General features: G+C 33.4%; 1 protein-coding gene across 2 annotated transcripts; it reads right to left on the bottom strand.

Annotated features, from left to right (window-relative positions):
- Positions 1-73,062: 73,062 nt before the first annotated feature.
- On the bottom strand, positions 73,063-138,326 carry Gabrg1 (gamma-aminobutyric acid type A receptor subunit gamma1). Of its 2 annotated transcripts, XM_074042329.1 has the most exons (10): positions 138,049-138,165; positions 136,653-136,867; positions 120,616-120,764; positions 106,691-106,758; positions 93,575-93,795; positions 92,667-92,749; positions 90,176-90,313; positions 89,909-90,061; positions 86,405-86,616; positions 73,063-77,739 (listed from the first exon to the last, which is right to left on the bottom strand). In XM_074042329.1, the coding sequence occupies exons 4-10, from the start codon at positions 106,691-106,693 to the stop codon at positions 77,470-77,472; spliced, it is 1,080 nt and encodes a 359-aa protein (XP_073898430.1). In that variant the 5' UTR covers positions 106,694-106,758; positions 120,616-120,764; positions 136,653-136,867; positions 138,049-138,165; the 3' UTR covers positions 73,063-77,469. The 2 variants fall into 2 exon arrangements, with proteins under 2 accessions (XP_073898430.1, XP_073898429.1); XM_074042328.1 differs by lacking the exon at positions 136,653-136,867 and having other exon boundaries at positions 138,049-138,326.
- Between the last annotated feature and the right edge of the window lie 5,853 nt (positions 138,327-144,179).

Genomic DNA, 144,179 nt, shown 5'->3' with positions numbered 1-144,179 from the left:
TTCAGCAATTAAAAGCTTATCAAACCACCACATAGTAAGAGAAGGTATGATACTTTTGGCACTACAAAGGTAATTTCCAAAATACTATTCTAATGATAATTTTGACTCCATCACCTATAGATCACCTATAGAGAAAACAGAACTAGCATTTACCTTGAGTTTGCAGAGAATTGCCAGCTCTTGTCTTCAGATCTCATAAAACCACCATCACTGCAAGGCTTCTTTTCCCTAGGACAGTAGCTAGTAAGGCAGATGACAGTCTATTAAAATAGTCAGCTTCACTGCCTCCTATGGACATTCTACTGAGTTACCAGTCTGACTAATTAAAAATGGTGGATTGATTAGAAGACAAGTTCTGGATTTACCCCTAAGGATTCCTTGGGCCAGGCACCAGTAGCTCATGCCTGTAATCCTAGTTACTCATGAGGCAGAGATCAGGAGAGTAGAGGTTCGAAGTCAGCCTGGGCAAATAGTTCATGAGACCCTATCTCAAAAAAGCCTTCACAAAAATGGGACTGGTGAAGTGGCTGAAGGTGAAGACCTTGAATTCAAGCCCCAGTAACACACACACACACACACACACACAAGATTTCTGGAGCTGGTACTATTTAAAAATATGTGACAATCAAATGCAGATTAACTCTCTAGCTATGTTAACTAGGACAGAGGTCTTAATTTTTCATCTCATCTGTCTCCTCATCAGTATAAGCAACATAATAGTAGTTGCTTCATAAGCTTTCAGTGAGGATATGAAATAATTCATTTAGGAAATCTAAGAATAGCTAGCATTATAATCTTCCTTGCTAGTGATATATTTATTGTCACTTCATATTGAAGAGTAACACCTCAGTGGCTCTTGATTTCTTTTTTGAACTTAATTTTTATTAGCATAAGTTAAGTATACAAAGTGTTGATGTTTCTTGCATAAAAATACCTGTATGGGAGCGCTTTGGATATGCAGCCAAAACACACATAATTATATGGGATGTTGGAGTTATCTATACAGAAAAGAAATTTAAGAAACTTTTAAAAATTAATTTATTTTTGAATCGTCAAACATTAATCATATGATAATTCCACACATGCATCAGTACACCTTTAACAAGTTTACCTCCTCCATTGTATTTCTATTCCCATTTTCCTCTTCTTCCTTTATCCAAACAGTGTTAGGTGGGTTTCATTATGCTGTCTTCACCTGTATGGGTTTTTAAAACTCAGTTCTATAAGGCCCATCTGTGTCAGGGTTAATTTTGTGTTTACTCATACATGTTTCAAGGAATAGTCAGTAGAAAATTTCAACTTATCTCTACCTATTAAATCATACAATCACAGTTGTCAGTTGTATTACCAAATCATTACTGCAGTTACAATTCAGTGTGGCCTCCAAATGAAACATGCTGATGGCATTCACCCTGCTATATAGGTCCTTTCTAAATTGCATGTGGTCCAGTCCATCTAAAAACAAAATATGGCAAATGTGACTTCTAAGACAAGGTCATAACATATCTTGTGGTTTCTTTCTAGGTCTTTCTGAAAGCTTCCTTGGTGAAGCTGGTATCCTCTGAAGTTAGACTCTCCTGGACTGCCATGTTGTTAGGAAGCCAACCTAACCATATTGATAGTTATTGTGGAAAGAAAGATCCCACCAATCTTCAAGTATTACAGCTGTTTGTGATTAAGTTCCAGGCCTGTTAGTGAAGAAGCATACTGGACACTCAGCCAAATCAAATCTTCAGACAATTCCAGCACCAGCCTGTAGTTTCTGACTAAAACCACTTGTGAATCATGAATGATTAAAAATATGGACTACATAAGACAGCTTCACCAGTTCATTGCTTTAGGATTCAACTAGCAAGTTACAATATTTTCAAAGGTTACTTTTAGAGTAAGACAAATCTGTGTTTGAATTCTGACATCCTTACTAAGAGTTCTGATCTTCAGTAAGTTATTGTTTCTCTCTACAAGATAGGGATAATGTCTTTTATATAGTACTATTCTAAAGATTAAAGAGAAAGAATATGTCAAGCATTAGTCAGGCAATACAAATGAGCTATATTTTCATTTTCCCAAGTCCATACATATCCTTTTCAGAGGTGGAGTCAGGGGAGTGTGGCTAACATTTAAATTGCCAACAAAATGAAACTTAGTTTCTTTGGAATGTAAACACTCTGTTTCTATATAAAGCCATTTATTTGGGATAAATAATTTATTTGATTCAGAATTAACATTCTGGGGCTGGTGAAATGGCTCAGGTGGTAATAGCACCTGCTTAACAAGTATGAAGCCCTGAGTTCAAACCCCAGCACCACCAAAAAAAAAAAAAAAAGCCCAGAGTTAACATTCTAATGACAATATGCCTTTCTCTATCCCTTTACCTAGGATGAATCTTGGATATAAGTAAGCAATTAGGTGGCCTATCAGTTGGGGAAGGTGCTGACTCTTGGGCTAGTAGTGGGTTTGTTCTCCCCATGTCTTGGTTGCCAAGAAATGCACCTTCCCCTACATGGTCATTGTACACATTGACTGCTGCTGACCTTTGCTGATCATTTCCCCTTGTTAGAACTTCAGAGGAGATGTCTCGTATCATTGATCTTAGTCTCAGACAGCACTCATTGGCATTCAAGCATGTCATCTATCCCAATCCTGGTTAGGCTGTGATAATGGTATCATGCTCCTTTTATCACAACTACTCTACTGCAGGGTGACTGACTCCCCAATCTATTTTTCTGGTTTCTCTGTCAAGAGCAGCTGGCGAATCTCTATCCTTTTCATGCTGCAAAGAACCAATAGAAAGTGGTGGAGGCCAAGAAGAGGTTGAGAACTTAACTGAGACCTGTACTGTCTTAGGATACAGTGTGCTGCCCTTTCTCTTTTATAGTGCCTACAGTAAACTGAAGTGACCTACACACCTTGGTTTCGAATGTGGTGTACTCAAAAATTATTAGAATCTCATTTCTGCTTTCACCTCCCTCTCCCCTCTAAATCATCTAAGTTCTTTCTATCATGCCTCATAGTTTAACTCCAAAGATAAAATAAGGGGAGAAACAAGGACCCTGTCATCAAATTCCTTGTCCTCTCCTCTCTCCATCTTGTCTTCTTTTTTATTTAGGTTTACAAATACTCCATTACTGGGCAGGAATTTTCTCTGCTTCATCCTGACTCCCCATCTCATTGAGACCCATATCATTCTTAGTGGCCAGGCTTTTGCTATAAAAAGAATGCTTTTAAAATTTTAAAATCCTTTTTCTCTACACAAAGCACACTAACTTGGTTTACACACACTATTTCTTCTATAAGTTAACATCTGATCATCATTCTTTTCTTTCCCTGTGATTTCTCACTAAGACAATTCGAGTTGCCCTTGAGGCATTGGATCCCTCTGGTGAAATAGAAGCATAATCAGTACAAGGAAGAGCAAAAGAGAAAAATATATATTAATGTATTTTAAATGTCATTCTGTTCAATGAATAGGAAGAATGTTTATAATCAAAGCTATATATTCAACTGATTCTTCCACTAAGTTACTAAACAAATTTCTATTGAGAGCCTAACATATGTAGTCACTAGGTAGATGGTAAAGGAAATTGTAGGGACAAAGTGGAAATGGTCCCTGGCCTCTTGGATAAGATAATCATGGAACCAAAATTCTGTAATGAACACAGATGGAGACATGATGAAATATCTAACAGGAGGTTCTCACCTGGGCTGAACCATCAGGGAGAAAGCAAAGGAAGGAGACAATATGTGTAGCTTCTTTAGGATACTTGTGAGTGATTTTGTGTGTGTTGTCTGTGTGCTTGTCTGTCTGTCTGTCTTTACCTGTGGTATGAGTTACAGCTAATGAAAGTGGTAAGTTTTGTCTTATTTCTCTATATTTACTCCCATTTGAAAAAAAAAATAAAACAATGTTTTTCTTTTTAGATTGGTATGTTAATTATTTTTGAGATTCAGATAGACTTATCTGATATTTAAGTGTATGAGCATACATTAAATTTTAAGTAACTGAATATTTTAGAATGCTATTGAAAAGTTGGGAATTTAATGTACTATTTTATTAGCAAAGCCAATGGTAAAAATGATGACAAGAGCACAATTCCCTAAAACTAGCAAGCTTTTTAATAAATGGGAAAACAAATCATTACGTGATGAAAACTTAAAAATAAAATACAGTTTTTAAATTCAATAGATTAAAAATTAAGAATATATTCTTAATTTTATTTAAAGAATAAATAAATTAAGAATATATTTATTATAAATATATGAATTATAATTATTTATTATAAATAAATGAATTAAGAATATATTCTTAAATTCAATAGATTAAAAATTAAGAATATACTTGAAGAATAACTCCTCAGAATTGAACTAAGCTCACTTTAGAATGGTTTGATCAAGTTCATTGTAGTCAATGTCTATATTTGAATTTTTATTAACATTGTCATAAAGGGTGACAATAATTAGCTTCTTTCCATTAAGGAAAACTTGATTCATAAATTTATAATCCATCAACTCTGTGATTCTAAATTCTTAGACCAAAATATCAGGTTGCATGGCAACAGTGTTCTCTAAGGTAAAAGAAAAAACTGGACAAAGAAAGGGCAAACTAATCTCTTGTTTGGAACAAAAAAGCACTTGTGTTACAAATTGTCCTTTGCCTAACACCATGCAAATGGAACAACATGCAGTGATGAGATAGATTATTATAACATAGTCCAGCATGTTCCTTCACCTCTGCTTGACAGAGAATATGGTAGTGTGAAAAATAATATCAAAGGACAGAAATAATTTTATGCGTCATTGGCTTGATTATAGGATTCTGTGCCTTGAAGGTGCCCTAGCTCTCTGCTGTGGTTTGAATGTGTTTCCCAAAGTTCATACGGTGGAAACTTAATCCCCAATAAATAGTGTTGCAAGGTGGGACCTGTATGAGGTAGTCAGGTGGTGAGGGCTCTACCTTGTGAATGTAATGATATTATTATCATAGGAATGGGTTTATTATCACAGGAGTAGTTTAGTTATAGTGAGAGTGGGTTTGTAATAAAAGAAAATTTGACTCTCTTGCTCTCTCCATGTGTTCTTCCACCTTCTGCTATGTTATGATGCAGTAAGAAGGCCCTCACCAGATGTTGGCCCTTCAATCTTGGAATTTCTACCCATCAGAACACTCACTCAAATAACTTTATGTTAATTATAAGTTATCCAACCTGTGGTAGTCTGTTAAAGAAGTACAAAACAGATTTAGACAAAGATTTGATATTGAGAAGTAGTACTGTAGCTGTAATGAGTACTTAAAAATGTAGAAGCAGCTTTGGAGCAGGGTAATGAGTACAGAGGCTGGAAGAATTTGGAGGAGCAGACTAGATAAAGCCTAGGTTGATATAGATGGTGTTTTTTGAGGACTCAGAATACAAGAATTGTAGAGAAAGTTGGGAACTTCTTAGTGGTTACTTAAGTGGTCATGATCTGTGGTCCATAGGAATATTGACAGTTGAGGTAATTTTAAGGAGGTCTCTGAAGGAAATGAGGAAGTATCAGAAACTGTAGTAAAGGCCTTCCACATTGCAAAGATCTTGTCAGAATTGAGTCTGTGTCCTACTTTGTAGAAAGAAGAACTTCAGAACAGTCCTGGAATAGCTGGCAAAAGAAATATCTAAAGAGAAAGTGTTCAAAGTCACTTCATGTATTCTTTTGACCACTTACATTAAAATGAAAGAAAAAAGAAATGATTTAAAGGTGGAACTTATATCTAAATAGGAAGCAGAATAGAAAGATTTGGAAAAGTTATAGCTTTCTTATGTAAAAAGTAAAAAATTTCTTTAAGAAACAGTCTTTAAGAAAATATACCAAGGGTGTGAACAAGTGACCTTTTGAGCTCAGTACCAATAGAAGGAAGCCAAGTGTTATTCATCGAGGTAATGGTAGAATGACCCCACATGCATTTCAGAGATCCTTATGACAAGTGAGGAACTTAAAGACCAGTTGTCCAGAGATGCTCTTTCAGGACATCAGCATTCACTCCCTGCACCATTGCAAGTCTCCATTCTGTGCATTCAGGTGCAATTTTTGTAGGCTCCCCTAACTATGGCTCAAGCAGTTCCAAATACAGGTCCTGTCACCACACCTTAAGGTGAAAGCAGTAATTTTTGGTGAGTCCCCCATGATGATGACCCTGCAGATACAAAAGGTTCAGGAGCTGCAAAGCCAGGTAGGCCTTCATCTCAACACAGATGTGTTGCACAGCCTGTGGGCCCACGTGGAAGTTTGCCTCAGGAGTGGAACTCTATTTCACACACATATATGCTCTCTCACTCAAGAGATACTTTCTACCATACTATGATACAGCCAGAAGGCTTTCACTAGGTGGTAGCCTCTTGATCTTGTACTTACCAGCTTCTTGAATGGCAAGCAAAATAAATTTCTGTTTATTATAGATTATGCAGTCTGTGGTATTCTGTTATTGCAACATGAAAGAGATTAAGGCATTCTCCAGCACTTGAAGGACTTTGGCTTAACATTTAAGTAATATATAAAATGTAGGATTTTCTTGATATTAAAAATCATTTCTATCCAGTTGGGACATATACTTTCTCTAGAAATATAAAAGTTTTAGCTTCCATTTACTGATGGCTTATTCTAAACTTGGTGCTATACACCATATAGACATTATTTCATAGAAATAACATAAAATTCTGTTATTGCCTCAAGATAATTATGCTTTTGTAACAAATAAAGTGAGTTTTTATTAACATATGCTATACATAATTACACATTGTGACATTTACATGTGTGTTTACGATATATCTTAATTAGATTTACCACTTCTGTTCTCCCTGATGCCCTTCTCCCCCTTCTTAGAACAATTTGAACAGGTTTTATTATTCTGTTTTTAAACATGAATCCAAAATACATTCACCAAATTCGTTCTCCTTCACCATTTCCTCATGCCCTCCCCACTCCTTCTGGTACCTACCCCAGGACTGGACCTGTTTTACCTTCTTGTCAAAAAGTAAGTTTTGAAAGGTTAAGAAAATTACTGAATACCACAAAGTTAGTATTGTAGGCTGCCTTATTTAAAGTTCCAGCATTTAACTACTAAAGTGTCTTTACATCATTGAATTATTGAGACCATAACTGATTTGAAATGAACTTTCATGTTTACCATCTGATATGGTTGAACCTGTCCCTCAAAGTTCATGTGTTGGAAATTTAATCTCCAAATTTATATTTTGATTTAATCTCCAAATTTATATTTTGATAACACTTGGAACTTGAGTTTAAGGTTAGATAAGGCCATGAAGGTGGTGCTCCTATAATGAGATTGGTAGATATATAAGAGGAAGTAATACCTAATCATATACATTCCCTTACTCTGGTAGTGGGATGCCCTCTGCTATGTAGTGAAAAACCAAGAAAGCTCTCACATGTGCCAGAACTGTGAGAAAGAAGTTACTTTTCTTTAAAGATTACCCAGCCTGTGGCATTCATTACAGACATATGCAACAAACTAAAACACCATCTTACTTCCATCAAAATTAAGGGAGCTGTGGAATAGATATTTTATCTCAACTATATATAGATGAGAAACTTAAGGATAAAGAATGGGTATCTGTTATCTGAGTTCATATAGTTTACCAAGCAGTAGAGGCTAGGCACAAACTCTGGTCTTCTAATACAAAATTTAGTGATCCACACTTTGTTGATTTGTTGAACTTTGCCTTAAACACATCCTCTTTGGATTAAGGGAGTATCTGAGTGAAAGCTCTAGATTTTGAGTGAGGAGACTTGAGGTTTCATGCTCTTTGAACAAATTCAAAGGAAAATAATGAGCACAAATACATGTAAGGAAGAGGGGGAAAAAGCAAAACTTTGTAACATTCACATTCCCTATCTGCATATCTCCTACACGACTTCCTCCAAATTTTAATCCAATTTCCTGGTACACGATCCAAATTTTCTAAGATATCTGCAATGCAAACATTACCAAGGGTGTAAATCATTGACATTTTTATTGCTGAAAATGCCACAGCTTTCTCTTTTTCTTCCTTTTACTAGAAAGGCCTCTTGATTATTCCAAACATCTCAACATATTTTAAGCTCTTGAGTACATTAAAAATTAAGGAGTATTTTTAAAGAGTTATAAAAGATAAAGCACTGTTAGAAACATCTCTAAATAACAACTTTTTTTTTTCAGCCTGAGGTTGCATTTTCTGGGATTCTATCGTTATAAGAGACAAGCACAGCGGCAAGAGGGGTTATCTGGTTGTTTAGCCACACAAAAAGCACTTTTAAGTAGGTGGCCATACTATCAGCAGTGCTCTGGAATTACAAGTACTCACACCCAGTCCCTAGCTTAATAAATATGTTGGACAATTGTGCAATAAATATCAAAACTAAAGACAGTGCTACAGCAAGGCTGAAGAATAAATCTGAGTGACTTCAATCCATATAATTGGATCTGTGTCCAGATGGGGGCACAGGAGCCTCCTGTTCATGGTATTCACTCAACAAAGGTTATTTGTGGAGGAGTCACTGAGCTTACGGAGTGTATAACTGTACTAAGACCAGGATTTCTATCTGGGTCACATCCTAGCAAGACCTTTTCTAAGGAAAATGAAAGGGGAGATGCTCCTAACTTGGGGAACACACACTCAATTTTTAACTGGAGATATTTATTGCAGTAAGGATGGCTAATTGGGTGGAATGCCTGTAACAAATAGATATTAGGATCAGCAAATATTCAGGCACCATATATGTTATGTGAGTTAATGAAACTGATGAAGTCTCTAGCAAAGGCTGTAAGTCATTTATTTAGAAAAAAGTTTCAGAGACACAGCAAATACCTATTATTTTTATACAAAATCCAGTAAGCTAAGCATTTTCTTTAGCAAACTGATTTTGATAATAATAAAATAACAATGGAACAATATCAATTAAAATCCTCCTATTATTAACATTTTATTCCTCTATTGCCAGATATGAATATGAGGAAACCTATTGCCTATGAATAATAACTGTATCATATCAGTAGTATAAGCAATCATACTGACATATATAGCTTTTGTTCAGTGGTTGAACTTAAAGTCTGTATCCTTTATTGAATTTTCCTTCTTAAAACTGTTTAGACTTTTGAAAATGTAAATAAATAAAATATAAAAATCTAGTAAATTTGCTTTGACCTTGTTTATGAAATGTCAGCAAGTTTGGTGAATTTTTAAAACTGTATATTTATTACTTAAAGATGAAAAGAAAAGAAAGTAAAAGAGGGGATCTCTAGATTAATGAAAGTTTTAATTTACATTGAAATTGCTCTGCATATATAAGGAAAATTGAAAAAAAATCAGACTGAAAATTTATAGCTTCTCCAATTGGATCTAAAAACTTTTGGCCAAAATATTTTATTCAGTTTTGACCAAATAAAACTTTGTTGGTGTATACTATTGCTTTAAAATAAATTAATTCAGTTGTGTTCCATATTGACATCAACATCATGTGTTCAAAGAGGATTTGATTTTAAGCATTGCAGGAAATTACTGTTCACTAGTCAGTGTACTGGTTTATATTACTCATTACTAGATGCCTTAATTTTATTATAGTTAGTCCAATGTATTTGTATTTGTTTTGCTTTATAAATGACTTTTCAGTACTTAAGTTTTATCATGCTATAAATAAGCTGATCTAATATTTTTTAAAATTTGTGTTAGTATTTGGATTTTGATTATGAAGAAACATACCTTAAAATAAATACTTAGCATTTAAACACTCCTTCAAGTCTTCAAAACAGGTATTTAATATGGGGAAAATCACTTAGTACAATTTTACTTTATAGATTAAAGTTGTAAATATCCTGATAATACTACTTCTTTGATGTTGAAATCCAGTGGCCAAGACATGGACCTCTGTTTGTGAATGGACAATTTAAATAAACATCCCCCTAAAACAGATAAACAGCTAAAACAGCTCTGAGGTAGCATGACTGATGGTAACATATGAGAATTAGACAGATACATGAACAGAGTCATTCACTTTGAGAGAGAAAGTAATGTCCTTACTGGGTGGACTGCAAATCAGTGCTTCAATGAAGAGAATGCATTGTGGAGCCAGATGGCCTGTACATGAACCCTGGCTTTCCTGCACAATAGGTTTTTTGGCTTTAGAGAATATGCTTGAGCTGAAGGCATGGCACATCTGGTAGAGCACCTGCCTAGCAATCACAAAGTCTTGAGTTCAAAACCCAGTGCCAACCTGCCCCTCCAAATAGAGAATGTGTTTGCTCTTTCTATGCCTAATTCACATTATAAAACAGAAATACTTACCAACTATGATTGTTATAAGAATTAAATAAGTTGATCAATATCAAACTCTTAGATTAGTGCAAAGAATATGTTATGTTAGCTTAAATCAAGTGAAATTATCATCTTTATAAGTGAAAATGATTGAATATCAGAAATTTTATACATTCAACCTAATGTTAGTATTATTGCTGTTAGATAACCACTATTCTTTAAGAGTCAAAAGCACATTAATTTCCTCCCAGAGACTTTCCTAACCTTTTTTCAAGCCTTCACATGTATTGTTTCTCAGTCTTTGCACACCTCATTTCTGCAGTTTCAGCATTTATCACTTACTTCATCATATTGCCATATCAAAATCATGTATTAGAAATATTCAATATAAGCATACATTGCCATTTGGTTCACAACCAGAAATTTACTCAGAAACAAGCCCCCAGCTGAGGTTCGACTGCTTACAGCACATACCAAGGGAGCGACTGGTATGCTACTTGGACTGCAGGGACATGGCAGTGAACAGTCCAGGTGCCTGCACTGAATGAGAGAAAGGGACAATAAGAAGGAAATTGATCCCACCCTTATACCTGTCTGCACAACAGTCCTCTAAAATGAATTTGATGTTTTCAAAAAGTAATTTCCCAGCTATGAAATTATGGCTACATGAGTAATAGGAGATTTCATGTAAGTAGAAGGAGCTCATGCTTTCTATACTGATCTTGTGTCATAGAGTAAAAGGCAAACACAGCAATTGTACAGACACCTAATCTTGAATACAGTATATATTCTATTCTTAAAAGAAGAAAAAAATTAAAGAAGAGAACACAATAAATGATAAAGAAGGGAAGGGAAGTAGAAAGGAATGATGGAGGGAGGGAAGAAGGGAGGAAAGGAGAAAAGGGAAAATAGAGAAAATAGAAAAAGATAGACAAGAAATAGAAAATCAACAACAGGAAAAGGACTTTAAAATGATGTTTATTAAACTATGTATGCATTTAATTCATCATGAATGCAAATGTACTCTCATAGTCAATGTTTGAACTTTACAATAATTAAGAACTTGTTTTGAATCCTTCTTTGACTGATTGTTGCCTGTGTATTTTATAGAAAATTACCATACCTCAGTTTCCTCATTTATAAAATGGGGATCATAGTTATAGTATCTACTTTATAGAATTGTGAATAATAGATAATATTTACAAATTACTTCACACAATTCCTAGAATATAGTATAATTATATAAATGCTTATTGGTGTATGAAAGCACAAGTCAAGTTCTGAAATACATGCTATATGTGTTTATTTTTCAAATACAGTAATCTTTGAAGAGGATGTTTTCACTGCTATTATCCAAAGTATATTTAAATATGAAGGCTTAAAAAATCTTAACAAATATTTATATAGTTTTTTAGGTGTCTTACCTATCCTCACCCCTCCCTTGTGTGCTCTCGCTTTTACCATGTGCTCAAAGTCCAATCCCCTTGTTGTGTTTGCCCTTGATCTAATGTCCACATATGAGGGAGAACATACGATTTTTGGTCTTTTGAGCCAGGCTAACCTCACTCAGAATGATGTTCTCCAATTCCATCCATTTACCAGCGAATGATAACATTTCGTTCTTCTTCATGGCTGCATAAAATTCCATTGTGTATAGATACCACATTTTCTTAATCCATTCGTCAGTGCTGGGACATCTTGGCTGTTTCCATAACTTGGCTATTGTGAATAGTGCCGCAATAAACATGAAAAAACTAGCTAGCATTTGTTGCCCTTAATGCAGAGAAACTAAAGCAGATACCTTAAAGCAACTGAGGCCAATAGGAAAAGGGGACCAGGAACTAGAGAAAAGGTTAGATCAAAAAGAATTAACCTAGAAGGTAACACCCACGCACAGGAAATCAATGTGAGTCAATGCCCTGTATAGTTATCCTTATCTCAACCAGCAAAACTCCTTGTTCCTTCCTATTATTGCTTATACTCTCTCTACAACAAAATTAGAGATAAGGGCAAAATAGTTTCTGCTGGGTATTGAGGGGGGGAGCAGGAGGGGGTGGAGTGGGTGGTAAGGGAGGGGGTGGGGGCAGGGGGGAGAAATAAACCAAGCCTTGTATGCACATATGAATAATAAAAGAAAAATGAAAAAAAAAAACAAATATTTATATAAAGTATAATTCTAATTATAGAAAATTTGGACAAAATTTAACTTCAAGCTTGATAAACTACTTTTGGGGCAGTGTGGGAGTTTACATATAAGGTTATTGGTAGGAGTTGAAACAAGCAAACCATTTCTCTTCTACCTAATTACATGAGGCCCACACCAGAAAGGGACATATCTACATTGCTGGAGACCCGTGTTCCTCTGATTTTTGTGTTCTCCTGTCCTAGGATGTTGCCTTTATCCTTTAATTATTTAGGATAAGCTTAATTTTATCTCAACAGATTAACCCTTATATCCCAGAGGCTACATATAAGACTAGTTTATTATGTATTCATTTTCTATCAGCAAAAGGCTTTGCTCCACAAAATCAATTTGGGACATGGAGTGATGGCAATTCTGCCATCTTATCACATCTTTAAATGGATCTGAAATTTCCCTGGTCAACATGGCAGAGGAAGAGAGAAGCTTTGATTGGCAAGCTGACCTTTTCACTCTTAAGCCAGGAAGTGATGCAGGTCAGTTTATTGGATGGCAGTTTTTTAATCTTACCTAACTACATGAACTTTAGAGACATTGTGGATACATGGAATATTTAGGGAGAACTTTTATCTCTTCTACAGCTTACATTTCCTAAAATGGCTCACACCGTAGCCTCATTTCAGACAAAAGAAAGAGGGAAAGAAGAAAGTGGAAGATATTGAGACAAGATTTGGAAGGAGTACATAGACTTCCAATTCCCATCCATTGGCCAAATTTAGTAGCTTGTTATATATACCAGCAAAGACTAGAAATCACCCTGTACATTTTAATTGTCATGTATCTTGGTAATATTTAAGGTTTCTATTAGTAAAGGGAGGAGAAGAGAATGGATATCAAAAGACAAATTGCATTTTCTGCCACAAAATTTATCAAAAAAATTATAATGTCTGTTAAGTTCATTTCACTTTTAGGAAATGTTTGTATATAAATCAATGCTCAGAATAAAAAGCAATTCTGAGTCACTTCCTAAACAATTGTGCCACCAAAATAATTACATTAAAATCAAGAATTAATCTGCTAGATCTATTAAAATATCATTCTTTCTTTTACTCAAATATAATTCTGAATTATCTGAGCAGCCCATAGGCTTCTAATGACAAAAAGTCTTACTGAATTCCAAGCAATACAGATTAAAGAAAGAAGAAACTGATATTTATGGTTCATAGTTACATGAAGAGAAATAAGTTATCCATTAACATCACCCAGCAGAGTTTTGATGGCTTCTTTTCTGAATCTCAGAAAAGGCCCAATTCTTTGAAAGATACAGGTTTGACAGTTCCAAGAACTAATGTTCCTGTGCTGTAATTATATCAAAATCAATTTAAGGCAGACAGTTGTTAAACTTTTTTTCTTCTTTTTGGCATTACTTTAAAAGACAAGATAACCATTGTCAAAAGCCCTTTGCTCATTTAAAATTTATCCTCAGATACGAATTTTTTTAAATCCATGTTATTGGCCACCTAAGGACTACATAAAACCTAATTGGTACAATTACATCATTATACTGACCCTTAAAACCTGAAACAGGGTTTCCAGCAGTATTGCCTGCAGTGAATTCACCTGCCTATCAAAGGGAGTTATTCTTTCCTGTTACAGAAAAAAATCCTTGCAGACTGACTTGCAGTGTACTGGCTTCCCTCAAAGAATACCACCTTACTTCAGAGAATGCATAGATTAGAATGTGTGCTAATCAGCATAAATGTTATAGTTCTAAGGCAAAGAACAAAAATGGAGAAATATTACCCCTGTGTTGGCATTTTGATCTTCTAGAAATGAAGGCCCCTTGACCTCTGATCTATGTCCTAATTAACACACCTCCTTCACTGGCCAGCCCCTTAGCTTGGGGCTGATTTGAGTAGGCAGCAGTTCATCTCACATCTTTAGCTACAAAGTTGCTTTCTGCCATGGGTTTTCCCATTGCCTCTGAGATACAAGACATAATGGGACCCTCAAGAGACTGCCTCTGTTTCTTTAAGATCAGCTTTAGCTCCATAAGACTGGATGGCAAAACCTAGAACTCAGGGATAAGGAGAGCTTGAAAGTAAACTTGGACATTAGGAAAGAGAAAGCAAAAATACTCTGATACACAGTGGTTCTCACAGAAATTGGCCTTCAATTCACAATAGCCCCCCAGAAAATCAAATACCTAAGAGTAAATTAAACAAAGGATGTGAATGACCTAACAAGGAGAATTACAAACTCCTGAAGAAAGAGATCAAGGAAGACTACAGAAGGTGGAAAGATCTCCCATGCTCATGGATTGGTAGAATCAACATAGTAAAAATGGCTATATTACCAAAAGCAATCTACATGTTTAATGCAATTCCCATCAAAATCCCAAAGACATTCATCACAGAGATTGAAAAATCTACCCTAAAGTTCATTTGGAAACACAAGAGACCACGAATAGCCAAGGCAATACTCAGCAAAAAGAAAAATACTGGAGGTATCATAATATCCAACTTCAAACTATATTACAAAGCAATAGCAATAAAAACAGCATGGTACTGGCACAAAAACAGACATGAAGACCAGTGAAACAGAATAGAGGACCTGGATATGAATCCACACAGCTATGCCCACCTTATTTTTGACACAGATGCCAAAAACATATGATGGAGGAAAGACAGCCTCTTCAACAAATGTTGCTGGGAAAAGAGTGGTTAGCCATCTGCAAGAAACTGAAACTAGAGCCATGTCTATCACCCTGTACTAGTATCAACTCAAAATAGATCAAGGGCCTAAATATCAGACCTGAAACTCTGAAGTTACTATAGGAAGGAGCAGGAAACACTCTGGAACTGATAGGTATAGGCAAGGACTTTCTCAATAGAACCACAGCAGCCCAGCAACTAGGAGAAAGGATGGACAAATGGGACTTCATAAAATTAAGAAGCTTCTGCACAACAAAAGAAATGGTCTCTAAACTGAAGAGACCACCCACAGAGTGAGAGAAAATATTTGCCAGCTATATATCAGACAAGGGACTGATAACCAGAATACACAGGGAACTTAAGAAACTAAACTCTCCTAAAATCAATGAACCAACTAAAAAATGGGCAACTGAAGTAAACAGAACTCTCTCAAAAGAAGAAATTCAACTGGCAAAAAAGCACATGAAAAAGTGCTCACCATCTCTAGCCATAAATGAAATGCAAATCAAAACCACACTAAGATTACACCTCATCCCTGTTAGAATAGCAATCATCAAAAACACCACCAACAACATGTGTTGGCAAGGATGTGGGGAAAAAGGAACCCTCGTATACTGCTGGTGGGAATGCAAGCTGGTGCAACCACTCTGGAAAAAATTTGGAGACTTCTTAAAAATCTGAAGATAGATCTGCCAAATGACCCAGCAACCCCACTCCTGGGGATATACCCAAAGGAATACGACACAGTTTACTCCAGAGGCACCTGCACACCAATGTTTATTGCAGCACTATTCACAATAGCCAAGTTATGGAAACAACCATGATGCCCCACTATTGACGAATACATCAAGAAAATGTGGTACTTGTACACAATGCAATTTTATTCATCCATAAAAAAGAATGAAATCTTACCATTTGCAGGTAAATGGATGGAACTGGAGAACATCATTCTGAGCGAGGTCAGCCAGGGTCAGAAAACCAAAAATCATGTTCTCCCTCATATGCAGACTTTAGATCTAGAGCAAATGTAGCAATGTGGTTGGACTTGGATCACATGACAAGAGGAGAGCACACACAGGAGATATAGTAATGGGTAGAAAACCCAAAACATGAAAGTGTTTGATGTCCCCACTCCAGAGGAGCTAATACAGAAACCTTAAAGTGACAGAGGTTATCATGAGAAGAGAATCAGTAACCAGTGTAAAGATCAGTTAGAGATGAATCAACATGGGTCATAACACATGTGTACACAAAAGCAGTGCTAGGAATATTTCTGTATAGCTATCCTCAACTCAACTAGCAAAAACACTTTGTCTTCCTTATTATGCTTTTGTCTTCTCTTCAACAAAATTAGAGATAAGGGCAGAACAGGACCTGCCTGGAATGGAGGGGGAGGGGAGAGAGGGTAGGGTAGAGGGACAGGGAGAAGAAATGACCCAAATAATTGTATGTACATGTGAATAAATGAATAATTTTTAAAAAAAGAAATTGGCCTTCACACTAAACAAGTGGCTTTACTTGTTATAACACAGTAGCCAATGCAGAACTATACACCCTCAAACTGGCTTTCCCCTCCTCAGTTCATTTTCCCCTACTCCTATTTTTCTGAGGATTCACTGACATGCAAAATGTTATCATTGCAGGTGCTAGTGGCTCAAGCCTGTCATTCTCACTATTTGGGAGGCTGAGATCAGGAGGATTGTGGTGTGAGGCCAATCTGGGCAAAGAGTTTGTGAGACTCATCTGCTAAATAAACAAAGCTAAATGGACTGGCGGTGTGGCTCAAGTGGCAGAACACCTGCTTTGCAAGCATGAAGCCCTAAGTTCAAACTCCAGTTCCACCAAAAAAAAATGTTATCATTATCACTAACTTGTTTTGTATTTTTATATTTATGTATATATATTTTATATTTAATACTTTATAGTTTGTCATTGTATTATATAAAAGATATCTATAACCTAAATATTTTAATGAAGTCAAGAACAACACTATTTTCTTTTTATTCCATTATTCCAACACCCTTTCTTCTTTCCCTTAGTGTAAGTCAGGTTTACATTACTGTGAAAAAATACCTGAGGCAATAAACTTAAAAGGAGAAAAGGTTTGTTTTGGCTCATGGTTTCAGTTCATGATTGCTTAGCCCTGCTACTGTGGATCTCTGGTGATACTGCATGTCATAGTGAGAGCACATGGTAGAGTAGGCCTGCTCACCTCCTTCCAGCTAGGAAGCAGAAAGAGAGAGAGGAAAGGGACAGAGACCTAATCAATACTTCCTCCCTGTCCCCTCACACCAAGGGAACACCTCCAGTGACCTAGCTTTTCCCCACAAGGTTTCAACTCTCAAAGCTTCCACCAACTCCCACTAGCACCACAAGCTGGGAGCCATGCCCAAAACACATGGGACATTTTCTGAAATTTAAAGTCCAGACTATAGTACCCCTAATTCTTCCTGTTTTCATTTCATTTTAGACATTTTAATACATATTTTGTCAATTCTGTGGAATTGCAATAGGCAAAAATGTTTTCATATTTTTAAGTTATTATACTAGGGATAAAAATATGAGATTTGCAAGAATTCTTGCAATATATCATAGTTGAGTTCATCCCCTCCATCATTCTCCTTTACTTCTTCTCTTTCCCCATTCCTGGAATAGTTTCAAGAGATCTTATTTTTTCTATTTGCCCATATGTGTACAGAATATTTCCACAATATTCATCCTCTTATACCCTTTCCTTATATGTCCCCCCCACACACACACACTGTTATCAACCCTCCAGATGGAACTTGTTTTCCCTTCCTGTTCTCCGTTTTTGTAAAAAAAGAAAAAGAAGACATTTTTATTTGTTTAAGGTAGCCCTAGAGGGAATTTCCTTGTGACACTTCCATGTATATATGTATTTTAACCCTAATTGGTTCATGCTATCTATTTTTCTATTTTTACCTAAGTCCCCTTCTTATGGTGATTTCAACAGGCTTAAAAATTCTTTATTTATTCTTGTATAGGAAGTACATCAACTATATTCACCTTGGACTAAATGCAAAACATGCTGTTTTCCTCTTTACATGGAACTAATTTATTTATTTATTTTTATTTTTATTATTTTCTTGGCAGTATTGGAATTTGAACTCAAGGCATCACATTTGTTAACCAAGTGTTCCACTACTTGATCCATACCCCCAAAACGTTTTGATTTATTTTTTAGATAAGTTCTCATGCTTTTCCTGGGGCAGCCTCTGACCTCAACCTCTTACCTATCTCCTAAGCAGCTGGGACTATAGATACATAGCATCACTCCTGGCTTGTTTTTTGAGAAAGGGTCTCTCAAACTTATGCTTAGGCTTGCTAAGAACGATAATTCTCCTGTTTCTGCCTCCTGAATTGCTGAGATTATTATCACACTCATCATTACTCTTTTGTGTGTGTGTATGTGTGTGGTACTGGAGATTGAACCCATGGTCTCACCAAAGCCAGGCCAGCACTCTACCACTTGAGACCTAAATGCAACCAATTTCTTAATCAGTCACAAAATCGATATTTATTGTCAATCCCAATAAAGACAAGTATCTGAATATCACTTAGAACAGTTGCTAACACACCGTAAGATATTCCTTCTAAGAGAACATTGGGAGCAGAGATATTTTTAAATAACAACATAATTATCACATTTATTTGTATGTAGATTCTTATGATTATATAAATTTAGATGTAAATGATAAAATACAATTTTAGAGACTGATAATAGCTCAGCCTTCTTCTGGTCCTAGCTGTTACATAGGGGAAACAGTATTTCAGAAAGGTGGAGTGATATCTGAAGACACGTAGATTCTCAGTTTTGGAGAATTAAAATCCAGGTCTTCTAAACCAGAGATCAAATCCTTTGAGTGATTTATGAAAGTTTGCTATAAACCTCAGCTTTGAAACTCTGTCTCTACTTTGACTTTGTGAAACAAAAAGTAGAAGAAAAATTTTCACATACAATAAAAAACAGAAGGAACTGAATGCTAGACTTTGATTTTTAACAAGAATTTTTGGGAAGTGCCCATGAAGTCTCTTTCTAAACTATGTTCTGCAAAACAAGGGCTATAGAGTCTCAATTATTTAAGATCCTGTCTTTTTAGTAATCATGGTTTTAAATCATAGAGAATAAAGCTGTTGGCAAGATTTCCTGACCTCTGTTCCTATGAAATACTTAGGAATTCCTTTTCACACATCCTTATCCTTGGAGTGATCAATATTATTCAGAAATTCTGCCATATGTTCATAATGAATCACAGCAATTAGAAGAACATAACAAATCTCTGTTTGTCTATCATGTTCTCTACTTTTGATGAGAATGTGCTTTATTAGCTATATGACTGATTTATTTTTCTTTTTAAAGATAAATTTCATTTGTTTCTTAATTTGAAATACAAATCATAGCAATGATCTGAAAATCAGAAAAAAAAATCTGAAAACAAAAAGAAGGAAATAATACTAGTACGTCATTTTCAAGAATAGACTGACAATGAAATTTTTGGAATTTATCTTTCTAGACATATATCTATTTACATATATTATTCATTTTTATAAGAATGGTTCTTACTATATCCTGTTTTTATCTTGATTCTTTCCTTTGAAATACACAGCTCATCTTTCCAATTCTGACTATTGTTCCACTCATGTTAAGGATTATGGTGTCTTTTTGATGAAGGGACCCTTTATCATTATGAAATATCCCTCTATCACTGGTAATAATACTTGTTTTGAATTATACTTTTTTATATAACATAGCCTCTCTAGCTTTAATTATTTTACACAATATACCTTTTTCAAATCATTTTGCTTTTAAAGTCTGTCTTTATCTTCTAAAGTAAAAAATCATCCATCCTTAATTATAAAAGTAACATAAGTTTTGTTTTGTTTTTAATAAAATGCCAAAAATTCTAAAGCAATAACAGATATATATAAACACTGAAAATTCATAAAAACATATATTGCAATGAAAGATAATAAAATATCTTTATTTCATGGTATGCTTATACACATAAGAACAAAAGAATTTAGGAACTCTCTATTTTGGGGCTAATAATGAGATCACAGAGATTATGGCTAGTATAACTCAAAGATAACCAAGTAAGAACATAGTAGAATAGCAAACTAAAGTAGTCTAAATATGTTCATATAGTTACCCAAAAATACTACCTGGAAAACTATAGAAAAATAATCACAGGCATGCCTTCCACTAATCAACAGAGGAGTGATATTCTCTAGTAAAACTTCATTCATGAAAGGTGAAGGTGATAATAAAAAAGATAAATCATGACTTAGTATTATCTGTTTTATTACCTAAGAACACATGGGCCTAGTGAAATAGTGTTGGTGTTTCCCAGGTATATATGGACCATATTTTCTAACCACTGCCTTAGTGTTTCAGGTTTTACTTTTTATAACTTAATGATTTTTAAAACAAATTTCTACTTACCATATTTTATTAAATTTTCTTACCTAAAATCACTGACAGGATTCTACCTGACTGAGAAGAGTCTAAGGACTGCCTCAAGAGTGTACTCCAAAGGACTAGGTCCTTATTACCGTCTTTCTCAGAATAAAAGCATTGCCTGTGTTGTATGACCGACCAGGTTTGGTTGGGCTTAGACTATGTAAAGCTTTCTTGTATATTCTCATCAAAAATTAATCCCCAAATTGTCCTTCATTTAGTTTTTATGATAGAGCACATTGGCAATTAAAAATGGCAGAATTTGTGGAGAAAAATGAGATTTGGAACCAAGTGGCAAGCTCAGTACCTCAAATCTACACCTTCATCTATTTTATTTCTTGAAGCCACAGATTATTACTTTGTGATTTGGAAATAGTAATACTATTTCCCAGGTATATGGACATTTTTTATTAAATGCTAATATGCTTAAAACTATTTTATAATTTTCAAAACTTTATAGTGCTAAAGTTGTGATAGTCTTCTATTTTATTGTTAGCTATAATTATACACATGGACCAATAAAGGAAAATAAATGGAAATAAGCATTTGAAATTAAAGTTTTCATTCAGTTATGTCATACAAATAAATCAAGTATTTGTTAGGGTAAAATTAAATCTGTATGCTTTTTGATATCATATAAAGATAACTTCCATTAATTCACTTTTTATGCAATGACTAAAAGCATATTACACATTTTTAAAAATTTTACTATGTATATTACATTAAGAACCTCTCCAATTTTATGAGATGAGTGAAATATTTTACTTTCATCTTTATAAGCTTTTTACAAGCTAAATTTAAGAGATATTTTTTGTGAAAAGTAAATTGTATTAAAATTAGCATATGCAACAAATGTGGGTGCATTTTTTCACATTAAATTCAGGCTAAATTCTTACCATGTGGCTGGCTTTTGTGCTAAAAATGTACATGCATCATCATATGTATCTTCAGATAATTTAATGTTATGAAGGCTATCTTCATTCTCCCTGTACAGGTAAGGCGATTTAGTCTCAGAAGAGTTATTTATTTCAAACAGCACACAGCTAGAATTCATTAGAACTTGCCTACAATTCCAGGACACATATCACTTCAGAACCCATAATCTAGGAAGGCAGTGTTTCTAAATAATATACCATTATTTCTTTTTAGTGAGTATATAATATCCTGAGATTATTAATGCCATCTCTTCCTCTCTCAACACTTATAAATAGTAATAATATAATATTTAAAGCAGTATATAAAGTATTGAGTTATTTTAGTGAAAAAAACTAAAATCATTTTTACTGAACTTATTACATTAATGTTACAATATGTTCTTTATCCACAATTGCAACATTTTGTTTATGTTTTATTTATATTTACTATAAATGATGTATACACTTTTTATTGGACATTTAGTAGCCCAGAGTTGTAGAACAATTATTTGCCTATTAAATAGTATTAGTGGTATCAGTAGTGTATGTTATTTTTGTGTGTGTGTGTTATGTGGGGTACATTGTGGCATTTACAAAAGTTCTTACAATATAACAAATATATCATAATTGAATTCACCCCCTCCACCATTTTCCTTCACACCTCTCTCCCCCCATTCCTGGAATAGTTTCAACAGGTATCATTTTTCCATTTACATACATGTGTACACAGTATTTTCATCATATTCACCCAACTTCAACATTTCCCACCTCCTCCCCCACCCCAGCACTGGTACCAACTTCTCTTAGGCAGGACCTGCTTTGCCCTCCTATTCACTGATTTTATATATGAAAAGAAGAAATAAAAATGACATTTTTGTTTATTTAAGATAGCTACACAGTGAGTTCCCTTGTGACACTTTCATATTTATATGTTTTGTAGCCTTATTTTGTTCATCTCCTCTATTTTAATTTTTTCTACCTTAGTCCCTTTCTTGTGGTCATTTCAACCAGCTTAAAAATTCTTTATTCATTCTTTTGTAGAAAGTACATCAACCATATTCACCTTCTTAACTTCCTTCTTTTACCCTCCCCCTCTTGTATGTGACCTCTTTTAGCATGACCTGTTTTTCATAACATTGTTGTGTTTGTATTAGGTCTACATTCCACATATGAGAGAGAACGTGCAACTAATCTGATTTTAGTGCCCAAATTGGAATTTTCATCAGCACAAGAATAATATTTCAGAGTCTTTCATATTTTGCTGGAAAACAGTTATACAAATACCTTAAATAAGCAGTTAATTATTCTCTAGCTTTAAATACATATTCCTACAACTTGAGTATATTTAATAGTTTTAAGATGTTCTTTATTGCTGAGGGAAAGAAGGCTCAATGCTGCTTTATCTCCAATGAAAAATGAATGACAGTTTCCTCAATTAATCAGCAGTCATTTTTTATTCTTTGGAGAATTTGAGCCAACCTGGCATAAGCAAAAAGAGAAGTGTATTTGGCTCATGTAGCTGAGAAGTTCAGAGGTAGGGCTGTCTTCAGGCACAGCTTGATGCACATGCCTCGATGATATCCCAGGCATCTGTTTTCTCCCCACCACTTGGCTCAACTTGATGTTTCCTCAAGCTTTCTCTGTTCTCCAGCAGGCAGAAAAAGCTAGCTGTAGGTAATTAAGATTTTATAGTCTCTTATCTTCAGTTTCCCTTATAAAGGGCAATATTCTCTCTCATAGAATTCTCAGGAATCCTGTGACATCTCATTTTATGTCATTGGTTTACATTAGATACCAGAATAAAAATCAGGACAATCATGGTTTGAGACCAGTCTAGGCAAAAAGTTAGTGAGACAGCATCTCAACCAATAAGTGGGCTTACCTGTGATCCCAGCTAGGCAGGAGGAATATGTAGGTGGATCATGATAAGAAAAAATGTGAGACCCATCCAAAAAACAACTTTGAACCAAATTGGGCTATAATACGTATATACATGTAAGTGTCACAAGAAAACTCACTGTTTAGCTATCTTAAACAAGCAAAAATGTCCTCTTTTTTCTTTTACAAAATCAAAGAATAAGAGCACAGAACAGGTCCTGCCTGGAGGTGGGGAGAGTTGGGAACAGTGGAAGTGGGGGAGAAAGTGGGGAAGGGTGTAAGAGGATGAATATGGTACAAATACCTTGTACACATGTATGTAAGTGGAAAACTGATAACTGTTGAAACTATTCCAGGAATGAGAGGAAGGAAGTATAAAGGAGAATGGTAGAGGGGGTGAATTCAATTGTGATGTATTGTAAGAACTTTTGTAAGTGCCATAATGTACCCAGTATAACAATTCAAAATATATGTATATATATAAACTGCAAACTAACAAAAAAAAAAGTACAAGCATAAAGGCATAATACAAGCAGGTTGCCTATCTAGCAAGCAGGAATTCAAACCCCAATACCACCACCACCAAAAAAAAACCAAAAAAGATAACAATCTTTCAGCACATTCAGGAGAATGTGATTCATTAGTTGGTTCAGGACCAGGACACATGATCTGTGACCTGAGGTGAGGTTCTAAGAAGCAACCCTGGAAAAGAATCCATGTCCAAGCAAGATGGCACAACTCAGTAGAAACCAGGCAGAAGAACAGGGAAGAGAAGGAAAGAAGGAAGGTGGAGTGGAGTTCAACAGAACACAAGAAAAGATCTTGTCCAAACTTTTCCTACAGAGAAATTTTTATTACTATTCTTTTCAATTATTGTCCATAGGAAAACATAAACTCTGGAACTCAATTCAGGCAAAGAGAAGACTGCTTCTTGAAGAGCAGTCTTTTATGGAAGGCCACTGGAAACAAGTGCACATTGAAGCTGAAAAGATGGGAGCATTTGTACAACTCACTCGGATTGTTAGTTACATACTCTGAGGCCAGGAGATAGCTTGAGATCTCGCCCTAAAGAAAACCAGCGTGAGTTTCATTAGAATCTGGCTGAAATTAGCACTGTATAGTACACACCAACAAATGCCCACTGCATTCTTCAAATTAAATTTTGGAAATGAATCAAAACATTTTTTAGTAAAATATTGCCTAACATACTCAGCCTTCTGTATCTGTGCATTCCACATTCACCAATTCAACAAACGTCTGTTACAAAATAGTCTGAAAAAATTGTGTCTGCATTTTTTGCTACTATTTACTAAATTAATCAGTATAACATGTTTTCACATAGCATTTCCATGGTAATAAGTATGATAAATAATCTGGAGATGATATAAAGTATGTGAGAGGATATGCCTAGGTTAGATCCAAATGCTTTACCATTTTAAATTAGGGATTTGAATATGCACACTTTCATATTTGAAAGCTGCAGGACTGTGGTTACTGGAACCAATCTCTCTCCAATCCTGAGGTACAATTAAAATTGAAATATTGGTTTTATATTTTAAATATAAATATTAGTAAATCAAGCAGCTATTGTGGAGTCGAATAAATAAGATTTAGAATGAAGTTCTAATTTTCCACTCATTTAGAGCATAAATTTGGACAAATTAATTAGCCTTCCTGAGCCTCGATTTCCTTATCTACAAAATGAGAATTAAAGTAAGACCTCTTTCACTAGTGGCAATGAAGATCACACGAGGTAATGAATGTAAAAGAGGTTTTCTAACTGTAACAATGTTTGGAATGTTAATAGACCCACCTTTCTTATTAGATTGCAAATTTCTAAAGGTTAGGACTTTATCACCCTCAACTTTTCTCAGTGCTTAACCTAATACCTACACTTAATTTGCACTTCATGGAGATTTAATATAAAGAAAAACATACTTGGCATGCAAAATTTTTTTAGCTTTGATAGCTATATGCTTATAGCTATGATTATTTACAGCAAAACTTTTATTTTGAATAGAACTATAAAATATTTCACATTTTGTAAGGCAGTTCTACATTGTTTATAAGTGAGAACAAGGATTGTGAAGCAAACTAAATTTGTGTCCTATTTCAGCTTTTGTAAATTTTTTTCAAATTGAGCAAGAATTAACTAAGCATAAATTCTAAACATTTAAATGAGTCTTTGACTGTCAGAGTGTCTGACTCTTTCAAAAAGTTAAGTTTTTATTGTCTGGATGGAAACAGTAATAGTGCTTTTCAAAATGAGTGGTGCCAATGAAAAAAATTTTAGTATAGGTGGAAGATACTGGGGAGTATGAAGATGTGAGAGAGAGAGAGAAACTATAAATTCCAGAATACTATAGAGGCTAATTTTCTAGACTTTAGGACCAGGCTACCTTGTGTTACTATTTCAGTTCTGTGCCTCAATTTCCCTATCCATCTAAAAAGAAATAATAATATTCCTCTTTTAGGTTATGGTAAGAACTAATTGTTTCAAACCACAGAAGACATCATCAATACCTATGCCTTGTTTTACCCTAATATGTTTATGACAAGACTAAAATTACAAATGGATATAAGACACTGAGAACATTGCAAAGAATCCATGATCATTATCTGTAGAGTAGATGAGTACCTGTAAGGGCAAAGACAAAAATGTACTGATCAAACTACTCAAAGTGATGTACAGATTTGAGGCATTCCCTGTCAAACATGTCAGTGTCCCACTTCACAGATTTAAAAAAACGAATCCTTAAATTTGTGTGGAAGCACAAAAAACCCAATTAACCAACATAAACTTGAACAAAATGAACAAACCTGAAGTCACCACACTGTCTGATTTCAAAATAAGTCACAGCTATAGTAATCAAATCATGGTCATGCCATGCAAAAAAATTGACACATCAGCCAAAGGAATATAGGGTCCAGAAATAAATTTCAAAAAAAGTACCAAAGACACACATGGAAAAGAAGTATCTTCACTAAATGGTGTTAGGAAAACAGAAAATCCACATTCACATGCTGAAGAATGAATGAAATTGGATCCTATCACATTCCTGATAGAAGTATCAACCCAAGATGGATTAAATACTGAAATTTAAGACCTGAAACTGTAAATTAATAGAAAAAAAACAAGGGTACAAGCTCCATGACATTAGTCTGGGGAGTGAAATCTTGTATAGGATCCCAAAAGCTCAGGCAACAAAAGCAAAAATACACACATGGGATTGCATCCAACAAAAAAAACAAACCAAAACAAAACAAAACAAAAAAAACCCTTATTTATAGTACAGGAAACAACCAGCAGACAACCCATAAACTGTGAGAATGTCTGACAGATAAGGGGTTCATATAAAAACACATAAGAAATTCAAACTGCTCAATAACAAGAAAATAAAATAAATAGTACTATTAAAAACTGTGCAAAAGATGTGAATAGATATTACTTTAAAAGAAGGTATACAAATGACCAAAAGATATATGAAATATGCTCTATATCACTTAATCATTAGGAGACTACAAATCAAAATCACAATGAGGTATTTCCTCATCCCAGTAAGGTTGACTATTATTAAAAGACCAAAAAAATAAATGCTGATAAGAACATGGAGAAAGGGAAACTCTTACAAGGTGTTCTTGGGAAGGTAAATTTGTACACCCACTATAGAAAACATCATGGAATTTCCTCAAAAAGTTAAAAATAGAACTACCAAACAATCTAGCCATCTCACTCCTTGGATATTCATCCTAAAGAAATGAAGTTAGTGTATGGAAGACATCTGTCACTCATGCTCATTGTACACTATTTACATTAAGCCAGAAATAGAAGCAACCTAAGCATCATAAACCAATGTGTGGGTACAATCCACAATGAGATAATATTCTTTCAAAAGTAAAAATGACATCTTGTCATTTGTGGCAAGATGGATGGAATAGGAAATCATTATGTTACCAGGCATAGAAAGACAAAAACCTCATGATCTATTTTTATGTGGAATTTTTTTATTATTGTGCTGGGTGAAGGTACATTGTGGGATTTATAAAAGTTCTCACAATATGTCAAATATATCATACTTAAATTCATCCCCTCCATCATTCTCCTTTATCCTCCCTTCCTCCCATTCCTGGAAGTTTCAACATGTATCATTTTTACAAAATTCAAACTCGTAGAGGTAAGGAATAAAATGGTTACCAGACAGAGGGAAGTTGTGGCTCAGGAAAGAATAGCTATTGTTCAAAGTGCTTGAAGTTTGTGTTAAACAAGAGGAATACGATCTGATGACCTACTGTGCAGCAGGCTGGCTAGGGGTACTGTTGCTAGCACAGCGGTTCTTACATGTACTCACTATGAAAAATTGCATGTACGTGTTAATGAGCTAATTTGATCATTCCAAAACTACATATACAATGAAATATCCCATGATGTATCATAGATACCTACTATTATCATTTGTCAATTATAAATAAAATAAAACTTTTATATTCAATTCAAATTCATCAAAAAATGACTTTGTGCTGTTGGCACTATTATTTTCTCCATCTAAAGATGAGGAAACTGAGGCATTGAGAAGCAACAGATATGATTTACCAAAGGTTACATACTAGCAGGAGGTCCGTCTCAAAATATATGACTCCAGTGTCTGGAGGCTTTACCAATATTTTTCTGTTTCTATATGTATTGAATTGTACTGTAGATGTATTTATGTATCCTGTTTCTTACTTGACAACATCTTTTTAAGATCTGTCCATATTAGTGCACAAATGTTGCTCATTGCTTGGAGCTGTTACTCCTGCACACCATTCCATAGAATGTTTTGACGATTAAATGAGTTAATGTATGAAGCAAACTTTGAAAAGTGCTGGTACATATTAACAGCCAAGTAATTCTTATAAGTTTTAATTATTTATTTAATATGCATTGAAAACCTGCATGTGTCCAAGGATGGAGGATAATGTATATTTTTTAAAAGATTCAAGGACTTCCATGATGATATATGAAACTAGGAATCTATTGAGTATGGAGTGGGTGAAGACAGTGATCAAGTTTCTTCTATGGCATTTTAAGTATGCCCTCCTTTTTCCTCACCATGTGGAACCCTATAACAATCCTTTACACTCATGTCCTTTGGTATTTAGTGGATGTGAATCAGACCAAATCTCTTTTCTTCCACAGCTGGGACTGTAGTGCTCTGGGTCCTTGTATTGCTGAATTGGGCATATCAATTCCCAGTCCACTCCCTTTCTTCCTGTTTCCTGTTGCCCATATTGATTTTTCACTTAGTGTCCATGTGCTAACATGATAAATATTTTAAACATGTTTACTAAAGTTATTTTTGTTATCTAATATTAGCATCCTCAACTCCACTCTGCTAATTATTGAAACAGTATATTTCAATGAGTAATTTTTTTCTTGATTTGTAACCATATGTCACATTTTTTTCAAATAAAAGTGGTTACTGTCCTCAGTATTTGTAGGACATAAAATTCAGAGGTTCTTCCCACTAAAAGTTAGATTACTAATATCATAAAAATGAAAGATTATTTTTTACTGTACAAAACATGCCAACATTAGTAACTACTTTTTCACTTACTCTTCCTATGAGTTTATTGAAAATTTAAAAAATTTTTTCAACTTCATCACAGCATAAATCTGATTTTGTAACTTAATTTACCTCATGGACCATGGCAAGTCTAATATGCATCGATATTTCAGATAATAATTATGTAATAAGAGTAATCATGAAAATAAGTGCAAATGCTCCTGGATTCACAGTGGCATTAAGACGAATAAATCTATCATAAATTTAATATATTTGTATGGATATGAAAAGTCTCTTAGAGTCTTGTGTGTTGAATGCTTGGACCTAAGCTGTTGGTGCTGCTGGGAGGTTATTAGATCATGATAGCACTATCTTTCTTGGCTTCATTCACTTATGAGTTTATAGGGGAATACGCTATTAGGGCATGAAGCCTAGTTGGAAGAAGTAAGACCCTGGGGACATGATTTTCAAGGGTATATCTTGTCCCAGGGCCCTTATCTCTCTCTTATCTCTCTCTCTCTCTCTCTCAACTTTTGCTTTGCTTTGCTCCATATCATGATGTTCTGCCTTATTGCAGACCCAGAGTAGTGGAACTGAGTAACTGTGAATTGAAACCATAAACCAAAATAAATCTTTCCATCTTTTAAGATGATTTTCTCGGGTATTTTACACAGCAACAAATGTGACTAACATAATATTGTTAGTCAAGGATTCATTTAATACACCCAAACAAATGAACATTGTAGCTTAAAAACACATTATTGTGTGGCTGACTCTAAGGATATTCAAGAGAATATCCTACCTCCTGGGAAAAGATCAAAATTTAGGTTCAAAGTCAGGTTTGTACTGAATGCATACCATCTTTATACCATTGTAAAGTCAAAAGTTGTAAGTCAAAACATTTTAAGTCCTGTTCCATCTGTAAAGTAATATTAATACATTTTTATTCTGAAATATTTAATGTTAAGATCAATAGAAAAGGTTCCAGGCATTTTAAATTTTCTTTCATAATGAACAGTAGCTTACCACTAAGCATTGCAATGACATTTAAATTGGGTACATGCAAACCAGGTTTATTGTGCCCTGGTTACCACTCCTCTGAATCTGGTGAGAAAGAATACCAGTGTAAATAAATTGCATGAAGCACATTTATTACTAGCAATCAGGCTGAGAGGAAATGTAGGATTCACCTAGTCAGAAAAGCAGTCTAGGTGGACAGAATCTCATGTGTGTGTGTCCCACTTGCTGGATGGTGGTGGTGGTGGTGGTATGCTCTGAGACAGTGTACATTGTTGTTATATAGTGTTGAAGGATGCCATGTTTCTGAAGGGAGCAGTAACAGAGGCAGTAACAGAGCCAAGGCTATTTTGCTAGTTTCCCCTTATTAAGATGTTGCATCCCTTGGGCTTTGTACGAGTATTGAGAACTTTAAATGAGAATGGTGAAAAAAGTGGATGAAACTTCATTTTTAAGTTATGTAAACCATAAATAATATTTTCAATGTTTAATAAAGGACTTGACGTTATTCATAGTAAAATTATGAGCATGAACAACCTTTTTACATTTATATACAAATACAACTCAACCATGAGCAAATGACATGCTTAGATAAGAAAATACAGGGCTGAGGGTGTAGCTCAGTGATAGAACCCATGGTCAGTAAGCATAATGCCCTGGGTTTAATTGTCAAAAAAGAAAAAGAAATGAAATAAAGATGTGTACTTCTTGAGCATCAGATTAGGACAGAAATGTAAACTATGACATACTGTTTTCACCTATCAGATCTACATGGACAAAAAAAGCATGGTAATACTCTCAGACATTAATTAAGGAAAGTAATTAAGGAAAGGAATCTTTCCAAGAAAAGTAATTTAACAGATATTACTTAAATGCATGTACTCTTGGGCTGAAAGTGTGGCTCAAGCCACAGAGTACCCACCTTGAAAGGATAAAGCCGCAAGTTCAAACCCAATTATCACCCAAAACAAGTACTTACATACAGATACACTTGATATGGAAAGAGCTCCATTATATATTGTTAATTGAAAATAGTATGGCATTCAACAGGAAAAGAGGAAGTAGAGGGAAAATCGACATAAATGTTCATGAGTGTCCAAACTATCCCTGGAACTAAACACAGTAAACTAGAAATAGAAGTTTCCTTCAGAGGAGGAAAATCAGGTATGTGAGAGAAGTAGAGAGCTACCATTCACTGTACTTTTCTGCCTTTTCAGTTGTATACATGTGTATGTATTACCTAAAATATTAATTAAATGTACATTCATTTATTGCTCAAAAAAGAAAAAGAAAAAACTGGATGAAATGAAGGCCTGAAAAACTTTGCTGTTAAATGCTCACCATGTGTGATGTGAGATTATTAATACATACTAAGACACCATTTAATTTATAAGAAAATATTAATAAAACAGATTCATGTTAAAATATGACAACAAAAAGATTTTAATGTGATAAAAAAGGATTACATTGTGGATAAAAACGGCAGAGAATGTTTGCAGTTTCCTGTGGGTTTTCCTTGAAGTTGGACTGTGGAAGCACTAATCAGGGCTTTGGAGCTGACATTTCAGTCCAAGATCTCTTCCTGACATTTTCTGGAATAAACATTACCACTATTCAAACCATAATGACCATCATATCATCCTACAGAAGAAAATAAATGAAATGACAAATAGCATTTCCTGTAGGTTTGTTTAATGCAGCTTGTCCTTTTATTCAACGCTAAGGTCAGCATTTTCACTAATTGGGATAGATTTTGCTCCTTTTTCCATTTTTAATTGGTAAGCTGTAAATAGCATAATGACATTAACTTAGTTAGAAAGCCTTGTCTAGTATATAAAAATTCAGACTGGAAGACATATTTTATGTACTTACTTGTCTATTTATTGTGCATAGTAAATTATTCTACTATTAAATTACCTAATAAATCATATTGTTTGATGTTCACATAGAATATGCTATCAAAAGTTTACAAATCATTCCTCAGACATCTCATGGGAAATCAGAATCTCTGTGAAACAATACGCCAAATTTTAATGAATAATGACATTTCAAAAAATACATAGCTGACATTTTTGAATTCCATTTTTGGGAGAATAAAAGTCAAATGCAATTTCAACAGGTCAACAACTCCTTTCGTATCACTGAAGCCAAATCTGTATATCAAATTGGGATGCATAGTGAACTAAGAAGAGATTGCTTGTATCCTAGTTTTTGATGCAAGATTCTTGCTTTTCTATTCTCATCTGAGGCATAGTAGACATCTGAATTCCTATCCATTGTCTACAGCATCTGGGACAAATAGCGACAGTTCTTATCTAAGAACCGGAACTTAAATATGTATTTTCCTTATATGGTACCATAAAACAATTCAAATTGGTGAGACCTCATATCTTACTACTCAAAAAGAGTGAATTATTTTTTGAATAATTTTGAGAATGATAGATAAAACATTATTAAGACAAGGAAATAGTTTTTTAAATAATTACATTCTGTGTTAAATTTAGATATCAAGACACAGCATGACATCTTGCTAAATGAAATAGGGCTGAATTCCAGGTAGATGTGATGGGATTTTGACATGACCACTGTGGATTATTATTTAATCTCCCTATATGTTAGTTTATGTAGATTTAGGGAGGAATCATGACTGAACCCAATTGGATGAGAGGTTGTGAGGATTAAAATCTGTGGAAGAATGATAACATGTGATAAGCACCCAAAATAATACTAAAACCAAAAGGCAATATGAAGAAAAAGCATGGTAAATATCTACAATAAATATCAACATATTTGGTTGTTATTACTTTTCATAAATCTATTCGAAATACTTAAAATAGATTAATAGAGAAAAGATATGAATAGTAAATTCAAGAAGGAACAAATGTATTATTTACGGAAAATGTAAACCTCACTGATAGGGAAGAAATGCACACCAAGCAAAATGAAAATTAAGCATTATTTTCCCAGTTACCATTTGTTTTCATATTTCTCATTCATATAGTTTGTGATGAGCATGACATTCATTAGGATACTGGAAAGAGAATTTGTAATAACCATAGTGGAAATGGAAATGAGCATGGAAATATTAATCATTTTTTTAAAAATTTTATTATTTGATACAAAAATACAATTTAATAACCTAACTTTTAGATTAAAAACATCTTATGCAAAATTATACCATTGTATCATGTATAATATTAACATTTCAGCAACTATAAAAATATAAAAGCAACTGTTTCTTAATTAGTTTAATTTCAATTATTAAAACATATTTTGTGAAATATAACATGAACTATGCTTACAGAGAATTGTTAATTTAAAAAATACAAACTATTTTAATTTATAAAACAATACATATTACTACATACTATGATCACAGTAATGTAAAACAAGCAAGTGACATACCGACATAAGCAAAAGGTTGAGAGAAATACACCAAAATATACCTAAAAGTTCTTTGCAGATAAAGAAATAAAAAATAATTTTTATCTATACCTAAGTGTTTTATATTGTATATATTAAGCATTCATTATTTATAAAATTAAAAAGCAAATTAATTTAAAAAATAATAAACTTTTAAAAAGCATTTGATATAAAATTAATTCAATGATATAGAGAAAATCCAGATCTTATTTTTATTCTGTATATTTTTGTAATATGTTCTGTTTAAAAACTATTCATTTTCTTAATAACTACCATATTCCATGGATCTTTATTTTCTTAAACATTTTAATTTTAAGCTATACTTATTTTTCAACCCTTTTTTTTTTGATCCAGACATTGATATGCTGCTATGAATTGGAAGTATTTCCCCAAATCTCAGGTGCTAAAGGATTGGTCCCTAATTGATAGCACTATTGGGAGGTCATGGAAACTTTAGGAGATGGTGACTAGTGGAAGTTCACTGGAGATGTGCCCCCAAAGAAGGAAATGGTACCTTGGGCCCTTCTCTTTTTTTCTTCTCATTAGCCAGGAGATGAGCAACTTTGCTCCATCAGAGGCTGCCTTGGGACAAGCCCAGAAGCAACAGAGCCAATTAACCATGCACTGAAACCTATGAAACTATGAACCAAAAAGAGTTTTCTCCCTTTAAATTGATTCTCTTGGCAAAGGTCACAGGGACAGAAAGCTGACTGACATAGAAATCTAAATTCATGAAGTTTAAGTCATGAGGTGATACCTATAGATAGATAGATAGATAGATAGATAGATAGATAGATAGATGATAGATAGATAGATATAGATACAGATATAGATATAGATATAGATATAGATACAGATACAGATACAGATATAGATATAGATATAGATATATAGATACAGATACAGATACAGATATAGATATAGATATAGATATAGATACAGATACAGATATAGATATAGATACAGATACAGATACAGATATAGATATAGATATAGATATAGATACAGATACAGATATAGATATAGATACAGATATAGATATAGATATAGATAGATACAGATACAGATATAGATATAGATACAGATACAGATACAGATATAGATATAGATATAGATATAGATATAGATACAGATACAGATACAGATACAGATATAGATATAGATACAGATACAGATAAAGATACAGATACAGATACAGATACAGATACAGATACAGATACAGATACAGATATAGATACAGATACAGATACAGATACAGATATAGATACAGATATAGATACAGATACAGATACAGATACAGATATAGATACAGATACAGATACAGATACAGATATAGATATAGATACAGATATAGATACAGATACAGATACAGATATAGATATAGATATAGATACAGATACAGATACAGATACAGATATAGATACAGATACAGATACAGATACAGATATAGATACAGATATAGATATAGATATAGATATAGATATAGATACAGATATAGATATAGATACAGAGATAGATACAGATACAGATATAGATATAGATACAGATACAGATACAGATATAGATATAGATATAGATATAGATATAGATACAGATACAGATATAGATATAGATATAGATACAGAGATAGATACAGATACAGATATAGATATAGATACAGATACAGATACAGATATAGATATAGATATAGATATAGATATAGATACAGATACAGATATAGATATAGATATAGATACAGATACAGATATAGATATAGATACAGAGATAGATACAGATATAGATATAGATATAGATATAGATACAGATACAGATACAGATACAGATATAGATATAGATACAGATACAGATACAGATACAGATATAGATACAGATACAGATACAGATACAGATACAGATATAGATACAGATACAGATACAGATACAGATACAGATACAGATAAAGATACAGATACAGATACAGATACAGATACAGATACAGATACAGATATAGATACAGATACAGATACAGATACAGATACAGATACAGATATAGATATAGATATAGATATAGATACAGATACAGATATAGATATAGATACAGATATAGATACAGATATACAAAAATAGAAGATGTCATCTTGAAAATATGAGCCAAATACATGTAGGAAAAGTCATCCTAGAAGTGGTTGCCAAGCATAATTGAAGTACAGCGTAAGAAACTTAGTTTGGGGAGGCTTCATGGAGGGGATAACTTATGAATGACATCTGAACAAACTGAGAGACAGTAGAGGAAAGAAGTCACAGATCAAGTGGCACTTTAGAGGACCAATAATATCCCATAAACTGGAACCATACTATGCTGAACATGAATACAGTCAAGCTGTCTTTGAGGAATTATAGGTGATTCAAATGAGATTAAAATATATAGTGTAGAAGAAATAACATTAAGCTGAAAAGAGAAAAATCAGTTTCCTGTTTTGATTTTGTTTTATGAGCAGATATTCTTAGTTTAAAACCATTAACAAGAAAAGATAAAAATTCAGTTTAGTGCATACACATAAATTTGAGAAGATATTCACAATACATAATTATAATTGCTAAGTGGTATTTTGGAGGGGAGGAGTGTAATAACTAAGGTACTCTGTAAAAGCTATAAGTGAAATTTAAGTTATGACTTGTAATATGTAGGAGTTTGACTTAAGACAAGGGTGGGATATTACACGTAAAGAAAGAGATTTGCATTTACAAGGTACAGTGCCATGCCAAAACATGGGGAGGTTAATATACCTACAAGAAGCAATTGAGAAGCAGAGGTAAGAGGAATTCAATCAGAAGTGGCCAGACGAGTGAGTCACAGCCTTAGTAAAGTGTTATGTAAGAAGGAAAAGCCACTGAGGAATTTTATAGCATGAAGCATGCACTTTTCAGAGAGAACTCATTGATCAACATGGAGAATGGATTCAAAGAAGGCAAATCCAAAGGCAATGATACCATCAGGTAGGTGTTGTATTAACAAAGAGAACAGATTGTGGCAGCTTCAACTCACATGGGTCAGTTAGAGTAGAAAAGTCAATTTCATTTAACCTTCTGAACCTCCATCTGGTCTTTGAGCAAATAAAGGTACTGATTAGATGAACTCAAACTGCCTTTTTGATGAAAAAATTTACCCCAGAGTGTTTAGCTGATCTACTACAATGAAAAGAGCATCCAACCTTATCAAGGGAATTCAGAGAGTAATGTGGTAAAATTTTGACTTAACACATAGCTAAGAGAAACCAGGCTGCGTGAATTTGAAAAGGAAAGATAAAAAGCCACCACAAGAGGTAGAGAGGAAAGCTAATAAGCTGAAATGTCAGCTGGGAACTGCTTCACACAGGCTCATTTGTGAAGATTCCTAGGGGAAAGAAACAAACTAAATGCATGTGAAATTTTCATCAGAAAGCTTCAAACTACATGAAAACTGCCTCCTTCTAAGTTTATGCACAAAATACATACCAAAGGGATTTCATATATGTTTGTGGAACATTTTACCTTTGCCTAGGCACCTTTTGTCAGAGCAAAAAGACCTGGTACCCTAGCTGGAGGAGTGATAACCTTAAGGTCAGTGTTTCACCTCTGCTCTGTGTGTGTATAGTTTAACAAGCACTGAAGGTATGTATTTAGATGTCCTGTGTTATTGCAGAGAAAATCAGTTTCTGTGAGTTTTATTTTGTGTAAGGCAATAGTTAATATGACCATTAGCAACAGTTATGTTATATATTCTAGCTTCAGTTTTTACATCTTTATCTACTTTGTTTACTTTTATTTTTGAGACAGGATCTAGCTGTATAGTAGAAACTGGCCTTGATTTCTCTGTACTCTTGTTCAGCCTTCCAAGTAGCTAGGATAACTTCAAGTACTTCTTATTCATTCTAACCTGAAGTATATTTTCAGTAGCAGAGCTAAATGTGTAGTGGATGCAGTTCTAGGTATACAGCAAGTTTTGTTGAACTGTAAATCCAAGTCTTCATGCACTGAAATCATTACTGTTACACAAAGAAAGACAAATGGTTCAGGGCTGAGAAGGCAACAATTTGTTTCCTGGATTTGTTTTTAAAATGAGTGGCTTTCTATAAATGATTATTAAGTCAATGACTCGGACTGCCTAGCATATACTGGACCACAATCTATAAGCTGTAAACTGAGGCAGTGAAAAGTGCCATCAGTACACCCTGACTTTATCTTCCTTTGAAACTTTCCAGAAAATGTCATCCTTGGTGTCTCTTGTTTCCAAGGCAGCAAAACAAATCCTGTGTGCAATTTTCACATGTCAATGATAATGTTCCATTCAGCTTTGCAGAACATATCCTTGTAAAAACAATCAAGAAAGGCATTTCTCAGACACATTACTTTGCAATAAAAGTTGGACTGGATTATCTTTTTGCAAAATTTAAAAAGGAATCTGTGATCAAATACTTTTGGGAATCTGATTCAAAAAGATCCTTTGTTGTTGACATTTTACCAGTTTTAGAAAGCTACCTTGCATTCTTTCTCTTTAGAGGGGAGATAGAGAATGCAGTACTTTCAAAATTTAATGACTTCAAAATATTTGTTTCAACACTAGAACATTATTTGGGACTAGTGTTCTGTTAAGAGCACATAGAAAACCTAATTCATGTCATTGGAGTGGAAACTAAAAGAATAACAACATTTGTTGAAAAACTTAGATGAGTTCAAAAGTGAAAGATTTCTTTACAAAGAAATTAATTCATGTAATAAAATTACTATTTTATCTAGCTATATTGAATGCCTTCTATGAACCATAAGATTTAGACTTTCCCCTTTCTATATTAAGCTATCTTTTCTGCCCTGGGAAAAAACACCACTCCCATAATATCTCTGTGCTTACTCATATGTTCAGCCCTATAATGCACATAACATAATTCCTACTTATACATCCTGAAAGGATGTAGAAACAAGGAATGCAATCAAAATGAGCATACTTCACATCTGTATCTCAGTTTCTAAACATTGTTCCCATTAAAAGTAAAATGAGAGTGCTTGGAGAAATGTACCTCTTTATATAAGTGGGTCTCATCCAATAAATTGAAGACTTGAATAAATAAATTGAAGACTTGAATAGAAAAAAAAGAGGACCCACCCATAAGTAAGAGGGAATTCCTTCCACCTGACTGCTTGTCACGGACCTTTTCCCCTACTCATACTTTACGTAAACTTGAGTTCTTGAATCAGCTGGCTTTTGGATCAGAATTTATTTCATTGGCTGTCCTGACTTTCAGGTCTCTTAGAAAACACACATATTAGCAGTAAAAAAAATCAAACAAATTCAGGAAGAAGGGAAAGCTCTTCCTTACAATAAAATACCAAGTAATAAATATAAAAAGAGAGAGAGAAAAGGATTTAGAAAAATCACCATTCTGCAGTCATTGTAAGAATAAATTCAGGCAAGAATGATATTACATAGAATGATTTTCTATATTATATAAAGCTTAATTCATTGTATATGAAACTATGCACAATAACTGTACTGTGGATCCTGCTCAAATATAAAAATGTTTTATGGGAAAGTTCTATTAAACATCTGTATGCAATGTTGATGGTTTCATTTTTCCCATATATTCAGGATTTAACAATGTGATGTTGACCAATTTAAATGTAATGGTTTATTGTCCACTGCTGTCTCCATTCCTCAGTCATTAAATCTTTTCTGATTAATTCTGATATATCATATATTTTATTTCACATTTCTTTTTTTGTCACTTCAGCTTACTGCAGCTAGGATCAAAAAATAAAATTGAAGGTTTTGCCTATACATTCCAGAAATTAACCATCTGATGCACGGCATCATTACACCCAAAGTAATTATTTAGAGAGAGTGGTAACATTTGATAAATAGTTAAAAAATGAGGAAACCTATAACAAACAATAGGAATATTATGATAAAATTTCTTAACAGCAGTTTTTAGATTGTAATAAATACCATGTGACACAGTCCTCAGAATTTATCACTGCATTAATAGAAAAACTGTAAATATATATATATATATATATATATATATATACAAAATCAAGTGGATCTGGGTATGAATTTTATCCTTCTTTAAAAAAATACATTTATTATCCATTTATACTTCTTTATTTGAAAAGTGTTTGTTTAATTTATTTACCCATCATTTATTAATTGGACTATTTGTTATTTTGGTGTTTAATTTTTTGAGTTCTTTATATATTCTGTATACTAGTCCCTTATCAGATAACAATCTGAAAAAGATTTTCTCCCCTTCCTTAGGCTATCTCTTCTTTCTGTAGACTGTTTCTTTTGCTGTGCAGAAGTATTCTAATCTGATATAATTCATCAATTCCCTTGTTTCCTGAACTATTAGTCTTCTACTAAGAATGTGAAAGCTCTGTTTAGTTCGGTTGCCCATTTCTTAATTGGTTCATTGATTTGGGAGAGTTTAGTTTCTTAAGTTCCCTGTATATTCTGGTTATCAGTCCTTTGTCTGCTGTATAGCTAGCAAATATTTTCTCCTACTCTGTGGGTGGTCTCTCCAGTTTAGAGACCATTTCTTTTGTTGTTCAGAAGCTTTTTAATTTTATGAAGTCCCATTTATCTATTCTTTCTCTTAGTTGCTGGGCTGCTGGACGTCTATTGAGGAAGTCTTTGCCTATACCTATTAGTTTCAGGGTGTTTCCTGCTCCTTCCTGTACTAACTTCAGAGTTTTGGGTCTGATATTAAGGTCCTTGATCCATTTTGAGTTGATATTAGTACAGGGTGATAGACATGGATCTAGTTTTAGTTTCTTGCAGATGGATAACCACATTTCCTAGTGGCATTTGTTGAAGAGGCTGTCTTTTCTCCATTGTATATTTTTGGCACCTTTGTCAAAAATGAGGTTGGTATAGTTGTGTGGATTCATATCTGGGTCCTCTATTCTGTTCCACTGGTCTTCATGTCTGTTTTTGTGCCAGTACCATGCTGTTTTTATTGCTATGACCCTGTAGTACAGTTCAGTTAGTTCAGTCATTGTGATACTGCAAGCATTGCTGTTTTGTTCAGGACTGCTTTTCACTACAGAAATCAACATGGAAGTTCCATCAAAACTTTAATTACAACTCCCAAATGATCTAGCCATACCACTTCTGGGTTTATACAAAAAAAAGAAAATAAGTCAGCTTACTATAGAGATGCCTGTATATCCATGCTTATCACAGCATTATTCACAGTATCAAAATTATGGGATCAGTATAGGTGCCAGTCAATGGATGAATGGTGAGAGAAAATGGGACATACAGACAAAAGTGAGTTTTACTCAGCCTTAAAGAGAATGAAATTATGTCATTTGCTAGAAAATGGATGAAAGTGGAGATCATCATACTAAGTGTAATAAGCCATCCCCACAAGGACAAGTATCACCTTCCTCTCATTTGTGGAATTTAGGGAGGAAAAAACAATGTCCTAGAGGGAATACCACTAGGGAGGTGGAAAGGAAATAAAAGAGAGGATAGAGGCCAGGATAGAAGAGAGTAATAGTGGGGTTAGCATGATCAAAGTACTTTGCATGCATGTATGGAAATGTATGAAATACTTTAATATGTACGATTAATACACAACACTAAAAATTACATATAAATGATGCAAATTATTCTGTTACTCATGATTTAATAATTATTGCAAATATCATTTAAGTTTAAGCTCTTGACATTATAATATATCCATCTTACAAAAGACATAAGAAGAAGAAAATTTTGTCAGTTAACTTGGCATTGCAAGATCAAATGGCCCCAATGCATTTTTTAAAAAGGGAGAAATATAAGTGATATTATCAAGTGTCACTTATGTAGAATTAGAAAATGCTTTCTGAATTGGAGCAACCTTTTTCTCTCACTCCTTTGTTGAAGAAAGCTTTCTCTCCCTCCTGGTTATTACTGAACCTAACTGGGCCTAAATGGGGGTAATAAGAGACACAGAAAAGACAAAGAATAGACAGACAGACAGAAAGTGGGATCAGGTATGTTGGGAGCTTGGGAGGAGACACAAAACCCTCATTGTTTTCTCTATCTTTATTCTTTTTTTTTTTTCATTTTTCTTTTATTATTCATATGTGCATACAAGGCTTGGTTCATTTCTCCCCCCTGCCCCCACCCCCTCCCTTACCACTCACTCCGCCCCCTCCCTCTCCCCCCACCAATACCCAGCAGAAACTATTTTGCCCTTATTTCTAATTTTGTTGTAGAGAGAGTATAAGCAATAATAGGAAGGAACAAGGGGTTTTGCTGGTTGAGATAAGGATAGCTATACAGGGCATTGACTCACATTGATTTCCTGTGCGTGGGTGTTACCTTCTAGGTTAATTCTTTTTGATCTAACCTTTTCTCTGTACCTGTTCCCCTTTTCCTATTGGCCTCAGTTGCTTTAAGGTATCTGCTTTAGTTTCTCTGCGTTAAGGGCAACAAATGCTAGCTAGATTTTTAGGTGTCTTACCTATCCTCACCCCTCCCTTGTGTGCTCTCGCTTTTATCATGTGCTCATAGTCCAATCCCCTTGTTGTGTTTGCCCTTGATCTAATGTCCACATATGAGGAAGAACATACGATTTTTGGTTTTTTGAGCCAGGCTAACCTCACTCAGAATGATGTTCTCCAATTCCATCCATTTACCAGCGAATGATAAAATTTCGTTCTTCTTCATGGCTGCATAAAATTCCATTGTGTATAGTCTATCTTTATTCTTAAAGGACCTACTCTTTGCAGTTCTTTAAAACCTTGCTTCTAAAGTCTCCTTTAAAACCTTGCTTAAAAATCTCTTTCCTTAGACTTGCTCTGTCCCATGTTTCCTCTTAGCTGTAAAGTCTTTCCCCCCAGACTTGCACTGTCTCTCTAGCTTTCTTAAAGCCTTGGTGCTCAGACTTGCAAACAACAATAACCAATTCTGCATATGCATAACTCTTAAAGTCTCAGTCCTTAGACTTGCACTGTTTAGCTTTTCTTTAGCTTAGCTTTCCTAAAGCCTATTCAAAAGTTCTCAGTGCAGACTTTCACTGTCCCATGTTCTCTCATTAGCTTTCTTAAAGTCTTGGGCCTCTCAGACTTGCTAGAAATTCCCCTTTAGCAACTATCCTTCAGCAATTCTTTTTCCCCCCTTCAGCAATCTTTTCCCTTCAGCAATTCTTTTCCCTTCCAAAGGCCTCCCACATCCAAAAAGCCAAAAGCCCAAAAGCCTTCCCCATCAAAAAGCCAAAAAGCAGAAGCCTCAAACCAAAGGCAAAAGCCCCAATGCAAAAACCTCAAAGCAAAAGCCTGGTGTCCTCCTTCAGCGAGTCTTTTATATCCAGTGGTAAACAGGGTGGGAGGGGTATGACACTGTAACAGGTGAAACCTGCATTCCTGATTCTTTGAATGTAAACAACTTAGAAGCAGCTGATCTGATTTCCCTCTTCAGTGACTGGGGCTGTGCCTATCTCAGCCTACAGATAATCTTAGGAAAAACAGTTGAGCTACATCTCACCTTGCTTATGTCCAGTTCTCAGAGGCTTCTCACAATCTGCTCGACACACTGAATTGCTAAAAAAATTGGCTATGGGAATATAATTTAAAGGCAATCAGCCCCTATAGAGAACATAAAATATGGTTTTATTTTGACAAGTACTGCTATATAAGCATCGTTTATCTAGACCTGATTTTTTAATTAAATCAGTATTATGATTAGGTTAGATAAATCAAGGAATTGGCTTTAAATTTTCTTTTCATACAATGTGGTGACCCTAGAGGCTGATGTATGAAAGAAACTAAATGAACAACAAATATGAATGCCTAAGTGAATAAAGTTCTTTAGAGTTTATTTCACTTGAAAAATATTTTTAATAAGTTTTCCCTATAATATATATTTTTTTACACAAAGGTAAACATTCACCCCATATATTGACTCTCTAACAAAATTAGGATTTCATCGGAAGTTGGTATTTGAAGAGAGATCTGAAGAAAGTGAGGAAGTGGTCATAAAGATATCAGAAGCAATCCTTTCCAAAAATAAATAATAGTAGGTACAGAGCTTAGCTTTGAGAGTGCCTGACATGACTGAGCCAATTTCAAAACACTAGAGGTGCTGTTTGGAGAGGGGCTGGAAACGTAAGAAGATGAAGTTTAGCTGAAGGAAATAAGTCATTGTGGGAGTGATTGTGGGGTCATGGTCCCTTCCTTCCCATCTTTCTCTTTCCCTTCCTTTACTTCCTGGCCATTGTGAGAGAAGCAGCTCTGGAACACTTATGCCACCATGAGAACCTGCCTCACTACAGGCCCAGAAACATAATTTTGATACATTTTTAAATGGAGTCAATTTGAAATTTAACTCAACGGCAAGGGTCAGGGACAATTCCAAAGTTGTTTAAAGTGAACACATAACTTGAGGATGAAATTGTGTTCTCAAAGATTAATATGAACAAGACTAAAGAAAGAGCTTATCTGAGGAGAAGGAAATCAGCAGTTTCGTGAAGGTTTAAAATGCTGATCAGACAACCAAGTAAAAATGTTAACTTGTCAATTAGATGTGAAGTTCATGGAAGAGATCTGTACTGTTAGTACTTAGATAACATTCACTAGAAGACATCACCTAGAAATAGAATGAATTAGGAGAGGAAATAATCTAAAGCCAGTTCCAAGTACAGATTCTTATATTCTAAAAATGTAGTACAAGATTTAAGTTCCTTCAATATCTTATCAGGCCTCATATGTGCATTGACTGAAAATAAATATATGCCTTTGGAAAAAAATAAGGGAATAGTTCAATGTTGAAATATAGTGCAAATGCCGTGTATACATATATGTAGATGGAAAAAAATGAGACTTGTTGAAAGTATTCCAGGAATTGGAGTAGGGGAGATAAAGGAAAAAGATGGAGGGGGTGAATTCAACTATAATATATTTGATATATTGTAAGAACTTTTGTAAATGCCACAATGTACCCCCAGCACAACAATAAAAAAGAAATAAAACTAAAAAAAATTGCCAATCATTTTATTTTTTAGAAAAAAAATGGTATTGATTTTAGTTTCCCTGAAAGGGAGTAACTTGTATAAGGAAACTGACTCCTGTTAAAAAGCTACGTGTGTTTTCTTTTTGCTTTGTTTTTTATTAATCCAACAACATGGAGATCAAATGAAATAAATTTCACTAAAGAGTCTTGCAAACAATAAGATCCACAATGCAGGTGGGCATTATAATTCAGATAACTACATCTTCTAGCAGGAAAACAGTGAGGACTTCCTGGAAACCTCCCAAGATTATGAAGAGGTATATGAGTGCTTAACTGAGTCACCACACAAATACGCTCTCCTCTCTGTTGTTGAGTCCAAAGGAATGACATAGAAGACAGGGTGGAGGAGGATATATCTTAAATTAGGGAGAGTCTCCAGTCATGATTTATTGAAAAATTGTTTAGTCTAAAGATAAAAATACACCATTCAACTACATTTCCTCTAATTTCTATTGTAATTATTTTATTTTATTTTTGATGTGTCATATATTATAACACCAGGGGATTTCCTTGTCCAATTTATTATTTGACTATTTAACTTTTTAAAATTTTTTGGTGATGCTGGGGTTTGAACTCAGTGCTGTACTCTTGCTAGGTAGGTACTCTTACCACTTGAGCCATTCTGCCTGCTCTCCCAATTTTTATTTTAAAAGCATGCAAGGTAGAGGTAGTAATATTAGTCGTTAATTATAATATATATTTCTGGCTCTATAGAGTTAAGTTTCCCACCATTGTTACAGTAACAAGCAAAACTTGAATGGTGGCTATTCTGTACACATGGATTGTTGAGTAGCTACAACTAACATGGCTCCCAGGCAGTGGGAGTGAGAAATATGGTTATGCATAAAATTTTAGTGTTATTTCTTTGGTTTGGTATAGGCTGGTGTACTAGTTACTAGCACAATGTTCTTATTTTACAAATGATAACACAGAGTGTATTACTTGTTACTGTGTATGAAGTTTTTATGTAATAGACACCTATTTCAAATATTGCTACCCACTTCTAAAAAGACTCTAGATACCAGGCCCTGATGGCTAGTGCCTTTAATCCTAGCTACTCAAGAGACAGTGACCAGGAGGATCACGGTTTGAAGCCAGTCTGGGTAAATAGTTCACGAGATCCTATCTCAAAAAAACCCTTCACAAAAATGTGCTGATGGAGTGACTCAAGGCATAAGCCCTGAATTCAAACCCCAGTACCACAAAAAAGGGGTCTAGATAAGCTGTGTTGCTGGTTCTCACACTGTGATTGAAGCGTGGAGGACAGCCCCAATCACTATGTGAGGGTTAGTTTAAAACTCCTCATATGAGATCTTACTTATAGAGAAAACTGGCAAGGGTAAGAGTATTGCTCAGAAGAGCCTAGGGCAAAGAAATAGGATAAGGGGAACTGACAGAAGCCAAAGTAACTTATTAAGTTGTTAAATGAAATGAATAAATATAACCAGTTGACTTCACTTTTAAGATCTAAGTTCATTAATTTGTGCAGTAATGGGAACTAACATGTTTCCAGAAACTGTTCTGTGGAAAGTAATGATAACTCATACATGGTTCCTGCCCTTGGGTAACCTAGGCTATTGACAGGATTCAGAATTGGTTCAGTGCATATGGGAATGACTTGGAAATTTTAAAACAGAATCCTTGAGTACTATAGATAATACACTAAAGTAAAAGAATTGTTTGTTGCTATGAAAGTATTCCTAAAAGAAGATAGTAATAGCAATAATATTTGGGGAAAAATATCAATTAGGAATAAAAGAATGAGATAAAATTGATTGACTGAATAACAACAATAAAATCCTTAGAACTTTGTTATAATGAAAGCACTAGTATTTCCTAGTTTTCTGGCTGGAAAACTGATATTTTAGCAAGAAAAAATTGTACAGCAGAACCATTGTTACAAAGCAAAAAAAGCACAGGAAGCTTCTGTCCAAGGTGCTGAAATGTTTTAGTTTGACTCACTTTTAACTGTTCAAATTATTTTACTTTTCTTATTGTGCTAGTTAAATATTTTTATGATACAATATTCAGCAGAGTAAGACTTTATGCACTGTCCATTATAGGCATTTAATTAATGATAAGTCACAATGAATTGTTTCTTGCTGAGGATATATAGGAATATCAAATATTTAAAAAATCATTTATTTTGAACTTATATTCACATCTTAAAATATCAAAGGATATTTAAAATATAAGAATTTTCTGTTTATAGACTATGATGAATCAATAAATTCATTATTAATTGAGTTCTCTATGAATAATTATGACCAATTATTTTCTTAGATGTGTATTTCTTTTTTATTTTTTTCAGTCCTAGCTTTTTCTTTTTTTTCTTATTGTGTTGGGTAGAGGTACGCTGTAGCATTTACAAAGGTTCTTGTAATGTATCAAATATGTCATACTTTAATTCACCCCCTCTACTGACCTCTTTCATCCCCCCTCCCCTGATTCCTGGAACAGTTTCAACAGGTATCATTTTTGCATTTGCATACATGTGTATACATTATTTGCACCCTATTCATCCTCCCACCCCCTTCCCTGCCACCTTCCCCCTCCCACCAATGCCAAACCTTTCCTCCTCCAGGCAGAACCTGTTCCATCTTCCTGTCTTATTTTGTAGAAGAAAAAAACATAAACGATAAAAAGAGAAACATGGTATTTTTGCCAGTTTGAGATAAAGATATCTATACAGGGAGATTCTTTGTGTTATTTCCATGCATAAATATATTACAACCTCAATTGATTCATGCCCACCAGTACTGTTCACTCTTTCCTAGTCCCCTTCCCATGGTGGCCACAGACAGTTTAAGATTTCTATATTCATTCCTGTACAGTGAGCACATCAACCACATGCAAGTTTTGATTTCCTTCTGTTGCCCTATTGCCCCCACAAGCAGCCTCCCCTTAGTGCGAACTATGTCTCAAAATATTACTGCATTTCTTTTAGGTCTATAACTGCATATGGAGGAGAACATGAGGCTTTTAGACTTCTGAGCCTGACTAAATTCCTTTACAATGATGTTCTCCAGTTCCAACCATTTACCTGCAAATGATAAAATTTCATTCTTTGTAGCTGAGTAAAATTCCATTGTGTATAAATACCACATTTTCTCAATCCATTCATCAGTACTGGGACATCTTGGCTGTTTCCATAGCTTAGCTATTGTGAATAGTGCCGCAATAAACATGGGTGTGCAGGTGCCTCTGGAGTAACCTCACATTCCTTCAGTTATATCCCTAGAAGTGGTATTGCTGGGTATATGGCTGATCTAATTTTAGTTTGTTTTTAAAGAAGCCTCCATATTGTTTTCCACAGTGGCTGTACTAGCTTACATTCCCACCAGCAGTGTATGAGGGTTCCTTTTCCCCCACATCCTCACCAACATTTGTTGTTGGTGGTGTTCTTTTTTTTTTTCATTTTTCTTTTATTATTCATATGTGCATACAAAGCTTGGTTCATTTCTCCCCCCTGCCCCCACCCCCTCCCTTACCACCCACTCCGCCCCCTCCCTCTCACCCCGCCTCAATACCCAGCAGAAACTATTTTGCCCTTATTTCTAATTTTGTTGTAGAGAGAGTATAAGCAATAATAGGAAGGAACAAGGGGTTTTGCTGGTTGAGATAAGGATAGCTATACAGGACATTGACTCACATTGATTTCCTGTGCGTGGGTGTTACCTTCTAGGTTAATTCTTTTTGATCTAACCTTTTCTCTAGTACCTGTTCCCCTTTTCCTATTGGCCTCAGTTGCTTTAAGGTATCTGCTTTAGTTTCTCTGCGTTAAGGGCAACAAATGCTAGCTAGTTTTTTAGGTGTCTTACCTATCCTCACCCCTCCCTTGTGTGCTCTCACTTTTATCATGTGCTCATAGTCCAATCCCCTTGTTGTGTTTGCCCTTGATCTAATGTCCACATATGAGGGAGAACATACGATTTTTGTTTTTTTGAGCCAGGCTAACCTCATTCAGAATGATGTTCTCCAATTCCATCCATTTACCAGCGAATGATAACATTTCGTTCTTCTTCATGGCTGCATAAAATTCCATTGTGTATAGATACCACATTTTCTTAATCCATTCGTCAGTGCTGGGGCATCTTGGCTGTTTCCATAACTTGGCTATTGTGAATAGTGCTGCAATAAACATGGATGTGCAGGTGTCTCTGGAGTAACAGTATTTTGAGTATATCCCCAAGAGTGGTATTGCTGGATCAAATGGTAGATCGATGTCCAGCTTTTTAAGTAGCCTCCAAATTTTTTTCCAGAGTGGTTGTACTAGTCTACATTCATTGGTGGTGTTCTTGATGGTAACTATTTTAAAGTAACAAGGTTGAATTTTAGTGTGGTTTTCATTTGCATTTCCTTTATGGCCAGAGATGGTAGAGAATTTTTTTCATGTCTTTTTCAGGCATTTGGACTTCTTCCTTTGAAAAAGTTCAGTTCAGTTGCCCATTTCTCTACTGGGTCATTGATTTGGAGAAAGTTTAGTTTTATGAGCTCCTTGTATATTCTGGTTATCAGTCCCTTGTCTGATGTATAACTGGCAAAGATTTTCTCCCATTCTGTGGGTGGCCTCTTCAATTTAGAGACCATTTATTTTGTTGTGCAGAAGCTTTTTAATTTTATTTAGTCCCATTTGTCAATCCTTTCTCTTAGTCACTGAGCTGCTTGAATTCTACTGAGGAAGTCTTTGCCTACTCCTATTGCTTCCAATGTATTCCCTGCTTTTTCCTGTACTAGCTTCAAGGTTTCAAGTAGGATATTAAGGTCCTTAATCCACTTTGCATTGATACTTGTACAGGGTGACAAACATGGATCTAGTTTCAATTTTCTGCAGTCAGATATTCAGTTTCCCAGCAACATTTGTTGAAAAGGCTGTCTTTTCTCCATCATATGCTTTTAACTCCTTTGTGAAATATTAGGTTGGCAAAGCTGTGTGGATTCATATCCAGGTTCTCTGTTCTGTTACATTGGTCTTCATATCTGTTTTGTGCCAGTACCATGTTGTTTTTATTGCTATGGTTCTGTAGTATAATTTGAAATTAGGTATTATGATACCTCCAGCATTACTCTTTTTGCTGAGTATTGCCTTGGCTATTTGCAGTCTTTTTTCAAAATGAATTTTATGGTAGATTTTTTAATCTCTGTGATGAAAGTCATTGGGATTTTGATGGGAATTGCATTAAACATGTAGATTGCTTTTGGTAGTATAGCCATTTTTACTATGTTGATTCTACCAATCCATGAGCACAGGAGATCTTTCCATCTTCTGTAGACTTCCTCAATTTCTTTCTTCAGAGGTTTGCAGTTCTCCTTGTAGAGGTCTTTCACATCCTTTGAAAGTTTATTCCTAGGTATTTGATGTTTTTTGAGGCTTTTGTAAATAGAATTGTTTTCATATATTCATTTTTAATTTCTTCATTGTTGGTATACAGAAAGGCTAATGATTTTTGGAAGTTGATTTTGTGTCCTGCTACTTTGCTGAGACTAGTTATGGTGTCTAGCAGTTTTTGGGTGGAGTTTTTCATGTCTTTTAGGTATAAGATCATGTCATCTGTAAATAGAGATAGCTTGACTAGTCCTTTACCTATTTGTATTCCTTTTATTTCTTCTTCCTGCCTTATTGCTCTGGCTAGGAATTCCAAGACTATGTTGAATAAGGATGGGGAGAGTGGGCACCCTTGTCTTGTTCCTGACTTTAGGGGAAATAGTTTCAGTTTTTCCCAATTAAGTATGATGGCTATCAGTTTGTCATATACAGCATTTATTATGTTGAAGTACATTCCTTCTATTACTAGTTTCATCAGAGCATTTATTATGAAATGATGTTGAATCTTATGGGAGGATTTTTTTGCATCTATTGAGATGATCAAGTAGATTTTGTCTTTGCTTCTGTTAATGTGTTGTATTAGATATGTATTTCCATGTAGAACCTTATGATTGCTACATTAATAGGCTTCAGCTCTGACTTCCTTCCCACATTTGCACCTGAATTGGTTACTTCTAGACTTACTTTTATCAATGTTTCAAAATCTGTGATGAACTCAACAAAGTTCATCATGATATCCCTGAAATCTTGCATGAATATCCTCTAGACCTAGGTATCTCCACTACAAGTAACTTAATGTGAATGTGTATTGGAAGACATTATTTGGAAATCAAGAAAAGTCAGACAAGATAATGATTTATATGAAGATTTAAAGATCGAGGGAGATCTAATTGTATGTAGAGATATTCCTGGCAGATCATTTTTGGTCTTTAATCTAGTCATTCTTTATTAAAGACTCCATTGCTCTCCTTTTGTTATATTCTTTCTTCCCCTCTCCTCAGATTCTATGCATCTTTCGTGCATTGCTTCTGCTGACATTTCCATTCCATCATATTTTATACTTGTGTGTAGATTTTTCTTTCACTGTATAGATATTGCATATCAGATCTTATAAGTTCTGGAGGTAAAATGGACAAATAACATGGTCTCTGTCCTCATGGTAATCAAAACTCAACAAATCTAAGCTAACATGCCATAACATTTAAGATTAATTGCCAAATCTGTAATGGGTGAAAGACTCTTATGGAAAAATTTGGTTTAAACTTTAAGGAGGAGGTTGGGAATTTTTTTTTTCTGGTGAAATTGTCAAACTGAGATGAGAAGTTAGTCATTCAGTTACATTAACCCTAGTCCTTCTCAGAAGTAAAAACTGTGTTTCACATGCATAGGAAATAAATGTGAGTTAACTCCCTGTATAGCTACCCTTATCTCAACTAGCAAAAACCCTTGTCCCTTCCTATTATTGCTCATACTCTCTCTTCAACAAAATTAGAGATAAGGGCAATAGTTTCTTCCAGGTATTGAGAGGGTGGGGGGGAGAGGGAGGGGGTGGTGTGGGTGGTAAGGGAGGGGGTGAGGCAGGGGGGAGAAATGACCCAAGCATTGTATGCACATATGAATAATAAAAAAATAAAAATAAAAAAAAACCCTGTGTTTGATGATCTCAAACATCAGGAGTTTCTAAAGACCAAATAAATTATTTAAAAAGAACTGATCACTGACATGAACATTTGGGGATTAATCTTGTTAGAATCTTTTGATAGATGTACAGGCTGTCTCCTCCACAATTTTTACATGTAATATCAGAGGGATGACTATTGATTCACTGGTTCCTTTTTATCCGTTGGTTGAGAGTTTTCTCAGACATTTTTAATACTTCTAGATTGAACCTGTATGCATGTCAATTGGTCTTCTACCAGCTTGCATGCCATCATTTGAGCAAAGCCTCAGAGCAGAAAGTACATGATGCAAGTCACAACATTGACTTCAGAGATTGTCATCTTCAGGACATTCTATATTAGTGCATGTGTATTCCAGAGAGTATGAAGGGAACTACAAGAAATATCATTGGCCTGCCAGGGAAACCATCAGCAAAGCAGAATATTTAAATTTCAGGAAATGGAAATTAATGAGCCATACTTAAGGAAAATAAAGAAGGCCAGAAAACCTGGAGAAGAGTAGATAGAGATGAAGACAGATTATAGGGAAAGCCCCAGACTAGATATGTTAAAAGTTTTGTATTCTGTTACTGAAATAATATTAAGGGTTTGAAATGTGCTACATAAGGGCAGTTTTTCTAAATTATGATCTTAAATTCTTCATACCCATTGCTAATTAGATAATTTTCTGTATTTTTCCAATTTAGAGTCTTAAAATTGAAAATAAGATGGCCAAGACTTTTTTCCCCAAAAAATTTTCATCATAGATGACAGTTCAGTAGAAAACCTGCTCTTACATCAGAAAATTGTATGGGTTTCTAGTTAGCTATATTTGGAGATGTTCAAGGGGTGAAAGAAATCATAATTGAGAACTCTAATGTAGACGTTTTAAGAAGGATTTCTGCATCCTAGATAATAGTGAGATCTGTCCCACTATTCTTATCTACTCTCTGAAATGTAGAGAGCCATCTGCAGTCACTTTTAAGCCTTCAGCAGCAATCTACATGTTCCATAGACAAAGACAGGTTGTGAATGACCTATTAAGAATGTGAGTGGAGTGAAAAAACTAATGCTGTGAAATTTAGGAAATAGTAAAGTGTATGAGCTGCTAACCCTTTAATTCAGAGACCTTGATGAGTCCTGTAGATGGAGACCAAACTAATGCACAACCCAAGTCTTCTACTTTAGAAAGCATCCACCACTGTGCTTGTGCTGAGGAGACATTTCTCACAAGTTGTTCTCAGCTAGTGGTTGAGAGTGCTAAGGACACAGGTGGAGGTCCATTCTTGAGCTCCAAACCTACTCCAACAGATGAATTAACTTAAGGAGTCCTCGTTGAACTTGCAAATGTTTCTTGGAGCAGTGTTGGATTCTCAGAATCTTTCTACCCAATTCTTTTTCTGCTTCCCTCACAGAGGTTAGACACTCCTCATGACCAAGGCTCTTCATCTTCTCTGACTCTGTTACCGTCATTCTTCTCTAGCATTACCCTCAATAAATCTCTTGCTTGTATGTTTTCATGTTGGCTTCTTGTGATAGAACCCTACTACCACGTATTTTCTCTTGCACCTCACCATGGTATATACACCAAAGAAGGAATTCCTTTAGAGCATGACCTTCTAGTATTTACTTCAAAGAATGGATAAAATATTAATATAATTTGGAATGGAATAAAAGAGATGAAGAATATTGGCCTTCTGGTCAAATGAGTTTATCTTCTTATTCTCAATAATATTAACTGTATTTGAAATTATTTGATCTTAATTTTGAAAGTTGGGTCACATAACTCCAAAGAATTCTATATTAATATTGATATCATACTGTGTCTCCAACAAGTTCCTGAAACAGAAATGAGTAACAGATGGCTTTTCAGATATTGGAGGGACTCTTGACTCAGATTTTCAAGATGAGACACAAAGTATTTGGACTATATTCAATTGTGTTAAAATTGGTGAGTGGAAACTGGAATGGTTTATTTAATGTGATTGATTTTTTCTGGTTTCTACAAAAATATTAGTTGTAATATATGTCTAATGACTGCTTATAGTAAAGTATAACTGCTCTTAGTAATAGTGATTCATAAAACGGAAACTTAAAACCCTGAATGTTATTATTATATCCTTGATTAAATATTTTCTGAAATTCATTTGAACATTTCATACTTAGAATTGAACGTTAGAAGTAATCAGTGGAAAATTCTTGAAGGCAAAAATAGCTGAGTTGAAGGTTTTTGTTTGTTTCTGGTGACTTGTGACCACTAAAAGATATTTCCAAATAATATTTAGATTCCAATCAATTTGAGTAAGAATTAAAATAATGAGATTCCTCAGGTGCTTTATGATTATCACCAACAAGCTATTTCCTTTTACTCAGTTTACTAGAAAATTTGGAGTTTGTTAAAATTGCTTATTATTTTTATGACTTTATAAAGCATTATTTTATTAGCTGTTCTCATCAATCCTGAGGGCAATTTAGTTTCAATATGTTACTTCGTTAATGTACTTTTGAAATGATCATGTGTTTGTGTTTGTGGTATTTCAGTAATTTGGAAAGAAAATATTGTCCTAAAGCTATTATCATTTAGAAAAATAATCCATTCTGTTCATATTACCCTTTCATATTGAGAGTTGCTATTTCTAATGTTTGTGTGAATGCTTGCTAATTAATTTTGCTTTTTTTTGTAGAGTTAAGCACATTTCCCTCAACATTCCCAATATCAAATAATGAAAAGAAGCATACACTCATACACTGGCATACACACACACACACACACACAGTGTTTAAATTAAAGTTAATATCAAATATGTACAGTAAAGATCATGCATATGGGTTTTGCTCTCTGACTAATACAGCTTCCAATCTTACTTTAACCATTTACCAATGCCATGATGTGAAAAGATATCTCTAGTATCAAAACCTAAAATACTAAATTTTAAAACAGCACTTGAAAAATTAAATGAAACAATGTATTGAGCACTGTTACTAGTTAAGAGGCAAATATTGATAGAGATTTTTCTTCCCTGACATTGCCCCATTTTCTACCCTTCATCCCCACTGCTAGCTAGGAATTTTTCAAGTAGTACAATTACAGCACACATGAAACTATTTTATATGCTGTTCAAGCAGCTGTGAGAAAAAAATGTGCTGCATGAAATTTTCTTGTGGGAAAGGAAATTAAAGAGGGAGATTGTGTAAGTTTAGATAATCAACTTTGAATTCATTTTATAATATATGAAAATATTTTTTAAAAGATTCCTTAAAACATACTCTTTCATGACATTTCTTACTTTGAAATATCTCCAATACTGGTTAAATTGCCAGAAAGAAATGGCTAATAAATTATTTTTAAACCATTATTTTCTTTGAAATATTGAAAATATATTTACATATGAGCACATTAATTATGAGATTATTTTTCTAGGATATTGAGCCAACAATGTTGCTTTAAATTTTCATTTGTATGAGATTCCTATTAGCTATAAAGCCATGAAAATGAAAAAATTAGCATCAGGAAAATGATCTCTGATGCCACATCTTCAAGATCTCTGTGAGGTATTGCTGATAGTAAAATTCTTGGATTTTCCTTTCAGAAGTTCATGGTCTTGTGTAGCTAGTGATACTCTGTTGTCCATGAAGTTATGTTTGCTACATTTTAGTCACTACAATTTTATATAAAAATGTATTGGTTATGCACATTAAAGCAAAAGGGCTATAGTTTTCTTAGTTCTGCTTTATTTTCATATTTGAAAAGAAATTTTCTATGAGAGTCAAATTGAGTGGTTTAAAAATTTATTTATATTCCACTTATTGAAATGCTAAAATAATTTACTGTTAAACTTTCCTGGCTCCACTGCCTGTGTCTTTGATTCTCATATATTGTTGTTACTTTCGTAGCTAATGCTGTCAATCTCAGATATTCCACATTGCCATGTTACTGGTATTGAGTAATTGTAAAAGTATTCTCAGATGTCTCAAGTCATTGCTTAATGCTTAAGCTTACCTACATTTCCAACCTTGGTTATTTTAGTTTTCTTCTTTGGTTCATGGTTTTGCTTGTGATTTTTCTATTTTACCTTTTAATGGCTTGCCTCTTAATAGAGAGTCATTCTTAAGTTGCTCTCACTTTTTTAAGTCAATCAACACTTCACCACAGTAAGGACAGAAATATAAATTCATTTCCCCTACACTAAACATCTTTCAGCAGATACCAGATGGATGTCCTCTACTTCAAGTTAATTCTGATACTATCTCCCAAGATAGCATTAATTCTCACAGATTAAAGACTCACACACAGGACTGTCCCTTCCCCCCACTTCACATATCAATTGCAACAAATAAGTTGCCATGTATACTTCTGACATACTGACTGCAACTCCCACTACCAAATCATCTATTTCTATTAATTTGCTAGTACCACTCCAGGGTTTAGGGAAATATTTTACTTATGTTTGTTAGTATACTAAGAAGTAAAATAATAAAGAAAGCAGGTGAACACCCAAATGAGGAGGTATATAGGACCACCTTAAACATGCCCCTAAACACTTTAGCCAATGGGAGAGCAAAATCAGGTAACACAAGGCCTATGCAATTTGTTGAATACTACAATAAAAGTGAAAAACAAAAGAGCTGTTGAGGAGTACTTCCACATTAGTGTAAAGTGTAAAAATTCTAAGTTAAACCATTCTAAATTGGGTGAAGGAACAGTCTAAGTAAAAATACCAAGTCATGTCAGGACACTAACTGCCAATAATTTCTTATCTCTCAAATTGTAGATATTGGCAAGGACAGATATCACAGATTTTTCTAGGAAATAAGTAACTAATTAATTTGCATGATGAATAAACAAAAATAAATTGTTATATGCATAATTTGATGAAAGGGAAGAAGGAAGGGTGTAGAAAAGCCATGGTGTTGAAACACTTTAAAAGTTCAGGAGAAATAATGAGGATGCCATTTCCTAATGTGTAACAACAGAATATGAGAATTGAACAGGGAAAGTAGAAACAACAGATTCTCAGTATGTGCTGTATGTGTTCTTTCCAGAATCCTGAAAGAAATATTTGCTTTAATATCTATACATGGAATATGTAGTTTCAATTTCTACTAGATCTACCAACCTGCCAGTCTTGCCTACGCTGTTTCACAAATTATAGATAATATATTGGCCTAGAAATCATTTAAATAAAGTATAAATGAATATCAATGCATTTATGATGTTTGCATGTATTCAGGATAAGGAGGGGGAATATATAGCACAGCAATTATTATTGCTAAAGAATTCTGGGTACCATCATTCAGAGCTCCCTAACTTCTAAAGAAGAGTGACAGTTACTATTTTACTGCTTAATAAAGTACTCCGAAATTTACTAGATTAAATGTCTATATTACTAGCCTCAGTTTGTAGATCAAGAATTCAGATATGGCACAATGGGATGGTTCGTTTTTATTCTACCTGGTCTGAGCCTCAACAGGAAGTCTGGAAGGCTAAAGTTGACTCAATGCTGGAAGGTAGAGATTTTCTGGAGCACTTCACTCATGGGTTGAGTAGCTAATTATGACTATCACCTGGGACCTTAGCTGGCCTAATATCTAAATTATCTACACATTTTTAATCTCTCTGCATGTAATATTTTTTTACTTTCTCACCGTATATTGACTAGGTTAAAGTACTATAAAATTGATTTACCTTTATTGAACTGTCTTTGGAATACTAAGAACATTACTTCCATCAGAATCACAAGATTCTTGAAATTTTGAGGATATGCCATATGTCTGACTTGTTGATGAAAGGAGGGTAAAAGTCACATTGTAAGAACATGTCAATTGGGAAATATTATTGCAACAGTTTTGGGAAATCACAACCACAACACCTTTAGTTTAGTAAATAATGACCTCTGAAAATATGAAAGGATTCATGTATCTTTCAAAAAGACAGAACATCGTTACTTCACTGAATATAACATTTTAGTTTAAATGTTATTTTAATTTTTATATTGATAGTTTAAGAAATTCAGGTCATGGTTGAAAATTATGTCATTTAAAAGCCATTAGGAAGCATACATATTCCAGAATACCAGAAAAAGCATTTTAGCTTCTATTAGATTTTCCTATGATGAATCACAAATGAATCAGCTTTACAGTAGGAAGTCAGCACAGCTCAATAAATTAATCAATGAACTAAGGCTTGAACATATGGTAAACACATTCTACTCCCCCCAAGATATTTTAAGCCTCATCAAAATAGTCCAAACCAGATGTACATCCAATTTTTAATGCAACAGTAAAATCCATACTAGGAATGATTTTTGTCAAATCCTCTGGAAGGTTTTAGAATATATTTTCATGCATCCTTTAATGTCTGTTTTCCTAATTGTTCACTGATTCAATCAAAACATTGTAATTTGCCAGGTGCAAAGTGCCTACCTGTAATCTTAGCTGCTCAGGAGGCTGAGGGAGGAGGACTGCAAGTATGAGTCACGTTAGACAACCTAGTGAGTCTTTGTGTCAAAAATTAAAATTTATGTAAAGGCTGAGATGTAACTCAGCAGTCTTGGGTTCATTTGCTCATACAACAACAGCAGCAAAGAAGATTATATAGTAACTTGCTCTGGAGAAACTGAGAAAACAGAGAATAACTGGCTCGTCAGAATCATATATTTATTGACAGAGATTAAGAGAACAATACAATACTGAGTATAACCTACATGTAGATTGATGCCAACCTAGTTTTCCTCTAACATTTATTCTCAGCATAATAGAATAAAAGAGAGAAAGCCTATGAGAAATGCATTTAATTAGGCATATCTATCAATTAAAAGAATTTGCTACAACTAAGTCACTGTGATAAGTACTTTTCTCTTTTGCTAACTTAAGCCTTTAGGTTTTCAAGGAATAGAGCTTTTGCTATTTTTTAATCTAGGAAAATAAGTAATCCAGAGAATAAATGGTCTAAGAATTATATGGCAACTCAGCAGTAGGAAAAATGATCCATATTCATTTCACACATCCACTTTTGCACCTGCAGGGCTTGTGTCTCAGTTCTAGGAAAGAAGAAAGACAAGGCTAAAGGCAGCAGTGCTAAGGACTGATTTCATACATCACCCTATTATATTCCTTACAAAAAATAATAAAACTTTGATATAAAGACCACCTAGAGACTTTCTTACATCCTATTAATGAGAACTGGGTCACATGGTCATCATGAATTTATAAGAAAATTTAGAAGACAGATATTTTTGGCTTTACTTCCACAGTAGAGAAAGGCTAGGAGACTGGGAAAGCAGTTGTTAGCATTCAGTTTGCAGTGTCTGCTGCACTGTCTGTATTGGTCTGTGCTGTTACTGTTTTCAACGTTTTATAGTTGAGATGAGTGTGGTGTAGAAGGATTAAGAGTTTTCCTCATGTGTTTGTTCAGTAGCTAATGGATCTGGTGTGAAAAGGGGACTTCTGAATTCAGAGTCACATTTTTACACAATGCCTCTTCTACTACTGTTCTGGATTAAAAATAAAGTCACTATTTTAAGAAACTTCCTTTGTATATGCATTTCATTACCCATACATATTAAAAGAAGATGCTTACAGTTTTGGTGTACTTGTAAGATGACAATTGTTCCCATAGAATTTATCTTTATTAAATCATCTGAAATATATTAGCCTCAAGTTTTAAAGTAAAAAATAAAAGGTCTGAAGCTTAAATAATGTGTTCATGGTTACATAGAATACGGGAAGATTTCAATTCTGCATAATTTTTAAATTTCTTCTTGTGCTGGGCATGTAGCTCAGTGTCAGAACCCTTGACAAGCAGGCATGAACTCCTGGGTATAATCCCTAGCACTCTAGAAAAGCAAACCGAAAAGATGCTTCCTTTTAGTATACAACAAAACTTTAAATTTGGCTAACTATAATGAATATTTCAAATTTGACACATCAATATTCAGTGTGGAAAGAAGTAATTTATGTATGATATATTAGAAATTTATTATTATTATATATACTTATATATAAAATATATATTTATTATATATATAATAGTACAACACATAAACTGCATCTATCGTGTTTTTCAATTAAAACTGTATTTTTTTATTCATTTATTCATATGTGCATACGTTGTTTATATGAACTGTATATTTTAATAGCTACAGCTATGTTCACATTGTTGTGTTTTTCATTTGGCAACACTGAAAACCTTCACAAGGTGAGCACCTATTTTCCCTTCCCCACCACCAGCCCAGGCAACCACCATTCAATGTTGTTTCTGTAAGTTTGCTATTTTATTTATTTATTTATTTTTTTTTTATTTTTAATTTTCATTTTATTCACATGTTCATACAATGTTTGGGTCATTTCTCCCCCCTTCTCCCAGCACCCTCCATTACCCCTCCTCCCACTCCCTCCCTTACCCCCCTTACCCCTCTCTACCCGGCAGAAACTACTTTGCCCTTATCTCTAATTTTGTTGAAGAGAGAGTATAAGCAATAACAGGATACACTAAAGGTTCTGCTAGTTGAGATAAGGATAGCTATACAGGGAGTTGACTTGCATTGATTTCCTGTCCATGAATTACTTTCTAGGTTAATTCATCTTGATCTAATCTTTTCTGTAGTTCTGGTCCCCTTCTCCTATTGGCCTAAGTTGCTTAAAAGTATCTGCTTTAGTTTCTCTGCATTGAGGGCAAAAAATGGTATCTAGTTTTTTAGGTGACTTACCTATCCTCACCCCTCCCTTGTGAGCTCTCGCTTTATCATGTGATCAAAGTTCAATCCCCTTGTTGTGTTTGCCCTTGATCTAATGTCAGCATATGAGGAAGAACATACGATTTTTGGTCTGATTTTTTTTTTTTTTTTAGAGGTCGGAAAGATTTTATTTGCAGAGAATTTAGTTGGAGAAAAGAGAAGAGAAAGACTGCATATTGGAGAATGCAGGGGGACCCGGTCTTGTGATCCCTGATTTTTGGTCTTTTGGGCCAGGCTAACCTCACTCAGAATGATGTTCTCCAATTCCATCCATTTACCTGCAAAGGATAACATTTCGTTCTTCTTCATGGTTGCATGAAATTCCATTGTGTATAAATACCACATTTTCTTAATCCATTCATCAGTAGTGGGGCATCTTGGCTGTTTCCATAAATTAGCTATTGTGAATAGTGCCGCAATAAACATGGGTGTGCAGGTGCCTCTGGAGTAACCTATGTCACATTCTTTTGGGTATATCCCCAAGAGTGGTATTGCTGGATCAAATGGTAGGTCAATGTTTAGCTTTTTAAGTAGCCTCCAAATTCCACTCCAAACTCCAGAGTGATTGAACTACTTTACATTCCCACCAGCAGTGTAAGAAGGTTCCTTTTTACCCACATCCTTGCCAACAACTGTTGTTGGTGGTGTTGCTAATGATGGCTATTCTAACAGAGGTGAGGTGGAATCTTAGTGTGGTTTTAAATTGCATTTCCTTTATTGCTAGAGATGGTGAGCATTTTTTCATCTGTTTTTTGGCCATTTGAATTTCTTCTTTTGAAAGTTCTGTTTAGTTCACTTGCCCATTTCTTTATTGGTTCATTAATTTGGGGAGCATTTAGTTTTTTAAGTTCCCTATATATTCTGGTTATCAGTCCTTTGTCTGATGTGTAGCTGGCAAATATTTGCTCCCACTCTGTGGGTGTTCTCTTCAGTTTAGAGAACATTTCTTTTGTTGAGCAGAAGCTTTTTAGTTTTATGAAGTCCCTTTTATCTATGCTATCTCTTAGTTGCTCTGCTGCTGGGATTCCATTGAGAAAGATCTTGCCTATGCCTATTAATTCCAGAGTATTTCCTACTCTTTCCTGTACCAACTTTAGAGTTTGGGGTCTGCTATTAAGATCCTTGATCCATTTTGAGTTAATCTTGGTATAGGGTGATATACATGGATCTAGTTTCAGTTTTTTGTAGACTGCTAACCAGTTTTCCCAGCAGTTTTTGTTGAAGAGGCTGTCTTTTCTCCACCATATATTTTTAGCGCCTTTGTCAAAGACAAGTTGGTTATAGCTGTGTGGCTTCATATCTGGGTCCTCTATTCTGTTCCAATGGTGTTCATGTCTGTTTTTGTGCCAGTACCATGCTGTTTTTATTGTTATTGCTTTGTAATATAGTTTGAAGTCGGGTATTGTGATACCTCCAGCATTGTTCTTTTGACTGAGTATTGCCTTGGCTATTCTTGGCCTCTTGTGCTTCTATATAAATTTAACAGTAGATTTTTCAATCTCTTTAATGAATGTCATTGGAATACTGATGGGAATTGCATTAAACATGTAGATTACTTTTGGGAGTATAGACATTTTTATAATGTTGATTCTACCAATCCATGAGCATGGGAGATCTCTCCACTTTCTATAGTCTTCCTCAATCTCTTTCTTCAGAAGTTTATAGTTTTCCTTGTAGAGGTCATTCAAATCTTTTGTTAGGTTTACACCTAGGTATTTGATTTTTTTTGAGGCTACTGTAAATGGAATTGTTTTCATATATTCCTTCTCAGTTTGTTCATTAATAGTGTATAGAAATGCTAATGATTTTTCTATGTTGATTTTATATCCTGCTACCTTGCTGTAGCTGTTGATGGTGTCTAGGAGCCTTTGAGTAGAGTTTTTTGGGTCTTTAAGGTACAGGATCATATCATCTGCAAATAGGGATATTTTGACAGTCTCTTTACCTATTTGTATTCCTTTCATTCCTTCTTGCTCTGGCTAGGAATTCCAGTACTATGTGAACAGGAGTGGAGATAGTGGACATCTTTGTCTCATTCCTGATTTTACAGGGAATGGTTTCAGTTTTTCTCCATCAAGTATAATGCTGGCTGTAGGTTTGTCACATATAGCTTTTAGAATGTTGAGGTACTTTCCTTGTATTCCTAGTTTTCTTAGAGCTTTTATCATGAAATGGTGTTGGATATTATCAAAGGCTTTTTCTGCATCTATTGAGATGATCAAGTGGTTTTTGTCTTTGCTTCTGTTAATGTGGTTTATTAAGTTTATTGATTTTCATATGTTGAACCACCCCTGCATTCCTGGGATGAAGCCTACTTGGTTGTGGTAAATGATCTTTTTGATGTGTTGTTGAATTTGGTTTGCCATTATTTTATTGAGGATTTTTGCATCAATGTTCATTAAGGAGTTTGGCCTATAGTTCTCCTTTTTGGAGGTGTCTTTGCCTGGTTTTGGGATAAGTGTAATACTGGCTTCATAAAATGTGTTAGGCAGTTTTCCTTCCCTTTCTATTTCATGGAACAGTTTAAGGAGGATTGGTATCAGTTCTTCTTTAAAGGTCTGATAGAATTCAGCAGAGAATCCATCAGATCCTGGACTTTTCTTTTTGGGGAGACTCTTGATTGCTGCTTCAATTTCATTTTGTGTTATAGATCTATTCAGGTGACTAATTTCCTCTTGGTTCAGTTTTGGGTGATCATATGTATCTAGAAATCTGTCCATTTCTTAAGATTTTCAAATTTATTTGAATATAGGTTCTCGAAGTAGTCTCTGATGATTTCCTGGACTTCCATGGTGTTTGTTGTTATCTCCCTTTTTGCATTCCAGATTCTACTAATTTGGGTTTTTTCTCTCCTCATTTTAGTCAGGTATGCCAGGGGTCTGTTGATCTGGTTTGTTTTTTCAAAGAACCAACTTTTTGTTTCATTAATTCTTTGTATGGTTTTTTTGTTTTCTATTTCGTTGATTTCAGCTCTTATTTTTATTATTTCTCTCCTTCTATTTGTTTTGGGATTTGCTTGTTCTTGTTTTTCTAGGAGTTTGAGATTTATCATTAGGTCATTGATTTGGGATCTTTCAATCTTTTTAATATATGCACTCATGGCTATAAACTTTCCTCTCAGGACTGCCTTTGCTGTGTCCCATAGGTTCCAGTAGGTTGTGTATTCATTTTCCTTGACTTCCAGGAACTTTTTAATTTCCTCTTTTATTTCATCAATGACCCATTGTTCATTAAGCAAAGAGTTATTCAGTTTCCAGCTGTTTGCATGTATTTTGTCTTTAGTTTTGTTGTTGAGTTCTAGTTTTATTGCATGAAACTAGATAGAATGCATGGTATAATTTCTATTTTCTTATATTTGCTGAGGCTTGCTTTGTGCCGTAGGATATGATGTATTTTGGTGAATGTTCCATGGGCTGCTGAGAAGAATGTATATTGTGTAGAAGTTGTATGAAATATTCTGTAGACATCAACAAGGTCCATTTGATCTATTGTATATTTTAGATCTAGGATTTCTTTATTGATTTTTTGTTTGGATGACCTATCTATTGATGATAATGGGGTGTTAAAGTCTCCCACGACCACTGTGTTGGAATTAATATATGCTTTTAGGTCCTTCAGGGTATGTTTGATGAAATTGGGTGCATTGACATTGGGTGCATATAGGTTGATAATTGTTATTTCCTTTGGTCTGTTTCTCCTTTTATTAGTATGTAATGTCCTCCTGCCTGTTTTTGTGGGCCATTGATTTGGTAAATCTTCTTCCACCCTTTCATCCTAAGCCTATGCTTATTTCTGTCGGTGAGATGAGTCTCCTGTAAGCAACAAATTATTGGATCTTCCTTTTTAATCCAGTTCATCAAATGGTGCCTTTTGGTGGGGGAATTAAGTCCATTAACATTAAGTGTTAGTACTGATAGGTATGTGGTGGTTTCTGTCATTTAGCTGTCTTAGTTGTTTGAAGGTTTGGTATCCGTACCTAAATTGAGGTTACTCTCTACTTTCTTGCTTTTTCTTTTCCTGTAGTTTGGTACTGCCTGCCCTTTCATGGTTGTGTTGGGTTTTACTTTCTGTGTGCAGAATCCCTTGAAAAGTTTTTTGTAGTGGTGGCTTTGTGGTCACATATTGTTTTAGTTTCTGGTTATCATGGAAGACTTATATTGCTCCATCTATTTTGAATGATAGTTTTGCTGGATAGAGTATCCTGGGGTTGAATTTATTTTCGTTCATTGCCCAGAATATCTCACTCCAAGCTCTTCTTGCTTTTAATGTTTCTGTTGAGAAGTCTGCTATGATTTTGATGTGTTTACCTTTGTATGTTATTTGTTTTTTCTCTCTTACAACCTTCAATATTCTTTCTCTCTTCTCTGTTCTTGTTTTAATGATGATATGCCATGGGGTAGTTCTATTTTGGTCTGGTCTGTTTGGTGTTCTGGAGGCCTCTTGTATCTGTATGGGAATAGATGTCTCTAGATTTGGGAAATTTTCTGTTATTTTTTTTGTTGAACATATTACACATTCCCTTTGCTTGCACCTCTTCTCCTTCTTCAATGCCCATAATTCTCAGGTTTGGTCTTTTGATGGAGTCAGTGAGTTCTTGCATTTTCTTTTCACAGGTCTTGAGTTGTTTAACTAATAGTTCTTCAGTTTTTCCTTTAATTACCATTTCATCTTCTGAGATTCTGTCTTCTGTTTGTTCTATTCTGCTAAATTTGCCTTCCATTTTGTTTTGCAATTCTGTTTCGTTCTTTTTTCTGAGGTTTTCCATATCCTGAGTCACCTCCTGTTTAATGTTGTCTGTTTTCATCCTGCGTTCATTTATCTCTTTATTAATAGTGTTCTTTGTTTCACTTTGGTGTTTCTGTAGTGCTTCTATGGTTTCTTTTCTTTTTTCTTGTCCTTTCTCAAATTCTCTATTTTTGTTGTCTTGGAATTTCTTGAGTGTCTCCTTTACATTTTGATTGACCATATCTGGTATCATCTCTATAAAATTCTCATTGATTACCTGTAGGGGTTCTTCTTTTAGATTATTCTTATGGGCTTCATTGGGTTCTTTGGCATAGTTTATCTTCATGTTGTTGGAGTCTGGATCTGAGTATATATGGTTTCTTCATTTCCCTCTGGTTCCTGTACTAATTTTTTGCTGTGGGGAAACTGGTTTCCCTGTTTTGTTTCTTTTTTTTTTGTCTGCCCATCATTGCCCTTGGTGTTGTTATTGTCCCTGTACTGTGTGCAATTAAGTATTTTCTAGCCTGTAATATTAACAATGGTGATATTTAGGATGGAAGGGTGAGAGGAGAGGGAAAGCAAAGAAGTTAAATAAAAAGGGAAAAACAAATAAACATACAAGTAAAAAAAACAAAAGAAAGAAAGAAACAAACAAAAGTTTCAAAGATATAAACAGGTAGAGAGGTAGAGATAGTGTACTAATCAACAGCAAGCAAAACAGGTATTAGAGAGACAGAGAGGATTAAAGAAAAATCTCCAAGTTCAAATGCAATAAAGTTTCAGTCTTAATAATATTGGTGTTAGTCCCTCAGCCTCCAATCCAGGAGATGGTGTCTCAGAAGTAGTTCTGTCATTTTCTCATCAAAGGGGAAAAAAACCAAACCAAACCAAACCAAACCAAACAAGATGAAACAAAACAAAAAACACCACAAAGTGTCCCAAGTTCAAATGCAATACAGTTTCAGTAATTTTTCAGCATGGAGGTGTAGTTTGGTTGTTGTCCCTTAAAACGAAGAGCGGAAAAAAAAGAGTCTGGAGACAGTTCTGTGAATGGCTATCTGAGGCTGTGGCTTACCTGCCCACTGCTGTCAGCTTGCTGTTGCTGGAGGCTTTTTTTATGCAGATCTCAGGTGTGAGATAACACTCACCTAGCCCCACAGGCTTTTTTACTTAGAGTTCTCCTGGGCACGACCACCACTGCTACAAGCTTTCCCCTTTTCAAGAACACTGGGGGAAATGACACTGCACCCGCTTTCTCATTCCAGTGTGTTTATTTATAGTTCATGTGGGAAGTGACCCTTTCCCCTTCTCCTGTGGAGTTTTCCTCCCACCGCTGCTTTTACAAGCTTTCCTGCTCCTGATTGCTTGGGTGCCACCACTCCTGCCTTCTCTGGCCAGCTTGTTTATTTACAGCTCTGTGAGGGATTTCCCCTATCCCCCTCTTCATTGCTCAGGACGCCTTGCCCTCTTTGCTACATGTCTTTTTTGTTATTGCTTATTATTCAGTTTCTCTTTTTACCCTGGGTGGGTGTCGGTCTGTCCAGGGGGCTATGTTGATCTGGCTCAGGGTTGTCTGTGGGAGTACTGCATGTCGCTTAGCTCACCTTGTGGTCCGTGTATTCCCAAGCCATCTGGATGCTGGTGTCTGGTGGTAGCATGGGAGCCCTGCTGGTTTCTCCATTTAACGTGAAGTGGAGATGTTATGTGTGGGCTAGGAGTGTGGAGGAGTCAAAGTTTTGCCTCTTCTCAGTGTTTTATCCTGTAAGGTGTATCTCCTGTATCTCTCCAAGGTTTTACTTTAGGGAGCACACTTTCTGCTTCCTCCCTCTAGCCACCATCTTGGAATCCATGGCTATTTTAGATTCATCATGTAAGTGGAATCACACAGTATTTGACTTTTAGCAACTGACATTTTACTTAGAATAATATCCTGAAGATTTACCTGTGTTGAAGCAGGTGTCAGGGTTTCTTTCTTTGTTAAGGCTTAACAATATCCTATTGAATAGAACCATCACATTTTCTTTATCTATTCATACCTTGTTGTACTTTTTGAGTTACTTGGTATTGTGAATAAGTCTGCAATGAACCTATAAACATTATCTTTCTGAGATTCTGCTTTCAATTCTTTTGGATATATACATGATTATTGGATTCTTTTATAAGTAATTTTAATTAATAAAAGAATTTGAGGCATTTAATATGTAGATTCCATTTTGAGATTTCATGATTTTTTCTTCTCTGAAATATTGTACTAGAACATTTAACCTATGGCCTTTGATTTTCCAGTTATATTAATAAAACTAAATAATCTTATTTAAACCCTTAGTGAAATCCAGTGTTTTTAATCTTAGGCTGGAAAAGCTTGTTGTGCAGATCGTTCAATCTCAGTTACTATAATAAAATATATTCCCTGCTTTAAGGCTGAGGCTGGGTTTGGGTACATGGATGCATATCCAATCCTTTTGTGAGCTCTCCAGGGCTGGCTTTCAGACCAGGATGCCTGGGTATAATCCATTTGTACTATCCACTTGCTCTGTGTCTTTGGGCAAGTACCACAACCACTCTGGGCCTCAACTTTTTTCTGTGCAAACTGAGTATGATAATAGTAGCTACTTTTTAAGCATATTATAAGTATTAAATGAGTTACCAATAATAAAACTCTTAGGACAATACCCCACATGCATTGTACAGTGGTTATAATTATCTTTTCTTACGTCATATTATTTTCCATCACCTGCTCATTTTTATTTTCAGAAGCCATTCTGTTTCCTAAATTCTCATATAAAAACAGGTTTCTTACTTCCCTTATGGTTAGTGCAATGTGTTACATTCAATTTCTTGTACTATACTTATTTGTTAAAAGTATACAAGTTAGAATTAAACTATGGTTTAATTAAAGTGGCATTACCAATATTTAGTTGTAGGAACCACCAGTTTATTTTTGATATATGCTTGGTTATTTTTTGTTTATATATAATATATGTGTGTGTTTGTGTATGATATCCATTTGCTTATATTTTTGCTTATCTTTTATAATATTATTAAAATTCAATTTTACTATTTACTGCAGTTTATAACAATTAATGATTATTCTCTCACTTAGTATTTGTATGTGTTGCTACTAGAAAAAATTAACAGGAATGCCAAGTGATTGAGTGATTTTCATCAAATATATCTGAAATGCATGGTCACTATAGCAATATTTGAACTTTCAGTGAACTATCTCATGAAACACACCAATGTTTTCATTTTAGTGTCAAGACACGAGACATAAATGAACATGAGTTTTTTTCCTATAATATATCAGGTTTGGGAATAAAATTAGTCTTAGTTTTAATCAGAATAATAACATTAATATTATTAATATTAATAGTAGTCTCAATATTAGTCAGAATACTGGAGGAAGCAAATGCGGACCTCTCAAGAAATGATACACTTGCAGTACTTGACCTAGAATCTATAGACATAAAATCAGATACTAGAGAAGTGATACAGTTTAAAGGAGTTTTTGCACTGTCATGTCAAAGTAATTGCCTCCACTAAAACTTCTTTTTATATGTAAACAGGAAAATTATAGTATGCCAATAAATTCATATTTCTTTAAATCATAGTTTATTAATAAATATTCCTTTAAGGCTTCTTTTAAAATAATAACTAGTTTAATCCTTCTAGTATCCCTATGTGTGTGACTTTTCAAGCACTCCCTGATGAAACATTGAACAAAAGCCATTCAGAAGGTCTAAGAGAGTGTATAATGACCATGTGATGGGTACTGTCAAGAATCTAAGACAACTGAGGAACTTATTAGTTAGAATTCTTTATGAAGGAAAATATAATTTCAAAGGGTTGGAGTTGTGTATAAAATAATGAAAGAAATGCTCAAGGATCCATTTAGACATGAATACTGTCTTTAAGACTTCAAAGAGGGGAAAGGAGGGCTGGGGATGTAGTTTAGTGGTAGAACACTTGCCTGCATATGTGAGGCTCTGGGTTAAATAACCATCATTGAATAAATAATAAGTAAGGGAAAGGAGCAGTAAAATAAGACTAATCAGAGACTTATATACTCTAGAATATTTTTTTACTTCCCATTATACTAATTCTAATAATCTTTTAGGTCTCAATTTAGCTTTGGATCAGCTCATCCTGAAGTAAGTTCACCTATATGCTCTTTCATATTCATAAATTTCCTTTATTATTTGTTTTCTCATTTGATCCTAAATTATTCAAAGTCAGATGCTACATTATATTAATTGTTGCTATCCTAGCAAAAAAGTAAAGCCAAGAAGACTCTGGTTTGACCTTAACCTTGCTTCCTTTTCTACTAGTCAAATTGTCATGACAAAGGTGTGTACAAAGAAGACAAAAAATTAAGAATATATATTTACTGGAATTTTCACAGAAAATGTAAATTTGTGAAATATGGGAAATTAGCTTTTGGCCCTTACGAAAAACATCTGCCTTCGAATTTATTGCACTAATGTGCCAAAACTTTTGCTTGCTAGTGTCATAGACACAGAGATAGAGAGACAGAAAACAAGCTTGTTGGATACACAGGTATAACACAACAGCCATGGCTATCGTCCCTTAAATAGAGAACCCAAAGTGCCAGGTGATATCTCTAGATCTTGTTTTTCAAGAAGGAAGAAATTAAATATGTGAGCATGGAGTACACTAACTTTAATCAATTCTGAATCCCAATATTGTCCTCAAACATCATCTAAGTGTTGCCATTTTTCTCTCCTATCTTGTATCCTCTCTTCTCCTCCATATCCTAGAAAATTGACATGTATGAATTAGACCAATGGAACCCTCACCCCACTTATGCCAAAGGTAAGACTAGCATAGAGGAAAAGGAGGAAAGGGTGTGATGACCCTGGGGTATTTGCTCCACAGGTTCCTTCTTGTGGGGTTTCACAGGCTGCCCTCAATGATGTGTCCTTCAACTCTTGAAGACCATACTTCCTGTCAGGAGTCCTTTTTCCCATAGCTGTTTTGTAATAGCCTCTTATAATTTCTTCCTCCCCTTTGGTCTTCTGTCTCCACCTCTTCTCCCTGAAATATTTTTCAGGATTTAGAAAAATCCTTAGGAACTTTCCTATATTATTTTAACTGTCTATTTATTATAATATCCTCAAAATACAAACATCCATTCTTCTCCTTCTGTGACCATGGCTGAAAATCATATCAAAAGGATCTTGAAATGAGAGAAAACTTCTAATGTTTCTCCACCCTTGCTTGAGGAGACAAAATTAGAGAAATGAAAGGGATTATCCATGTGACATAAATATGCTAAATTTTTTATAATGTGCCCCAAACCTGGGGTTTGTATCATAAACAGAATTTATAAGCAAACTTGAATCTTATAAATGAAATGGTGTGTAGGTAACCAAGCTCTGTGCCTCAATGTTTTTTTGTTTGTCAAATGGACTGTTTAATATTGGTCCCTCCTGTTAAGTAGGCTTTGCTGATGATCACTTGAAATCAATAATTAAGGCAATATTAATTATTAATATTAATGTAGAGGTTTTCAAACTTCACATTTTAATATTTTTAAAATACAGTAGCAAGAAGAATTGAAATTTTAGCACACTAATCTGAACATAAGAAATTGCAAACATTAAAAATCCAAACCTTATTATGAGTGTAAGAATATTTCAATAGTGACTTAATTAATATTCAGATATTTGATTTATGGCAAATGTAGAGCACACCATAACTAAACTCACCTACCCTATAATATTAACTTAAAGAAGCTCTCCTACTTTATTCAGAGTGTACATTTTTAAACAAACTGTACTTTATAGCTATTTGAAATATAAATTTTAATAATTGAAATGCACAAACTGAAACGCATAGGAACAGCACATGAGTAATGTGCAAGGTGAATTAAATATTTATTCCAATGAAATTATTCACAAAAGGCTGTGTGGTTTTTTAGTGCAGTGAAAAATGTTAAATACAAGATTATTATTGACATAAACAATTTTAATAAAGAAATAATTTTGTTATCTCAAAAGGGGAAATCATTAAAATTACTAACATTTAGATTTATCACTTATCTTTTACTTAAAGAGTATTGTGTTGATTTGGGTTGTGAAGAACCAATCTCTATAGCCTACCTCATCTATTTTAAATAACACTGAAACAAGTTGGTAAATCAAGAATTTGTATTAATGAACCAAACAGATTTATAATATTTTCTGTTCCATATTTTATAAAACATGTCTTTGAAATAAGAGTTTTAAGTACAGTGTAGAGCCATTAATTACCTTACTTCACATGAAACTCTCTTGAGCTAAGATCTACATCTTTTAAGTAAAAAATTTTAAAAATTAAGAAAATGTATATTTTACATGTGGTTCTGTTTAACTGGCATAATGAAATTATTCTGAAACAGACATTGACCAACTTCTTTCTGTAAATTGTTAGAGAGTAAATATTTAGGCTTTATCAGCCATTTGATTCTGCTGCACCTGCAGGACTCTGTCATTATGGCAGGAAAGCAGCCACAGATAATGTGTAAATGAATTGATGTATTTGTGTCCCCATAACCAATGTTGTGGCTGGAATTTGCCATTCTCTTTTCTAAAAAGTTGATTAGATAGATAGATAGATAGGATATTTTTAAAGCATTTTTAGTGTGTGTTTATAATGTTTCAGCTGAAAGAAAATCCACTTTGGAAATAACAAACAACGGACAATGAAGATGATGCTGTTAATGTTATTACTGAATAACAGTATTTTTGTGCTTTAAACAAAATGGAGTGGGTTGTTATTCAGGTCCCTACTTTGCTTTTATGAAGTAAACATGTTCTACTGTTGGAATAGAGAAATCATTTTACCGTAAGAATTGTTCTATGTAATTGATAGATAAAGGGTCTGTATATCCAAAATCAAATTTAGGTAAAAGGCATATAGACATGGAGGATTACTCTCCTATTCTGAGCCTCCATTTTCCCTTCTGGTAAGGGAAGCACCTTTCCTCAAAGATGAAATTATTCCTATGTAATTCTTTTAAGGTTCCAGGTACAGAGCAGGTTTGCCAGAAAGGGTAAGTCTCCCTCTACTTTCTTCAGATTTATATGAAAAGAATGTATCTGTAATGTTGGACCCCACCCAATATAGAATCATTGACTTTATTCTTTAATATTGTACTTCAGAGGCAGAGAAGGGAGAAGGTGGAAACATATCTTCTTCCCTGATTTTCTGACTTTCAGCTGTTTTCAGTAACTACTTCCTCAAGTGAAAGAAGACTTTCTGGTAACATTGGCTATTTAGGAAGGACACTCTGGGTGCTGATTCTAAATAATTACATCATTTTTTCTGTGTCTTTGATTCATCTCAGAAAGAGTGGCAATTCAGATTATAGTGAAGTTGCAAAGTGTAAGAGTAATCCAGAAATTCATAGTTTTAGCAGTAAAAATCGTGTATAAATATGAATTACATTTATCTGATCTCTTAAGTTCAATTCTTTTTTTTATTCATTTATTCACATGTGCATACATTGTGTGGGTAAATTCTTTTCGAAAACTAAGTCAAGAAGAAACTCATATTAAATTTATGAATTGAAAAATGTGAAATAACATTAATTAGAAATTCAATGCTAAAGTCATGCTCCCATACTTTATACAGAGAAACATCTGTATGAAAAACTCTGAAAAAATAAACATTTTAAGAGAATATAACATGAAACTCTTTATTTCATAACAATTACTGGGTTTATATTGTACTTAGTATCATGAATATACATAATACTTTGAAAAATTGAAATACCTTTGCCACACATTTACTAATGCTTTTCAAAATAATGAGACAGAAGCAGAACTGATACCACTATAATCACAGCCAGAAAACTTTATTATACAAAGTGACTATGTACATTTGATGGATGGAAATCACTGTTATTATGAGGATTTATTGAGACCCAATCTATTTCCATTTAGATAAAACTAGTCTTAAAGATCTGTTCACTGTTATTTTCTATTTGACTGCATTCTTGTTGTCACTTGTCACAATCTTTACTATTCACAGACTGAAAGGGTCTGTGAACATTTCATTGCCTAAGAGCAAAAATTTATCTATTTTTTATTTATGTATTTGAGATACTTCAGAAACTGGCAAACCAATGTCAACTTCCTGGACTTGGCTGTCCCACAGTGTCCCATTTCTAATTAAAACTATGTTCTCTTCTTCTCTTGGTCCAAATATGTGCATGTGTGTGTGTGTGTGTGTGTGTGTGTGTGTGTGTGTGTGTGTGTATTTATGTAAGTACTTCTTGGCTAGGAAGAAAAACCTTATAAAAAGGAACAGAATTTATGAAAATAATAGTAATATTCACAGATCACCTATGATTGATACTTTGAAGCATTACTCTTTTTCTTCATTCCTAATGTAGACAATATATATACCACTAGAAAATAAACATTGGATTAAAGTGCAAACAAGATTGTGATATATCTGGATATTCCTTGTAGTGTTTTTTGTCTATTCATACACATAAAATATTATTCAATACAAGATCCCTACTCTACAACCCTTAAACACAACATATCTCTTGGTTAATATTGCTTGTTAATCAAAACTTAATGTCCACCACTTTTCATTCTCATTGAAAACTATCTCTCCCTCTCTCCACTGAAAACTTCTATTATCTGATACCTGATCTTTATCCCCTCCCACCTCCTATACTGTAGTAGCTTTTTTACTTTTTTGACTCCCAATATCATATACCAACAAGTTAAAAATTACTGCAGTTTTAATAATGACTCTTTTATTCTCAAATACCTCTGTGAACACTTTATGAGTTTTAAATATCATCTAGACCCCTAAAGTTTTTATTCTTACCTTTCCAACATAGAAAGGTCTATCTTTCCAGCCTCACTTTTGATTGTCTATAGAATCTTAAATGCCAATTAAAATGGAGCTTTTGTTTCTGTTTCTTCAAATTGTTTTATCATCTTAAAATTGTGATCTCAGGTCCCCTTACCTACTGAAGCATTGATACTGCAACTCTCATCTCTAAGCACTTTTTTTCATTAAAACTCCTTAGAAATCTCACTTTTTCAAATTAAAATTGAAATCTCACTTTCATAAATTGGATAACTAATCCTCTTACCTCTCTGAATCTCTGTTCCTTGAGAGTTCACCTTTATATTTTCTCTACATCTAGAAAAATATCTTAAACATAATATCTTAAATTAGTGTTTAAAAATTTGAATTAGGTTGCCTCACTTTCAAAATGCAAATGCAAAAAAGACAGAACAGACCTCACAGTTCTTAGAACAACTTGATCAATCGTGCTTGGAAACTCCATTTGAAATGTCTTTAACAAAGAATTGGTAGTTTTTTCTGTAATTTTTAAGTATCCTGGCAAAGCCACCCTAACAGTAAACAACAAAGGATAACAAACAGAAACATAATACTTCCGTGGTATTACACTGAGGATCTGAACTAATTTGATGATGGAAAGAGAAATAGCTCAATAGAAATTATTTGCACAATGGTTCACAGTCGTGAAGTGGCTGTAGGTCACTTCAACCCCATTAGGAAGACCAGTGAAATGTTTGTGAATGTGGTTTCTTGCTACTGCAAATTTTGCAAAAGTGAGAATAAGTACTGGCATAGAAAGTTGATAATTGTATGTATATATTTACTCATTTGTTATTAATTTACTCAATTTCCAGTTATTAGTTTAAATTTTACTCAAATGAGTCATCCTATGTAAAGTTCTTCTCTTGAATGATCAAAGTATATAAAGCATTTAGTCAAAAGATATTGACTTGACTTGAAATGCAATTTCATATTTACAATTATAAGGCCCTTAGTGTTAAAAGACTACTAGTTGTTTTTTTGTTATTTGGTTTTTTTGGTGCAAAAGTGCAGCCCTCAAAATTCTCCTGTTTTTAAAGAAAAATACAGTCTATTTTTCACTACCTGGGAACAAATTAATGGCAAAGCCCTGGCATTTGTTTCTATATTCACCCACATTTACAATTCTCTAGTTTAGAGTGGATCAGTTTTAAAAATTCTTTCTGAAGCTTCTCTTTAACTTAAACTTTACTCGATGAATTCTCTTATTCTTACTTATATCAAAACTCTAAACTTAGATTTATGGGGGAATTTTTCCCTTTCCCTACTAAATTCTAAGATAACCCAATCACTTTTTCTCTTAAATAACTTGACATTATTGGAATTTTAGAGTGATCCTAATTTTGTTCTTGCAATTCAAAGATACATAAAATATTACCATAAAAAAGAGGAGTTAAAATATTTCCCCAACATATCAGTATTTAAGAATTGGATATATTTGCTCATAAAATAAGTTCTGTTTGATTTCTTGAAAAAGATCTAAATGGACGTATACCTTTTTTACTTTTATCTTTAGAAATAAAAAGATTTGGATACCTCTCTTTTCTGAATGTTTAAGTAAATCACTGTCTTTGAAACAAAGTGCTTATTTGATAATACGTACAAGGATAAAGAAATGCATCTCTCATATTTTACCAAGTTTATTTTCACATGTAAATATTGTCACCATATAAAGCCAAGTTAATAAAACAGCAATGAGAGACATCAAGGTTATTTATATCAAGCATTGTTAAGTGCTTTTAAATGCAGTCATGCTCAGATACAATTGAAAAAGCCCCCAAATCAAAACTGACCCATGAAAGTGAGCAAGCTATAGCTCACAGCTGGAACTAGCCATAAAAAATTTAATGAAGTATTTTCTTACTTTCCTAGATATTTTATCCCTAAATGAATGCTCATCTTAAGAATATTCACCAATATTCAATGTTGGAAACATGAACGAATGAATAGTCTATAAATGAAAATATATACAAGACAAAATTTAATTTGACTCTCCCTTTTAAAAAAGCCTAGTTTTCAGATATTTGTCATTATCATCCCAGTCCTACTCATTTTTTCCAAAGGTTTAGAAGTACGGTGAAAGTGATTCAATTTGCCTGGGGAGCCCAGAGTGAAATATATGTATGTTTTAAAAAAAATATCCAAACCAGAGTGTCACCCAGGTATTCACAGACCATTTGGAGTAACTGTCACAATAAAAACTAGAGTGTCAAATACATACATTATGGCTTCCCCTAATCATAAAATTTTCCAACCTGAGGATTTCTTTTGACAATGGAAACAATTTCTGAGGTTTATCTACTGTTGGACCTTGATGATTTGTCACAAATTTTGTGATAGCACAAAGAATTGATACATCAAACCACTTATAGGTTGGTAATCCTTGAAGCCTAAATTTAACTCTACTCTACAAAAGTGAAATTTTGGTAACTGTGATACAATCGGGTTTACCTACAGTGACACTTGGGCCTTTTTTTGTTCCTGTCTGTAGGAATTTAGAGAGCTCCCACACTTCATTAAAGATGTCTCTGACAAAACTCTACCTTTAACATGATTTTTGAGGCTTCCCTCATTTTCCAGAAGAGAAAGTATAACAATTTATAATGTATTGCAATTTCTTTTTCCAGAAATTAAGAGGTAGAATAGACAATATGTGGAACAAGACTAAATTTCCCAAATATAACTTGCTTAAAAATGGTAATAGCATATATTTAAGATCTTATGCTCAATATGACTTGACAGATAATTCTTTAAATACACAGCTAATACAGGCATTCTTCCCTAATGTTTTTGTTAACTAAGAAATACAGTACTCTTATAACACAAAAAGAAAATAAATTATCATTAACTCTGGATTTAATTTCAGTGTTGGTACATTTTAACATTTCAATGTTAACCTCTCTATTCTTCATAAATGTGTCAAGGCAGAAAATAAAATGGTTAAATATAATATTTTTCCTAAATATTTTTCACCTTACATTTTGAAAAAAATGACTTTAGTGGTTTCCATCATAATTTGTAAATCCTCAAACTAACTTTAGCTAGCATTCTGTTTACTATTGCATCGGGAAATGGACTGGATTAAATGACAGATAAAACTAGGCCATTTCATATACTGTATATAATTCCCAACTAGCTTGATTTAATTATTTTACATTGTAGTCATAAATCACGACATCAATTTTTACCCTATAAATTTATGCAATTATATATTGTCAATTCACAATAAAAATTAACTTATAACATAAGTTAGTTTCTTCTTGGGAGTAAAACATCTTGGGAATTAATGCAAGGAAGTCATGGCTTTATGCTTTCAACAAGCTGTACACCAAATAGGGAAGACAAATAAAATCAAGAAAAAAATCAGGTGAAGAACTTTTCTAGGCAAAGCACTGTTACATAAGTATTAAACATTAGTCTCATTACCAACAATGCTAGTTATATATAAATAAAATATGTATTAAGATTATTTCATCTTTAAAATATGTGTCATAGAACTCAAAAATTCGAAATCTTCAAAGCATATAAGAAAAATAAAGGAAAGAGTAAAGTAAAAATATATACCAGCATTTTAGTATACTCTGACAGCTAATAAGTTTTATTTACCTAGGAAAGCCTTAAAACAGTTGCAATAGTGTACAGAATCTAACCTCTGGATTCTCTGCATTTTAAATTTAAACTTCATGTTACTGAAATACAACATTACATTGGATTCAGTCAGACCTCTTATCATTGCAGCCTAGTCACAGAATTTATAAGTAAAGATAACCAACCCAGTAAACCAAATTGAACAGGGCAAAAGCAGTTGGGAAAAATATTCGCGAATAGGAGTCAATTTTGGCAATGCGTATGTGAATCCTTCCTTCCCTCCAGGATCCCGTTCTGCAGTCTTCAAAGCAGCAGAAGAAGCTGGCGCAATCTTTGCCCTCCAAACACTGGTACCCATAGTCATCTTCTGCTTGAGGCAGAGAAATGGTGTTCATAGGAATTAGAGTGGATCCAGCATGGACACCAGGGGATGCCTGGGAGGGAATAAATGAGTTTTTGAGACAAAGAAGTTGCACAAAGAAAGATCAGTTTCTCCCCTCAAGGCAAACTCTAGGAGACCAATATGTAATGAAACTAAACTTGATTTCAAAATATCAAGCATTTTTCAATTTTAATGTACTTTTGATTTTGTGCGTAATTTATTTTGTAGCACATAACTTTCCTTTTATTCCAAGATTAGGTAAAAGAGAAATGTCTCTGAAATAAAACACATTATATACCTGTAGAAAGTTGTTCCACGAAAATTATGTCATCCATGAATTTAAGTCTAAGATGAAAATGAACTCTACTATTTTATGATAACTGTACAGTAAAAAAATTTATAACACTATAAATATGTTATTGTATGTCTTTTTTTTAAGTGAGAATACATAACAAGGTACATACATTTTGGTAGTGGGAAATGATTGAGAAGTTGTGATTGACAGAAAACAATGTGAGATTTGTAATAGTATATAAGTGTAAAACCCTGTATTTGGGAGGCAGGATGTGCAGAAGTTAAAAATTTGCCTTGGGGAATGATTGGTGTTGAAAATTTGGATCATTCTAATAGTGTAACTATCCTCATACCTGGCATTAACATGTGATTTTGTGACATTTGTGGTGAGTAAATTTCTGTACTTATGTAGAAAGATTTCTGTTCCATCATGGCTATTTGGGACACATTAAATTAGCTTTTTATGATAGAAGGTTCTGAATACTAAAATGATAAAAAATAGTTTTTGGAAGTATCATTAATCAGGCAAAGCCAGAATACTACAGAAGATTAAAGCAAGCACTTTAGAGTCAGAAAAGCTTGGGCTAAGCATCTAAGCCTGCTGAATAGAGGTATATAAACTTGAATAGGAAATGTGACTGTTCTTTTGCCTCTGAGACTACTGTTGTGTGTAAGTTACAATAACAATACTGTAGACAGGCTGGATGATTAAATGGGTGGATGTAGCAAGTATTCAGATGTCAGTAAATAATGCTTATTGTTGCTGTTACTATCAACTGTTACTGCCAATCCCTGACAAAGATGTCACAGTCAATTATGAAATGCATGAAAAACCACACAATAATAATAGTAATAATAATAACAACAACAGCAAAAACCTGGGCCTAATAAAATATATATAACTGGAAAAAGTTATATGAATTCTTGAATAAAATGGCAAGTAGAATATGCATCAAGACAGCAGTTTTAGTAATTCCTTAGAGTTTAGAATTTTTGCATATTTCAAGGGGTATCTAAGCTAGGAACCTCACAACTTATTTTGTCAGATTTTATACTCTAAACACAAAATACAATGCCAAAATTATAAAAATTGTTTTAACTTAATCTTAATTCTGATGTAAATGCTTATTTTTTTCATTCTAAAATTTGAAAAAATATCTTGCAGCGATGTAAATTCAATAATTTTTGGAAATGATTGCCTAAGTTAAACAAAAAAATGAGAATTTCTTAAAGCTCAGACCTCTATTCAAACTCATTCTAAACCACAACAAGAAAAAATAATCCTGTAAATACTAAAATTTAGTTGATGTGAAAATAAGCAAATAGTCAAATATAGTGATAAAACATCATTCAAGTGAAAATGTACATATTTTAAACAAAATGTATAGCTTAGAGCTAAGGATTAATGCTCTAAACACAAATAATTCATTACTGCACTTGCCTAGATAATTATGAAAAGCAGAGGCAGTATATTATCAAATGTTAAAGACTGGATTTTTAATGATGATGCTTCAGGATACCAGAGTAGACTCCTAATTTTAGTGGATAAAAAAATTATGCATAAACATGGTATGAATTAATAGACTTGAATGGCATATTTCCATATGCTAATAAGAATGGAAAATTATTAAAATATAAGTTGGTTAGCTAGCAACTTATATAGCAGAAAACATACATTTCCTCTGTCACTCAGTTCTTCCAGTATTGGAAATATGTTTGTTAGAAGATATCAATGGTGCATGAGGGGGAAAATTAAACATTAAAATTCCCAGAAATGGAGAAAAATGCAAGTCATTAACTTAAAAAATGGACTAATTTCCAGTGGTCAAAATCATGGAGATTCTGTTGCAATAACACATTGATAATTTTTCAGTTTCTTGCTGCCCTTTCCTTCCTCAAAAAAATCAAAATTCATAAAGTGAAAGAAAGTACCATTCAATTAATGACAAAAGTGAAAACAAACACACTTTATACATGCTGAGAAAAATAGCCAAAAATCTGATACAATATCGATAAAATAAAATGCTGTTGACACACAAACTTCTAACCTGGAAACCAATGATTAAGGGGAAGAATATAATTATTCTGCACCACTTTTACTGGAAGTGCAACTACACCAACCTGGCTGCCCTCCAAAACAACAAATATTGAAAAAATAAATAAGTTAAAATAATACAGAAAACCAACACAAATGTATTGGCTTACTCTACTGATACAATTTACTGAGTATACTAATTTTTATTATATCAAAAATCACTAAGAATATAGCTAAACTTAAAATTTTAACAATCAATCCCATTCTTGCTATTAAATATAAATGTTTAATTGCATATTAAATACGACATTAATTATAAACTAGTACTATATTACTTATATATTTATACTATAACTAAATACATAAAATATATTCTAAGCACAGACATACTAACATCAAATGAATTGGTATTTAAAAATAAATTTTATTTATATAGGTATGAATTTATATAATTCCTAGTTGTAAAATGTTATTACTGCTATCAAATGTTAAAAATATGAATAGAAAACATTAGGTCATCTTATTAGTATTATGAAGCACTGACTAATATTACTATTATTAATTACTTATTCAAACATTACCAGTGATAATGCCAACCTAAGTACTGGCTCTTTCCACCACTTTTTTATGAAATTTTAAGTATCAATCAAGCCATTGAGAAATCACAAAATATATTTTAGTATTAAAAACAGACAGGAGATGGTTTTGGTAATGAAGAATTGTGAATATGTGTGTTACACTTGTATTGAGTTTGTTAAAATCATAGAGCAGATGAAAATAGGTCAATGGAAAAATAAATCCAAAGAAATTTTTCTTGAACCATGAGGGCAAAGGCTATTCTTCCCTTTCAAATTCCAGAGATGATCAGTCTGAAGTAGGAAGAATGGGAATGTTAAGTAGAACAGAGAATGTGGTTTTAGTTAAATGGCCATTTCCAGATCATCTAGAAATAAAACAAAAGACTATTAAGTAATGAGGTAAAAAAAAAAAAAAGCAAAATATACTGATCCTTAAGAAATATTTTACATTTGAGAAGCACAATGAAAAGCTCCAGGTAAGAGAAGAAAAAGTTTACTTATGTATAATAATAATCATATTGGTATTAGAATTAGTCACAATAGTGAAATTAGAGTTTAAAATTAATTTTTAATTAGCCAATATAATTATTAATAATAAGATAAATTATTGAAGGATTAAAAAAGAGAAAATAAAGAACAATTTTTCTTTCAAACCAAAGAGTTAATTTTTCTTTTATCTTAATTATTATTTTCTTTTATCTTATCTTTGATAACTTGAAATTTGGCACACCAAGAATTAAAAATATCATGACAACAATCCAAGAAAAGTAAAACCAGAAATGGTTAAACTATTGTGAATTCTTTAAACTGAGATAAAGTGTGCTAAATGCAGATAGTCATTTTTCACTTGTACATTATTTTCCTTTTTGCTCATTTGTTTTGATCATGCACACACTATTATCAGTTTAAATTTAGTTTATTTTTAATGAGGATTTTACTTAATGATTAATCTGATTTCTTTCAGCTATGGTGCTTGCCATAGGAAGAGAAATGTGAAAGAATCTTGTTAAGAAGTCAAAATAGAAAAAAAGCTATTGGTGATATCTAGGCACCTCTAGAGAAGCATTGCTACAACTGACATTAAATGATGAAAACATCCCATAATCCGCAGGCTTTTTGCAATTACATAAGCTACCTTTTTTCACTTTATTTCACATTTCAACAATATCATAGAATCATTCTGAGGAGTTTCCCATATGGCATTTCATAATAAAAATCTTTATAATTATACAATTTTTGTTATTTTGATTCATACCCTGAAAGACAAATGGATGCTTTTTCATGAACTTTGCAAAAAAGAGGTTGTGAGGTAGGGTTTTGAGGGGGAGGAAAACCCTTTCACACATTTCCTTATTACTTAGGCTTTGACTCTATATTACTTCTTGAACCATTGCAATAGTATCCACATTTTTCTCCCTGCCTGTTTTGTCATTCCAGTACACACTGTTATTTCTTCTAATTATCTTTCAAGAACATAAATGCAAAGATATCATTCTGCTGAGAAATGCTGACAAGACAAAATATAAATTCTTAGAATGACACTGGTAATGGTATAACCTGGCTATAAACCACTTTTCTATCCTGAACATGGGTTATTTTCTTCTCTAAGTTTCTCATTGTCTAAACAAGCACTGTCTAATGGAACTTTCTATGTGATGGAAATGTCCTATATCTGCACTGTCCAATACACAATCCATCAGCAACCTGTAACTATTGAACATTTAAAATGTACTTAGTTCTATTAAGATACTGGATTTTAAATTCTGTTTTGCCTATATAAGTTTAAATCAACCTGACCAGTGGCAGGACATCACACCCTGGGACATAAATGCTGCTCTCCATTTTATTCTCATCTGTAAGCCTCAACTCAGCTTACTTGCTTTTTCTGCCTTAAATGGTCTTTTTAATTTGTTCCTCGGAAAATTGAAACTTGTTCTTCAAAGAACTACTTCAACAAATGTTACACTTTCTCTGATTTTTTTTTGTGCCAAACTTCCTTTGGAAGAATTAGTTTGCATGCTTTATGAATGAATTATTTGCACTTCAAATGAAAAGAATCTTTTCACTCTGTTGTAACCCACATTGACCAAAGCCTCTTTTCAACACGATGTGCCTGTTAAATTAATGTTTCACAGACTACATTTCATGGTGCTTCAAGCCTGTCATGGGTGCTAGGCTGGGTCAGGCTTTGTGGTAACCGTCTATTTCAAGAAGAAGCTTATGTGGCAATAAGAAATATGTTCTTTTCTCTTAAAAACATATCTTAATTGTATTCACTGTAGAAAATAATTTTACCTCTGAAAACGAGTGAAAAACCACCCATGTAAATGTTAATTTCCTCACAGCCTCTTTGATTAATTTTGATTTTTATATTAAACTATTATATTGTACTTTATTACCTTATGTTTGCATTTCTAATCTTTTTCCCCATAACTAAAATTACAGATCTCTGAAAGCAAAGGACACATTCAATTTCTCTTTGCCTCCAAATTACCTTATTCATGGTTGGTGAAATAATTTTCTATTATTTTATGTTTTTACCAGATTGAAAGCTTAAAACTAAGAAAGTTCTCTTTTCAGATAAGTACACCTGATCTATGCATCATATAGTTTTCTGAGATTTCTGATAGCCTGTGAGCTAATATTCAAGTTTCATATGAAAAGCTAGTATTTGCTAACATTTGGATAACTACTATTACATTTCTATAACTGCTACCTCTTCCATAAAGAGTCTTGATTCCACTGTCCAACTTACTTAGCCTAACTTCTCACATGTTCTTAGAAGTAAATGTTGACCCATGCATACCTAAATCATGTTCTTAATGAATAGTAAGAAAGAAATGCATATTGAATGAAAATATGGAGCAAGTCAAATGTCATTGAATTCACAATAAAAAAGAAAGAAGAAAGATGGAAATAAGGGAAGATGAGAAGGAAGGAAGGAAGAAGGAAAAAAAGGAATGGTGGAGGGAAGGAGGGAGGGGGAAAGACAAATATTTGATGTGGATAATAAGGTAGAGACCATCTTTATTAATTTATGGTTTTATTAAAGAATTCATTGAAGCTAAAAATCTGTTGTGTTCAAATATCAGTTGTACCTAAAGGAAATAAATCAGGACATTCTTAGATTCTTAATTAAACAGAACAGATGGAAAGAAGGGATTTTAGTTTTGCTTTATATCAGACATGTTGAACCTTCAGTGAATCCAACCAAGGTCATTGATCTTGACCTGACCATTGCCATAAATAATTGAAAGTAAAAATGAGAAAATGCTGGATTTCAAACTATTCAGAATTTTGAGACTCTTGTTGAAATTAGGGAGATGGAAGGAAGGAGAAAGAAATAGAGAAAGGGGAGGAGACTAAAACACAAACAACTAAAACACGTTAAGGATAAGATGTTGCAGTATCTCTGAGTCTAGATTGCCCATGATTTTCCTGGATGGAAGAGAAAAAAATTGTGGATTCCATAGGCTGTAAGTGGAAGACATGAGGCAACACAAATACATCTGTCTGTTCCTCAGAAAATCACATTCTTATTTACTCCCTAAGCAAGACCATGCAGCTGAAAACTGATCCAATGTTTTCAAGCACCATTAGATACTGAAAGAGCTCATAAAGCACATAACTGATCCAAAATAAAAACCTAAAGCATTTTGCTTTGAATGCTTATGAAAATATTTTTGGCAACTAAGTAGTCAGTAACAATATCAGTTGAACTATTGCTAGCACCATGTAGTGTTTCAAAACCATCATTTAATTTTTACTCATTATTTTAGGATTTTGTATCCTGGTATTTATGCTAATTTATTGTTATTATAATTAATTACTATTTTTTGAACTTACTGAGGATTGAACTCAGGGTCTTGTACTTGCTAGGCAAATACTCTATACCACATGAGTCTGTACCCAGTCCTTTACTTTTTAGCTTGTTTTGTAGATGGCATCACGCTTTGGCTGGCTCATCCTTGGATCACAATCCTCCTAACTCTGCTCCCAAGTAGCTGGGGTTACAGAGAGCATTATAACACTTTGCTTGTTTTTTTTGAGGTAGAGTCTCATTAATTTTTGCTGGGCTGTCCTCCAACCACAAATCTCCTTTCTCTGCCTCCTCAGTAGCCGTATTCTAAATTTTAAAGAATAAACACATAGCCTATTAAATAACTGTTCTGGAATTGTGCTTAGAATATGGAAGTCCAGTGTGCAGGTTGTGATTGATAGCATCATAATTTTGAAGTTTGCTTTCCCATATTTCAGCTCTCCTGAATAAATGAGCCATGCAGAGCTGTGGTCATAACAATAGTACATATGTTATATATATATTTAGAATGACATTATAAAATCCACGTGACATGGTACATTGCCTGGCTTTTAATGTTACTTATGTTTGTACTAAACACTTCCAATAATAGTTTCTGAAAGTGAAAATTAGAAACAGTTATGGATGAGCAAATGGTGAAATGAAATTTACAGTGATTGCCTTGCTTTTATTACAGGAAAATGGTAGAAAAATCTTCATTTTCCTTCATCTAAAAATTTAGCAATAATATTAAATCTGACATTATTTTCTTCTGATTACTTGTCCATTGAAAGGACCACACTTTATCCTCTGGATAAGCTAAAATAAAGTCAAGTTGAAAGAGTCACAGGCTGATTGACTATATAATGCAAATTCTCAAATTTTGTACTGCCAATGATGTACTCTCCTTTCTTGAAATATTGTGGGAATCAAAGCAAAGCATACTGGGCTTTGCTCCGTGAAAAATAAGATGAAAAGTAACATAATCAAAAAGTGCTGGCAAGTTTTATAAAGAAACTAATGGTAAAAACAGGGAGGGGGGGAAAAACATTGAATCCTAAAACTTACAAAGTTTTTGGGATGGAAACCTCCATACCTCATTGTACTTATGTTAGCATTTTAAGCTTGACACTCATGGATAACAGTTCTTTATAGGCTTCAATTATTTATTTTGAAACACATCTGCTTTGAGAGTATTTATCAGAATCAACAGAGAAGTGTCTTTTTGTTAAACTAAAAGTTTAATTTTCTGAGTATGAGAATAAGCAAATAAAAAAGGTTAAAAATATTGAACTCTGCTACCAAAAAAAAACCCCTGGATTTGAGTCTTAGATACTATATGAGGTAAGCTGTCCTTTTGCAAATCACTGAACTCATGTTTATAGATTTGTTCAGAGCATAAATGAAATCATGCATGTAAAATGCTTGCAGTAGTTCCTGGAAAATTCAAATATTAGATATTATGATTGGGTTGATATAAGAGAAAGAAATTACTGTCAATCATCCAGTACCTTAGTAGATCAGAGTGATTAAAATCAATTTTAATATATGAATTGATCAATATAAAATTTCCCAATACTATGTTATTGGGGAGGGGTAGTAAAGGAGTATAACTATGCAAAAAACAAAACAAAAAGATCTCTTTTATTACTATGACTTTCTAATCTAACACCGGTGAATTTTAACATTAAAGAGAGATCTTAATCTCTAAAAGTAAATTAATTTTGTGGATGACTTGTTAAAAATCCAAATTCTAATTTAAAACAGAATTGAAAGAGAAATCTGAACTGTTTATGTACAAAAGCTGTACCACTTGTGGAAAAATTTGTATCACTGTTTGATCCCATCAGGGACATTGGGGAAATATAAATAAATATGCTGGTCTTGGTGAACAGAGCTAAGTGCTCCGATTTCACCTTGATTTTACTTTCAAGTAAATATAATTCAAATACTCAAAACAGTATCTCTAAGTAAGCTGGACTTTATGAAACAGACATGTTTCTCAACATACCGAAGCCTTGTTTTTTAGCTTCCTATCTCTAGCGGTCTTTCCTTTTTTGTTGCTGGTAAAATAATGCAACGTTCCATATTCCATTAAGGCTGCAAAAACAAAAATGAAGCAAACAGAAACGAAGAGATCCATCGCTGTCACATAAGAAACTTTAGGTAAAGATTTCCTGGCAATTGTACTCAGGGTTGTCATAGTCAAAACTGTGGTAATACCTGTGGAGAGAGGAAAAACACAAAAGATTAAAATAATTTCACAGACTACTTTTATTCTTCCATCTGCTTTGGCAATATTGTAAGCTAAAATAAGCAATGAAAACAAAAGGATATGATTACACAAAGAATTACTGGTAACCATAGCTACATACATTCAGTGTGCTCTTTGTGTCTGTGTGAATTGTAGTCATTTGTCTCCTATTACCCATGCTTCCTTCTCCCATGATAATACAATCGCCATTTTTAAAGCTGGTGTGTGGGTGCCTAGAAGAGTAACTTGAAGAGTAACTTTATTTGCCACTTTCTGTACAGCAAGTGTGACACAGCATAGCAGCAAGGAGACTAGGTCAGGAATCAAAGTAATGTTTAAAAGAAGGCATTGAAGAGATGGGGACTGCCCTGCTTTCTTTCCTAAGTGTTCTGCTGGAGAACAATGGCCACAGTGTCAGACACCTCCTTACACTATTAGATTAGACCTGGGATTCCACAACACAGCAGAAAGCTAGACCCAGACACAGCCTGTGTCCCTGAAATGCACATGAGAAGCAAATACCCATCTCCACTTCATTGAAGCAATAATGATTTGAGATTTTCTAACCTATCCCAGTTAAAATTCATCCAAATTAATATACTGTTTTCTTACATGATAACTTGTATTAAGCTTATTTTATAAATCTCTCTAACTTTAAGCAAAGAATAGAAGTATAATTATAATCAGGGAATACTTCAGAACTAGTAAGTAAATATTAGTATTTTTAAGAATTCAGCATATATAATTAGGATCACCCCCAGGACCCATGCCTGGCTGTGCACCTTTGGAAGTATCTATCTGTCTCTCTTTACCAATTGGCCTTCTTAAAACTATTTGTCTTTGACCACTGAAATCACATATGCACTTCTATGCTTCTTTGCGAGGGGGGTAGGGGGGGAGAAATGACCCAAACAATGTATGCATATTTGAATATATGAATAGAAAAAAGTACCAAAAAAATCACCATATTTCTCATTCTTCATACCACCAAATATAGCTCCAGGAATGGAATTGCTTACTCTCTTAAAAGTACTAATTATAATGATAAATGCTTCTTAATTGGCCAATATTTTGAAAAAGTTGGCAAGATTTTTAATAAAAGAAAAGTTAGAACTGCTGAAACAGTAGCTTCTTTGGTACCATGAAATCAACAACCACTGCTGCCTCTCTTGTCTCCATGGGAACATGTCTACCCAACACCTCCTCTCATATGCCCATCTTTTCATTTGAATTGGTTCTTAAGACTGAAAAGAAAAGACACAGGTGTGGATATCATAAAGGCAAATATATGTTCAATCTCTAGCTTCCCCATATATTTGCTTTGAAAACCTAAGGAATTGTGACAGGGCTTTGCACTTGCTAGGCAGGTTCTCTACCAGTTGATGCACACATCCGGTCCTTTCAGTTCTGGTTATTTTTAAGATCTGGCAAGCCTGATTACAATCCTTCTATTTTAAGATTCCTACCATGGCTGGGATGACAGATGTGCACAACCCCACCTAGATTTTGGTTGACATGGTATTTAATGAAGTTTGCCTAGACTGGCCTTGAACCACAATCCTGATCTCAGCTTCCCAAAGTAGCTAGGATGACAAGTTTGAGCCACTGTCCACGCTAAAGGAAATTTCCTAACTTCTCTGTATTGCTCAAATAAAAATCTGACAGTAATATCTTGCTGGTATCCACAACAAATATATACAAAACTATTTAATTTACTCATTTTTTAATGTAGATAGATTACTGATTTTAAGATTTTATTTCTTCATAACATTAGTATTTTAAAGCTGAAATTTACCCCTTTATATAGTGTCTTAGCTGAATTGCACAAATATTTATATGTTAAATTCGTAAAAAAATTTGGTTTGAGATATTTTCTAATTTCCCTTTTTTTCTTATTGGACCCAAGGTTTATCTAAAATATCATTAAATAATCCAAGTATGTGAGGCCAGTATTCAGTATATAATTTTTGATAATTTTTTATTACTTTCATTTTTGTTGGAAAATATACTCTGGAAAATTTTAGTCTTTTGAATTTTATTGAAATATTGACTAATATTCTGTGTGCACTTGAAAATTTCTTGTGTTCTGAAGTTTAGCATAGTGTTCTACAGGTATAATGTTCTATACTAAACCATTCAAGTGGTTGATAATTTCATTCAAATTTTCTATATCTAAACTGATTTTTACTTTAGCAGTAAATGAGAAAGGGATATTTCAGTGTCTAAAAATGATCTCAGATTTGCTTATTTTGTCTGTATTTCCAAATAGTATTTGCTTCATGTTTTTAAAACCAAAACTATATTTTAAAGGTCATGTACATGGTAAATGTTAAATAATTTCAATGAACACATCTTTTTCTTTCAAGTTTCATTCTGAAAGACTGTTTATTAAACAAATGTATAGCAATTAATCACTTGTGTTCTTATATGATTTTACAACCTTAGTAGATGGTTACCACAACAGAACAAATATCACTTTAATTCTAAACTCCCCTTTTAATCAATGTTATTGTACAGACAACTCTCAAATATCCACAGATCAAGTACACATTTTACACAGTACAGAAACTAAAGAGTTTCTTGTTCCTTTCATCAAACTACCCTTTCAAAGAGTTGGCTGTTGGCCTGGACTCCTGGCTCAAGTGATAAAGGTACTGCCTAGTAAGCATGGGGTGCTGAGTTCAAACCCCAATACCATCAAAAAGACAAGCTATTACCTTCAACATTATAAGAGCAAGGGATTACAAAGCCATCCAAATATGCACCAAAAAATGGTGATTACTGGAGATTCTGTTAAATCATAAAATAAAATCTTTATGAAAGGGAAATTCCAAAATTATATATACTACTTTTGTATTAATTATTCTTTTGTATCTATGCTTCCTGTGATCTCTGTTAACAGGAAAATTTCTGCTAACAGGAAAATTTCTGAAATTTCAAGTTCCTTCCAATTTTATTTTCTTTTTTGTTTTGCTTGTTTTTTGTTTTTTTTTAAATTTTTTATACAGGTACTCACTCAAACTTGCAGTCTTCCAGCCTCAGCCTCCCATGTACTGAGATTGGAGGCATGTGCACCACATCCAGCTTCTACTTGATTTTAATATATTCCTTTCCATGTGGTATTGCACTAGAGTTTCTGTACATTTTTTTCCTGACAATACTCTAAAGGAATATTTCTAATAGATGCATCTATAGGCTTCCATTACGTTAAAATGCTTTTAACAATCCTGTGATATTATTGTATAATGTTACATATCATACCCAGTGATGTTCTTGCAGGTACTGCATCTTTATTGATCCAAAAAGACACCCAAGAAAGAACAACCGTTAGAATACATGGAATGTAGGTTTGAATGGTGAAGTATCCCATTCGTCTACTCAGATCAAAAAAAATCGTCATGATAATATAATCCCCTGGAAGAAAAAAAATTTTATTTTAGCTAAAAATACATGAAAGTATACATTATAGCCCATACATTTGAACACCAGTGCTACTCATTCATTCACTGATTGGTGTTTTACACTTACCAGAGATGGTGTGAGAGATTTCAGTTGAGTTCCGTAATCCTACAAAGGCAAACTGATATAATCTCCAGTATTTAGGATCAGCTACTTCTACAGAGGGCTTTTTCCACTTATACTCAATTTCATTTTTAGGGTATCCATCTAGAGGAAAAATAAAAATGTATAGATTAGCAAAATCTAAAATATTTACCATTGCAAAACCAACAGTGTCCAAACACTAACCCTAAAAAGATCTTCTCTCATTTGTTATTGTAAGATATTCCAAATACTGATAATAGTAGCTAACATATATGTATAATTTAAATAATATTCATATAACAGTTATTTCTCCCTTATATGATAGTTTTAAAGATAACTTTTCATTTAGCCCGTAGTGTTTTGGGGGCTAGGACACTTCTTTATGAGGTCCTATGCCTCTTATATCTCAGCTTATGGAGTGATTTTGTATAAATGTGTGTGTATACATGCATACATATGCATAATTTTTGTATACATAGCCCTATTCAGTCTGTTCTCACACTTACTATGTATCCCATTGTGGCCTGGAAGTTATAATCCTCCACAGCCTTTGAGTGCTGGGTAACAGGCATGCATTACCACATCCTGACAGAATTTTCGTTATACTTCCACCCCAGAAGACTGTCAAAACCAAAGCAGGTATTTCCCATGTTTGGAAAATGTCCTAGGTTATATTGGCTGCAAACCTCTTTTTTTGTTTTTAACTTTTTATGCGAATTTTTGCGGCTGAAAATTTCTTCCTGTCAGTGCTCATATATTTTTGGAAATATTCTGATACTAGGAAGTTCTTAATTATTTCAAGAAAATAACTGAATTCATTAATTCAATTTAAATATTTCCAAAAGAATATATCATTTTTGAAGGCTCTACTATCAGCAATGTGATAAAAAGAATTGTCCTATTTGCTGATAGACAATAGTTTCTATTTTCCTCATCTTCTTTATAACATAACAGGGCTCCAGTTATGTTATTTTTCCATACTTCCTATTCATTATAAATACAGAGGCAACATAGTATAGTTATAACATAAAGCAATATGGGAAAAATAAACAAGATTGGCCAGATATATAGTCATACTAAGTTTCAAGACAATGACAAAATTGGTGCTATAAAAGAATTGTCTGCACAACTGTGCTGTGGAATATTTGAGGTAGAAGCTTATTTGTCTACTGAACCTGTACAGAATTCCTGAGAAAAGTAACTAATAGAATTATACTTATACCATTCATACTCAGCCACATTTGCAAGGATGAATTGTTTGCAATAATGGCCATCAAAGCCAAAGCAATATCACACCAAGATTTAAGAATGACATGAAAAAGGCAGTGCGATGCACCGCTACATCATCAAATATTTGCATATCAAATATTCTTGATGTTCTTTGTTTTGATTTGGCCCTTTTTTTGGTGATAACATAACTTTTGAAATTTAAAGAAGTGACATGAGTTCGTAAATATAAAAGTATGTTTGCAATGGGACAAAATTCATTAAGATAATCCAAGAAAAATAATCAATAAAAGGCAACAAGAAACATTTTGTAATTTAGCAAGCAAGAAGCAGGGTAACATGAATGGTTAGATTACCTTTTACTAAGAAATAGTCCACAACTATGATCGTTTAAAAAAATCAAATTTACAAAGAAGGATAGTAGCACTAGAAAATTTGTGGATGTAAACAACAACATCTTGTTATTCATTTAACATGTTTGTAAGACTTGCTTAAATATGATCTAGAAAGATGTTTTTTAAAAAATATATGTGAAGGGCTGGGAACTTGGCTTAAGGGATAGAGAACACTTGCATAGCAAATGCAAGTCCCTGAGTGCAAACACCAGTGCATGAAAAGAAACAAATAAATTGGTTAAAGTAAAAAACATATATGAGCATAAATGTGTTAATAAATGTGACTTAGAATAATAGGTATATTTTAACATTTTTCTTAAAGGAAAAATGAGATTTTTATATTCAAATTGTTTATCTCTAATGGATAATTTTTCTCCTAATTAAATAAGCTTATTTATACTTTGGCTGTTTCAACACATTAAACTATTGTCAAATATTTGCTACATATGTAGTAAATACTCTTCACGAAACCAGTTTTTTGAGAACTTTTTAAAATTTCCATAAAATAAAGTTAAATGTTGTCTCAAGGAAGATGAATATAATTTGAATCAACTTGATTCCTGCCTATGTGAAAACACTTGAATACAAGTCTATTTTCAGCACTTCTCTATTTATTCAAAATAATGAAAAGACATTTGAACAAAACTAAAAGTTGTGATGATAACTTAATAAAATATATGCATTTTCTACACATTTAGTGTTGCTTTTTATTTAAAAGCAAAAAACACATTATTTGTACTCATATAAAGAGACAAATAAAATCCACACTTCTGAAAATTATGCTTCATCTCATTTCATTTTACATTTTTAAAGAAATAGGGTAAGAGCTAAAATTCTACAAAATTATCACTTACAGCTTGAAAATTCCAGTGGACAAGAATGTTCATCCATAGGAAAGTTATGAAGCTGAAGGTAACATTCAGCATTTATCGTCAGTCTATTTAGGTAGAAAAATAAGTATTAAATAATGATAAATAGCTTCAATCATTAAAAAACTCTTGCCAAATGTTAAAACATGATTTGGCCTATAATAATGGAGTATTATATACTGGAATATAGCATCTCCAAAGTTTCAAAGTCTTAAATGGGAATATTATGACTTTCACAAGTGAATATGAAATTGTAACATTTTCTTCTCCAGCAAACTAAGTCACCCCTGTGTATGTTTCAATGCTATCTATGTAGTTACATTTAGATCATATTTCATCCCACAAAGATACACATACATATACAGGTGCATATTTATACAGATTAACACATTGTACATGGAGACATGGTATTTTTTACTCTGAATTTATCCTGATTATCTTCCCATTAAGAATGATTTTTAATAAACAGATATCACCAATGAAATGAATTAAATAAATTAGAATCTTGCACATTAACTTATATATCAGTGCTTCCTTAGGGATGTTTTATAACACTGTTGAAAATCAGAATATTATAAAATCCTATAGCAGGATTGTCTTATAGAGAAAAACCTCAGTAATTTGCATTGTTTGCTAAAAAAATCATAAAGTTCATGCCACAACTTAATCAACTTCCCAGAAGAAAAATTAGAGTTCTTTTTCTATTTGCTTCTAAATCACTTCACATAATAGCAACTCTGATCTTAAGACAGTGTTGCTAAAGATCTCACCATTATAAATTTTAGTTATGAAGCAAGCTTCCTTTTCTGCTGTGCAAGTGTGAAGATGAAAGATTAGGAGCTAATCAACTATTAATATTGAAAATAAATTAGAGAAGCTGCAAAATGTTATACCTTAGGGTATACAGAACTCGTCCGTCATTCCAAATTCGTAGCAGACGGTTGGGAGTTGTTATCCAGTGGGCATCAGATTTTCTTGAGTTTCTGAAGAAAGTGTCAGGAATCCAAATTTTTCCAACCATATTACTGTTAAGCATAAGCACTTTCATGGTGCTATTGAACTTTAAACGACTGTCAAACCAGGTTTGGGCAAAAATTATATCTATTGTGTATTCCTAAAAGATAAAAAGAGTAAAGACACCATTTAAGATGTCTTCCTTGGAAGTTTGAATTTTTATATTATAAATTGCTTTCAAGAAACTAGCACTTAAACCCTTTTTTTGAAGAAAAATGCCATATCATTATCTTAACCTTTCTTTTTAATTTATATAAAAATTAAGTCATAATTTTTCAGTAATTTTTTTCATTAATTCCCAGTGGGGCTTTATTATCTTTCATTTTGTAAATTGTTTTTTAAGTTTTATAATATGTAGAATATAGCCATTAAAGATAATGCTATCATTATTATTTTTTATGATATTTGCATCATGCTGAAGTCACCAAAAATCACAAATAAGTATAAAATCAAGATATAAACATCCATCAAATTATCTAATTATAGTGTCCTTTAAGTGAAAATTTAATTCCAGTTGTTTAGATCCATTGGTTTTAAATGTTTTGAAGTCACTGCAAAAAATCCTAATGGGCAATTATAATGTGTCAAACAGTATGTTAAGAGTTTTGCACGTTATCACGTCACTAAGTCTTTCCTATTATAGTCTTCACTTTCAGTAACACTTGTTGAGTAACAGAAAGGTAAACTAAATCTCTCCAAGTCATAAACTTAAACCTCAGATGAAATGAAATTGAGCCACTGCAAGGCTACATGACACGTGCACAGTCATAATAAATGTACGTTAATGGTGCTCGTTGTGAGGCCCAATGATTATAAGATTGGAGTAGTACTTTGATCATAGTAAGTAACTATAAAGAGAACATTGCATGATTATGAGAGAACATTCAGAGGCAGGTAACCAGATATTATCTACCTTCGCATCCTCACAGACTGTCTGCACTATTATAAACATGAGAATTTATTTTAAAATAGTAACGAATGATATGCAATAGTCAATACCAGGCAGAAAGGGAATTGGTTAAAATCTGTGTAGTGGGAGGGGGTAGGTGGTTGTGTGTATATAACTTTGACATTAATAGAAAAATACACATTGTAAAATATGAAGTACTATATGAGTTACTTGTGGTGAGAGATATTGGCCAGTTTAACTGAATAAAAATATTTAATATAAGAAATGGAGGCATAATTAAGAACTTGACTAATGAATGAAAAACTGACAAAAATAAGTAAACAATATTCAGTGTATTAATGGGGGAATTGGATCAAATCCTAGTTTGTGGACAGAATATTTATGATTTGTTTATTGGACTATAGACAGAAATTGAGAGCAAAACCTCATTTTATCTTATTTTAAGCAAGTAATGTTACAATTTTAGAAAAGCACATATATTGTAGTTACTTAAAATTCAACATGTGCCCAAGTGGTAATTGAGTATAAGTGTGTGTTTTACAATAACAAGAAATATATATATATATATGTATATATATTATATACATGTTATTATAGACCGTTTTCCATGTAATGATGGAGTGTGTGATTATTCAATGACCTACTCAGGTATTTAGCATGACTTGTATGCCAGCTGTTTTTCTGCATGAATTTGAAGATATAAAGTCCTTGTGCACAAAAATACTGACATTGTGATCCTCTCTTCACAAAGTATTAGTTGTCATGCTCAAATAATTTAGAATTACATACAATTAAATTTTTTTTGCATTTTTGTGTAGAATCAAACTGTGCTGAAAGTACTTTTGTAACCATATAAGCCTTATCATCCCAGAGCCACAAACCTGCTGATGTACTGTTTGTAGCTAGAACTCAAAACCTGGAAACACATCACATAATATATGATAATGAAGCTATTTATGCTGTAGGTGCTTAGTCATCTTATTGAATAATACTAATGGAGTGATGCATAATATGGGCATATATTTCACAGGGAGAATGGATTCTTTTATTCACTATTACTGGTACAGTATTGCTCCTCCTTGAATGCTATGGGAAATTCCTGTACTAAAGTTACTTTTAGCCACACTTCTGGCCTCCTCCTCAAGACAGATGTTGGTATTTATTATTTATTTAGTTAGGATCAGTTATGATTTATCCAACTAGCCTCTTCACCTGACACAAAAGATTAACTGTTCAGAGCCCAACAGTGTAATTACACTAATGACATGATAATTGGTTTTAATAGTAAATATAAACAGAGAAAAGGCTCATGCTCATTTCTACAGCATATGCTGGAAAGAGTAATTAGTCAATGTTATCTGCAGAATTATGTTGTATTTTTGGATGGGCTCAAACAGCAGAATCTGCTTAAGATACTAGCCAAGATTAGAGCTTGGCAAACAGTCAACATTGACTAGTAGGGAAAACCCCATGCTCCTTGGCAAAGCTGAAATATTCTTAACCAACAGGGCATTAAAAGTGGTATTTGAAAACTATTTTTTGTGGTCAGAATTTTTTAAGCAGCTGCAGATAGTGTTTAGCAGCTGCCAGGATACCGCGCCCCCAACCAACACACACACTATGCTGGGGATCCAACCCCGTGCCCTGCGTGTGCAAATGAAGCATTCTACCACTTACCTATATCCCCAGCCCAGAATACTCATCAGTGTTGGAAAGGATATGATTTCTGAGGGATCAAAATTTTCTAAACAGAGACTATTGAAGAAAAGTGAAAAGTTTTCTACTTACAGTTGCTCCCTCAATGATAGATCAAAAAGAGAAAGATGCAGAGCACAGGTCTTGGTAATCCATCCTTCCCAAAGCTTTGCAGAGGCTAATGCTTCCAAGCCCTTTTTAAATTGCTATTCCTTAATAAATGTCTCACTGAGATAAGAAGGTTATTAAAATCTGTGCCATTTTAGGCATAATCAAAAAAATCCAATTTCATTTACTCATTTCTATTAGTGTAATTTCCAGAAAATGATCAAACTATGTTCTTGTACTTCATGTTCCTACTTAAAGGTTATAATCATCAGCATAATAAGTAAAGAAAACATGAGCCAGGTCTTCTACTTACTCAGAACAAGTATAATAGCTTCTAAGAGAAACATTTTGAGATAAAGAACAGTGAATTTAACCTGACCTCCAAGGGATTTTATAAGCTGTTCTGTATTTCCTTGCAAATTAGCCAACATCAATGAACGCATGTGAAAATGTGTGCCATCCTGAATTATTGCTTAATCGAATCAAACCCCAAGTGTTAAAAGTGTATAGTGTTGTCCTATTACTACATTGTGAGTTGAGCCACTATGCAGAACACCACACATTTTAAAGTATTAGCTAGCTCAATTTACAATTTTCATAGTAATGGAAGAAATTTTGCACAAAATGCAAGATCTACCTATTAGTATAGATATATTCAGTTTTATCGATTTCATTGATTCTGATCCCATCTTCTCATCTTAACAATATTCTCTCCCTGTGTCTCACATCTGTAATCCCAGCTATTGGAAGGCAGACATCAAGAAAATCACCAGCTCTGGGCAAAAAAGCAGGAGATACTATCAGAAAAATGACTAAAACAAAAAAAAAGAGCTGCATGCATGGCTCAAGTGGTGCAAAAAGTGTGAAGAAAAGGTCAAACCCCAATACTGTAAAAAAAAATGTTCTGAGTTTGTCACTGACTAGAGTGTGGTACTAAGTCACTTACAGGCAATCAATGCCAAAATATGCACCCTAGACAAGATCACCACTAAGATTCTAGGACTCTGTGGTCATCAGAACATCATACAATTTTGGAAAGTAACTTGTTAATATTTTTCTGTAAACAATGATAGACGTGAAGATGAATTTGGTATCTTCCAATGATATTTCTTCACAAAAATATTTTCCATCTGTATCTTTATTTTTTTAATCCCACTGAATATCTTCTGCATTTTTAGTTGAAAATTGCTTACACTAGGGACTGTCAAACCCAATAAAGAATTTCTAGATGAGCATTTTCAAAATTCTAATTTTGGAATGCTGCCCCAAATTACTAAATCTGAATCTACTGGAGTGATGTTTGAGACTTTCATTTTACTCTTAAAGGAAAATTGATTTTTTTCTTATATATAATTTGGGGTTTTGAAGGTGTGGAAAATGGCTTAAGATTCCATCCTTCCTTCCTCAAGAAATTCATATCTACTAGACTTCTGAAAAAATAAATAAGTAATTAAAAGATGAAGGAGAAAGAGAGAGGGGAGAGAGAAAGAGAAGAAAGATAGCTTCTCACTATACAAACTTATTGAACTCTAGTTGTAGGACTAATCTTAGGACATTTAAATACAGTTTAGAGTTAATATACATACATAGGAAAATTTGATACCTATTCTTCAAATTGAATCATATAGTCTACCATCTGTAAATAATGGCTCTTATATGTGAGAATGTGTGTGTACTTAAGTGTGTGCACTTAAGGGAATTTTAGTTTATAAATTCAACTAATATATGTTCTTGTGTGTAACTTTAGATTGTACACTTCTATGGTAAAAGATTAACTGCCTGAAGTTATCTTAGGCCATGCTAAAGTACCATTTCATATGCCAAGCTGCTTTTACTTAAATGTGCATTATTTTGCTATCATTATATAGTATTAGTGAAGTATTAACTTATGTTAATAAATAATACAATCAGAGGATCCCTAATAACTTTGAGTTTGGTATTAAAAACCCTTGGCAATTATTACATAGCTCAAGTAATTCAGTTTTAAGCAAAAGGGTAAATAATGAGGAATCATAGTTATTCAAATTAACTACAACACTTGACAAACAAAATAGTGACTTGGAGCAGTGATGTTGAAAAAAAGGCTAAACCCAGGTCCTAATTACAGGTATGAAAGTAATGAGAAGCAAATAGACCTTCCCTCTGCTAGAACTCTCCTTCTCAAAACTAGCCAGAGGCCTGAATTATCATGCTGTACAGGCCCAATCAGTATATACTAACAAATAAAGATTCAAAATTGTAATGAACTTGGTATTCTACCTTTAAAAGTATTATTAGATTAAAAATAGACATTTGCCAAACTAAAGATCTATTATAGGATTAAGGTGTGTAGACTAGGAAGAATTAGTATTCTTTAATTTAATGGCACCCTGATTCTTAATGGTAACAAATGAAAACATTCAAGTGTTAAGTAATGAATTGTTAAATAGATTAGGATACTATATTATCACAATGATATACAAAATTTTATGTTTTTAGCATATAACATTTGGTAAAACAATGCTTATAAACTTATGTAGAAAGGAATTAACAGTATTAAACACTGACTATTTCAGGATATTTTCTACTTTTTCTCTCACCTAAACTGAATTCCTATTTTCCATATTGAAGATGCATTTCTTTTATAATAAAGTAAAACACTATTTTTCTCAAAATTTCTTATATAAACAGCATTAAGGTCACCATTTACAGTTTAATCTGTACTGATTCATATACAGATTTTTTTCCTAGCCATTCTCCTCTTATATTAGTTTAGTTAATACTTTTTTTGCCATCTTCCCTGAGGTTTTAAGCTTCTTTGGAAGAATGGGGCCTTATTTTTCCCAACTTAGAAATCAATTCACAAATTGCCACACTATAAGTGACAAATATGACCAAAAAGCATGGCATAAAAATAAAACATACTTGTTTAAATAAAAAATTAAATAATTTTGAAAAATTTTAATACAGGTTAAACTTAATTTTTTTCTTTTTTTTGGCAGTACTGGAGTTTGAACTCACAGATCTTCATGCTTCTAGACAAGCCAGGCACTCTTACCACTTGAGCCACTTCACCAGCCCTAATTTAATTGCATAATGTGAAGAATGACTTCTTATTAAAGGGCAATTAGCATATTGGATCAAAGAAGCACAGAGTTAAAAGTAAGTATCATTTGTTTCTAATTTTTAATTTTATCTGTGCTATTGTTAAATAAAAAGGATCTGAATTTTATATTGTTTTAAAATATGATCTGTGAAAAGAAATACACTTTCATCAAGTGACAAAAGAAAAGTTAATATAACCTGCAGAAATAATGACATTAAAATTATGGTGACAGGCTTTCAAATATTATAAAAACCAAGGAAATAAACTTAAAATTTTAAAGGCTAATTGCACTAATTCAAATACTATAAATTTGTCACAATCAAGAAGTCTAAAATCTTTCTCTTCCCCTCCTACTGCATATGCAGGTCAGTTTTCTAGACAGGGAAAATTTATCTTGTCTGTGTGGTGCTTTTGCTGTTAGTAATTCTTTGAGTTGTAACTGGCAAGGGTGATTCTTTCCTGTTAATGCAGTAAAAGGAACACAACCTTTTTCTTTGTTATGTAAAACCTATGCCTAAGGTTTTATCTCCTTAAATCTAGCAGCAGGAATAAAAACAGAGGGAGGGAAAGAGGAAAAGGTGAGAAAGAGGAAAAGAGAAAGAGGGAAATAAACCTACAGAGTATTAGAACCAGTTACATGACCTATACTGTTCCTTGCAATAGAAGAAATATATAGCAGCTTTCTTAATATGCTTAGAATGCTTAAACTAATGATGTATGTCTGGCAAGTGTATAATCAAAATGACTCTGGTAAAACAAAATAAAAAAGATCTGAAATTCAGTTTTCAATATTTTCAAATAGCTTATTTAAATATACTCCCTCTCCTAAACACACACACACACACACACACACACACACACACACACACACACCACACTCTTGATACTTGGACATTTCACTTAAACTGAATGGAAAATAAAAACTACTATTAAGAAAAAAATTTATTTCCATTCAATAATAAATAATGTTTATGACTTATAGTTCTATCCATATTTTTGTTTAAAAGTTATCCTGGATTTTTCTTTTCCGGGAAAAGTAGTGTAAAAAGTGTCACTTTTCTTAAATATTTCTATACTAGCCAGAGCACATTCATTTTCTTCATTTGCTAAATTCACTCAGTGTTGGTACTGCTGACCCTTGTAGTCCTCTCTGGCAAAGAATTTCTTTGCTGTATAGCTACTGTTTGCTCAGATCCTTTTTGAATTATCCTCCTCATAATACATCCTTTGTCAGCCCTATCTTTATTACCAAGGCCAAAGTTTCTAGCTGGTAGAACAGAACTGAATTCTAGGACTGTGTGACATGTCACTCTTGCAATCAAAATGACACGAATTAAGCTCTGCAAATGTGATCCAAGTTCTTACTCACGACTAGCTTTTAATAAGGTGTTTCTCTTTTTTCCTTTCTTTCAAAATCCTTGTGTTGGTAGTCTCTTAATATTGTACTATATAAAAGTTAGCAGTTGCTACAAGTAAATCAGGTCCAAGTCATATCTGGAATTTCTGGTTATAACTGTTTGTATTTGCTAATCTTAACCTGCAGCCTCTTGTTAGGTATTCCTAATATCATCCTCAGTTTTCTAGACCTCCCATTGATCCAATTGACTTGAAGAATTGCTATAACCCTTGAATATTGCACTTGCTAGTCAGAAAGTAAGCTACTAAGGATGAGACATGTACTCAAAAGAGTACCTACAAAGCTAAGAGGCTAAAAATACTGTATTCTATCTTAATTCTAGTGTAGTAAGATTTTCTTGCCTTCAATTCTGATGGCATATATTCTTCTACTTACATTTAAGATAGTTTTAACCAACTATTTTAACTAACTCATACATAAAATTGAAACACCCTTCCAAGTTATTGTCTTGTCCAGTCTTCCTTATGCATACTGTTATTCATTCTATCAATTATCAAAATTCAATAGTAAAGACATGATCTACTTTTCAAATGACTCATTCATTCAATTGCATATCTTATTTCTTGATGTGGACTCCAGCATTGAAACTATTTATTCATCTAACCCTGAAATAAAGAAAAGCATTATATCCTATTGTGTAGTGATGTTTTAGGTGGTATCAGTAATCTACAGAATTGCATTTATGTAGACGTTTAAAACAAAGTAAAATTTTTCTAACTAAAAAACTAATTTTAATTAATACATTAATTTTTTATCCAATTGCATAAATTGTGTGAGTAATTAATGGGAAGGAAAAAAACAAGCCTACCTGCTTGCTTGCTTAATTACACTCAAGTTCCTTTGCTTGATTACAATCACTTTCAAAGCAATTTTGTTCATTTTATGAAAAGTAAATTTTAATGTTCCTGCATTTCCTTGTTAAAACAGCCTCTTCAATAAGCTTCTTATTAATTAATCCCTAGTATGACATTTTGCTCCTTAATAAACACCATCAACTCTCCCATAGAATTTTTATCATGTCTTAGTACCACTAGTTTCAACAGCGGTTTCATTAATTACCTTTTAAAAAACTTATTACTGTCCAAGGTTACAAGTACATAATTTGCCCCACTGGGAAAACTAAAACTTTACCACCATGAACTGTTTATAGTGAAAGATCATCATTGAAGTTTGTTGGTAACCATCATGTTAAATTGTTGGCATACACTAATACAGCTTTGAATCCTATTATGCTCCGCTCTGTCTTACACTAGAGTTTGAACTCAGAGCCACATGCCTCATAGATACACACTCTAACACTTGTCATGCCCCCAGAACTTTTAGTTTTAGTTCTTTTTTTAGGTAGGTTCTTGTGTTTTCCTCCCAGGCCTGGGGTGGCCTCGAACTGAAATCCTCCTGATCTCTGCCTTCCAAGTAGATGAAATTATAGGTGTAAGTCACTGTGCTTGTCCCCATTTCTCTTCATTTCATTTTTCTTTTTCTTGTAATTTACTAGGAATATGCAGATAAAAATACAAATGCATACTTGCACAAATGGATATTTTAGAAATAGTTAGAAATAATTCTTTTTTAATCTGTAATGAATTTCAAGGTCATTTTATATATTTCATCTTTAATGACCACCCCTTAAATGGTTCATCCTACACTGTCTGTAATTGACTTGGTGATATTCAGAAGTAAATATAGTGATAAAGTGTCACTATTCATGCAAAGGTTTGGCTGTTGGAGAATGGGGTCTGCTTTCACATTACAGGAAGAGATCATTTACTTTCAAAATCCAATGTGATCATGTTTAAATGTCAAAAAATTGTAGACCCCAGACTATCTTAATAGAAATGAATATCACTATACTCTGCTAATAACTAAACAATACATAATGAACTGGTTTGATAATGATGAATCTAAATGATTAGTAATTTGTGATTAAAAAGTGCAATTGAAAACTGGATTAATGATTACATTTTAGTTCAAATTCAGGAAAATTGAGAACAAAATCTCAAACAAAATTATGTAATTCAGGAAAAGGTAAACTCCATGTATTCAACAGGCTTATCATCTTCTAGCACTGGTTACATAGAAAAAGAATATTATAAGATTTTTGTGAAGAGAAAAATTAACATTTTAGTAATACATCACCTTATGAAATCTGATATTTGCAAAGTGTTAAAGTTTTAACATTTTTACAACATCTATTTAAACTGTCTTCTCTTTACAAAAATCAATTGCTTGTATAGGAACTTGTTTGGGGCACAGCTGATCCTAACAGTCACTTTGATACTTTCTCCTCCTTTTATTTCAGTTGGCACTGTTTGGGCTTCATTTTCTTGCCAAACTTGCTGATTCATTTACTATCTCAAGTTTTGGACCCTCAGATGTGTTGTTAATGTCTGATACTCATTCCTGTTTTCTCCACTCTTCATGTGAAAGCTTTTTATCCCCTTCATGCAGAGGTTTATTGCTAATTTCTGACAAAAATTTGGTTGTAAGGTATCTTTCCCTGAGTGTTAGTCCATAGTTAAGTCTTAACTTCTTGGCCAGCCCATGGAGACATCCCATTATCCCCTCAAAATCAATTTATTCACAGCTGGTTTATATTCATTTACATTAAGGTAACAAAGGTCTCAACTATGGCCAAAAATTGTGTTACTAAAGCAATCAGTGTAGACAGCTGTGAAAGTTAATGTGTGTCATGTAAACATGATGTTGAGAAAGAAACAAACTGAGTGTTTGCTGTAATACTACAGGAATAAGAAGACACAAGCAAGAGTTAGGTATTTTATGATGGTTCTATAGGTATAAATCTTGTAATAAAGAGATGATTTGATTCATAATATTGAATAAGTCAAGTAAGAAAGAAAACTAGAAAATTTTAGAGAATTATGGACTGAATTGTGTTACTTCCCAAATTCCTATGTTGAAGTCCTAATGCACAATACCTAAGACTGTGACTGTATTTGGATATAGGAGTGTTTAAGAAGTTATTGGTTAAAATGAGGGCTTTAGGGTGAGCCTTAACTCAATTTGACTTGAATAAGAAGAGAAAATTTCAATACACAAAGAGACACCAGGGATCAGTAAGCACAGAGGTAAAACTATGTGAGGACACAGGAAGGTGACCATCTGCAAGCCAATGAGTGAGGCATATGAAGATACCAAATTAGTCAACACCTTGGACATGGACTTCTAGCCCCCACAATTGTGAGAATGAACTTCTAGTGCTTCAACCTCACAATCTTTGGTACTTTGTTGTGGTAACCCTAGTGAATGAGGTGATCAGAGTTTACAATAGAACTTTATGATGAACATTTTTAAAATGTCTTTTAGTTATATTGTTCCTATAAATTATATTCTTCAAATAGTAATAAGATACTATTATTTCTGTGTACAAAAGATAATGCATGGATACCATTTTCCATCCTCAATGACCCTACTTTGAAATTCTCTCATATTTACTTGTTTTCCCTTGTTTTTCATATTCTTTCTATGTAGCTTCTCTACTCTCAGATTTTTTTAGAAAACGAAGTGTTATGCCACATAAAATTGTATATATTTATAGACTACAGTATTAATACAATTTTATTCTATACAATTTGTAATGATCAAATCAGAGCAATTAGCATTTTTACCTTGGTATCATTTTGTATTTTAAAACTTTAAGCTGACTCTTCCAGTTTTTTATGAAGTATATAAAAATTGCTGTAAACATAGTCATCCTATAGCATTATAGAGCACTAGCACTTATTCCTCCTGTCTGTATTTTGTCTATCCCTATATTTTTATTCCAAACACTTCTAGGCCAAATTTGTAAAATTAGCAGTTCACAAAATTACGTCTGCATTCTTACTTACTCCCTAGCACCCTCAAGCCAATGTCTGATTGCATGACTATCCCTGCATGGTCTGTGAATGTCTTCAGGGTTATGTAGCAAGAAGTTTGGATATGGGTGCAATTTTGAGGATGGATGATGATGTTCAATTCATCTCTTCTTCCTACCCTATCTTCACTGTTCCACTGTATTACATCTTACAGAAATAATCGACATCACTTAATCGCTAATGTCAGTGGCCCAATTTAACCCATTTCTTATTGATTCTATGCATATTTGAAATTTGTTATCACCTCTTTCTTTTTCCTTTATAATCCCTCAGTTTTGTCCTCCTTCTTCTGTCCCTCTCACTTTCTTGAGTATACCCCTCTCCCACACTTCCCTTTTTGCCCCTGGATTTTGTATAAATTGATTTCCTTATATCATTTGGCCCTTAGGCCCATGTTATTCTTAATCTTAATTGAATAATCTTTGGATCTGCATCTCACATATTCTTGAGGTTTTAAGATACATTATACACTGCTTTCCTCCTTTCCTTTCCTGAATCTATGTATATATCCAGCCTTAACATCATTGCTGAAAAGCAGGTATACAGGACAAATCACTGCCGGGCAGCTCTTCCTGAATGCACCCTGGGCATTGGAGATACATATGCTCATTATCTCTATCTCAAGTGATGACTACCATATGTGAAGTCTCTCCAATTTAAAACTTGAAGTCAACCTATGTGCAACCAATGACTTACCAAATTCTGAAAAATTCACCTTGCATGACTTATATGTGCCATTGTCTTCTCCAGTTTAAGTATTCATACACTAGTAAAAGGCCTTGGAAATCTACCGACCAGGTTAATGCAACAAGCTGCTAGGTCTCCCTAAGCTTGATCTTGATCTCTTACATCCATCTTCTATACTATTGATGTGTTAAATATATATACCTACCCATAACATTCTCTCATGGAAAGCTTCTGGTCATTTGTCTCATCTATACAAGGGAGGTATGAGGATAGGTAGGTAACCCCCGCCCCCACAAAAAAAAGATAGCATTTGATGTCTTCAGTGCATAGGAACTAATGCAGAAACTTTAAAGCAACAGAGGCCAATAGGAGAAGGGGACTAGGAATTAGAGAAAAGGTTAGTTCTAGAAGAATCAACTTGGAAAGTAACACATATGTATATGGAAACAAAACTAGGAATCTCCCTATATAGCTATCCTTACCTCAACTAGCAAAAACCGCTGGTCCTCTTTATTATTGCTTATACTCTATCTTCAACAAAATTAGAGATAAGGGAAAAACAGTATCTGCTTGGAAGCGAGGGGGTGGGGGTGAGAGGGAGGGGGTGGGGAGAAAGAGGGGAAGAAAGGGGGGAGTAATGACCCAATCATTGTATGCACATATGAACAAAGGAAATTTAAAAAAAAGGAAAACAACTCAATAGTACACAATGCATAGTCTGCCCATTATGATCAGGCATCCTGAAAAGGGCCCTAAGTGTCCCTTCAGCCTCAGTTTCTTACCTTGCACTTTATATTTCACTAGTATGGAATTAATGGAAGTTCATCTGATTACTTCAGAAAGTTCACCTTCTGTGGCAATGCATGTTTCTTTCTCTGAAAACAATATCCTTCCCATCTCAGACCAACAATTTTTTTCTCAGGCATTTTGATAAATTTTTTCCATTTTTCTTCAGTGACCCACTCTTGATGGGCCAAATGATGATTACTTATGTCCTAATAAGTCCTTATATTATCCTATCAGATATAGTTTATTGGACTAGCAGGTAACCAATTCTTAGATGAGGGATATTTTACTTACAATTTCTAATACTTAGCACAGAGGAACTGCACATGTTGACTTGATTTCATTCAGAATCAGCTGCCATAAATCATTCGCATACTCATTGCATTGTGAAGGCATATGCTCAAGACTCTGTATTTTAATATCCTTACTCACCATGTTTATAGGGTCAACAGGTCCAATGCTGTTTACATAAACATCAGTTTCTATTACAGTGGGCCTCACTGCAAGGTACCAACACGGAGAATGGTCAAGGACATCATCAGACATTGTTTCAAAAAAAAATCTTACCTTTAAATAAATGTTAATAACTCCTAATATTTTACTATTTCCAGCATAAGATATATTATAAAATGATAAACACAGTCCATTGCAAAAACACAAAACCTTTTCAGTTTGTGACTCAATCACATACCTAAATTAATGTTTTTAAGTAAAAAAATTCAAGGGCACAAACAAAACATATTACAAATGTCTAAATCATCCACCTAAAGTAAAGGATCTAATTCAATAAAATATTTTTAGACAATTTGTTTTCAGTTATAAAGTTTTAGGCTTAGAATCATTTTAGAGGCTAAATATGATATAATTCTACTTCATGTTTATAAGTTATATTGTGATAAAAGTTTAACAACTGTCTTCTCAGAGGGAGGGGAAAAGAGCCCTTATTTGTAACTTCTGCTGATTTCCAAGTTGTGGACACTCCCACAGTGGCTGATAGACATTCTGATAGCAATGTAAAGTCACAGAAAACAGAATTGGGTCAATACATAATAAGGTCTACTGTGAGCCAGCATGAGCCAGTTCTAGCCCACACTGCAACTACCGGTATACTTATCAGCATTAAAGGAGATAATATTTAAGAAACTACATCCAGGTCTGATTCATATAAGGAAATTAGTAAATATCTGTGCTTACCTCCTTTGTTCCTGGCTAATAATATTTCTTTAAACTAACAATAGTTAGTTCCAGTGTAAGGCATCACTTACTTCTCACAGACTATTCTATAGATGCCTCTATTGACATCTATAAACATGCTATGTTTTATATGCAACCATTAATGTTTTTCCAATTAGTCTTTAAACAGTACATGAAATATTTTTATATTCTATCAATATGTGTAGCACTGTGAACAGTGTTTTTAATGTTAATCAAATGATATAATTAACAATTATCCACAATAGTACCATATCTGATGGTGATGTAGGCTTCCTTATTCCTTGTAAGACTTCTATCCCTTTAATGAGGTTTTTAGATGCCTTTCATGAAATCTACCAGATTAATGGCAATTAATACCCATTTGTTTTTCTGCTTGCTATGAAAATATTTTCATCTAGTTTCTTTTACTCCCCTCATCGATATAACCAAACAACATATAAAGGATTTATTTTTATTTTCAGCAAATTCTTGTTGTGAAACAGGTGTAAGGTAGTTACAAGGTAGACAGAAGAAGGCAAACATTTCAAGAAGAAAAATCTATCATGTCTCCCAGAGGGTTTATCACCTGTGAAAGTTTCTCTGCTATTGTAGCGTGATTTTAGTCAGGTTTGCTCAGTTCCTTTTTAATCTTTACCTGGTTTCCATTTCTGACCTGGTATATATTGAGCATAATTCAGAGGTTTTGATTGGCACAGAAGGTGGTATTTTCTCCTCTAATACATGGCCAAATCTACCTGTGCATATATCTTTCCAGCACCAGTCTTCTTTTTGTGGCATTTCCAGTCTAGCGGAGCCTCCCAGCTACCAAATCTCAATGGAAAGTTTTGGACATTTTGCAAAACAGTGTGTACAAACATTAAAACAATATTTATGCTTTTCTTACCAATTAAAAAAATTACTGGTAGGAAAAATTCAAAATTTGCATATTTGGTATTTTTGGTTGTTTTCTACATACAAAAATTATATTACTTGTTATCTATGCTTTATTAACCAGAAAAAAATAAAATTTTGTTAGAAGTAGTTTCATTATAGAAAACTATAAGTTTTCAGATTGATGTAACACATGGAGAGGCAATTCAGCTGTTATCCTCAATTAGACGTCTTAAATAAAAGTAGGTGAAATGATTTATAGAAGATTTTGCAATTTAACTTTGGGTGATGACTTCTGAGATGTGTTGCTTTAATTGTTTTCCATTTACTTCTGACTAGTAATAAACTGCAAGCAATAAATACATAATTATGCTAATTGCAGCTAGATTTACAGCGTAAATTTTATGAAAGCTAATTAACAGCAATACAATAAGTTCTGTAGCTCCATCTATAAATATATTTATTAACAGTTATAAGCAATTATGGCTGGTATAAACAACATACCATTCTTACATAATTAGATTGTTCAGTTACACTGATAAATCAACAAATACTGAGCCCCTGTTCCTAATGCACAATACTTCATTCTGAGTACCGTCCACAGTGAGTAATAAATGATTCCAGAGTGCAATTTTATTTACAGGGTATGTTTGTCATATTTAAAACAAAGATATTGTTAGATATGAGTCAGTTGTCCTAATTTCCTGCTACCAATATTTCTTAGCTGATTAGAAGATGAAGTTATATATTTTTAGAAAATATTAACTCTGGCATTAGGGCACAAGAAATGGTTATTGGTGGCAATGGGGTTCATGATTAACACAACCTAACAGCACCTGGAATGCAGCAAAAGAATATAGTCAGTGAGTTCAAGATAGAACATTCCTTTTGATAAAGATATTCATTTAACAATCATTTTATATTATATATATATTTAAACTCTGAAATTTTTGTGTTATTTGCTGTTTTCTAACTTTGGATTGATGGTGTTTGATGTGTTTCTTTAATATGCAGCCCTAAATGAGGAGGAAGAATTAACCTTAAAGTAAAATATTTCAGCTTAATTTTGAAATGAAAGCTAGTGATTATATTCTTCAAAATATATAAATTAAAAGAAAAACAAAAGGAATCTGCAATGACTCAATATTGACTCACCACTTTGAATGACTTATGCTATAAATAATAATTAGGGGTAAAACTACTTAAAATGAAAGCTCCATGGAAATTGAGAAAATATTCTTTCTTATCACTATGATTTTCTGAGACCAAATATGTACATTGCAGGATTTCATAATGTTCAGAAAAAAAAACATCAAATTTCAATTCAAAAACAGAAAAATACAACTAAAAGGAAGTTGTCATTCCAGGCTCATTAAATGATGTCTTGAAAGCAGGCACAAATTATGTTTAATTCATCAGTACACACAGAGATCAAAGACCTTTCCTTGTGGTAGTCTAACAGTAAATAAGAAACCCATGTACTGCCATGGAAAATTACATTTTTTATACATAAAAAGCAGGTACAGATGACATTGAATTATTCTGGCAAAGCCTCTTTCTGTGCTGTGATTCTAAATACTTTGCTTTAAGTACACCACCAGAATATAAGTAGATAAATTCCCTGTGGAAGTGAGTATATATAAAGAAAAGAAGTTCAGGACAACTTGAACATCCACAGAATAGGAAGGGGAAGCAAAATAGAAAAAAATTTAAAAGACAACAGTGAGATCAATAATATGTCCATATCAATTTATTGGGAGCTAAGGCAAAACTGAGGAAAACCAACTCTATAGGTTGAAAATTGGTCTATTTATCATAAAATATAAACTACAATGGAGTTTAAGCAGCCTAGCAACTAAGAGAAAGGATGGACAAATGGGACTACATGAAATTAAAAAGCTTTGGCACAACAAACGAAATGGACTCTAAACTGAAGAGACCACCCACAGAATGGGAGAAAATATTTGCCAACTATACATCAGACAAAGGGCTGATAACCAGAATATACAGGGAGCTCAAAAACCCCCAATCAATGAACCAATAAAGAAGTGGGCAACTGAATTAAACAGAACTTTTTCTAAGGAAGAAATCCAAATGGACAAAATCATATGAAAATTTGCTCACCATCTCTGGCCATAAAGGAAATGCAAATCAAAACCACACTAAGATTCCATTTTATCCCTGTTAGAATAGCTATTATCAAAAACACCACCACCACCAAATGTTGGTGAGGATTCAGGGAAAAATGAACCCTCATACACTGCTGGTGGAAATGTAAGGTAGTACAACCACTTTGGAAAACATTGTGGAGGCTTCTTAAAAAACTAAACATAGATCTGCCATTTGATTCAGCAATCCTACTCCTAGGGATATACCCAAAGGAATGCGACTCAGGTTATTCTATAGGCACCTGCACACTCATTTTCATTGCAGCACTATTCACAACACTCAAGGTATGGAAACAGCCAAGATACCCCACTACTGATGAATGGACTAAGAAAATGTGATATTTATACACAATGGAATTTTACTCAGCCATAAAGAAGAATGAAATCTTGTCATTCTCAAGTAAATGGATGGAAATGGAGAACTCATGTTAAGTGAAGTTAGCCAGGCTCAGAAGGCCAAAAATCGTATGTTCTCCCTCATATGCAGACTTTAGACCTAAAACAAATGTAGCAATATTATTGGACATGGGGCACACACTAAGGTAGAACACATATGGGAGGAATAGGGAAAGGTAGGAAACCCAAAACTTGAAAGTGTTTGATGTGCCCACTGTAGAGGAGCTAATATAGTAATCCTAAACTGACAAAGGTCACTATGGGAAGGTGACCAGGAAGTAGTGAAGAGGTCTGATAGAGATGAACTAATTCGGGTTGTAACACACATGTGCATGGAAGCAGTGCTAAGAATCCCTCTGTATAGCTACCCTTATCTCAACTAGCAAAAATGCTATGTCTTTCTTATTATTGCTTATGTCTTATCTTCAACAAAATTGGAGAAGAGGGTAAAACAGGTTCTGCCTGGAAGCAAGGGGGGTGAGGAAAAGGGAGAGGGTGGGGGCAGAGGGGAGAGATGATCCAAACAATTTATGCACATATAAATAAATGAATAAATAAATGAAAATTTATTTTCTCCACAATTAATCTTAGCAAATTATGCAACTTTTGGTCACTCTTGTCTATTAATTTAAGTCAGCTGAGTACCAGTGTCTCATTGGAGACCCCATTTCAACCAATGGCTGGTTAGTGGCCAGTGCCTATCATCCCACCTACTCAGAGGCTCAGATCAGGAGAATCTAAGTTCAAAGCCATCCCAGGCAAAATAGTTCCTAAAATCCTCATCTCAACAAAACAAAAATAAAAAGAAAAGAAGAAGAACTGAGCGTGTCGGAATGTGCCTCTCATATAGTCACCTGGGAGGCATATATAAGAGGATCACTGCCCAGGCCTCCCCAGGCAAAGACATGAGACTCTATTGGAAAAGTAACTAAAACAAACAAACAAAAAGAGGCTGGGTGCCTTTCTCAAGTTTTCCTTTTGAGCTAGCACAAGACTTTGAGTTCAAACCCTTGTTCCACCAAAAGAATAACCAAATAAAAAATAATAATAATTTAGGTCAATCAAAAACTATAATCTTGGTAAAAAAATGTTTTACAATTTTTTCTTACTGTTCCAAAACAGTCATTAAAATTAAGTAAACAGTGCAACTGATACAGAAATTTTAGTTATCAGAGACATTGCTTTTCTTTAGGTTTGTGACTTTTATTTTGATTTAAAAATAATTTCATGAAACCAAATGTTTTTTTGTCTGCAAATGTTATAGGTATAGTTCCAAGAAAGGATGAAATCAACTCTCCTGAGCATTCTCACACGATGATTGTTTTTGTGTCTTCTTCTAGACTTTCTCCATATATAGATTATTATCACCAAACCGTGCTCAAAGCTTTATGAAGCTTGTATGAAAGCTCCTTCAAGGAGCCAACTCCATCTTCAGATTATTCTTTTAATATGCCAACAGATGCATTTAGAGAGCTATTAGTCAAGTTGTTTTCTTGTTTCGGTCTGCTTTAGTCATAAGGATTATGACTGACTATGTTGATTTTGTGAAATACATTGGGAATATCTTTTTTTCTGAAAGATTTTGTGTACTATTTCTATTATTTTTCCCTACATATTTTCTAACTCACTCACAAAGAAAAACAAGTAAGGAATTGTTCTGAATTGGATCCTTAGACTATAGATGTATTATTGGGAGAATGAGAAACTAGGCTCTGTATGATCGTAATATATCAATATTATCTTTCTGATTTTGATCGCTGTATCAGGTTTATATAAGGTTGAAATAATGACCACAGAAAGGTTAAATAGAAATAATGGTATTCAAGAGATATTCCAAAATCCAAAAACACTTACAAATTAAATGACCCATTTAAAAATAACCCATATATTAGGAAGAAGTCTAAAGAAATATAGTTAAGATTTTTCCAAATGAAAACAATGTTACAAGTTAATAATACTGATAAAAGAAGTAAAAGAAAATCTGATTAAAGAAAGCCTGTAGTTATTAGAGAGATTGAATTTATGATTAAACATCTTCCAACAAAGAAAACACCAAGCCCATATCACAGTTTGCAACTATCTTTTTGGACAGGAGAGAAAAGTGAAGTAAAGGCTGTCAATACAGTTAGGATTTCCCTGTAATAAAGGAATGTTAATTCAACATTCTACATACAAATTCACCTCAAGGCATTTGCTAATTCCTAAATCCTGTATGTGTATAATGCGATGCTGACAAACTGAATATAAACAGCTGCAAGCATTTAAGATAACACCGAGAGATTTCAGCTCTTTCAGAGGTATCTGGGTCTTAAGGGAAAGAGGTTTCTGGTACAAACCTGAAGTTATCAGTCAAGACATCACAATGACTATTCCTTAAGAGAAAGAGAAGTTTTACAGGGCATGTTCTTTCACCAGGATGGAGTTAAAATAATAAAAATATCTATAACACAGCATAATTTTTTAAATTAAGCAATATTTACTTAACGACTCATATGTCCAAGAAGAAATTGCAAAAGGATAAATTACATATGGCTAATGCAGTGGTTAAGGAAATTTATATGCAATTTCTATATTTGCATATCCTAGTATTTCCTTCAAAAAAGTATAGAAAACAAAAAGGGAAAAATAGAATTACACAAAAGATAGAGAATGTTCAAATTTCAAAATGACCTTAAAATTAAAATTTGCAGAGAGAGCAAATTCTGATAAGACATCTGTTGAACATACTCTCTCCTCTATTTTGCACTACCACTTTTTGGTCAGCCACCAGACTGAAATAAGGTATAGAGAAGAGAGAAGGAATTCAGAGCTGAGATGGATCTAAAAGGAACACCAAAGACAAGAAATGTAGCACCAGTCTGAAAATTTTTAAAAATATGTTATGGGACCAGAACAAGTACTGAGAGGAAAGAAATCCATAAACATGTGATACAAAAGAGTAATCTTCAAAACAAATTGTTTGTAGTTACAGACAAATGTCATAAAGAGAAATGTGCTTTTGGAAATTGGATGCTTAAGGAGAAAAGAAGCAAAAGAGGAGATTTAATGCTCCTGCAAGAAAAAAAAAGGAACCAATAAATTGGAAATTATATAATCCTCTCCCCACCACAAAGCAAATATCACCACCACAGTCACTAAATCCATTCATGGAATATGGGCTTTGATATCATGACAAGAGTTTATGGTGAACTAAGAATCTGATGAAACACCTATTAACCACACAAAATGAATAGAAAAGGAGTTGTTACTAAACAAGAAATCAAGATTTGACACTAACCAACTGTGGAACCCCCTTCCTTCTTCCCACCCCACAAAAAACCCTAAGCAATAGAAATCTGTAGAGAATACTCCAAACAATTGAATTCATTCAAATAAGCATATAGGGATAAGCAAAAACACTTTTAAAAACTTCATAAACTAAGCAATAGGAACACATGCATCCTTCTACCCCGCCCAAACAGAGAGGTAGAATTGAATACAGAAACGATGGCACTTAGGGAAGAAATGGAAGAAAAAGACAAAATTACAGGGTGACCAACAACCAATATACTACAAAATCAGTAACATTTAGGGATAAAATCCAGAGAATATAAGCCTCTCTCTGAGAGAGAGAGCAAGAGAGCAAGTTGTGAAAATACAACACAGGCAAAGCATGGTTCACATGCTTATCACTGGAATCCATGAAGAAAGTTAATAGAATGGAGTAGAACTAATAGTCAAATCTATGGTGCAAAATAAATAAATGAGTAAGTATGTATATGAATCTTTCTGATAGAAAATTGAAATCACACTATGGAAAGAATCATCAGGTATTTGGAAAAAATGCTTACACATACTGAACAACTCGGACATACATTAGCAAAACTATTCATTTGAAAGGCAAACAGAAATCTCAAAGGCCTTCAGGAAAAAGCAAAGATTAAATTAACTACAAGGGCCAAAGAATTGGGCAGGCATCAGGGTTTCTCAAAAATAACACACAGCAAGTCACCAGTGAAATAGCTGATTAAATAGAAAACTCACTGAAAGAAAGCCTGATCCAACAGCTTTGTATCCAGCCAATGTCTCCTTCAAGGATACAGTCAATAAAAGAATCGTTTTTAGCTTTGAAAATTATACTCAAGAAAGAAAAACTTCAATAATAAAAGACTAATGTTAAGCCAGGTTCATGTCTGCAATCTCAGCTCCTTGTAGGTGGAGACAAGAGGATGGTGAACTCATAAACCTGTCCCAGCAAATTTAGTAAGACAAAAGCAAAAGAAACACCAAAGGACTAGGGATGTAACTCCACTGGGAGAGTGCTTGTCCAGCAAGCAGAAAGCCCTGGGTAAAATCCCCCGTGGTAGAGATAAACAACAACAACAACACAAAAATGATGAAAATTTTAACATTAAAAAAAGTTGTGAAACTATTGCATAAATATTATATTTTGTGAGAAATCAGAAAATATCAGGAAGTTGGATAATAGTGAATGTTATTAGGAGAGATAGCAATTAATGGCATATAAATTGTTAAGGAAAAATAAAATTACCAATATATGCAATGATAGCACATTTGAAATTTCAGAAAATTAATGAATAATCTAAAAATTAAAAATCAATACATAGCAAGACATAAAATGAGCATTCATGAATCAATAGTCCTTAAAATTATAGACAAGAAAACATTACTTACATCAGAAAAAATAATGGTTAAGATTAAGAAATGTTTGAAATCTATACAAATAAATCTTTTAAACACTTCTGAAGAGCACAAAATAAATATGAAGAAATGGAAAAACAGCTCCTTGTTCTTATATTAGATAACTCAGTGTTATAAAGATGTCAGGTCTTCCAAAGTTGATTTACAAATTTAACACAATTTCAATAAAAATATCAAGCTCCTTTGTGAGGCTAAATTTGTTTATAATAAAGTTGATATATTAAAACAAACATGCAAGAAGAGCCAGATAACATACTGCTAAGGAAAACTAAAACAAAATAAAACTATGAGGTGATAGTGGCCTTAAAAGATTAAAAGATACGTTTTTGCATTAGTATAGCATTGAACTTCTACATCTGATAGAGTATGGTGACACATAAATAGAAAAATAAATCAGATAGTGAGAGTAAACACAAAGGGAGGAAATAAAAGTATATGAAATGTAATATATAAGGTTCACATCTCAAATTATTAGGCAAAGAATGACTTTTCAATCAATAATGCTAATTAACATCATAGTCATTAGGAAAAGATAAAATAAGATTCAGATGAGAACAGACTCCTTATAAATCTGGGAGCAAAATACAATAAATAAATAAATCCATACAAATATCAGATATAAACATGGATGCATTCCTCTTTAATTTCAGTAAAGGGAAAGACTTTCTAATATGATTCAATGTTCCCAAACAATGAGATATTAAAAAATCTTAATAAATAATAAAGAAAAAATACAAACAAAAACCCACCATAAACAAAGCCAAATGGCAACTGAAAAACTGTCAGAAAATATTTGCCCCAAATATCACAGAATAAGAACTAGTCTTCCAGAATTAGTTTCCTAGAGCTAGTGGTGAAAATTACCACAAACATGATAGCTTAATATAACTAATTTGTCTTTCACAGTTCTGGATGGTCCAAAGTCACAATCAAGATGTCACCAGGCTACATTAAATCTGAAGACTCTGAGGAAGAATCTATTCCTGGTCCATTCCAGTTTCTAGTTATTGAGATGATCTGATTTCACTGTGGTCCACCCTCTGTTTCATCTCTTCTCTATCTCTCTCTTATAAGGATTCCTGTCATTGGATTCAAAGCCTACTATGTAATTACAGTGATATCCTTATATGAAGCCTCTTAATTCCACTGTATCTTCAAAAACCATCTTTCCAAATGAGGTAATATTCACAGGTTTTGGGGATTAGAACATGAGTATATCTTTTTTGGAGGCTATTATTCAACTAAGTGCATAAAACTCTTTTAAATTGAGGGTAAGTCCTCAAACATCCAATGGAAAATAGGAAATAAGTATGAGCAGAAAATTTCCAAAAATTATATTAAATTGATCCTTAAACATATAATAAACATAGTATCTTACATGTAATTAGAGAAAAAGAAATGGCAATGAAATACTACTTCTGGTCTTTCAGGATTGCCAAAACTAACAGTTAAGGCAAAACACTATGTCATAATGTTGAAACTATAGGTAAACAGGTATTCTCATACATTATTGGCAGGAATTTAAAATGGCATAACTCTTCTGGAGAAGAATTTGTCAATAAATACTGAACAAAAATAAATATGCACATATATTTTGACCCAGCAATATGAAGTCAAAGAAATTAACAAGTACAATTTGTTGAACGACATAAGAACATATATACACATGATTATTCATTGATGCATTTTTGATACTTGCAAACAATGGGAACCAGATATATATGGAAGAATGGCTAAATAAATTAAAGTATAATTCCATGATAGATTACAAAGCAGGCTTTAAAACTAAAAGACAAGATCTAAATGAAAAACACCAAAATAAAGAAATCCATACTAAACTATCTTTTGCATAAATTAAAAAATATATAAGGAAACACACTTGTATCTTCTCATCTGGGCAAATAAGTACAGAAAAGATTAAGTAGAAACCAATGGTCTTAGTTAGCTCATTATGGGAATGGGAACAAGGTAGAAGGTAAATTAGAGACATTCCATGGACTATAATTTTGCCTATAATTCTGATCATAAGAACCATGATAATATCCCACATATATATATGTGCCATTCTAAAAAGACAAGATAAAGTAAAAAGAACTACGTCCCATTGGAGAAATAGTGAATTCTTGTTCTGACTCAAGATGAGCCTGGAATTTGTGATGTGCTAGATGGCAAACATGAGTTTAGAAAATAATTAGAATATGTGCAAGAACATAGGCCCCAAATTATAACAGGTACCAGTGGTTAAATCTTTTATATTGCTTTATAAAATAAAAATGATAATGATTTATAAATTATAAAACATGTCTATAATCTATACTCATACAAGTAAGTGTAAATGGAGGTGAAGGTGCAGCTCTTTTTTATGTTACAATTGCAGTTAATAATCAGAGAAAAAATGATGCTAATCTTGAGTCTTGGGCAAGTAGTCACAGTAGTCTTACCTGTGATGGTCACAGATAACAATAATTGAAAGATACTAGGATAAGAATAGTGTGCTGAGAAATGCTCGCAAGCCTCATAGTCTCTCTTTCAAACATGTTAATTAATCAAAAAAAGGAAAAATAAGAAAATTTCAGTTCATTATTCTGGAAGAAATCCATGCTTAGCCACATGATCATGTTAACATCACAAGTAGTAAGATGTAGCGATATCATGTGCCTCCTGCTATAATATACTGAAAGGGTGGTCAGAGCCTCAGACAAACTCAAATCGAATGACACTCAACTGCTCAGTACTCTAAAACTATTGAGGTCATGACAGAAACAAAAAACTGAGAAAGTACACCAGATCAGAGAGCAAAGAGAGACATGAGAAGAAAATGTAATGTGTGATCTCAGATGGACATTTGAAGCGAAACAAAAGGACAGAAAGCGGCATTAACGGAAGACCTATATATCAGCTAACAACATTGTATGAATATTATTTTCTTGATTTAAGTATTTTGTGGTTATGCTGTTACCATTAAGGGATTATTAGAATTCCATGTATATGATACTATTTTAATAAGTCTAAAATTTAACTTGAGATGAAATGATTCAAATAATTTATGAAAAGATCAAATAAAACCTAAGGAAAATAGGTCAATATAATATGCCAAATATTATGAAATTGTTTGACAAAACCAAAGTTTGATTCTATGATAATACTAATAAGATTTTTTTAAAGTTTTTTAAGATTGTTCCATAAATGAAGTAACAGATTATTCATAAAAGTAATAACAAAGAGAAAAGAGCTAAATGAAGTAACAGATTATTCATAAAAGTAATAACAAAGAGAAAAGAGCTTAGATTCTAAAAACATTAAAATGTCACAAAATATATCATAAAACAATTTAATATTAGCACATTTGAAATTTTTATGTTAAATTCTTTCAAAGTTTAACTTATTAAACTGAAAGAATAGAAAGTTTGCATATACTTACAGCTATTCAAAATATTAAACTGCTATAAATCTTTTCCAAAAAGCAAACTATAGGCCAACAGTACTGTCCCAAAGGATCCTTTCAAATGTTAGGAAAGAAATACCACCCATCGTAAATAAACTCAGAGATGAAAATGGAGGAAAAACATAACTTGTTCATAGATATTAGTGAAATCTTGATTCCAAAACTGAAATAGTAGAGAAAATGACCAGCAATGTCTTTCATTAATGTAGATATAGCATTATTCATAGTTATAATAATGAGTTATAAATCATAAAATGAAAAAATATCTATACTGGGGCAAATAAGTGAGCAAATAAACAAATGAACAAGAGAGTACAGATGAAGTATATTTCATGACAAAAAGTTTATCACACTGAATTTAGTGATGATTTTAAAAGTTACTCTATCAGTCAAGCAGCATTTGCTGATGGAATGAATATTTGGCTTATGTTTTAAGCTATCTATGCAATAAATATTATCTAACTATAGTGTATATGTTTGTTTTGACATGCACATACATGTTTACAATATTAGTGAATAAAAAGAATCCTAGCAAAATAAAAAGAGAAGGTAATCAACAGAGCATCTTAATAAAAGAAAAAATAAAAGCTCAGAGCAAACACCATACCAAAACATGAATTGTTTTGCTAATATCAGCAACAAGCCTAGATGGTCAGCATCATTCCCTAGTCCTCCCCAAAGCAATATGGCATAAAAATGTATAATTTGGGAAATAAGCAAGTAAAACATCCATTATTTGCACAAAAAAACTATTGTCCTTATAAAATTTCCGCTGTATAAAAATTCAGAGGAATCTAATAGTGAACAGTTAAACTTAGCAAGGATTTTGAGAACAAATAGGCAAACTCATATTGTATTTATATATATTAAAAATAAGAAATTAGAAAACACCTTTTTTGAAAACATCCATTTATTCTTGTATCAAAAACTCTAAAATTAGAATTAAATCTGACAAAACTTATAGCATATCTTTATGGAAAAATAAAATAGAGAAATACATAATGTTTAGGAATCTGATATGGTAAAATTAATAGATTTAATCCAATTAAAATTATAGGTTTAATGCAATTTCAATGAAAATCTTTGTTAATTTTTGAGACATTGTGGGAAAATTACAAGTTATTGCAATTATATGTTTATACTATAAAATTTATAAACAATTCCAAGGGAATAAAAGTAACAGTCTTGTACAAAGTTAATTACTCCCACTAATTAGATCATCATGACTTACAATCCTATGCTAATTAAAATAGTCTGATATTGGCACGAAACTAAAACTTTCGCTTTTCACTTATTTCCTTTTTTAGCCTTTCAGGAAGTTTTATCAAAACTCTGCAGTAATACTTTTTGTAGTAGTTTTAAAAATGTTTTACATTAAAAATATTTATGTTTTTCTCCTTTACCTTGGACTGTGAACTTCTCAAAGACAGTGACCATTCTAACTAATGATCCTCATACTCAACATCAGATACTCAAAGAATCAAAGATAAATGATGAAAATAGCACTGGTGAATACAGTTTTCATTGTCATCAAAATCCCAGGATGATAAACTCAGATTTACCTCCAATATCTGGACGAAGTTTATTGTCATAGCCTTGTAGCAGCGAGTTGAGAATTTGTGTTATATCTCCTTCATGAATTTTTGGTGCCAATACCCATGTTTTGTTCACTGTTAAATCCTCATCATCTTCATCATCTGCTTTATCAACACTAAATAATTGAAAGAAAAAAATGGATAACTGAGAGCTTAATCAAATTGTATATACAAAAATTAGTTTAATATTATTAAAAGTGCATGAGGGAGCAATAAAATTGGACAAATAATGTTTAAAAATTGTTACTTCCAATAAGACTATTGTCGTTATTGTGTGAACTATCCTGATAAAATAATACTCAAAAATGAAAATTTGTTACAAAGTAATGTGAAATATTAAAATAATAAAGTAACTGCTCCCTAAACTTCCATTACAATATGAGGAACCTGGGGGAGAAAAGAACAAAGTTATGAACAGAAAAGGAGAGCTACCAGGGAGGGAGAAAAGAGAAGGAGACAGGGAGATAAGAAAGAGTAATAGAGGGGTGACTACGATCAAATTCATTATATAGATGGGCAGAATGTCATGTTGAAACCATTTATAATGTATAATTTAATATAAACCAATAAAAAATCATGAACAGATCATGGACCAAAAATATGAATGGTACTCCCTAGAACTATGTAGCACACAATCTGCACAGCCATATGTGGTGACCCTAAATTGCCATACCCAATGATAAAAATTAAAAGGTGAAGAAGCATAAGAAAACATACAATAGCCTAGTAAAATATATTAAACTGCATGTTCTTTACAAGTACAAAGATTCAACTTAATTCTGAATTGTAGTAGAAACATTCCAAACACACAAACACATACACACACACACAATTAATTAAGGAATCAAAATTTTCTTTATTACAACACATAAGTACCCCTACCCTCAGGTGAGGAAAATTATCCCAGACTTAGTAAAACATCCCTAGTCTCTAATGGTAATACACTGGTAAAAACAAGCAAAACTGTACTATATTGGGTTAAAAGATAGTTTATGTTAACATCTTTAATATGTCTTTGCACACTATCCATTAAGTCTTTTTTGCTTTGGAGATAAACATAACAAATGCAGGCCCTCTCTTTTATCATTAATTGATGTTACTGTAGTCCAGATCTTAAATGTCCTTCAAAAGTCCATATGTTATTCTTGATCAGAAGCCCATAGAGCTCCTGAGAGGTGGTGGAACCTTTTAAAAGTGGAGCCTAGTAGGAGGAAGTCAAGGCCATGCCCCCCTTTTTTATTATTATTCATTTATTCATGTGTGCATATATTGTTTGGGTCATTTCTCCCTCCTGTCCCCCCTCCTCCAGGCAGAACCTGTTCTGCGCTTTTCTCCAGTTCCGTTGAAGAGTAGAAATAAGCAATAATAAGAAAGACATAGCATTTTTGCTAGTTGAGATAAGGACAGCTATACAGAGAGATTCCTAGCATTGCTTTCATGTACAAATGTGTTACAACCCAGGTTGATTCATCTCTAACTGATCTTTACTCTGGTTCTTGATCCCCTTCTCGTGTTGACCTCTGTCAAGCATTGTGAGACTGCATTGTCTTCTTTTCTTTTCTTTATGTCCAGACTGCCATGAAGTAAGCATTTGCTTAGTCATGCACTCCCCACCATGATGTATTGTGTTGTTACTGGTTCAGTGGGGTCAGCCAACTGACACCTCAAAAACGCTGAAGCCACATAAATCCGTTCTCTTTATCAGGTATTTAACAGTGCATCAAACTGACTAACACAAGTAGTAATGTAGTAAATTGAAGCTTAATTTTAAGCAATGTACTTTCTTACTTCATCTTCACAATGTTTCTATTGATAGTTATTATCAACAGATAATGAGATGTATTATTTTTCTCAATGTCTCTTTTCTTCCTGTCCAGGAATTGTACTTCTCAAACTAATAACTTCTGACTTGATTATGTGACCTGTTGGATTCTTTTCTGCAGGAAGATTGTGACATCCCTGTCCTGTTGACCTCAGGTGTGACCATTATTGACTTTGGCTTCTGGAAACTAAGTGACATGTTTCACTATGAAGCAAAATGGTCAGTGTAATTTAAGTTTACCATTTTTCTCTTGTCCTTCTGCTTGAAGACCAATCACACTCAAAACTACTTCATTACTTTACTCCCAGAGTGAAGATGACATGGACAGGCCACAGTTGTACTACAATGGACATGTAGCCTGAAGGAGAAATAAACATCTAGGCGGTTAAGCTACTGAAGTTTGGGAGTAGTTTGTTCCCACAGCTTGACCTATTATATCCCTACTAATAGCTTCAACATGGCCTATTTGATTTTCATTTAGTATTTGAGAAAACAATAATATATCCATGTCTGAAATACCAATGTGAGACCCCTTTTAACAATCAATATACACATTAAACAAATGAAGGACAGGAAGATAGAACAGTATCAGGACCTCCAGGAAGGGGAGAGGGCAAAAGAAGAGGGTGAAGGAGGGCTAATATGGTAGATGTGTTTTGTAGTCATGTAGAAAACAAAACAATGAAATCTGTAAAAACTGTTCTAAGAAGGAGGGAGGGAGGATGAGGAAAAGGATGGAGGGGGTGAATTGTAAGCATACATGTAAATGTCACAATGTATCCCCTGTACAACTATTATATGCTAATCAAAATAAGAACAAACAATTGTAGTTCCCTAGAAGGAATGAAGGTATAATTTGAGTAATTTGAATTGAATGTACTTTTTACACAACCTCAAGAAGTCTCCCTGCTTCCATCTGAGGCTAATTCACAGGGCCCATGCTATTTCCCTTTGACTATATTCTACTACTTACAAATTAGCAAGCAATCTGTGAAAAGTTATTAACTTGACCAAGGAAGCATTGCTAAGATGGTAGAGCTGGGGTTCTGACAATATTCAAACAAATGATGTAGTAAAAGATCATACACAACAATGGCTACCATGGTATTATATGATAGTACAGTTTTTGTTTTTTCTTCATTTTATTTTATTGTTGTGCTAGGTAGGGTAAATTGTGGTATTTACAAAGGTTCTCACATATAGCAAATATGTCATACTTGAATTCACCTCTCCACCATTCTCCTTTATTCCTCCCCCCCTCCACTCAAGAAATCGTTTCAACAGGTATCTTTTTTTTCCATTTACATTCATGTGTACACACCATTTGCATCATATTCACCCTGTTACACCCCTTTCCTACCTCCCCCTACCTCACATTAGTATCAACTCCCCAGGCAGAGCCTGTTCCACCATCCTGTCCCTGATTTTGCAAAAGAAAGGACAAAGAAATGACATTTTTGCTTGTTTAAGATAGGTACACAGGGAATTTCCTTGTGGCATGTCCATATATATATGTATTATAGCCCAATTTGGTTAATTTCCTCTGTTTTTCTTCTTTCTACTTTAATCCCTTTTTATGGTTATTTCAGCCAGTTTAAAAATTCAATATTCATTCTGGTATAGGAAATAAATCAACCATTTTCACCTTAACTTCCTTCTTTTATCCTCCCCCTGTAGTTGTGACCTCCCCTTAGTGTTTTTCATAGTATTGTATTTGTGTTAGGTCTATATTCTGCATGTGAGAGAAAGCATGTGGCCTTTGACCTTCTAAACCTGGCTAACTTCACTGAAGATAATGTTCTCCAGTTCCATCCATTTACCTGCAAACAAAATTTCATTTTCTTTGTGGCTGAATAGAATTCTGTTGTATATAGGTACCACATTTTCTTAATCCATTCAGCAGTAGTGAGCATCTTGGATAACACAGTTTTTAAGCAACAAGACTGTTTCAGTAAATATCAATACGTTCCCATTATGAAATGTACCCACACCATTCAATTGATGGCAGTGTAGAATCTGTAAATAAGGATGGGCATGTGTGTAGGTCAGTAGTAAAGTGCTTGAGCACTTGCCTAATATGTTCAGGACTTGAGTGCAATCCCTAGTACCACAAAAAAGTCTGTAAAAATGTGAAATTATGTTCTTATTTAATATTATCTGAAAAATAATGTAAATCAATTTTATTTCCATCATCATCTGGACCTAAAATGGCTTAAAATTCTTGATTGGAAAACAAAATAACATGTACTCTTAATATTCTACCTAAGTGGAACTATAGAAAGTTAATTTGTCTGTATGTCAGTAGTAGCCTACGATCTTTCTGTATTCATAGAAATACATGGAAAGAGGGAGGGGGTGGGGGCAAGGGAGAGAAATGACCCAAGCCTTGTATGCAATAATAATAAAAAAATTAAAAAAATTAAAAAAATACATGGAAAGGAGGTGATTTGACAAGAATGCCTCCCTAAAAAAGAACTGCCTTTTCATATATACCAGAAAGTACTCTGAAATGAATTTCTAATTATAAAAAATAAATTTACAGTGAGAGGCAGAACGTTATACTTTGTCAAGAAAATTATCATGGCAACCCCGAAAATTTGTTGCTCAGTTCTCTGGCCAGAGATCCTTGGTTGCCTGCCTGCCCAGATGCCAATGATGAGAACCAGCATCAACTCTGTACAGTCTCACACTGCCCCAGGCTGCTTTCAAGCAGTAACTGAACATGAGTGAACACCCATTTCTGACTGCCTAGGGCCTCTCATAAAGGGCAACTTGCTCTGGAAGACCCACTGGTCCAGTCACCACATTCTTACAAGGGCACTGCACTCTGAGATTTCTGACTTAAACTTCCTCTCCCCTATGTACTTTCATAGTGGCAGACATCTGTTTTTACACAAAGCTTTCTCAAAGCTTTCTTTCTTCAAGTCTACAACCCTCTTCTCTTATGTACCTTTCCTAGACATTTCTCTTAAAATTTATTTACATGTTAATCCCTTCTTTTCATGTTTCTCAAAGCCTTCTGCCTCTACAGTCTTGAATTGTAACCTGTAAGTACTTACTAAAGAAAGTTTTTGAGTCACATATATATTTTTCCTTTTTGTCTTAGCTGTTATTTTAACACAATATACAAATTTCTGATGACATAAGAAATTATTGAATGTAAAAAGTACTTTAATGTCTGTATTACTCTTCTTTTATATAACAAGGGTTTTGAACTGATAATAGATGCTTTAAGTAAAGATAAGGCCTACTATGCCATACAATCATAAAGAGAAGCCATCTTTATCACTATAGGAAACCATATGCCTCATGAAAGACAATTGATAAAAACCATTTTTCATGCATAAGATAAATATTCATTGAAGTTTTCTTAGAACAGTATTGGTTTACACCTGTTGCTCTGGAGTGATTTTAATAAGACTTTTTCACTCCCAAAATGGCCTAGGTTGGATGATAAATTATATAGTCACCCTGTATATAGTTGAGATAAAAGTGACTGCAAGTGTTCTGATTCTGACACATGAGGCAACTGCTCTCATCAATCTACTTAGAAATCAGACTAGCAAGCCCAAGCAGCTTAATGAGCTGCCTAAGGAATTTGAATAAATCCTAAAGGAATATTGGTAGATCTTCTCCCCCATAGTTTGAAAAAATGGTACAATTACAAATGAAATGGATGAATGAGACCATTTGTATATTTCATTAGAAGTAAAAAGACAATTGCTACTTCTTGCTCCCATATGTATGAGAGAAAAACCAATGAATAGTAAATATAATAAATATTTTGTGATGGCTACTTATATTTTGACAGTTTTAGATTAGTTACCTATAGAAATAGGTATGGATAATAATTAAATAATGTTAACCATTTAACATTAATTCAAAACTTAGATATTAGGTAAATATACTTAATCATGTATTGAATGCTCTCATTTTTCACTTAGAAAGTAACATATATTATCTGGATTATTTTAGTAAGCATCTTCATTCGTATTTGTTTATTTAAAGCATAAGTGGTTATACTGGAAAAAAAGTACAGGTACAATCTCAAGATTAATATTTCACAAATTTTATGTACCAATCAATAACTAAATTCAAGTTAAGGTTTCTTATCTAAATTTTCTTGATTAGCTACATGTAATTTCTTCAAAGGTTTAAATGCTTTAAATTATCAGCACTCACACTAAGCATCTTTACCATAGGAGCTTTAAATTGTCATGTCTACTCCTTATGTAAAACATAAGGAGAACAGAATTCTGAAAATCTTAAATGAATTTATTAAAGTTTTCATAGCTATTTAATGCCAAAAAGAGTTCCATATAAATATCAGATCACACATAAATAACTCAGATGTATTAATGATCATACTCATTGTACTATATATTTGATATTTAGAGGAATGTCTTCCAGATAAACATGCTGAGGGACTTTATTAGAAAGAAATTACTATGAAATACTTTAGAAACCCTCAATCAGTAGATAATAATGTAATTGTCTACTGTCTTTGAATCCAATACCCAGTTTAAGGTGTAAAATCCTCTAAATTTCACTCTTTTCAATGATTATGATTGCTGTAATGAATGTAGTACAATGTTATAGTAAATGTAATAACAGTTATTAGTTAATTATTACATTTTACTATGTACATATGTATCCGTAAATGATACAAAATACATACAATGTAGTAAATTATTATATAGTCACATTATTTTGCTAATCTAATGTATATAAAATAGTACCTTTTTTCATGGTATTGGGGCTCGAACTCAGGTCCTACACCTTGAGCCACTCCACCAGCCCTATTTTGTGATGAGTTTTTTAGAGATATGGACTTACAAACTATTTGCTTGGGTTGGTTTCAAACCATGATCCTACTGATCTCTGCCTCCTGAGTAGCTAGGATTACCAGTGTGAGCCACCAGTGCCTGGCTTAGTACCTAATATTGATTTCATCACAGTCCCTTGATTTTTTAAAATAGAGCACCTACAACAATCTGAATAAAGTTGAATAATGCTGAATAAACAGCATCTATTTGTATTTATTGGTTATCTGACCTTATGTAAATTACATTCCAGATTTGATTTAAATACTAATTTTAAAAAGTAATTAACAATATTTTATTAAAGTTTACTTGAAAAATCTATTAGGTGATTATTATGAACTGAGCATCTTCTCAGATTTTGAGGATGCAAAGATGAGTTTTAAAATAGCCCCCAGAGGAAAGCTGGAACATTGGTTATAGAATAAAAAGAAACATATAATACAAAAGAAAGTTAAAGAAGGGAAGACATCTGCTCCTTCTCATTTTATATTAGTAACAGAAAGGTGAAATAACGAGGGAGAAGCAGATACCCCTACTCCATTATTAAATGTATGAACTCATTATGTGGTGAGTGAGTTAATGGCAGAGTTTATGTTATACACAGAGCTCTTCTGGAGTGCAAAGTACCCTTGTTTACCAACAAACAACATTTAAAATAAGTAGCTCTTATTAACCAAAAATGTAGTCTACAAGGAATAGGATTACGAACTCCAGTTTACATCAAAGCTCATAAATTTGTGACTTAAACACAAGAACAGTTGGTTTTATTATGTTTAACTGAATTGAGCTCAGGTTGGCCAATATTTTTATTGGCATAAGTTAAACTGTAAATTGTAAGGAATTTCATCATGATATTTCTATATGTGCATACACTGTAGTTTGATCATATTCACCCCCAATTGCTCCACTTTAAATTCAATAACTATTTGGTATATGAATTTCTTTGGTTTCACCTAATAGTTCCCTTTTTGGTATCTATCTTAAAAACTTTTCTAAAAAAAGGTTCTCTCAAAAACTTTTAGGAAAGAGTTTTGTAAGTGAAATAAAACAGGAATTATTATAAACACTAATTTTAAAGATTAAGCTAGATGTGAAAAGAATGGGGGGAAAGGAGAGTCCTCTGAGATCACCTGGTTCACCCTTTCAGTCCCCAATGAAACCATACTTATATCATCATTTTGAATGTGGTTTCAAAATTGTCTACTGATTCTCTTTGCACTCTTGAGTATGGTGTTCTTATCACTTTTCATTAATCATCACTTAATTATAGTTTGTCACTTCTCAGCCAAGTTTTAAATATATCTTATGAAATAGTATGAATCAATTGCTGTACTTTTTCCTGATAATCTTTATGACAATGAACATAATGCCTTATTTTTAACCTGACTGTAAATGTTATTATTTAGTAGTTTATTGCAGTCATTCTAAATTCTATACACACAATAAACACAAGCATATGCACACATGTGCCCTTCTCTGTTACTCATTTCTGACCTTTCCTCCCTCCCTCCCTCCCTTCCTCTTTCTCTTCTACCCTCCATTCCTTCTTCCCTCCCTCCCTCCCTTCCTGCCTTCCTTTCCTCCTTCATTCCTTCTAACTTTTTCCCATCCCTCTTTCCATCTGTCTTTGTCTCATATATTCAGTTACGACTGTAATACAAAATTGTACAATTTTAGATCAAGTAGAAATAATGATTCCCTTGACATTGTTTTTGGAAATATCAGCAATCCAGTGCTATTTTGATTCTTATTCTCCAAATATAATGTTAAGTTTTAACCTTGTTTGTAAATTACAAAAATCTCATGTTCTGTGAGCTTTCCAACTGATGAATTGTCATTTCCTTTTTGCCTTCATATTCTAGGTATTATATTGGTTTCTATCAAAACTCCTTTCAAGTATTGAAGCTCTGAATGAGTTTTACTGCACATAAAAGCTTATTGGAAAGCAAAATAAGTAAAAAAGGTTATAAATAACAGAGTTATAGATTTTGAACTTCCAAAGTTTTAAAGAGGTTAAGTTATAACCCATTTAATTCTATTTTTATTTTATCAGCATGAAGGAAATTGGGAACCATTACTTAGCATATATAGGGAGAAATGAAACTTGAGCAAGAGAAGAGACTAAGTCTAAATTATCGTGCAAGTGTATGCCATGTTGTGCTTTTTCAATCTGTCCTCAACCATAAGATTGATCACACTGCCTCTCAATTAGCTACTTATTTATTTATGAACTGCTAAGCCCTAAGTAACTGTAAGGCAGGGCCTAAGTTACTCAATATGATATCATTGGCACCTAGCCCAAAGTCTGACACATACTAAGTGTCTAATTAAAAAAAAAAAGGACTGGAGGTATAGCTCCAGTGGTGAGTGCTTTTGGAGCAAGTGTATGGCCCCCAGTTCAACCCCCGCCGGGGCAAAAATAAAAGAGAAAGTACTGAGTAAGTGAGTGAATGGAAAGGATATGAGAGCTCACCAGGTACAATTACAGTGAACCTAGAAAATAAACCATAACTATTGGAAAGTTTAGGAGAATTAGAATTTACATAAAATTGATTAAAAATGCAATAGATTTCTCACACTAGTTGTAGTACCTGATAAATAAAATACAAGGAAAAAGCCTGACTCCTTTCACAATTGCAAGAGAACCTATAATATGATTAAGGGAAAAATGTAACAGGGAAGGTATGAGTATTATGTGAAAAAAGACAAAAAATTGAAAATATAAGTACAAAAAAGACAAAATATATATTCTGGTTACAAGACAATATTATTAATATCCCATTCCAAAATTGTTTATAAATTTAATTCAGTTTTAGTCAGAATCCCTTATTTTGCATGGAACAAGTTAAAATCATTCTACTTAAGAATAGCAATAAATATGAGAGTTTATAAGAAATTGCCAAAAAAGAGAATTGTTAGATGGAATTTGTCTTATCAGAATAAAAAGAAATCAAAGTTACTATAATCAAAATCTTATTGTAGCAAAACACAAAGAAATCAGTGAGAATGAAATTAAGTATTCAAAATCAGATTTTAAGTGCATAGAAATTTGTCATAAGATAAAAGTGACTAGTTATTTTAGAAATAAAAGGATAAATTATACAGCAAATTGTATTGAAATGTTGATTAGCTCAGTTACAAGAAATAAAAATCAGATACTTCACTTGCAAAAAACACTGCAGATATAGTGAAGATCAAAATATAATAAGTGCAAAATTATTAAAAAAGATATTGAAAATATTTTTGACTATTAGAGTGAGAAAGCCATTGTAGATAATATGTAGTCAAACTAGGAAACAGAAAAAAATGACAAAAAAGAAAGTTAACAATAAATTATGGATGGCATAGCTCACTTTAGATAACACTAGAGACAAACAAGTGACTGAAAGATATTTATAATATATTTATAAATATATTTATTTATATTTATAATATAACTGTATACAAGAAGGTATAGGGAAAAAAGACCAATAAGAATATAAAATTATGGTGACATTTATTAGCAGGAAGGCAGAATAAGGCAACAGTATAGCAAACATTTTAACTATAATATTGGCAAAATATTAAAGACCTATCATATCCAGTAGTGGTGATAATAGAGATGAACATCATTTTTATGACTATTAGTAAAATGTGAATATTACTTTATGGTTAGTAATTTGGCAATATTGATAATTATCTTGGATAAAAGGCATTGCACACACACATATATATATATACACATATACCAAAAATAGTGTTCACTAAAGGCAAAATGAAATATGATCTATTATACAGTATTTTAATAAATTTTAGCTCTTCTAAAATATAGAAATACACATTTGAATAAATATATTGATCTAGAAAGATATTAATGTTTTCAGCACAGTGTTCCATTGTTGTTTTCATACAAGATTTGTGGAAATTCTTAAATCTATCAGAATATAGTTTATCCTGTTAGATTATATATAAAAATTTGTTCAGTAATAGGAAGTGTCAAAGTGATACCAGAGTAGATTTTCAAAAATTAACAAGTATAGTGGCATATACTTAGAAAGAAAATAAAAATAATAAAAATTTCTTAATGTCTTTGATTACAGATTTGGAATTTTTGTAATTTATTGATTGATCCCTAATACAACAACAAATACTACCAATAAGACTATAGAGTCTGCCAGTCTTTGGATTTTTGTCTTTGTTTTATTCATTTATTTGGGAGGCCAACTGGTGTTCTTTAAAAGACAGTTTAAAAATATAAGGACCACACATCCCATGAGTGGTTTTCAGAAGTGTGGTGAAAGCCCAAAGATTATAAATGCTCATTTGGAACCACTTCAATGTGAGTATTTTTTGGAGGAAGAGAAAAAATTGCATACTTTTCATTATACTATATTTTTAAATGATCCCTGAGTGAACAGTTTATTAAAATGAACTCCAAATTCTCCATTTTAATTAATATCCATGCAGCCTGACAAGACATAAATTAGATTTAGAAATGATGCAACCCTTCATGACTTTTACATTTTCTAAATCTTTGATGCTTTTATGCATAAAATAAATGCTTCAAAGCTGCTAAAATTTTTGTAAAATGAGGGTGTCATATTGAGTCGTAGTAAATGATCAAACACATTTAAAGACCTTAAAAGTGAAAAAATAGGAATTAGTACCTCTGAATGCAGAAGCATGTGCCCTTTTCTTGTCATGGGATCTTAAATTAAAACTGAAATATTTTCATTAACATAAGATTGTCTTTCATCATTCACTTCAAAAGGGAGAGAATATAAATGAGCACAGAAGTAGAAACAACCATTTTTTAAAAATTTATGCCAGTTTTGACAACTGGCAGTTTTGCAAAAAGAACTATAACTAAGGAAATCCCAGAAATAAATTCAGACTCATAAGCCACCTGCAGAAAATAACAAATTAGTTTACAGAATATAGATCTCTAAGTAAGTCTCAAATTCTCTCCAGCCAATATGGCTACTGTGTGGTAGTCAACATGGAAAATTTGTAGAAAAAGTACTCCTTATCCAAGATACTCTAGGACATGTGTTGAAAATTATTCTGATAATTATACATGTCTAGGACCACTGAGAGGTGAATATGTCCCTGTATTTAAGTAATTCACATATTGTACAACTGTAAGTGATGCTTTCAGAAGTTTACTCCAGACTAACGTGGTGGCCAAAACCATTCATTCTATCAGTTCCTGAAGCTATCTGGGGAACCAAATCATGCCCTGGTCAACCAATGTTAAAATATTTATATTAAACCCAATGTATTTTAATCAGAGGCATTCTTACCTACCCATGTAGCTGCAATTTGCAGTCCAGGATCTATATGAAGTTTACTTTCATATCTCTATATTACTTAGCACAATTTCCAGTGTCATCATTACATTTGTCCAAAAATAACGAGAAATGTTAAACTTCAAAATACATTGTTTCTGGGAATAAATTATTCCTATAGTTCAAATTTTCACTATCAAACTGAATTACATAACTTTTAATAGGATCCTGCTATTCTAATACCACCTGTAAGATAACAAGAGTAAAAGCAGTTTTCTAAAAGCATGTCATACCTTGTGAGATCATACCTCTATCAACCATAATGTTCTTTGTCACTAACACTGACATGAACTTATGCTTCTGACAGGTGAAGTCATATAATCTTTTCCCAGAATTGCATTGATGGCATCTTTCTTAGCATTCCTTTTGTACCTGACCTGGAATTCTGAGTAGCAGTTATAGGATTTTATTGTATTGGCTTGTTTCTATTAATAAATAATCTTTACACAACCTACCAGAGTTCAAGTTCACTAGGATGAAGTACTCAGATTTCTGTCCTATACATCTAACATATATGTCATATATGTGTACCATTTATATTACACAAAGGGAAAAGGGTTTGTCTTGCTTACCACTTTACTTCCAGGTCCCAGGATCCTGTTTAACACAGAGTGGGCACTTAGTAAATAGTTGTTGAACAAATGGTGATGAGTAATAAATATTTACTGAATAACTAATAACCAAGTTTATTTTCTGAAACATGAGACTTCAGTTAGCCAAAGTATTTTATTACTAAGAGAATTAAATAGTTTTAAAATTAAAAATAAATATAAATCTCATCAGCCTCCTGCTGAGTAGAGCAAGATAACAAGCTTCTTGAATAGGTAAGGTGATATTTGTTATCTGATATTGGAAGAAAATCTGGTTTCACATAACTTTTACTATTCAGTTGTGGTTTCCACGGTATACCTATATGTAGTAAATCCAGACATGATTTTACATTGCATCAAGTATCCATTCCTCAATAATCTTATCTACACTATTTTTAAAATTTTATTTCTTTTTCTTATGCTATTTTTCTTTTTTCTAGATCAAGTGTTTTAGAGTGCCAATGATTTCCCTACAATTCAACACTGGATTTAATAATCCAGAAAGCATGTTATAAGGTAGAGAGTAGATTTTTCTACTTAATGTGCTTCTATCAATGAACCCACAATTATACTGCTTCCCCTTCCCTTTTCTTTCCTTCCCTTTGTCCCCTTCCTTTTCTTCCTCTCCTCTCCTCCTTTCATTGATATTATTCTTCCTTCATTCTTTTTTTCTTTTCCCTTCCCCCCCTTATCCGCAAACATAAAATTTACTTACACTGCATTTGTGATCTGAATGGTTTTGGCACTTAACCAAGTTAAGTACCAGGTTTAGGGCACAGAACACATAAATTTGAATCTTGAATTCAGCACTAATCATTAAAGTAATTGTTAAGTTCCTAAAAATCTCCATTCCCCAGTTTTCCCATATGCAAAATGGAAAAATAACAGTATCTAGGCTTTACTCTCCCTTCATGCTTGATTGATGATTTGACTAGGTATGACCTTCTAGGTTGAGTACTTGTCATCAGAACTTTGAAGACATTTTCCCCAGTCTTTTAGCATGGCTGATAAGAAATCTCTTGGCTCTCTCATTCTCTTGTCTTGATCATAATTTGCTCCATCAGAATACTCGATGCTCAATAATTTAGAGTCCTCTATTTTTGGCATGCTGAAAGTATATTTATATTTATTTATTTTGACTAGAAGACTTTTTCCTTTAATGCCATAAATTGAAACTTAGTAGACAGATAAGCTCAATATGGGTAATGTTCAGTTTTACTCTATTCACTATTGTAAGCCCAGTGTACTGCATTGCGTTGAGCACACAGCAGATATTAAGTAAATATTTGTTGAATAAATAAATGAATGATCTTTCCCAAATCCAAAAGATATTTAATAACATACAATCCAAAGATTTCACTCTACAAAACTTAAAACCACTTTAACAATGATAAAGAATACAAGAGTCACAGTGATTCCACAGAATATCTGTTATTATGTCCTTCTTTCCAGCTAAAATATTAAGTGCCAGGTTCTTTGCACAAATTTTCTTTCTCAGTCTTGAAACAATCTGGAAATTAAAATGAAAAATGAGGACTCTGCCTCAAAGATTTACCTGAAATCATTGTATAAGGTAATGATAGAACTGAAATTAGAATTTAAACCTGATAGTAAAGTCCAGGATTCTCATTTGATACCTGCCATATGTAAATTAGTATCTATACATTGCATTCGAACTCAGTCTTCCACATCACTCCATGGCAGTCATTTATCATATGTGATCATCATTTTCTCAGGATAACAAAAGACATTTTTTAGTTTTCTATCATTTATTCTCTCCCTTCTTTTAGACCTCCACCTTCATTCTTACACTCCCAAATAAATTTGATCACCTTTATACATAATATAAAATGTTATGTTAACTTGTTTACTGATTGAATAAATGTGAAACATTTTCTTTTATTGCCCAGACAAGTGTGTGCTTGTACAGAACAGAATTAAATTTAAAAAGAGTATTGCTTATTAGGTATCCTGAAACACTCTATGCATGGAAGATTCACATAATGATCAATTATAACCTTTTAGCTTCAAAATCATTTTAGCTGTCCATTTTTGAATGTGTAATTATCTTGGAGCTTCATCTCTTAGTTATTTGGTTCTCAAATTTGTATAATTACGGTCAGTATTTTGTTAGAAAATTAAACCAAAAATCTAGAAGCATAAGAAAAATTACTCATTCATTACCACAACCACAAAATATATTACTAAAATTATTTTAAAGTCCTATATTTTAAAAAGTAAGTATATTTGAATATTTTAATTTAGGAAACTGAATGCTACACTGTATGATGTTTGATTCAGGGAAATTTTTTAATAAAAAAGTTATTTTCCTTGTGAATTTGAAGATATAATTTCCTAGTCAAAGCTTACTATAGGTTACTTTTTCAGAACAGCTGAATGACAGTTTTTCAACTCTTTATGCAAACCTGATTGCAGCTAGATTTTCTCAACATTACAATGAAGTCAAATCAAGCTGAAGAAATTTAAACCAACTTGTCAAGATCCCGTGGAGTCTCCTGGAGAATGAAACACATGATCCATTACCATAGCTTTTGGTGACAACAGAAGGATCAGCTTTCATAGTTCAACAAGATAAAAATCAATATAGTATCTCTCTTTCATCCTCTTGATGGAAACTAATGAGGAAACAAGGGTTTGCCTCTGAATAAAATATAAGAAATAATAGCCTTCAATTTAGTAAATCTCCAAATACACGACTTTGAAGATGCATTTTAGAAACCATTATGACACCAAATTCTTACAAACAAAACTGGTTTGTTTTGAAAAGAATCTTCAAAAGGAAGAAAATGTGATTTATACAGTTTATCATGTTGACATCAATTTTATGCAACTAAATAGTATAAGAATGAAAAGTTCAGTTACTTTAAAAATTAAGACATAAACTCTCATATCAGGCCCTAAATGATAATTACAAGAGAAGCACATAGATTTATTTCTTAATATGTGTTTGTGCACTGGCCAGACTACTCCACAATGCCTATTTTATTATGATTAAATAAAATTTTGTTTCAATTTTAACTGTATAACATGCTCACTCACTCATACATATGGCAAAAAAGAGTATAAGGAATTTACATTTAGAATTTCTTTCTTGAAAACTATTAAGAAAGACCAGTGAAGCAATCATCGAGTCATTTTATGTTTAATTCAAATCTTAGATGTATTGAATGTGAAAATTTGAAGCAATCATAAGCAATCGTCTGTTCTCCTTTTCTTAGTTGAAACTGTGTCCAAAGAGGTTAAAGAGCCTTGACACATAGGATCATCAGAGAGGGTTGATGAGAGTTCTGAAGTCAGTAAAAAATGCTATAATGCAACTACCCCCAAACAAAACATTTTTATTTAAAACAAAACATCTCTTTGGATGGACAATATGCTCTTAACTAAGCAGTTTTCCTATTTGATTGAAAGAGAAACTTACATATCTAATGATAGAAGAGTATGCAGGTTGTTACTTCAGAATACAACTAGGTAAATCTGATGTCACTTTTGAAATACCATGGATTATGCTTTCTTCTTAAATATCTTCTTTAAAATTGTATGATATAGTCAAAGAAATAACCCATTAGGATGCAACATATACAAGGAATAATTTTTCCAGTAGTCTATTTGTCCTCCTACAGAACATGTAAGATTCTAAGGAAAAGGGTAAATAAAATTGTTAATATTGAAAAACAAAACAAAACCTCCACTAAATGTCAATTTTTTTTCTAGCAAGGCTAATATTACTAAGACTTTATTCTAATCTCCACTTTTGAAAGAAAATACAGTTTTCCATCTACTGGTAACAGCAAAACAATTCACCTTAGCTATGCACTAAAATTATAGTAATAATTCATTTTAGCAATGGTGCAATTACAAAGCCATGTTTCTATATTTATAGTGATTGCGCTTCACCAGAGCCCTAAATGGGAATACATAACATAGTAATAAAATTCTAAATGCACATTTTTCAAAACAAGTTTCAGGATATGGGTAGTATATCTCAGACTTTTATAGTGCCTATACCTTAATAAACATAACTTCTTTCACTCTCTGTTCCATCACAAGATCCAGGTGATACACTTGAGTGTTTCCTTTTCCTATCACAATGATTTCAAAGTTTTATTAAAAGGCCAGTCTTATTCCTGTTAGACTGGAGAGGCTTGTGATTAGTAATGTCACACATACATGAACCAAGGTATTCATATCACTATACATTTTTAAAATCATTAGTGAACAGCCAATTGAAAATTTAAAACAAACCTATTAAAACAGTTCCAATAAAAAACACAGGTTTATTTCTGACTTAAATATCACACATTTTCAACTTTGATAGAGATTTTGGCCAAATTTATAATATTTCTTATAAAACCCTGGTTTATTCCAGAAAGTTAGCAAAAACTGATTATAAGGAAAAAGCAACATTGGTATATAGAAGAGTATCATGTTCTTTAACAAGAAGTTTCTGAAATAACTTTGTCCTTAAAATGCAGAATCATCCAGAAAGTTCACCCATGGCACTCATTCCCTTAAGTTAGTCACAACGTCATTTCTGTTCTCCTTCACCCCTCCTAGTAACTGAACCTTTATTAGTTTATACTCTGCTTGAAATTAAAAACAAGAGAATTAAGGTCCATGCTTTAGAAATAGGCTAATTTCATGCTGAGAGTGAATGCCTAGTTAGCAAATAAAATGATGGTAAATATTACATGTTTACCAGGAAATACAAATTACTAAACTTAGAACAATGTTTAAAAGAAAGAAAAATAAGGGGAGAAAGAGGTAAATATCCCTCCAAAGAAAATAAACAGTTCTAAGTCCTTGAATTTACTCACCAATTTCCCAAATGTAGGGTCAGTAGTAAGAACATCAACCTCACCCCTCTACTTTGACTCCACTGAAGCAAAGGGGAGAGGAGAAAAGATTTGCAAGAACCCATCAGGATCGTCTTTTCTGCTAGTGCTGCCCTAGCTCAATTTCCAAGCCAGGAGTTTGCCTCACACCTCAACAGCAGCAGAGTGAGTGGAAGGGAATGTGGAAAAGCAATACACCTCCTCACCAGCCAGGTAGGATGCGACTCCCAGCAGAACTGAGCGGTAGAGCCAATCATACAGAAGGGATGCTGACATAAATTATCTTTAAAGCAGTTGGGCCAATCGGTGCTCCAAAGAGGCGGGGCTTCCCATATGAGAAACCAAGCCCAGTAGGGAAAAGGGCTCCGTTTTTCTAAAAGAAAAATAAACCTTTTCTCCCTCTCAGCCAGGGAGAAACGTTTGAGTGGTCTTGACAGACTCACTCCCCAGGGATAGACTGCCTCCCTCTTTTCCCCCTGGCATCCCTCCTGTTTATTCTGGGGCCACACAGCCTCTTTCCTCCGGGGTACTATTCTGAATCTGCCTTCCAAGAGACCCTGGGGAACTAAGGCAGTGCCTAATTAGTTTTCCCCAGGCTGGTGAGGATTCTGTTAATTTTGGTCAATTATCGTTTGTTAATTTTGAAGGTGGAGAGATGTCTCATTTCCCTCTGCAGACCTCCTACCTGACATAATGCCCGCTCTCTCGGGAGATGTTGAACACAGATTGAATGAATAAGTGAGCAGGGTCCGCACATTCTCCATCAGCGTGTTTCCTTCGCCCACCCCCTTCTACCGCCTTTCTAGTGAGAGGATTTGCAGTCTCCATCTCTCATCAGGTTCCAAAAAATGACGTTAATGGAGAATGGCAGTCACACACTATCACGCCTTACAAACACAGAAACAAACTCCAATTGTGAAAAGGTCCTCTTAGCCAGAGGCGTTGTAGACATATTACTTGGGAGATCCTTGTTTTCCTCTCCCTTCCTAGTTGCCTCTGTGTGCTTTGAGCTCCAGTGTTTGGTGCCTAACTTCAGAGGCTCTGCTTTGAGTGCGCAGAAGAGCCCAAGAGTTGCCATGGCAACCAGAAAGCCACTGGCAGCTGGAACAACTGTACTGCAAAAACGGTGGTGGTGGAGAAACAGGCTCTGTGCCCAGCCATCTTCTGCCTTTACACAGCCTTGCTAAATCCCTGCTTCCCGCGGTCATTGCCTGAGGTTGGGGGTCTTTGGCTGTATCATTAATCACTCCACAACCACTTGGAATTAGTCAGATTCAGGGCTGAACTGAAATTTACCGCCTAGTTACTTGAGAAAATTGTTCCATGCAAACAGTTCAAGCAAGAAGTAACCTTGTTTGTGTATGGCGGTAAGAAAACTGTTGCTGCATTACCCATTGAAATCACTTAAAGGAATTGGATGGGGTTAACAAGGCTACAGATTTTTTTCCTGCCCAGAATAACAGATGGCATTGCAGTGCTGAGATTTTCTCTCCCCTCTTTGATTCTTCATCCTTTTAGTTTCTTCTGAAAATACATGTTGACCCTCTCTGTTTCTCTTCTCTCATTGCACATTAATTAGACAGCATTTTTCTCTTCCACAGAGCATGTTAATCAAAGTAGCCTATATCAAAGAATTTATATTTCAGTAAAGATTCATTATAATAGATTTTTGAGACAGGTAAATTTAGGTAACAAGTGATGTAAATACAAATCCAGGTTGTTTTATATTTCTTTTCTTATATTAAGAATATGGTTTGGATAGTTATTTAACTGTTTCATTGGATACACACACTAATTCATTGATCTGATTAGCCTGTGAAATAGGAATTAGTTCACTTGAAGTATGTTGTGAATAACAAATCCTTGTCTAGTAACCTTCTGTATTTTGCTAAGATTAGGAAAGATTTTTGCACACATTGATGGGAATATGATACTGCCTAATGTTCTACAACAGTAGCAGATAGTCCTCCCATCAATAATTCTTAACAAGGTTTTATCTCACTCTTCTCATCTGTAACTGAATGATGCTGATAGCAGTTAAAAGAAATTAATGGAGAGGAAAGGTGAAGGATATATCCTTGGGTAGTAACAAGGTAGCTGCTTTTTCTTCCAAAAGCTAAATGGCTAGAATAAGGGAAAAATTCCTACATTTTCCAATATCAAGAGTTTTGTCAAATTTGTGCTGAAATATTTTCCATTCTTTTTGTTAGAGCACTTTTATCTGACTCTTCACTTCTATACTTCATATATATATATATCTTCCTTTTTATAATTCATTTATTCTCAGAAATTGATTCTATTCTGCTAAGATGGTTAATTATATTTCACCGAAAAATGTGTACAAGTGATCTAAGCCCTCTGGAACCTGAAAAAAGAGTGATGGCTTTGTATATTTGCCATGTCTTGACCTTAAGAATTTGTCCCTTTTGACTGAATAAATGAGTTGTATGTATGTATGTGTGAGGGAACCTATATTTCATATGTTTTGAATAAAGCAAACAAGGTCCAATACAGTTGTCAAACAAACCACAGTGTCTCCCAACACACTTAAAGGGAGCAGATCAGGTAGATGTCAGAGAATTCTAGGTTAGTGGACCAGAAGTTGCTATTGGTAAGGAACTGGAGGAAGCTCTCTAGCTTTCATTAAAGCAGTGGTTTTTAACTGGAGAAAATTTTAACCCATAGGACTTTGGCATGTCTGGAGCTTTTCTTCTGTTGCAATTTGGCAGAGGGTGGAATGTGCTACTGATATCTAGTGGATAAAGATTAGGGTTGTTGGCTGCATAACCTTAAATGTACAAAAAGTTCCACAACAAGAATTTCAGAGCTCAAAGTGTCAATAGTGCCAAGATCAAGGAGCCCTTTGTTATGAGTGAAAGGGATAGCTTCTTGTAATGACTATCAACTCTTAGTACATACTAATATTTTTCCTCCAACTTTGTTCTTACAATAAAATGCTTGTGGTACCTATTCAAAATGCAGATATGTGGGCTTCACATTGAACTTAATGAATTAGAACTTTTTGTAAGAATTTTCAGTTTGCATGTATTACCATTATCTCACAAAAGGACAGGACTTTGTCCTATTCATGTATGTACAGCCCTTCCCCTAGCAAAAAAATGAATGAGTCACCTGTCATTGGCCATCTATTCAAAAGCATTGATTAAGGAAGTATGGTGTCAGGGACTATGCCTGGCTTTAGGAATACAATTGTGAACAAGACTCACTGCTTTGCACCTTGCTTTCTTCATTAATGCAAAATTATACCTATTGCAACTAATCCAGGTATGTATGGAAGAGGGGGATAAAGGAGAGTGGTGATGGGGATGAATTCAAGTATTATATATTTGATAGACTGTAAGAACTTTTGTAAATACCCACAATGTACCCCCACCCAGCACAAAAATAAAAAAAGAAGAAAAAAAATCAAGCATCACTAAAAAACAAAAAAGAATTCTACATATCTTGTTGACTTGTTTTAAAGATTGAAAGGTTTATACATTGGGATCACTTGAAATAGTGCTTGGATAATAGAAGTTACTCAAAATATTAATTATTGCTATTCTATTAATGATAGGTTTTTAATCTAAGTAATTCACTCCAGCCCCTAGAACAGCACATTTCTAGAAAGCGTACAATCTAATGAAGAAGATGGAAAGAATGAGGGTGCACTGATGTTCTCATCCGACCCTCTACATTATCCTGATGTCTGGCTTCTCCAGAGCATATATTACTTATATTCTGCCTCTCCTGTTATACTTTTCTTATGATCTTCAGGATCTTGACATCATCGCTCAGTATCATACTTCTCTGTTATATCACATGCTACTCCCTTAACTTAGGAGATTGTTCTCTTCACCCACTGCCTAATCCTCCCTAATTCTTTTGATTAAGTTTAGGGGTCTTTTTTTTAAGAAGTCTTCATTAATTGTTCACTACATGCTAGTTTTCATTACAGAACAGATCTATGAAAATAGTTAATAATTTCTCAAGTACTAGGTATCAGCAGGTGTGTTAGTTTTTTCACAACTTTGACAAATACCTGAGATGACAATTTAAGAGATGAAAGAAAGATACATTTTGGTTCATTATTTCATAGGTTTTAGCTCATAATTTGTTTACTCCATTATTTTGAGCCTGAAGTGAGTTAAAGTTATCATGGTGGCACAAGTGTAGAAGAAGAGACTGCTCACCTCATGACCTCATGGCAGTCAGGAAGAGAGAGAGAAAAACAAAACCAAGAGAAGATGAAAGAATCTGGGCATGGGATATAATCTTCAAAGGCACTCCCCCAAAGTCTTTCTTTGTCCAACCAGGCCCTGTCGCCTAATATTAGTTCTACCACCTAATATATAATCTAGTCATATATCAATGATTGCACCCATCAGCTGGGGACCAAATCATCAAAAAACAAGGTTTTGTGGATTATGCTTCTTATCCAACCCACACCGCCAGGCATAGTTTCTTAACAGTCTGAAATTATAGGTACACATAGTTGTCTCTCATCCTAAAACAACTGCTTCTTATATGTGTCTCATAACATATGACATTTTCAGAAATTAACTAATGTCTATCCAAACTGTCAGTTCTGTATCTAAATTTTGTGGATCAATGATTGACAGTGCTTTATGATATTGCATTATATTATGTGTCTGTTACATTCATATTTGGTTAGTACCTTTGTTCTTCTGAGATGTAGACCCATGCAGGTGAAGACTCCATTTGTTTTTATCTCCACAGTAAACTTATTGTCCAAAGCAAAGCTAGTGTGTAATAAGTACTCACTGTACACCTGTATAGCAAATAAGAATTCAATGCACAATTGCATGAATGACCAAATGAGTGACTGCAATCCTTTTATACATTTATGAAACTATTCAGGGATCTCTGTTTCTCATCATAGACTTCTAATATCCAACTTTCACATCTTGGTACTTCACTTATTTCTTCCTATCAACCCAACAGGATTAATTATTTTTCTGATTTATAAGTTACTAGGACCAAAATTCACAAACTCAACCACTTCGTTTTTGTGAATCATTTATTGTTTATGCCAAACAATGGTGAGCACCGTTATAAGAATATTTCAAGAAATAGAAGGCATACATTCTGGGTTATTTTTTTAAACCAGTATTCAATAGTCTTAATTCCAAACCTTGTTTCCAGAAAACAGCAGAGTCCAGAAGCTGGTTCTTGATGTGAGCCAGAAATGGTGACCTTTTATCTTCTGAACCTATAGCTATCTGAAAAAAAAAAAACACAAATAAACAAAAAGTGGAATGACCTGAGGGTTAAAAGCTACAAATCCATTGTTGTGTGCCATGAAGGACCAGCTTCTGGACTCCTCTTAGTTGTGCTCTGGAGGTCAGGTACAAGATTGTAAATGCTCTTGTAATTTCTGTATATGAACTTCTGTCATTGTTTATCTCCATTCTTTCCTATATCTTCCATATTTTCCTTTATACCTGATTAACCAACTAACATGAAGATATGTTTTCATCTGTAACATTAAAATATGCATACATACTTTATTTGAATTCTTCCCTGTCTTCTTCACCTACAGTTTCATTCTCATTAACACTCATCCTTCTGTGCTTCTTCACCTTACATTCACTCAAAAAGTTCTCCGATCTACCATTGGCCTCCCCGATATTACAAGTGTCATGTAGAAAAATCGAATAGAAATTTCCAGTACTTACCTTAGATGATCTCTTATATGCATTTGATCCCTATTTCTAAAACCCTCCTGGATGTTATCACATTCCCTTTTTCTACATGCCTTCAGAAATTTTTAGGCTTTTTGTTACATGCTTGTTCTATCTTCCTAACATAAATATTTTAATGTTCCTCAAATATCAGTTCAACTTCTTTCCTTTTTGCACCACAACAACTTTGTCAACCCTGTCTATATTCAAATCCATGTATAACATTGTAAAACTTTAACCATATTTCCTCAATTGATAGTGGAAGTCCAGGAATGACTGGCTTCAAACACATATATCCAAATTTTACCAGCCAGATAGTTGAACCAGAGACCTCACAGTATTTTCCTTTACAGATATATCTTCTAGTCTTTTGTTAAGTATTTTCTGTATTCCCAAAACATACTTCCA

The sequence above is a fragment of the Castor canadensis genome, chromosome 9, assembly GCF_047511655.1.
Source record: "Castor canadensis chromosome 9, mCasCan1.hap1v2, whole genome shotgun sequence".
In the NCBI taxonomy this organism is placed as follows: Eukaryota; Metazoa; Chordata; class Mammalia; order Rodentia; family Castoridae; genus Castor; species Castor canadensis.
Note: the sequence above shows the minus strand (reverse complement) of the source record. Positions and strands in the feature narration are given on the sequence as shown.

Coding starts and splice junctions, on each gene's coding strand:
- Gabrg1 (XM_074042328.1), bottom strand. CDS start 138,152: ATGGGTTCTTGCAAATCTTTTCTCCTCTCCCCTTTGCTTCAGTGGAGT. Junction 93,796..106,690: donor CTGTTGACCCTATAAACATG/GTGAGTAAGGAT, acceptor TTTATCTTTTAG/GAATACACAATAGATATAAT. Junction 86,617..89,908: donor ACCTGCAAGAACATCACTGG/GTATGATATGTA, acceptor CTCTCTCCACAG/GTATTACCACAGTTTTGACT.